This window comes from Drosophila ficusphila, unplaced genomic scaffold (assembly GCF_018152265.1).
Source record: "Drosophila ficusphila isolate 14025-0441.05 unplaced genomic scaffold, ASM1815226v1 contig_636, whole genome shotgun sequence".
Taxonomy (NCBI): domain Eukaryota; kingdom Metazoa; phylum Arthropoda; class Insecta; order Diptera; family Drosophilidae; genus Drosophila; species Drosophila ficusphila.
Genome location: NW_025064569.1, coordinates 1,408,837 through 1,531,563, shown reverse-complemented (window position 1 = coordinate 1,531,563; position 122,727 = coordinate 1,408,837). Strand labels below are relative to the sequence as shown.

General features: G+C 41.0%; 21 protein-coding genes and 1 long non-coding RNA gene across 36 annotated transcripts; 7 read left to right on the top strand and 15 right to left on the bottom strand.

Annotated features, from left to right (window-relative positions):
• The first annotated feature begins 2,176 nt into the window (after nt 1-2,176).
• LOC108093439 (prolactin regulatory element-binding protein) lies at nt 2,177-4,400 on the top strand. The gene is given in 5 exon segments (XM_017193503.2): nt 2,177-2,566; nt 2,632-3,040; nt 3,043-3,578; nt 3,650-3,812; nt 3,870-4,400. Coding segments are annotated over 5 exon segments (1,338 nt in total). The 5' UTR covers nt 2,177-2,422; the 3' UTR covers nt 3,956-4,400.
• A 2,945-nt stretch (nt 4,401-7,345) lies between these two features.
• LOC108093417 (Krueppel homolog 1-like) lies at nt 7,346-24,316 on the bottom strand. 3 transcript variants are annotated; one of them, XM_017193461.2, is made up of 4 exons: nt 23,142-24,316; nt 10,907-11,634; nt 9,084-10,519; nt 7,346-8,608 (listed from the first exon to the last, which is right to left on the bottom strand). In XM_017193461.2, exons 2-4 carry the CDS (start codon nt 11,615-11,617, stop codon nt 8,281-8,283), a joined length of 2,475 nt encoding a protein of 824 aa, XP_017048950.1. In that variant the 5' UTR covers nt 11,618-11,634; nt 23,142-24,316; the 3' UTR covers nt 7,346-8,280. The 3 variants fall into 3 exon arrangements, with proteins under 3 accessions (XP_017048950.1, XP_017048952.1, XP_017048949.1); XM_017193463.2 differs by lacking the exon at nt 23,142-24,316 and adding an exon at nt 12,918-13,315; XM_017193460.2 differs by lacking the exon at nt 23,142-24,316 and adding an exon at nt 12,450-12,879.
• LOC108093418 lies at nt 17,046-18,327 on the top strand. The gene is made up of 2 exons (XR_001771492.2): nt 17,046-17,711; nt 17,777-18,327. It is a non-coding gene; the product is annotated as an uncharacterized LOC108093418 (long non-coding RNA).
• Nucleotides 24,317-34,482: 10,166 nt separating the features above from the next.
• LOC108093429 (Krueppel homolog 2) lies at nt 34,483-37,389 on the bottom strand. Its single transcript, XM_017193487.2, has 5 exons — nt 37,257-37,389; nt 35,663-35,928; nt 35,359-35,608; nt 35,171-35,304; nt 34,483-35,112 (listed from the first exon to the last, which is right to left on the bottom strand). Exons 2-5 carry the CDS (start codon nt 35,887-35,889, stop codon nt 34,887-34,889), a joined length of 837 nt encoding a protein of 278 aa, XP_017048976.1. The 5' UTR covers nt 35,890-35,928; nt 37,257-37,389; the 3' UTR covers nt 34,483-34,886.
• A 527-nt stretch (nt 37,390-37,916) lies between these two features.
• LOC108093430 (protein-lysine N-methyltransferase CG9154) lies at nt 37,917-38,824 on the top strand. Its single transcript, XM_017193490.2, has 3 exons — nt 37,917-38,170; nt 38,225-38,387; nt 38,441-38,824. The coding sequence occupies exons 1-3, from the start codon at nt 38,030-38,032 to the stop codon at nt 38,809-38,811; spliced, it is 675 nt and encodes a 224-aa protein (XP_017048979.1). The 5' UTR covers nt 37,917-38,029; the 3' UTR covers nt 38,812-38,824.
• LOC108093431 (prefoldin subunit 1) lies at nt 38,779-39,496 on the bottom strand. The gene is made up of 3 exons (XM_017193491.2): nt 39,338-39,496; nt 39,104-39,246; nt 38,779-39,046 (listed from the first exon to the last, which is right to left on the bottom strand). Exons 1-3 carry the CDS (start codon nt 39,365-39,367, stop codon nt 38,839-38,841), a joined length of 381 nt encoding a protein of 126 aa, XP_017048980.1. The 5' UTR covers nt 39,368-39,496; the 3' UTR covers nt 38,779-38,838.
• Nucleotides 39,497-40,223: 727 nt separating this feature from the next.
• On the top strand, nt 40,224-41,989 carry LOC108093407 (farnesol dehydrogenase). Of its 2 annotated transcripts, none has more exons than XM_017193442.2 (2): nt 40,224-40,348; nt 40,448-41,716. In XM_017193442.2, the coding sequence occupies exon 2, from the start codon at nt 40,636-40,638 to the stop codon at nt 41,392-41,394; it is 759 nt and encodes a 252-aa protein (XP_017048931.1). In that variant the 5' UTR covers nt 40,224-40,348; nt 40,448-40,635; the 3' UTR covers nt 41,395-41,716. The 2 variants fall into 2 exon arrangements, with proteins under 2 accessions (XP_017048931.1, XP_017048932.1); XM_017193443.2 differs by having other exon boundaries at nt 40,262-41,349; nt 41,589-41,989.
• LOC108093406 lies at nt 41,940-44,255 on the bottom strand. Of its 5 annotated transcripts, none has more exons than XM_017193439.1 (4): nt 44,159-44,255; nt 43,275-43,536; nt 42,358-43,221; nt 41,940-42,304 (listed from the first exon to the last, which is right to left on the bottom strand). In XM_017193439.1, the coding sequence occupies exons 2-4, from the start codon at nt 43,301-43,303 to the stop codon at nt 42,022-42,024; spliced, it is 1,176 nt and encodes a 391-aa protein (XP_017048928.1). In that variant the 5' UTR covers nt 43,304-43,536; nt 44,159-44,255; the 3' UTR covers nt 41,940-42,021. The 5 variants fall into 5 exon arrangements, with proteins under 5 accessions (XP_017048928.1, XP_017048926.1, XP_017048927.1 ...); XM_017193437.2 differs by lacking the exon at nt 44,159-44,255 and adding an exon at nt 43,835-44,145 and having other exon boundaries at nt 43,275-43,765; XM_017193438.2 differs by lacking the exon at nt 44,159-44,255 and adding an exon at nt 44,013-44,145.
• LOC108093404 (F-box/WD repeat-containing protein 5) lies at nt 44,194-46,848 on the top strand. Of its 2 annotated transcripts, none has more exons than XM_043208726.1 (4): nt 44,194-44,284; nt 44,581-45,081; nt 45,137-46,561; nt 46,617-46,848. In XM_043208726.1, the coding sequence occupies exons 2-4, from the start codon at nt 44,620-44,622 to the stop codon at nt 46,698-46,700; spliced, it is 1,971 nt and encodes a 656-aa protein (XP_043064661.1). In that variant the 5' UTR covers nt 44,194-44,284; nt 44,581-44,619; the 3' UTR covers nt 46,701-46,848. The 2 variants fall into 2 exon arrangements, with proteins under 2 accessions (XP_043064661.1, XP_017048923.2); XM_017193434.2 differs by having other exon boundaries at nt 44,202-44,316.
• On the bottom strand, nt 46,778-47,409 carry LOC108093408 (E3 ubiquitin-protein ligase PPP1R11). The gene is made up of 2 exons (XM_017193445.2): nt 47,127-47,409; nt 46,778-47,071 (listed from the first exon to the last, which is right to left on the bottom strand). The coding sequence occupies exons 1-2, from the start codon at nt 47,326-47,328 to the stop codon at nt 46,815-46,817; spliced, it is 459 nt and encodes a 152-aa protein (XP_017048934.1). The 5' UTR covers nt 47,329-47,409; the 3' UTR covers nt 46,778-46,814.
• A 470-nt stretch (nt 47,410-47,879) lies between these two features.
• Nucleotides 47,880-49,786, top strand: LOC108093405 (NADH dehydrogenase [ubiquinone] flavoprotein 1, mitochondrial). The gene is made up of 4 exons (XM_017193436.2): nt 47,880-47,986; nt 48,204-48,560; nt 48,615-49,449; nt 49,512-49,786. Exons 1-4 carry the CDS (start codon nt 47,941-47,943, stop codon nt 49,696-49,698), a joined length of 1,425 nt encoding a protein of 474 aa, XP_017048925.1. The 5' UTR covers nt 47,880-47,940; the 3' UTR covers nt 49,699-49,786.
• On the bottom strand, nt 49,695-50,541 carry LOC108093409. Its single transcript, XM_017193446.2, has 2 exons — nt 50,027-50,541; nt 49,695-49,966 (listed from the first exon to the last, which is right to left on the bottom strand). The coding sequence occupies exons 1-2, from the start codon at nt 50,095-50,097 to the stop codon at nt 49,807-49,809; spliced, it is 231 nt and encodes a 76-aa protein (XP_017048935.1). The 5' UTR covers nt 50,098-50,541; the 3' UTR covers nt 49,695-49,806.
• A 1,460-nt stretch (nt 50,542-52,001) lies between these two features.
• On the bottom strand, nt 52,002-60,119 carry LOC108093436 (5-hydroxytryptamine receptor). The gene is given in 6 exon segments (XM_017193499.2): nt 52,002-53,395; nt 53,460-53,703; nt 53,705-53,714; nt 54,550-55,226; nt 55,440-56,031; nt 58,903-60,119. Coding segments are annotated over 5 exon segments (1,644 nt in total). The 5' UTR covers nt 55,899-56,031; nt 58,903-60,119; the 3' UTR covers nt 52,002-53,141.
• Nucleotides 60,120-60,924: 805 nt separating this feature from the next.
• On the bottom strand, nt 60,925-63,985 carry LOC108093434 (protein RCC2 homolog). The gene is given in 6 exon segments (XM_017193494.2): nt 60,925-61,699; nt 61,701-62,066; nt 62,129-62,710; nt 62,766-63,049; nt 63,052-63,164; nt 63,874-63,985. Coding segments are annotated over 5 exon segments (1,461 nt in total). The 5' UTR covers nt 63,110-63,164; nt 63,874-63,985; the 3' UTR covers nt 60,925-61,528.
• Nucleotides 63,986-68,395: 4,410 nt separating this feature from the next.
• On the bottom strand, nt 68,396-81,733 carry LOC108093428 (sodium/potassium-transporting ATPase subunit beta-2). 4 transcript variants are annotated; one of them, XM_017193483.2, is made up of 8 exons: nt 81,553-81,733; nt 79,043-79,492; nt 75,126-75,266; nt 74,251-74,370; nt 73,284-73,450; nt 73,108-73,218; nt 72,887-73,052; nt 68,396-71,730 (listed from the first exon to the last, which is right to left on the bottom strand). In XM_017193483.2, exons 2-8 carry the CDS (start codon nt 79,167-79,169, stop codon nt 71,627-71,629), a joined length of 936 nt encoding a protein of 311 aa, XP_017048972.1. In that variant the 5' UTR covers nt 79,170-79,492; nt 81,553-81,733; the 3' UTR covers nt 68,396-71,626. The 4 variants fall into 4 exon arrangements, with proteins under 4 accessions (XP_017048972.1, XP_017048974.1, XP_017048975.1 ...); XM_017193485.2 differs by having other exon boundaries at nt 81,645-81,664; XM_017193486.2 differs by lacking the exon at nt 81,553-81,733 and adding an exon at nt 81,280-81,298.
• Nucleotides 81,734-84,344: 2,611 nt separating this feature from the next.
• Nucleotides 84,345-85,681, bottom strand: LOC108093393 (spaetzle-processing enzyme-like). Its single transcript, XM_017193413.1, has 3 exons — nt 85,605-85,681; nt 84,947-85,463; nt 84,345-84,810 (listed from the first exon to the last, which is right to left on the bottom strand). Exons 1-3 carry the CDS (start codon nt 85,666-85,668, stop codon nt 84,387-84,389), a joined length of 1,005 nt encoding a protein of 334 aa, XP_017048902.1. The 5' UTR covers nt 85,669-85,681; the 3' UTR covers nt 84,345-84,386.
• Nucleotides 85,682-85,797: 116 nt separating this feature from the next.
• Nucleotides 85,798-88,411, bottom strand: LOC108093381 (eukaryotic translation initiation factor 3 subunit D-1-like). Of its 2 annotated transcripts, none has more exons than XM_043208745.1 (2): nt 88,318-88,411; nt 85,798-86,500 (listed from the first exon to the last, which is right to left on the bottom strand). In XM_043208745.1, exon 2 carries the CDS (start codon nt 86,178-86,180, stop codon nt 85,899-85,901), a length of 282 nt encoding a protein of 93 aa, XP_043064680.1. In that variant the 5' UTR covers nt 86,181-86,500; nt 88,318-88,411; the 3' UTR covers nt 85,798-85,898. The 2 variants fall into 2 exon arrangements, with proteins under 2 accessions (XP_043064680.1, XP_043064681.1); XM_043208746.1 differs by lacking the exon at nt 88,318-88,411 and adding an exon at nt 88,045-88,115.
• Nucleotides 88,412-91,374: 2,963 nt separating this feature from the next.
• LOC108093433 (cytosolic 10-formyltetrahydrofolate dehydrogenase) lies at nt 91,375-95,639 on the bottom strand. Its single transcript, XM_017193493.2, is given in 4 exon segments — nt 91,375-92,136; nt 92,481-92,701; nt 92,704-94,582; nt 95,552-95,639. Coding segments are annotated over 4 exon segments (2,736 nt in total). The 5' UTR covers nt 95,558-95,639; the 3' UTR covers nt 91,375-91,506.
• A 527-nt stretch (nt 95,640-96,166) lies between these two features.
• On the top strand, nt 96,167-97,515 carry LOC108093395 (putative gustatory receptor 39b). The gene is made up of 3 exons (XM_017193414.1): nt 96,167-97,051; nt 97,205-97,372; nt 97,434-97,515. The coding sequence occupies exons 1-3, from the start codon at nt 96,167-96,169 to the stop codon at nt 97,488-97,490; spliced, it is 1,110 nt and encodes a 369-aa protein (XP_017048903.1). The 3' UTR covers nt 97,491-97,515.
• Nucleotides 97,516-98,598: 1,083 nt separating this feature from the next.
• Nucleotides 98,599-103,726, bottom strand: LOC108093380 (dynein axonemal assembly factor 1 homolog). The gene is made up of 5 exons (XM_017193399.2): nt 103,579-103,726; nt 103,051-103,520; nt 102,931-102,995; nt 102,701-102,786; nt 98,599-102,646 (listed from the first exon to the last, which is right to left on the bottom strand). The coding sequence occupies exons 1-5, from the start codon at nt 103,724-103,726 to the stop codon at nt 98,682-98,684; spliced, it is 4,734 nt and encodes a 1,577-aa protein (XP_017048888.2). The 3' UTR covers nt 98,599-98,681.
• Nucleotides 103,727-105,172: 1,446 nt separating this feature from the next.
• LOC108093435 (CD63 antigen) lies at nt 105,173-110,141 on the bottom strand. 3 transcript variants are annotated; one of them, XM_017193496.1, is made up of 4 exons: nt 110,038-110,141; nt 107,519-107,630; nt 105,892-106,470; nt 105,173-105,833 (listed from the first exon to the last, which is right to left on the bottom strand). In XM_017193496.1, exons 2-4 carry the CDS (start codon nt 107,579-107,581, stop codon nt 105,768-105,770), a joined length of 708 nt encoding a protein of 235 aa, XP_017048985.1. In that variant the 5' UTR covers nt 107,582-107,630; nt 110,038-110,141; the 3' UTR covers nt 105,173-105,767. The 3 variants fall into 3 exon arrangements, with proteins under 3 accessions (XP_017048985.1, XP_017048984.1, XP_017048987.1); XM_017193495.1 differs by having other exon boundaries at nt 110,003-110,139; XM_017193498.1 differs by having other exon boundaries at nt 110,042-110,129.
• A 2,282-nt stretch (nt 110,142-112,423) lies between these two features.
• LOC108093391 (protein dimmed) lies at nt 112,424-120,755 on the bottom strand. Its single transcript, XM_017193411.2, has 3 exons — nt 120,596-120,755; nt 116,716-116,930; nt 112,424-116,631 (listed from the first exon to the last, which is right to left on the bottom strand). The coding sequence occupies exons 2-3, from the start codon at nt 116,887-116,889 to the stop codon at nt 115,579-115,581; spliced, it is 1,227 nt and encodes a 408-aa protein (XP_017048900.1). The 5' UTR covers nt 116,890-116,930; nt 120,596-120,755; the 3' UTR covers nt 112,424-115,578.
• Between the last annotated feature and the right edge of the window lie 1,972 nt (nt 120,756-122,727).

Below are 122,727 nucleotides of genomic sequence, written 5' to 3'. Positions count from 1 at the left end.
AATCTAACGGAAATAAAATTATAACATCGCTGTTTTTCATCAGACAAGCATGATGTTTTAAATATAGAGTTTTCTAACGACTCTTGAACTACGAATTACATTTTATCAAAATAGGACAACTATATAATATAGCTGACATATGAACAATAGTCGAAAATATGGAAAATTAATAGAAAAATCGTCAAAGCTTCGATGTTGTTTAGCCTTTATGCATTTTGATCGACACATTTGATGACTGCAAGGCTATATAAACTTCGGCTTGCCATCTATACTTGGTAGAGTCAGCTTAAAAGTTTTGAAAATGCGGTGCGGGCAAACCCCAATATCGGCAAAATTTTGTGTCCTATTATTTACCTTCAAATTAATTTAAAATTTTTCCAAGTTGATGGCGAGACATTTTGAACCTAACTTACAGCTTCTGCATCTGAACTTTTCAAACAATGATTTTTTCAAAAGCTTATGTCAACGCCTAGCAAAACAAATGATAACCCACCTCTCAGCCGAAAACCCAAGAAAGGTTAAAATCAGAGTTAAAATCGTTGTTCGCATAGCTTAGACGCAGAGGATGATAGTTAAATGTACATAATTTGAATTTTTAGTAAAGAAAACGACAGCAGCGACGCAGCGTCTCAGTCGGTAAACACCGACTGTGCTTTGTTGTTGGTCGAGAAGCTGGGCGAGTGGGAGAGAGACGGCATGTGTGAAGAGTCGTGGCGCTTTTGTTTATTTATTTAACATTTAACTGGAATTTGTTTTTAATTGTACATATGTATGTACTTTTAAATTTTAATTTCATTGTCAAGCAAGGGACAGTTGCTCCACGTGCATTTTTAAACTTAAAGCTTTAAATATCAGCTATTAAGATGAAAAGAGCTGACCGAACTTTTGTTATATCAAAAAACTAAGCCTTTTAGATAATTTGAAAATTACATTATTGTGTATTTGTAAAAAAGTGAGATAATAATTTATATAACCCTTTTCATTTTTACTGTTTCGAGAATTGAGTATCCTAGAATTAATTAAAATGTAGGGTTTTGGGATAGGTCATATACTTTTCCTCAACGATGCTTTCTGGACTTAAAATATTGTTGATACTTAAGCCGCCAAAGCATAGTAAAAAGTGAAATTTGTCGGAAAAACTTGTTCACGCACTAGAGATATAAATGTAACGAAACTAGTTCAGATGCGTAGATAGTCCATTGACTGTTTTTACTCCATCAGCTCCAACAGGCTTTTGATTTACTTAAAACAAAGAAAAAGTAATACAAAATGTTCACATATCTCAAGAAGACCAAAGAAAGGGAAAAATGGAATACTAAACAAAATGCTCAGAAAATAACATTTAAAAAAAACGCAAAATTATTACAAAAATCCAGCATAATCTACAGTAAAGTTATAAAAGCGGAAAGCTTTGGCAGGCCGAAGTTTATATACCCTTGAACTTAAAACTAACATCTATATTTACTGCTAAACTTTTCTAATTAGATTTAAGTTAAAATAATATTTTCGAGTATAATAGGAAACAATCGCCTTCCCATAAGGAATGTACCCCGAAAGTTTCTGCAACAGGTAATAAGCATAAATAGGTGGTCAAAAGTATTTACACAACGTGCACTTCATCATTGCTTATTACTGCAGCTTTTGTAACTTGATAACTGAATAAAATGTGTTGTTATGTTTTTATATCTATGCAAATATTACATCTATGTATGCAAATGAAAAAAAAAATTAAAAACTAAAAAATAGAAGCATTAATCTGAAACAAAAGACTCATTGAAGAAAGTCGTAAATTAGGAAAATGCATATTAAGGCGAGTTAGAAATTGTGTTCTGCTTATTTGGTTTTAATTTCAATTGCTTACCGAAGTTCGTTACTCATTTCGATAAGTTTTCTAAAGTACTCATCTGGTATCGATGACCATCAGATGGTATTTAATTCAACGATCTGGCAGCCCCAGCCCGGTACTTACAAGACCTGACTGTTATGTTACTGATGTAACCAATTTAATTATCACTGATATCTTTTTTTAAACCCAATTGCAAAATTATAAATAATAAAAATTTAACAACACGTACCATATATTTAGTACCAGAATGTGTCTAAGGAAAACTAGTTGGCTTATGTCCGCTACTGAGCATTTTGCAATTGTGTATCGATATATCGATAGCTCTCCATGTCATCGCTTTTCAGTGTACGTGGATTTTAAGGCAGCTTTCTTAGATCCAAAACACAATATAAACTAGGTTCCGATGAAAAGCGGCCACTGAATCGAACCAGAAATCCCCAGCCAGATAACAGCCGGAAAGCGTCGGCGGTCGACCCAAGTAAATGTGCCTGCCCACAGCCAGCGCTGATCAGCTCGAGTCCACCACAACCACAACCCCAGCCCCCGTTTCCTCTGGTCGATAGCCATTCATTATTGATGATGGCCCCCACCCGCCGTCCCAGCGACGGCCTGCTGGCCCGTGTGAACTTCCCGCTGTACGCCGTGGACATGTTGACCAGCCGCCACATCCTTGTGGCCGGTGGCGGTGGCTCTAGCAAGACTGGAGTGGCGAACGGCTTTGTAAGCGCTGCCCGCAGGCTTTGCGTCCTTCGCTCTGGTCTGACGGCACTCTGTTTTTTTTCCAGGAGATCTACGAGCTGTACCACAACGGGAGCCACTTCTGCGCAGAGGAGGTGCTGCGCCACGAGACGGGCGCCAACGTGGTGATGAACTTCGCCGTGCGCAACGGCGGCAGGAGGGCCTACCTCTGCGCCGGCCAGGAGGCGCACTGCCAGATGTACTACGTCCAGCCGCGCGTTCAGTCCGAGGAGGATGGCAACGGGAACGGAGTCGCGAGCGGAGAAGGAAAGCCTGCGCCGACAGAACGGCCGCACGAGAACGGCAATTTGCGACAGCGCAACGCGCACTCTGGCGTGGAGCCGGTGGCCAACGGGCATAAGCCGCCCCTCTCCACAGCCGACATACTGCGCCAGTTCCAGCGACTGCACTTCGACATTCAGGCAGCGGACGTGGTGCAGACGGACTTCCTCAAGGGGGCGAGCCCTTGCAGCGCGTAGTACGCATTAGCGGCAACGGTCGACTGATGGCCACCGGCGGCACGGACGGAAAGTTGCGCGTCTGGACCTTTCCCCAGATGACTCTGGCCGCAGAGCTGGCCGCGCACAGCAAGGAGATCGACGACCTGGACTTCAGTCCCAACAGCAAGCTCATTGCCAGCATATCGAAGGATGCCCAGGGATTGGTGTGGGACCTGCAGAGCGGCCAGCTGCAGCACAAGCTCCAATGGAAAACGCCCGAGGGGGCCAAGTACCTGTTCAAGCGATGCCGGTACGGGACTGTGGAGGCGCAGAAGGACCACTTCCGCCTCTTCACCATCGCGAATCCGCTGGGCAAGGTGGGCCGGCAGCGGGGCTTCCTGCAGCACTGGGACTGTGCCAGCGGACAACTGCGCCAGTCGGTCGCCATCGACGAGAGCCTCTCATCCCTCGCGGTGCGGGACGACGGGCGGTTCGTAGCCGTTGGAACCATGTTCTCGGGCAGCGTCTCCATGTACATAGCGTTCAGCCTGCAGGTGAGCACTGACCACTGACCACTAGTCATGAGTTGTCGGCGACTAAATTTCACCACCTCCGTACGTTGCAGCGCGTGCTCCACATTCCCCATGCACACTCCATGTTCGTCACGGGACTTCAGTTCCTGCCCATCACCAACGAGGAGGGACCGCCCATCTCCAGCGATACTGAAGCAGCCGTGCTGTCCATTTCCGTGGACAACAAAGTCTGCATCCACAGTCTACCGCAAAGGCGTAAGCAGGAAAGCAAACATACTGAAAATGATCTCACGTTGCTTCGCATTCTTTTAGGTACAATCCCCGCCTGGGTTGGCATTGCCTTTCTGATCGTCATGATCTTCGCCGTGTTCGTGCTTTGCTCCTACATTGGGATCTGATATTCAATGGAAAGAAGAGAGTTAAATTAATTTGCATCGTTAGTTTGTAAACAGGGTTTAGTTCTTCAATAAGCCACAAGTCTCTTTAGCACTCCGCCTTGTCCCACCCTCCATCTGGTTAATTAATTTAAGTGTATAGTTTGTGCCGGCTGCCTTATCTCCTATACTAATTGCAATGTTCGCTTAGTTGTACCATAATTTGCTTATCTCTCTAGCCCCCGTAGACGAAGAGTTGCTCGTTTGGCAGCTCCGCCAGTTGTACATTTTTGTTTAATTAAATGGTATTTAATTATAAAACAAACAGGTGACTGCCGCACTAGCAGGTTAATGAAATGTACATTTATTTTTATAATCATAATGTTAGATAATCGAACTGTGGTGGGTGTAGCACACCAACCTTATAGTCACAATTGAATGATATAAACAATATTGTTCCGATGTTCCATTTCTTTAGTCAATTTTTTAGGTAAATCTTTCAGCTATGGAAAAGACAATATATACATTTATACTACAGAACGAGGAAGAAGACGCATAATACCTTCCCGGCCTTAAGATACCACAATCAATCAGCCTGCCATGCGCAAAAAGTGTTGTATATACGTAGGCAAAAACGTAGTTTCATAAAGCTGTCTTTGGGGTATCAATTTATTTATAAAAAATCTTGCGACCCGATTTTTTAAAGGTTACCTTTTAACTTCTGCTCAAATTCAATTATAGCTCTGTTTAAAATTTATAATTGGAAACCCAAAATAACTTAAGGGGGGCTTCTCATGTAAAATTTAAAAAAAAATCGATTTTTTTTATTTTCATAAATCGATAGAATAACGTCTGGAGAGTATATTCCCGAAGTTTTATGATTCAACTCTCAATATTATGGAAAATATGAGTGATTGAACGAGCGCGCTCGGGCGCGCTTTGTGTGCTAACTCAAAATTTTAAATCGTTTTTTCTCAAAACTATGATTTTAAAAACGCGGTACACGATTACGAAAAAACTACAGAACCGATTTTTGATTTCTAAAAAGTGTTTTGCAGATTATACATTGAACGAGTGCATGAATATCTGAAATTGTGAAAAAAAATTTATTTTATACGCTTTTCAGCCCAATTCAGCAAAAAAAAAGACAAAAAATGGCATTTTTTTTCAAGACGTGATTTCAATATTTTAAAATCGAATTTTTTGAAGTTGCAGACATTCATGCACTCGGGGGAACCTTGCTGAATAATAAAAAAAATTTTTATATGTTAAAGATGAAAACTTTGGGCTCCACACTGTACCGCAATAAGTCCCTCAGCCGCGTCGAGCCACACGCGACCTTGAATAAGTCCGCCATTTTGTTTTTTAGAATTTTCAAAAAATGTTTTTCTCATACTTTAAACATGTCTTCAAATATATGCAAAAATTATTTGTGTAAGTTTTCATTTTCCAAGTGAAAAAAATTCCCAAAAAAACAACTACTTTTTCACATGTTACATGAGAAGCCCCCCTTAAATAAGAAAGGTCCTTGCACACCTGTGGCTTCGTTCTCGATGTTCATTGCAGACACAAACAAATGTCTTTGCCTGGGTTGCAATCAGTGGCGTAACTATAGGGTGGCAGAGGTGGCCAAATGCCACGGGCCCCCGACCCAAGAGGGCCCCGGCTCAAGAGGCTGCTAGCTCAGTTTTTTTTGTTCTATGTGTTGTAAGAACCTGTGTATTTTATTTGAATTGATAATATAAATATCAATATTTTAAGTTCTGTATCTATATAAATGTATACAGTGTCCAATAACTACTTAAAGGGTTTATTAAAATGACAGGGCCCCATCAAAAAAATTTGCCACGGGCCCCAGAGGGTATAGTTACGCCACTGGTTGCAATAGTTTTTTTCTGAAAATTTTTATTTAAATTAACAGACGATTCCGCTTGCGTCCACTATTTAGGAAAAATTTTTTGTTCAAAATAAATCTATAATCTCAGCTGGAAAAATATTTATTTAAATGATCGATATTTTGCAAATTTGAGAGCACAGATCCATGGTTCATATCCCTTCTTAAAATGCATTACCGAAAGCCTCACTCTACCCAAAGCTAACACATTTCGACGCGGTAGTCTTGAATGCTATGGCAGATTGATGTCTATATAAGTATTTCCTTGTCACAGGACCGTTTAGCTTCAGGGCCCCCATTCCGCGCTGCCAAATCCGTCGCATCAAAGTGTCCCTCTCCAGAAAACGTCCGCAGTCGGACCAAAATCTCTCGCTTGAGCTTCTGGAGATCATTGAGAGGAGAGCAGCCTCTTGGACGCGGCCTCTTGGACCCACTTCCGTGGTCGGCAATAGTGTAGAGATATCACTGCACTTCGACATTCCTTGCGATCTGAACCGGAAACAAATGATCCCACGGTTGTTCTCAATATTTTCACGTTGAAAAGCCCCACTCTGAAATCCGTGATTGGACAAGAGCAAAGTAAACGTGTGGTTCATAATAATTTACTTGTTTTCCAATATCCTTAAATAATTCTCTGCTGGCAATCTGGATTAATTAAAGTCATCGTGGAGCTCAGAGTGTGTCAAGGGAACGAGAATAAGGAACTTTGCCTCAAGTGTGCCATTATCTTATATATAATATAAAGTCATAATGATCACACTAGTAAAGTTGGTACCCTAATTATCCGAGATACTCGTGAAAAAAGTCGTAAATAATCGATCTGCATCGTCAATGGGCGCAAGTAGAAGTCGGTGGGCTTTGCGAAGTCCTCGTGCTTTAAAGTCGTAGTCAAGAAAGCGACATCGATCAAAGTTTTGTTCTCCGTGGTAGCAAAAAGGTTAGAGTTCGGAGAAGTATCGACTGCTAAACAGAGGACCCTGATTGGTAGATTGGAAGACTAAAAGTGGCGACCAAGACGGCTGAAGCTCCAAAACTCCGTGTGGGACTAGTACTCCATAAGGATGCCCATTTTGGGGAAGTAACTCTGATAGTGCATGTGGGTTTTCCCCAACGCCATTGCAGGCGGAGCAGGAAAAAGAAGATGTTGAACTCTTATAAACTCACGAGACGCACAAGAAACACATCTCCACTTAATTGGTCTCAACGGGCTCGAAAGTATATACATAGTAAGACATCTTGTCTCGTGATCAGATAATCCATATTCGCTTGATATTTATCCCGGTCGCGATACAGGAATGCATTACTATATGCATACTATATGCAGACAATAGTTTCTATTTATTTGAGCAACAGGTGAGACACATTTTGCCACACCTGAAATATATAGACTTCAGCCTCACGCGATAAATGCATTAAAACTTTTGAGACTGATTATAAAGGCTACTTCCTTAACTCTTTTTTCGTGATAGGCAGGTCTTCGATTAGCCCGAAATAAGGTGGAAAGTGAATCGATTCGTACGTTTTTTATTTATTAATCCATGCTTGTTTATTGACTTTCTGATTTCATTTGCGTTTTGCAATATTTGATTTTACAATTCAGACCTAAATATTAACTCTGCGTTTACAAAAATTATGTACTGGCGCACTAAATTTAAATTTGATGTTTGAAAATGTATAAACCTAATTATGCTTGCTTTCTTTTTATTTATCAGTTCAATATTCTCCGTTGTAAAATTAAAATTACCAATCCGTTTCATTACGCTCTTAGTTAGTGTCTATGTGCCATTACATATCAGATATAAAATGCATATAAAATTATGGATACTTGATGTCGACGATGGTGCTGACTCAAATTTTGGAGGGGAAGGTCAAAGTTTGGCGAGCAGAGTTCATCTCGACAATAAATAGGTGTTAATCGTATTTATAAATATTCTGTGCCAATATGGCCGCCTTTGCATACCTTTTTATTATTAGTTGTATAATTAGGGATTGGGTCTGGTTAAGTGATCTTATGTATATATAATATATTTAACTTAGTTACATATGCTAATGCTTAATACGCATAATGCCAATTGCTGCAATTTGACTAAGTGACAACACAGGAAAACAAACTATACTTGCCAAATTGAAATGAAAATTTTACAGTGGTGGGAGGAGAATTGTTCAAAGCAAACATTCAACAAAAATCGGAACAAGCCGCCTTAAGTTCCAGTAAAACGTAATAGGAAGTAATAGTAATTTAAAAACAAATTTCTCTTTTTATAATACTTTTGGCATTTTCTTTTCATTTTCATTGCTAGAAAATTATCTCCCTCTCTCCTGCTCTATCTCTCTTTCTTTCTCTTTTTCTTTTTTTCTTGGCCTAACCTTTAACCTCGGAGAAAAAACTTAAGCTAATTTCAGTTAGAATTTGTTTGGACAGTCTTAATGCTGATTGGGGAGCGGCCGCGGACCCCTAAGAGGCCTTGGCGAACTGGATGACCGAGCTCATTCGCATCACCTTCGACCCGGGTCCTTCCCCGGCGCCAACCGCAGCTGCGGCACCGGCGGAGGCGGACCCGTCTCCTCCGGAACCCAGGGCCTTCTCCGACTCCAGCTGGCAGTCGTCGCCCTTGTTCATGTAGTGTTTGCGCTTGCGCAGCGGCAGCGTCATCACGTTGCGATCGGCCATCATCAGGGAGTCACTCTCCGGCGAGGAGCTCCGCTCGGGGGACTCCGTGCTGGAGCGCAGGCCGATTGCCGCCTCCACGCGTCGCACGATGTCGGGGTTCGGGAGAGCGGACCTGCAAGGGAAAAGCAAATGGAACGCGGTTAGAAGCTGATAACTCTCAATAAATCTGCAAAAGTCTCATTCAGGACTTGCTTAATATCTCCATTAAGATTCTTATTAAAAGATATTTACGTTTTTTAGCAGATTGTTTCATAAAGCCCCTCAGTGAATTCGAAACTTATAAACCCGAAAAGCATTAGAACGTGCTTTCATTTAAAGGAGGGCTTCCTACCCCAACGAGGGACAAAGAGCTGAGATCGCCAGCGAATCCCCTAAAGGATCATTCAGGTCTTGCTTAATATCTCCAGTAAGATTCTTATTAAAAGATATTTATGTTTTTAAGCAGATTGTTTCATAAATCCCCTGAGTGAATTCGAAACCTATAAACCCAAAAAGCATTGGAACATGCTTTCATTTATATGAGGGCTTCCTACCCCAAGCTGAGACCGCCAGCGAATCCCCTAGAGAAATGCATGGGTGGTACTCACTGATATTTGGGTACGGGCGCATAGCCTTTGTGCAGTCCGTGGCGAGCGAGATCCCCCCGCTTGAAGTGCTCGATCAGCACGGTGGCTTCGTGGGTGTCGTCGTAGTTGGCGGCCAGGTCGCTGACGTGCAGAGTGGGCACCTGGGGCTGGTGGGTCTGCGCATGCGGCTCCGTCGGGGGCAGGGAGCCGTGGCCCCGGCGCAGCTGCATCATCTGCCAGGCGGCTGCGTGCACGTCCTCGTCCTGCACCTGGTCGTCGTTCTCGTGGTGGCGACGGGCCATGTTGGCCGCTTCCAGCAGGGCGGGGTTGATCGTGAGGCCAGGAGCCTGGACCTGGGCTTGAGCTTGAGCCAGAGCCTGAACCTGAGCCTGAGCCTGGGGCTGGAGCTCCAGGAGGCTCGGTGGGGCCTGGTAGTAGCCAGCCAAGGTCTGCGGGGGCGTCTGACCCTGCTGCTGCATGCTCAGGTCCGTGGGGAGCTCCTCGTCCGCGAAGCCGCCGTGGGCGGGCTGGGCGCTCGACACACCGCTGTCGCGGCTCACGGCGTCCGCCTCCAGCTGGGCGGGCAGGTAGTGGCCCGAGCTGGGCGGCGGCGAGGCGAGGCTGCTGGCCGAGGGCGAGTACGTGGAGCTCAGCGAGCTCGGCGAGAGTGGTGCGGAGGAGGCGATGGAGGGAGCTGCCGCCAGGGCCTTGGAGCCCCGCGGCTGGCGCGCCTGGCGAGGCTTCTTCGTGGCCGGCGGCGAGCTGGGCGGCGAGGGGTTGCTGCTCTCGGAATTGCTGCTGACTCCCTGCAGGGAAGGCGAGCCGGCAGAGGAGTTCGCGGATCCGGATCCAGAACCGGATGCGGACGCAGAGACCGTTGCCGCCGAAGCCTCCGCTTCTGCGTCGTCGTCGGGAATCTCGTTGGCGTGGCCCTTGATGTGCGCCTCCATCTCCTTCTTGTTCTTGAAGGTCTCGTCGCAGATGGTGCACTTGTAGCACTTGGAGCCGTAGTGCTGCACGCGGTGCAGCTTGAGCACGTGGTTGTAGCCGAAGTCGCGGAAGCAGATGTCGCAGTGGTAGGGCTTTTCGCCCGTGTGCGTCCGCGAGTGCACCTTGAGCTGCTTGGAGCAGGTGAAGCCCTTGCCGCAGCCCGGCTCCGGGCACTTGTACGGCTTCTCGCCGGTGTGCGTGCGCATGTGGATCACCAGCTGGCCGGACTGGATGAACGTCTTCTCGCAGACGGAGCACTTGTGCGGCCGCTCGCCGGTGTGGATGCGCATGTGGCGGTGCAGCTTCCCGGAGTGCTCGAAGGCCCGTCCGCAGACGTCGCACTTGTACGGCCGCTCCTTGGTGTGGATGCGCCGGTGCACCTGCAGGTTCTCCTTCACGCTGAACAGCTTGTGGCAGAACTCGCACTCGAACGGCCGCTCGCCAGTGTGGGTGCGGTAGTGGCGGATCTGAAAGGGGTTACCATCGTTGTTAGAGCACCAAGATTTGCACGATTACAAGGAGCACCCATTATGTTTGATAGAGTTCAATAACTTCGTCGGTCGTGTATTTGTAATCTTGCGTATATTTTGTAACCTGAAAGGACTTATAACGTCGGCCGTCCAAGCTAAAGCTCTTGTTCAAACACTCTTCAAAAGTTGTCAGTTCTTAAGTTTAGCATAGGCTGTTTAAACTACTGGAAGCCAAGGGGACACACTAACTGTCTTTATGGTCAACAAAGAGGATTTCAGAGTTCTGAAAAACTTAGAATTTGTCTGATCGTGTCCACGAACTTTCAAGAAAGTTGCAAAGCAGTCTTGCGTCAGTAGAGTATCTACGGTTTAGGCATTACTTACCAGCCTGGCGGGCACCGCGAAGGTCTTCTGGCACACGTTGCACTGGTAGGGATCGGCTCCGGCGGCCACGTTGGCCAGCGGCTTGATGGTCGGGCTCTTGGGAATGCCCACCGGCAGCCCCGCGTCGTTCAGCTCGATGGCCGCGGACGAGGAGGTTGCCGCTGCCCCGCCGACCACCCCGCTTCCCCCGTTCAAGGAGAGGTCCGCGTTCTTGGCGTGCGACTTCGTGTGCGAGGTGTGGGCCGACTTGCTGCCGAAGGTCATGCCGCACTGCTCGCACTTGAACTGCGGCTTGGGGGCGCTCGGCTTCCGGCCCTGCGCCGCCGCCGCCGCCGCTGTTGCGGGGAACCCGGCGCACGGCTCCGTCTTGATCCGACCCACCGTCGGGGTCGTCGACGTAATACTTTCATGTTGCTGCTGCTGCTTCTGCTGCTGGATGGCCAGCTGGTAGCTGGCGTACTGCTGCTGCTCCTGGTGGTTCTGGTGGTGCTGCTGATGCTGGTGGTGCTGGTCCTGCAGCTGAAGTTGCAGTTGCCGCTGCTGGGGCGTCTGCAACAGCTCGAACTGCTCCTGCTGCCCGCCGGTCGGAGGCGCTCCGAGGCCCACGCCCGAGGTCGTCGCCGTCAGGGGAGGCGGCACCTGGAGGCAGAGCTGCGCCTGACTGGACTGTTCCGTCTTTATGAGCAGCTGGTTGGCGGAGTAGTAGACCATGTTGGTTGTGGATGAATCTGCAACAAGGCGACGAAGGGGGTTAGACGAGATTAGGATTGGGCGCTGACAAGCTAATGGGAGTCGAATGGAGTCGTTAATCGACATTTGTGAAAGGTTTGCGGTATCAGTCATATCTTTGCTTTAATATTTTAACTAGAATAGCTAGATAAATCAACTAAGGCCCAAAAGAGTTTTCAGTCTATTGCATACATATGTAGATGAGATATTTCCTATGCATCCTTGCAATAAAAAAGCTTCAATCCAGTTAAAATCTACCTCACCGTTCTTGGTTAACCTGCGGAACAGGTTCGACCGATCCGTATTCTACGCCTCAAGAGACGAAGAAAAACACAAACCCCAAACAGATTGAACACTTCTCGAACGGGTGGTTAGGAAAAGGTGGCTACGAGCAAAGGGGAAACCCACCCCTGAACTCATTCTACGCACTTCTGTTATTGCCGGCCGGAGTTTTTCCAAAAGGAAAGCGCACAAGCTTGCGGCAGAGAGGGAAAGTGTAGGAGAGAGAAAGAGAGGGAGAGAGCGAGCGAGGGGAGTGGGTAAGATTTTCATTGAGAACCGCGTACTGTGAATTTCCTTGTTGGGATTTTTGGGAGACACTATTGTGAACCCTGCGGGTCTTCAACCGGCATTCGCACGGCCCTTCTGCTCTCTCACGCTTTCCACCTCCCACCTCCCAGTGCTGTTTGTTGTTGTGATAGTATGAACCCCAACACCCTCCCCAAATCCAAATCCAAAATTGCGTATACCAAAACAAAATGGCGTCGTGAGAAAACTTTTTGGTCTGGACTTTTCCGGAACAAAACTTGGTTACCTTTTGCCGACGATTTCTTGAGGGCAGCCTTTGCCTGAGTTCTGGGAATGTCCAGTAACTGGCTGCCCGATTTGTTGCGAACATCTTTAATCCAAATTTGCTTGGGTGCCCAGGTTTTTGTATCATTCTTGCTCTCAGTCATCTTGTTTTCGATGCACAAGCTTCCTAACTTTACTTATCGATTGTTAAAGTGCATTCGTTACATAGGAAGCTGTAAAGTCTCCCAGTTATGTTGTGAATTGGTAGAGATCGTTTCGTTTAAAAAGTATAGTATAGTATAGTATAGTGGTAAATCGATTCATTGATTTGGTTGCAAAATCAGACTTTAGCTGAACCTCTTTCAGTTGAAGGTTGTCAGTCCTTGGATTTATATATCAGCAGTCTTAGGATTATTATGCATTCAGTTTGATTGAAAGTCTAGTTTTTGGGCTTAGTCACGACATCTTCAGACCAGAATCTTCATCTGACGAGTGATCTTTTCCTTGATCAAGTTCTTCTTGATGATTTTGATGATTTTCTTCAAGTCCTTCGACTGCTGCGCAGGATTGGTGTGCTGGTAGGCCTGGATGCTTTGCGGGGGCTGCTGCTGATGGTTGCGGTATTGATGATGACCGCCTTGGCCAGAGCCCTTATTCATGCGCATTTTCCTAAACGATCTCAAGATATCGTTCATTGAAAAATCAGTCATCTTAGAGGTGTGCACCACACTCAAACGCACAACACGGCACACGCACGAACACAAACACAAGTCGAGTAGAATGGGAATCGGAAAATGTTCACATCGCCGCTCTCGAGGTTCTCGGTTCGATGGTGTAACGGGGACTGGTGGGTGAGTTGCCGGAAAATCGGCCTCAAACCAGGAAAGACCTCGACACGGAAAAACCAACCACCAAAAAGAATGTTCCCATTAGATCTGAAATTTCCCTCAATTGGAATATGTTTGAGTGCAAAGTCGGGGGGGAATTCCGAGTGGTTCTCTGTTTGAGTGTTTTACGACTTTGAGATAAGTGCATATTTATAGCACTCCGAAATTTCCCTGAGCTCCGGGAATGAGCTGCTATAAAAGGAAAAACAGATTCGTATCTACATATGCTATCAGTCACATATTAAAAGCCGTTTCCTAATGAAAATTAAAAAAGAAAATGAATCTTAAACTATTATTCTGATGCAACTAATCAACCGCCAAAGCAACAAATTGACCAAATGGACAAATTTTTTATATGATTTTCTTATTAAGCCAATAAGTGTTACAAAATTAATAATTCTAGACATTTTATAATGGCAAATTAAGGAAACCATTTCTTTTGTCAACAACAGATTCTTCCTCCAAGGGATCTCTTTCCTATAGAAAGCCAAATACCAGTTTCCACCTTCGACAACTAAACATTTATAGGAAACCCCATAAAGGCAGAATGAGCACGAGAAGCAAATGTTGAAACACAAAAAGTTTCTGTGAAGGCAAGTTCAAAAAACTTTATCAGCTTTCGTTGTTATTGTGGCTGGTGTTTATTCGGCTGTGCGTTAAACTAGCGCAAAAGTTCATTAACATTCGACACAAAAACTATTTCTGAGCGAGCGAGGTTGGAGAGACAGCATGATCGTTCCCCCCATTACCCCCTCGCGCTCATTCTTCTTCTGGCTACCCGACCAAAAAGTTTCTGAAGGTAAGAACGAACCAAATTTCGGAGGAAACAACATTTATCTATTATGAGCTTAAGTGGATGCCCGCCCGTGCACCACAAAACGCTCGGCCAGCGATCGGGAAGAAGAAGAAGGAGAAGAAGGAGAAACCGAAAGAAAGGTAACAGCTGTTCTTTGAAAGAGTTGAACTGCCGTTATTTTGTTGGGATAGTTCAGAAACAAAGCCGACTGGAAACTGGTCTCTGAGTCGACGGTGATCGTGTTTGGATAGATCAGTAAAGTTGCTTGAAAAAGGAGGGGATAACCAATTTTTATATAAAAAAATGGAGGCATAGCATTAAAAGAATAAAATTAACAAAGTAAATATGCTTCGCTTATAAAAGTTGAATCCTAGGTTTTTTGCAGCTCAAATTTTTAAAGCCACTTTAAGGTTTTGAACACTATTTGTGCACGCCATTTACAACACTGGATAGTTGTTTTCTAACTTGTTAATACTTATGTATTTGTTATTTTACAACAACCAATTAAAAATAAAAAATAAGTTGATTTTAACTTTTGTTATTAAAAATAACCAATTAAGTATAGGAGCTTCGTTTTAAATGACTACATTTTCAGATTTATTTACTAATTGACAAAACTATCTGCAGTTAAGCTTCGGATCTGCTCTTGCTTACTTCCACGTGCATACATACATACATACATACATATACAAAGATACACACAGATCTTTTGAGTTGGGGGTTTGGGTTCGGCGTTGGTTTTTGGTATCTTCTTTGTGGACTTTTGTTGAGGTCATTGAACATTTAAATATAAGCAAACTGTAAGCTTTTCTCTCTCTCTTTCTCCCTCTTTCCACGCCGATTCCCCTGTCGCCCGCCGATTTGTTTATGAACTTATTTCTGGGTAAATTCAGCTTCTGTCCAAAGTATCCATTCCACCGCGCGATACATATTTAGATACATATTTTTACCAGCTCTCAGTTTTCTAGCAAAAGTTCGATGAGCTCGCCCGATAAGATAAAGCGATATGGCCGAAAATGTCCGTAGTTTTGGTATTCAGTGAAAGGCTCCTCAATGAAATTCTATACATAAATACGTCTGTATGAAAGCAGCCTTACCAAAGAAGAACTATTCAAGCGATAAGATACCTGAACAGCTGAAATTCAAGTGACTGGGCGACATTTGGCCGGAAGAATAGACTTAGACGTGATTACCTTTATTTTTAAATCAAGTTTGCAATGTAATATGTTATCTAACACTGTTATTTTGATATAAATGTTGATTTTACAAACGGTTTTACATCCCACTAATCACTTTATTCTTATCAAAAGAAATATGACAATGAGAGAGTTTTGGGCAGAACATGCCAGGTTCAGAAATTTTAGCATTTGTCTTTGGTGTTTTATTTATATTGCGAAGGTCTAGACACGACGTCTGAGCTAAAGCTGCGCTGCCGCTGCTCTGCCTCTGCCTCTGCCTCTGCCGTGTCGCTGCCGCAGTCTGCGTCGTTGCCGACGAGCCACGCACAATTTGCGTGGGGCGCAGCGGTTGGCCTAGGTCAAAAAGCGACAGAGGCACGCGGCAGCGAGCCACCTTTCAGCGAGAACGCAACGCACACTAAGGCACTTGAGTGGGTGTTGGGGGGCGCAGGGGGTTTCATCGTCGCTAAACTATCAAATGTGGCGTAATATTTCTAGCTCGCGTTGCGCTAGTTGGCGAAATTAAATACTTGCGGTAGAACGCTAATACTGAATAGAGACGGGGACATATATACAAAATTACGTGTGCAGAATTGGCTCCCCATGACGTGTTTTCACTTTTTAGTATCTACCACGCTTGCCACACAAATGGCGCAGCCAAGTACCTTCCCTTTCGTTCAGACCTCCCACCCCCACCCACATTGGGTGTGGTTGTTGTTGCTGCTGTTGCTGCAACAGTCACCGCAAACAACATGCTTACTCATTGCAGAGAACGAATCCGAGAGAGGGCAGTTGGCAGGCTGGAGAGTGGGAGAGCGAGCCAGCACGCGCATCGATTGTGTGGCTGTCGAAAAGCCGCGCACGGCCTCCTTACGGCAGCCTGTGTTGCCTTTACCAAGCGAGCGAGTCGAAAGCCCATGCACGCCCTCCACGTGTAGTTCAAGTTCAAGATAACAGCGAGAGCGAGCGAGAGAGTGTCAGTCGCCACACAAAATGTCGCCCCATCCGGAGTGTGAGAGTGCAGCTGAGCTCTGTTGCTGGCGCTGCCTGCGTCGACGCTGCAGTTGGCGCTGCAGTCGGTCTGTGCCTTTGTATGGGTGTTCCTTTTCTAAAAATTTTTGCATTGCATACTTTTTAAAACATTGAAGGATTAAAAACTTTAGAACTCTATCGAAGAATGGAAAAATATTTTATTTTAAGTGAGTATAAACTTTTATTTAATACAAAAACATACATTTTTATGTATATTTGTATGGCCTTGTACAAAATGTCACCTTACTCATTTGTTTACAAAGCCAAGAGGCATAATTACATTTACAAAATGTTCTAAAATTGATACGCCTTAATTACAATTCTACTCGATAAAACGCTTTCATTGGAGTCAAACGACGTCGATGACGGCAGAGCGAACAACCTCAATCCAGCAAAGGGTTAACGAACTGTAAAAAAGCTCACAAAGATATTTTTTCAAAAAGTGTAGAGGAAAGAAAACCAAAAAATTGGTCGAATGTGTGTGTGCATGTAGCCCCAAAACACTGCTTTTCGGGGGTGGGGATCCAAACAAGATCGCAGCAGAGCGGCAGCAACAACCACAGTCAACACACAATATTTTGTGAAAACCTTAAAATAAATACAATAAATGATTCGAGCTCACATCCAAGAAGAAGAGACAATACGCAGCAGCAACAAAGAGGCGGCGTGCACAAGTGTTTTTTAACGTGCCGAAATTCTTTCTCTGTCCGCTGCAGCAGCGCTGCGTCGTCGCCGTCGCCGTCGACTGCGAAAGGGGGTGACCGAAGAAAGGGCAGGCCGACATTTTGAATTTACTTTGCATACTGCTGCCTTTTGTTCTTGAACCAAATTGAAATACGTTTTTACGACGCTTTAAAAATAAACAGGCACTCGGACGCGGGCGAACTTTTGGGGGAGTGCCAAAGCTGCTCGATATTTTTGGAGTTGCATCGTGGAAGCAAACGAGTTAGCTGAAAGCTTCCGGCATTACAAATAACACAGTGACTAACAACATCAAAGAACCGATCCCGGGGGCGTGTTCTCGAAACTGGTTGGGTATTATTTCTGGGGTCCTGCCCACGGATGCCCCCAGTTTCCGTTTCTCGTTTTCGTTTAGATGTCACCCAAACATCAACCATTGCCTTTCAACTAATCCGGGATCGGTACTCGCCTGAAGATTCCGAAGAGTCGATAAAAAAGGTATGTACATACATACATATGTACATATGTACACATCTTGCAGGCACCAAAACAGGAGCGAGAGTGTGTGTGTTATTTTTGGCAAAACACGTTTAACAGGTTGACTGGCAGGGACTGGAAAAGTTGGCGTTAGAAATTTAGCCAGAATCAGAAGTGACTATCGTGAGATCAGTGATTTTATCATCCCAACTCAGATCCAATCACAAAATCCTGTGAGTAATGGAGTCCGGCCGAATGATGTGTTATCTAACCTTATACTTTACCTTTTGGTTAGCAGAAGCAGAAGACAGCACTGTCGCCTTGAACTTGAATTTCGGAGCAGAGAAAACTGGCCTTCGAACGAAGCTCGGTACAGTAAACACTCGGTGCGTCCAGAGAGCAGCGATGCAGGGGAAAACGGGCGGAAACGGAGCTGCAGCCTGCAGCCCGAACAAAAGCGCTCGACTTTTCGTGTACAGCCAACGAGCAGCGTCAAAAAGTGACGCGTCGCTGCAGTCTTGTCCTTGAACTTGGCAAACGTTTTTATGGCTGTGTTTTTTGCAGGCGAACAGACACACACTCGTGCAATTCGCTTTCAAATGCACACAGCTGCAGCCGAACGCGCAGGGGCGCATTATATATATGTGTGTATGTGTGTACATCCATGTGTGCACTCATCGTTGTTATATGCAGGAACACAACTACAATCTGTCCACGAAAATGTATCATTTTTATGACGAACATTGAATCATTGAGCAATTTTAAACTCTTTTGTATTCTGGTTTCTTAAACACAAAGATACATATGTACATATGTAAACCGAGATTTATTGCGGTTTCGGCAATCCCATTTAAAGACTTTTGTCATTAAAATAAAATGTTTAGTAGGCCCGAAAACATTTATGATTTAAGAAACTCGTAAAATGCTTCAAAGATTTGCAGGCATAATTTTATCACACATGTACATATAACTAATATATATATGTAAGTTCTAAAAACTAAAATAATTCCGATAACAGCTTTTGTGGTTATTACTGAATAACGATCAACAAGCGCCTTGTTGGTATTTGCGCTACTGTTAGATAACAGCGCTGAAAATTTTCCCAGTAATGATTATTACCCTGAAGATCCTTATCAGAGATTTACTGGCACGTGTCGAATAGTTGACAGTATTTATATTATACGAACTTGGCCTTGTGATTACCATAAATCGCAAGTTACAAATGAATTAATCTTGAGGAGGATTGCTGATTCTGCCAGGCAATTAGAAACAAGAAGCAAGAATGAGAACTGCTTTAAAAATTGTTAACCAAGGTCGAAATTGTTTACTTATAAAGTATCAAAAACGCAAAAGCCTTTTCGGCGAGAGGGAGAGGGAGAGCGGGCAGATATCCTACGTATATATATACATACATATATAGCTACCATATACAGCTGTGTTCATAATAATAGCAGTGCTGATGACGTAAATGTTTAAGATCGAAAAATCATAGTATAAACACTAAATTGGGACAAATTTGGTTTACATCAACATAATATATTTAATTTTAATTATGTTAACATTTGTTTCAGTTTAATAACTCCATTTTTTTCGAAAATATTCATAATAACAAAATAATAACGACAAAATGTGCTGTTCATAATAATAGCAGTGTTACCAAAAAAATTAAAAAATTTAACAAATCTTAAGAATAACTTAATACAAATAACAATAATGATAAATATTAACTAATTTTTTGACGTAAAACCTTTATTGGCTATTACAGCTTCACACCTACGTGGCATGGAGTCCACCAAGTCCTGGCAACGCTTGGGGGGAATCTGCGCCCACGCATCCGGTACAAATTGCCAAATCTGCGACTTTGAAGTCGGGGATTTCTTTGCCACATATCGCTTGATGTCCCCCGTAAATTTTCAATCGGATTTAAATCCGGGGACTGTGCTGGACACGACATTACATCAATGTTTTCTTGAATAAACCAGCTCTTAGCCAATTTGGTGGTATGTTTTGGGTCGTTATCCTGCTGGAATGACCATTTTAAGGGCATATCCCACTGTGCATAAGGAAGCATAACATTTTTGAGTATGTCCACATAGACGTGTTGGTCCATGATCCCATAGATCATATGTATGCGACCCACGCCGCTGTACGAAAAACAAGCCCATACCAATATTTTAAGGCCACCGTGCTTAACGGTCTTAAGAGGGTGGTTTGGGTGGTACTCAGTGTTTGGGGGTCGTCGGACATACTGTCTTGAGCCTGTCCCACCAAACAAGACCAGTTTGGACTCATCTGTCCAAAGAATATTGCGCCATTTCGTCACTGGCCAGTACAAATGGCTTTTGGCAAACTCCAATCGAGCTTGGATATGCCTTTTACCAAGTAATGGCACCTTTCGGGGGCTTCGCGCATTTAAATTTCCATTTACTAATCGAAGGTGAATGGTGACGTCGCTGATCCCCAACTTCAGCTCCACTTTTACATCCCTAGAAGATGCAAGAGGATTCGCTTTGCTGAAGCACACTATTCGTCGGTCCTTAATATCGGTTGTTTTTCGTTTGGGCCCACGTGTTTTGGACTTCCAATCATATTTAAATGGCATTGGATGCCATAAATGGCATTGGATACCATTTTGGTAAAACAATTTACCATATCTTGGATTTGTTGATAGGTTTTTCCCTGCTTTCTAAGCTGAACTATCAAATTCCTCTCTTCCTCTGAACAGTGTTGTCCTCTACCCACTAAAATTAAAATTTTTGCATGGTTATTGTGTATTTTCATTTAAATTATATTAATTAACTCAAGCAAACTCACTTTTTGCAAAATTTTTAATGTTTTCGGCACTTTTTGTGGATTAAAATGAAAAACTGCTATTATTATGAACAGCCAAAAACTTGTGATTTTGCACAAGAATGTCCAAAAAACGAAAATAAAAAGCAAATCTAATGGAACTTTTTTAGTTTTCCTATCTCTATATTACATTTTACAAAAAAAATGATCAAGCGATCAACTAACGAAAAGGAATATGCTAAAATTACCGTTGTTTTACTTCGTTGCTATTGCACTGCTATTATTATGAACACAGCTGTATAACAAGCTCTCTTGATAAACAAACAGGCAATAGCAGCAAAAACCATTCCAAAAACCTTCCAGAGCGGCAGCAGAACGAAATTCACAAAATATGGCGGATTTGATTGGGGCAGGAGGTCGAGGGAGGGACGGTGGCTGTTGGGGGCCTGTAGACATACAGAAATTTCGGCACCGCACACAGATACATATACTCACGGCTCTCACATACATACACGCACACAAGCCCAGCTACGCATGTCTGCGAACCGGCTTTTTGCTTATTCCTCATTTGCGTTAGAATATTTCGATGGCTTTTTTGCCTTATGCATGTATGTATGTATGTATACATGTGGCTACATATCTTCCAAAGATACATACATACATACATATACCGAGTGGCGAATGTCTCCCTGCCGGTTTCTGTGTGTTCCAACACAAAACTCAATGGGGTAGGCAAAGGGTCGGCCGCCTAATCATCCTAAATTCGAAGGTTTACCTTCTGCGCTCACGAGCTTGTCATGTGACTGGGTCTTCCCCAATTAGAACACGAAAACATATGCCCAAAACTTTGTACTTCTGGGTGAAATAGGAGATTGCCGAGTTGGCCGATAAGCTTTCGTTTCTTATACGTATTCGCTTTCGATGAAATTCGATCGCAGTGTGCACTTTTGTCCCAAAGACACTTAACATTCTAAAAATATAAAGCCAGTACTGAAAGCAGTTGTTTGGTTTATGGAAGAGACTATGATAACACATCTTAAAATACTGCAGACGGCAATTCTGCAAATATAGAAAGGCTTCAGTAACTCCCACTTCGCCGGAAGTTATGTAATTCCTTAACGGCATTAAATCTCCCCAAGAGCCTACATCAATCAATTAATTCCAGATCGCTCTTTTCGGTTCTAATTTATCAAACAAGGAAGTTATGCATTATACATATCTATGTACAAGCCAACTGCTTTATATATTTATATATTTCTTTATCGATATCGATATTATCGATATTTCTTTATCGACCGAAAGTTACTATCACTAGTGTTTATTTCCTCCAACCACCAGCAGCGCAAGGCCAAAATATGTATAATCGGGAAGTAAGTCTCATATATATCGGTCATATATCTGGCATCGCCTCTCTCTGTTCCCCACCGCCGGTGAAAATATAATCTAAGCACGGCACCATTCATAAACTGAGGCAAGATACACCTGCTCCCACATATAGACGTACATTTGAATATCACTCGAGTGATAAGAGTTCGGTTGGGTTGGCCACTTCAGCAAGTGCCTGGTGGAACGTGAATGAACGCAGCTACGACAACGCAAGCCAGCGCGACCCGAAAAGAAAGGCCAATCAAATCAGCTTGCCAATATTAGCGATAGCGATACCAGAATTACCGTACTCAGTTCTTACTTTATAATCGGTATTTTTGTTTTTGTGCCCCGCGACAACAATTTCCTGTGAACATAAATACCTCAATATCAATTTCCAGAGATTAAAACAGAAAAGAATTTTTCGCAACTGGCTGGTGAGTGTTGTTTTTTGGCTTGTACAAATTGGCTTTAATTTTCTTTTGCCTGACGTTGGCACTGACCTTCGGACATAAAATCGGCAAATATTTCGATAAATGCGGAACCTAAGGCTGATGGCTTGGATTCGATATCTTGTGGTTGAAGTTGTTATCACATATTTGGACTTCAGACTTCTGTAATTGTAGAATAGGATCATTGTGTGCATACAAAAACTGGTTAAGCTTTACTGTAATACTCCTTTATGCTAAACAACATTACATTTCCTTGGGAATATTTGTTTCCTTTTGTTTAAATCGAAACCAAAAGATTACTAAAACAATTGATAATTTCTGTTCGAGAATCAAGTTCTGTGAAACAGATCACCTGTTGATATGTATTCTTTATCAAAGCTGTATCGCATGATCCTGTCAAGTGTTAAGGCGACGAAGCTGACTCACCTCTGGCCATGAGTCACACTTGCTTAGGAAACCCCTTTTGAACACCGATTGAGCTATTATCAAAAATTGTGAATACCTAGAACAATTAATATTAGCCTATTGTCATGATGACTCAAAAGGTCGGTTCTTAAGATTTGAGTCATCATGAATATGGTCCGAATATGCCATTCGCCCAAGGGACACTGCTTTGAGGTAATCAAAGAAGTAGTCTAGGTAATTCACTACGGGGAAAGTTATGAAATTACTGCATTATGGGGCGTATACGTGATTTTTGTTGATTACGTATTTATAGATCTGTTGTGATACTTTTCCTGAGCTTATCATTCGGTTTGACGTAAATAGCGCAACGATTTTAGGAGAAGCCATATTGCGTATACGACGTGTTGAGCAATAAAAACATTAATATCTTTAACAATATTAAATGTATTTAGCTCAAATCTTTCTTCTGGGTATTAATTGATAAATATAATGCATTAATATAACCTTTTGTTATAAGAGATAATTGTTATTTTAGTTGCTATTAAGAAAGCAAAAACATTTGAGCAATTTAAAATGAACGGAATGGAGTCATAAAATTTTGAAAAAAATTGGCGAACCCAATTCAAGTATTCCCCAAAAATTGAAGCTCACCATAAAATCCTGTAAATTGGTTAATAGAGGTCCTTGTTCACTGCGAAGGGTAATCCAAAGTGGAGCTGATGTAGTTGGCGATTTGTGAACACTTGTTGGCTGATTCGCAGATATTTTAAAGTTCTATAAGAGTTCTATAAGAGTCGCGCGTCCAAACACGCAAATCGACCAGAGGCAAGTGTTTTCCGCCGAAACTTTTTCACTGCGGCGCGTTCGACGACCAGAACCGTAATCGCAGTCGCTGCGACAGTTCTCTCTTTCTCTTTCTCTCGCTCGACGATGACCAATTACAAAATACACTGGGACTGAGACCGTTAGAAGAGGGACATTTGTGTTTTCCGTTTCGTTATTGTTAGGTTGTTATTGTTATTGTTATTGTTTTTGTTTTTGTTAGCACTGGCGCAGCTGAAAATCGCTGAGCGGGCGATCGTACGTATACTTGATGTGGAGCATTCGGGGGCGCTCGGCTCTCGTCGGCCGAGCACTCGCTGACAACCTTCGCGGCGTGATATTATAAAATTATTATTTTCAAGTTTAGAATCGTGCTGCTCTCGGCGCTCGGCGCTGAAGTTGCCCGTTGTTGTTTTCCGATTTCCGTGAATATGTTCTAGTCACGAGTGGTGGTGGTCCAATGAGCGAGTGTTATGTGATTGCTATTTATTATCTGCTGGGCAACTAGCGGCGTTGTTGTTATCTTGCGCACACACACACGCCACTATAAACGATATTGACCTAGGTTGTTGTGTATGTATGCGGATGCGGGGGTATACACATTACGTACGAACGTATTTGATTCTTTGCACTTCCTAAGTTTGCTTTTGCGGCTCGGCTCGGTTCTTTATTATTTGTTCGATGTTGGACTTCCGTTGCCAGAGCCGAGTGTATTTGATACTGGTTTTCAGTCTTTAGTTAACATGTATACACAACTTAAAAAATTGATTTAGAAATTGCACTTGCGATGGAAAAATATTGGTTAACAGATTTCAGCCGCTTCCACTGACTTTCTTATAAGGCAAACGAGATCAATTGGTATTGCGACTTGCTGAGCGTTGGATGTTCTTTGCGATTTGCAGCTACTGAGCACAGATGATGAGCTTTGGCTTCTAAAACTACTCGAGGTCCAAGTTCCCGGAGAACGTCCGTCCGCGTTGCCTGCTCGTCAAGAAATACGAGAACCGAAAAATTCGCCGAGAACAAAGCTCACAGCGGCAGCGGCATCGGCAGCGGCAGAGGCGTTGACTGCGTCTGCGACGCCACCGCCGAAAGTGACTGTGTGTGTGAGCCGGCATTTGACGCAGCTGCCCTCATATATACACACACACACACAGATGAACAAGCGCTGGCGCTCACTCAGCAAAGGTGGTCCGCCTTCGCAGTTTTTGTAGAACTCGCAGTTGTCGTCGCTGCTGCCTCTGCTGGCAGCGACGTCGACTGCGACGCTTTCAGCACCGCTCAACTTACTCAATAAAATTTTTATTATGATATCTTTCCACAAGTAAAAAATGTCGACGTTGCGCTGGCCGTTGGTTTTGAAATGTCGGTGGGTTTCGGCTTTCCGTTCTTATCGCCGTACCGCCGTTCGCAGGATGACGTATGCGTCGGAACTGGCTGAACATCAGATTTGTTAACAAAGGTACGGCTAACCGATAGCCAGGAGTTGCCAGTCACCGTGCAAGGGTCGCCTTTTTGATTAAACCAACATTGTAAATGTCCAAATCGAATAGAATCGGAGTGGTTATCATCATGATTTATCTATGAATCAATATATACATGGTGTTGCGTTACTAAGATCATAAAGTAGTGGGCATTTAAAAAGTAGTTGTAATTATTTTAACTTACTTGATTTTATTTCAGTTATGTACGCTTCCTAGACGCTATAGTGCATTCCCCCCCTAAAAATGCATCTTATTTTGCTGTACGCTTGATATTACGAAAAGTGTATTGACCTGAGATTTCTTTTGTGACGACGATAACAGAGACAAAAATAAAAATAATAATGTAACGTATGTATAAATATCCGACGAATGCCCACAGTTCGGAGAACGCAGAAATTAAGCAATTTCAATGAGCGTATGGAAAGGCCTCACCGTTTCGGCGGCGAAGAAAGCGGAGCAGAACGCATTTCCTGCGCTGCCGCTGCTCTGCCGCTGCGCTGCTACGGCGCTGCTGCTGTTAAGGGGGAGTGGATCGCGGGGTCAGACGGTGCAATAAATTCAAGCTTCATCCCTTTTCGGCAACGACCAACACCAACAGAAGCGGTCGAGAGCCGCATACAAAACCCCAGTCCCAGAAGGTCTGCCAACTTTCAAAAAGGGCAAAGCGGCGCAGCGGCAGAGTCCGACAAATTGCTCGCGTGGCGGCCGTGCAACGGTTTTCGACGCCACCGAGAGGACGTGCAACGGTGGCTCCATGCTGCACATGCAGGGGAGTTTGAATCACAAGCAGAGCCCGACTGTGAGCGCGTTTGTATGGGTGAGGCGGACGCCTGCCACTCCGCACTTCCGCCCTCTTTGGCAGCTCTGTCGCTTCGCACAGTATTTAAATTACTTATCTTCGCGTTTTTAAAACTACTACAATTGGTTATTCGAACCTGACTTGCTTTAATGCTCTTTATTTAAGAAACTGACATCTGGATTCAAATGCACCGAGCTTGATAAATCTCGAGAACTATAAGAGCTGGAGTAATGGGATTCAAAGTGAGAATTCTATCGATGAATACGCACAAAAATAATTTACAAGAGAAGTGCCACACACAATTTTAAGCATGACATTTTCTTTACATGACATTTTGTTGCTAAATCCTCTGAAAATCATTAGTTACAGGAGTTTTCGTTAATTATGGAGTCCTAAGGAGTCTCAGTTTTCAAAAGATCGGAAAGTAGAATGATAAAATAGGTTCATTATCGTTAATTATGGAGTTTTAAGGAGTCTCAGTTTTCAAAAGATCGGAAAGTAGAATGATAACATAGGTTCATTATTTTAAAACTATAGTATTCAAATAAAATATGGTAAGCCAAAGTGATTTACATTTTTCCGTACCCGCTGTTGTTTTGAAGCTATGAAAAAATAATGTTTAGCTCTAACAGATGTTATTTGCTAAACAAGTGTGATATTTAAGTATATTTTTAATAAGTTATCGGGTTTTAAGAAAACTATAGTATTATCTTATATAAGAAAACAACTGTGCTACACTATTGGATTAAAATAATAATTAAGATGTGGGCAGTTTTTACAATAACTATAATGTTATTACATATCTATAATTACTCTTATATTAGCGAGAATTGTACCACTATATAGGTACAGTTTTAAAACTCTTTTGGCGAAATAAGTCTTTAATAATCTTTAATAAATAGGAAATATATATTCCAAAATAACCAATGTAAACACAGAACAAAATAAGACAACATACATACTTTGAAATATAGAGCTTAAAAAGATAATTACATACAATGTCGGTTTCTTCTAAGAACTTAGATCTTAGATTTTATGTTTCTTCCCAAATTATTTAAAAAATGCTTCGTAGTTTTTCTTTTTTCCGTTCTGATAACAATGAAAATGCGCCGGCCAATTTGAAGTTGATATACACATAAGTTGCCGAAGACCCCTCGCTAACCCTAGCGAATCTCGAAGGGTAGAGCCACAATTCACAATCAAAGAGTAAATATTTGAGAACCCACAACGAATTGTCAACACTTGTGTGGAGCCTATTACATTTGCTGAGTGCGCAACAAGTCTGAATGTAATAGCGACCGCAACTTTGTAATTGCCCTATTATATAGGCCCTTCCGACCGAGAGAATCGCTTATCGCGGCGGACTTGCATAACCCGAAAGGCATTAAAGCAACCAATGCACTGAAAATTTATGGCATATTTCAAGCGTCCAACTAAATAATTTGCATATATGTACTCGTCTAAATACATATGTACATCTGCAAGTGTATCTAAACAAATATCTTCCACAGCTCGCGGGGAATTGTTACGACTTACCCGATCTGATGTAATTCCTATTACTGCAAGTGCAGTAAATTGTTTACTAAGATGCAAAATTATAAAGAGGTACATATAGCAAAAACCTGACAAACATGATACGGACGGAAATGATTATGTGTTTGTGTACTCGTAGGTGTGTTAGTGCTTAGGCATTTACATAAACCTTTTTAACTCCTATATTCTATTCACCTTTTAATTGTCAATGAAAAACAAATTTGGCAAAGGCTTTCAAAATCGATCTAGGCTATTGTAAGTTAATTCACATTACCATAACAAGTAGAATGTATGGTTTAACGAAGTTTTTAAACTTTGTATCTATAGAAAATGATATTTTAAAATTTTGTACAGGTTTCTGTCGTTTTAAAAGTACAGTTTTTTAATAATACTGAATTCACTAGAGCCTCAAAAAATTGAATTTTGAAAAATTGGTTGGTTTAAAATTGGTCGTCAGGTGGTGTTTATGGAAACACGTTGCTCTCCTACTCACAACATTTAAATGGCCAATAACAAAAACAAGCGGCATGCGAAAAATTAAAGATTACGAAACAGCTTTTTGCAGTTGTTTCTTTGTATGTATGTATGTTTGCATTTGTTTTTCCCACTTGTTTATGTGTGTGCATACGATCGGCTTTGAAAAACAGACGCCATTTGTTTTTTGAACTGAATTATCGTTGTGGAATTGCCGATTCAATTAGACCTGCAGTCAGTTATCCATATTCACGGCTACAATGTAGCTGGACTGCATGCCGGATCGATAACACCCCTTATCGATACCAGGCGATAGGAGGGCGAGGACAGCGGCGGCATTGACATTCTGCACGTAGACAGACTGCGTCAATAATAACTGCATTAAACACCGTCCAGCTCACTCTCTCCCACTGAGTGCAAGCTCCTCGCTCCCTGCACTTCCCATTATCGCGCTCTCTTCTGGCTCGCTCATCCGGTTCATTGACCGCCTACACGTGCATCGCAAACTGTTGCACGTCCTCTTCCACTTCGTATGGCAATCGGCTGTCGAAAACCCCGGCAACGCCTCCCCACATTACACGTTGCATTTATCGCATGCACATGTCGCTTCGCTTTCTCTCCCTCTCCCGCCGTCTCTTTCGCTCAACTATAAAATGGCTTATTATAGCTAGACAGTCTTTCCTACAGTCGTTGGGTCTTGCCTGATTTTTTGTGTTTGCTTTTCAGTTGCGCGTGGAGTGCATTTGTGTGTGTATGTGTACATCTCCCCATCTCTTTCTCCTTTGACAGAGTATTTGGACCCAAGAATGTTTCTGTTCTATAACAATTTCCGATCTGTATTACAAAAAAAAATTTTACATTTTTAAATTGTGTCAGGTCAGAATTGAGATCTACCTTCTAAAGTATGTAAACATTTATAGTGGACTGTATTTGATGTCTGCTAAGATTGCCATAATAGCTAACGAATAAATAATTTTTCTTTAGAGTTTGTTTTCTTACGAACTTCCTTATTCATACAAAGAAAACTATTGCCAGGGGACCTTGACCACCAAACAAGGCCAATTCCTGTAGGTCATTGACTTTGCTTACAAGTGGCCTCGTCCGGTGGCCACACCCACTTACATATATCAACCACTCGACGATCGTTTTCTGAACCGTTTTTACGGCCCCACGCGCGGCCTAAACAAACGTCAACAGCGCAGGTGAAATTACAGTATGGAAAACTTAATGCAAATCGACAACTGTAATATTTTCTATTATTTACGATGACAGGATCGATTAGCGCAACGGAAAAATACGAAAAATGAGAATGAAATTCGTTGTTTTTGGATGGTTTTCCTATCGGCAGCCCTAGAGTTTTTATTGTGCATATTTCTTATACATAATTTAATGTACAATATATTGAGAAACAATTTTAACGGAACACTTGGAAGTAGTGGTTAGGCTTGCATCATCACTTGACGAACTGATAAGAGTTTTGTTTTATGATATTTTGGCTAAAATTAGTAACTGATATCAGCTGTAGCTGTTTTTTGCTTATCTATAAATAACTTTGGCAATTTTCAAAAGCTATTAATTTCGCCCAACCAGAGAACAAAAAAATATGTTAAGAACTTGAATCTATTTTTAAAGCACGAGTGAACGCTATGGTCGAGTGCCGCGACTGTAAACAGTTTTAACACCCTTCACTTGCTGAGTCATCGATATTTTAAATTAACTAATTAAATATCACATTCTTTAAAATAAGTATATTACATTTAAAATTTAAATTTTGAACTTTATGTTTAGAACAACTTGGTTGATTTGTTTTTGAAAAGATGTAATAAAAATATACATTCTCCGAATTCTCCAATTCGAATATGTACATATGTACATATTTGCAATTCTAGAAAGTATACATCTTAATTTCAATTGTTGCTTTTATTAAGTGACTGCCTTCTTTATAGGTAGAGCTAGTGAAAAAGCTTGAAAAATAATTACAAACTTATTGTTAAGGATCAAAGGTTGAGTAGAGTGTCCTTACATGTTGAAGCTAATTTGAATATGAGGTGAAACTTTGATTGTAAGATCATTGTACCTAAGATACATCGTTAACTTCTGGAAAAGTCTTCTCAATTTTTATTTATTTTCCGTTACTTTTACAGCACCAGCAATGAATTAACCGCAATCTAATACTGCATATATACATAAATTCTGAGCTGCATGAATACTTTTATTGCATATTTTGCAAAAAAAATAATAGTAATAAAAACTCTGTTTGTGTGTTAATATTTTTGAGAAAATATAAATTAGGCAGGGTATGTTGAAAAACGTTTCGAGAAAAATGTAAAAAAAATAAAACATTTAAATAATTACAAATTCTTATCACTTTTGTTAATATAACCTCACGAAATTGCGCAACACACCTAAGATTGCAATCAGCTTGTAACAGGCAATGAAGTAACCCAATCAGTTAGTAGTTTATTAATATCAATTTGCTTATTATTTCACACATTTCATTTAAATCTCCGTGTTGAGTGAAAAACTCAGCGCTATATATAGATCAGCAAAACGATTCAACTGCCTTCTAAATAATCTATTAAATCTGAATTTTTCGTTAATATGTTAATCCATGTTTTGCTAAGATTGTACAAAAAATAATAAAATTAAGAAGAAACCCGACAATGAGCCTGGCAAATTTGAAACTTCGATGCGCATTCATCACGTTAACAAGCTCATTAAATAGTGATGCAATAACCATATAATCTGTGTCTGCCCTCAAATAGTAATGCCTTTTGATAAATGCACGTTGTTTTGCTTTTCCATATCCGACATACGAATATGTGTCAATTTGCCTTTCCCTGCTCCTCAAGGCGTTAACGGTGGCCCACCCCACTCACAAGTTACCAACTTCAAGAAAACTCCTTTTTATTATTTGGGGTTGGTTTCGGATCTGGAGGTTTTTCCTGTCGCTTCTGCGTCTTGAGTTTTGGTTTGCTGGCTCAGCTTTTCCTTGGGTCAACGACCCTGAACCTTGCAATTTTCCTTTCGCTTTCTCCGACCCGAAATTTCCCTTTCTGGGGTTGACTTCTGGCAAGGGTGAGGTGCGAGGGTGGTTTGTCCAATTGGCATGCGCACGATTTCACTTTCAAAGATATGTACATAATTATGAAAGGACTGGGTGCTTAAGAGCGGGTGAATTTTATTTTTAAAAGAACTCACTGTATTTAATCTAAAGTCGAGATCTTTAGGCTTCAACAACGGCATATCCGTATACGAGTTCCTACCAAGTTACGTACTGCACCCTTTCGAGACCAAAAACAAATGGTTTTTCTGGAACGCGCAGATACAAAATTCATTTTCTCTTCAAGAAGAAATTCGATTTAAATGGAAGATGCTTTTCGTCTTCATTTCCTATTGAAAGCACTGAACCAAAGATCTTTGTAATCACGCATGCGATACCTCCCCTAATTTGAAAAGAAACCAATGTGAAAACATAAAATCTTAAAAGTTCCACAAGTGATCAACATAAGTAAAATGGAAACTACATATGTACATACATACATATGTACATATGTAGTTTACATATGTAAGTATTCGACTGAGCACCCGAAAAAAAGTTTTAAAATTAAGAAGCCTGCGGGTACAATTGGAAACTCGGTAGATTGGATCGAAATGGAATATAAAAGAATAAAAGAGCGAGAACGAGAAACACCCAGAGAAACTTACATAATACTATGGATACCGTTACTCACGGGGTCACTGGCCCCAGCCATACAAAAAAACAAGCACTTGTATTCCTCCCGGAAAAACTCACTCACACAAATGTGTATGTGCTCACACACAGCCAGTTATGTCATATCCATTGACTCGAATTGGAGGGAAATTTCTGTTGAGCTCGTTTCAAGCGGTTTGAGTGAAAACCATTTGAGTGAAAACCATTTGAGTGGAAATGTTTTTGAAGTGAAATCCGTTTGAGTGGGAATGTTTTTGAAGCGGGATATTTGAGGTAACTAGACTAGTTTTGTTTTGTGAACTGGTCTGAAATTTGAGTACTTTGCATTATTAAACTTGGTGAGCCCTGTAAGTTATAATATCTTTCTTTCAGCTTTTACTATTTATTGTTATGAAAAAAATATAGTTATTAATCAAATTGAAGTGAATCAATTTTGCAACTCTTTAATCATTAATGCTGGAGCTCGGAAAACTGTTTTTGAATAATTTTAATCTTTAGGCTTTCCAAACCCCACATTTTGGCCGAGAGAACCACCCTTTGACACAAATACTAAGCTCAACATTTTCCTATGCTGCTTTTGTGGCATTCATTTACCAATCAGCTGTTTGAGCTGCGCAAACTCCAAGCGACTACGCAATAAAATTGAAATTGCTTCGGGAGGAAGCTTGCGTGGTTTTCTTAGAGGGCAGTTCCATCAGAGCCCGAGAATCAAATGGAGAATTTTCGGTTTGGAAAACGCTCACGTCATGACCCATTTTCGTAGCACATTCGGTGGGGAGTTCAAAGACCTCGAGCCGCAACTCACTCAAAGCGGTCTGGTGAGCGGGGGGGCGGGGAAGGGAGACGTGGGGGGAAGGGGAAAGGGGAAAGGGAACAAGAGGCGGACAACTCCAAAGTCTGGGGCCTTTTTTCGGCTGCGCTTTCCGCTTTCGCTTTCGGTATCTAATTTTATAATTTAGATAGCATTCACAAGTGCTTAGTGCAAATGCAACTGTTTTGGGGCTGTCATGATGTCATTTTGGAAAATTGCTTCTTTGGTGGGGGCCGACAGGGGTGGAAACGCATCGGTTCGCAGCGTTATGACTCCATTTTATGCGTGTAGCACCAGGCAGAGGATTTTCGGGCTGAGTCACTGATGAGGGTTGCTTTTCGAGCCCTCACATACGCAATTCGAAACCGGAGAGCCGACTTCGATAGCTTGACCCATTTAAGCTCATTTCGGTTGGATTCATATTTTACGAAAAAGGTAGACAGAACTTCTTACTGTGCATTGCGGATTTTATTTATGCAATGGGAACCCAAAGTATTTACAGTTACCAAACTGGAAATTACAAACTGCAATACTTACATTACATTACATTACATTACATTGAGAATGTATAATTGATCAGAATATTGGTGGGGTTGATCCACCTATTATTGCTCTGTTTCTTTTAAATTGGGCACAGTGCTGCACCTATTGAGGCTATGGGTATCTAATATTCGAAGAGTCCGGCCGCAGCGTTTGACAAATTGCTTAAAACTTAAAAAAAAAACGTTATATATAATCTTTACCACAAAACTCATCCCACGGACTTCGGAAATCGGAACAAGAAAAGAAATCTTTCGGCGAGGTAAAGTTCAAGAACCCCATGAAAACATCAACACGCATACGTTGCTATCGACACAGACACCACTTCATGCCATAAACTGGCTCAATGGCAGTGCTGTTGGTCGGAGTGCTTCCCTTGCCCCACAGGAAAAGCCCCTTTCCCAAAGTTTTTCCAGCACTGAGAACGAAAGTGAGTCTTCCACCGCCAACAAAGCTTTGGTGCCTTCACCCTCGTTCGAGCAAACAGTTTTTTTGGCGCTGTGCGAGAAGTTCATTGAACTTGAGGAAAATTCGGAAGCAGTCCAAGACCACGCACACCATCTCCACCACGAACTCCAAACGCCCTCCTCCCACACCCAGAAGCATTCCCTTTCGTTAGGTTTATGGTTCGGTGGTGAAAAATACAAAGGCGGGCAGAATATGGTTAGAATGTTGTAAACTAGCCTATTTTTATGCAGATGTCTCAGATAGAGCATTACTTACTAATAATCACTTATTCCGACATCATTTCAGTTTATGTAGATAATCTAAGTCGAAAATAGTAACCTGTTTCATAAGCTAAAACGTTCATAAGCAGCTATTTTACATTTTTATACCCTTGCTGAGGGTATTTTAATACCAGTAGAGGTCAGCGACGCACTGAAGAAGAACCCCCAGTCCCCATAAAATATATTTTTTTTTTTTATCAATATCACGATCTTGGTCGAACTAAGTCTGTACGTCTGTGCGATTGTCCATCAGTCTTTATTTTTGGCTATTGTTCATAAGATATTTGATTAGTTGCCCGATTTTTATGGAATTTAATTCGAAATTCAAGAATCCTTAGAAAACTCTATAATCCAAAAATCATGCTTGCCTGATGAAAAACCACGCTGTTACAATTTTATTTTCCTTAATTCTTATAGACTTTTCTATCTCTCCTACGGAAGCTATCCGATATATGTAGTCCACCGATCCGGTCCGTTCCGTCTTATATAGTGCGTGCAATAACTACACAACTTTTGGTAAGGTTTAAGCAATATAGCTTTAAAACTGAGAGACTAGTTTACCTGATGCTGATCAAAACTAGTCTAAAAATCATGTCAATATGATAAAAAAAAGTTATCATTTTTTTTTTTTTTTATATAAATAGATTTCGATCTTTCGTATGGTTAACCGATTTTGATGAAGTTTATAGGAGAGTGCAATAGCTACACAACTTTTGGTCAAGTTTCATCGAGATATCTTTAAAACTGAGAGACTAGTTTACCTAGTCTCTCAGAAAGTCAGACTTAGAGACGCACACCTCTATATCGATTCAGATCGTGATGCTGAACAAAAATATATATATTATACTTTGGCCTGAAGTGTCTCCTTCAATGCTTGAATAAAATTATCCTGCTCATTAAAGATTCTTAATCAAGTCCTTGCCTTTTTTTGCAGCCTTCAAAAAAATTCGAAATCTGAAATCGGACATAATTTTCCTTTTTTTACGATTTTCTTTATTACAATTTACTTTACTTTTTGTTTTTGTTCTTAGTAACTTTACACATCCATAAAAAATATATTTAAATAATTATTAACATCATCAGCTGTCCAGGTTCTCAGTTTGATCAGTTTCGTAAGCATATAATTCAATTTAAAGTAAATTAAACTTCTATGTTTAGGGTTTGATGGTAATAATACGTTTGATGGTAATAATACGTGCCTTCAATGTAAAGCACTTCGTGCGCAAAAACGTAATTAGTGATGGAAAAAAGCATAATACACTCCGAAATTACAATAGTACATATTTAAATTTAAACTTAACTACCAAAACAATCAGGTGTTAAAGAAAGAGCTCGTAACTGCCTGTTTAAAAAAGGAGCAACGAGTTTGGACTAATAAATAAAACGGATGAACCCCAATCTCCTGTTGAACGTCTATGTAAGTTGGTTGATATTTTAATAGGCGTGTTCAGATGTCTTTTGATTGTTGTTTTCCGCAAACAGTTTGCTTTCTACTGCTGCGCCGGAGCCGGTTGTGGCTGCGGGGCCAGGCGATTGATGAACCCGATGCCTCCGCGGATGATCTTACCCACTGCGGGCGGCGAGCGGGCGGCCAGCGCCTCGAAGGTGATGCGGAGCTCGGCAAATGCGGTGCGGGGATAGGGATTGCGACGGGAGCTGTAGCGCATTACCAGATAGTGGTAATAGATTATGGGGGTCATCAGTCCTGCGTGTCTCCTACAAGGCCAAGATGGCATTAAAAGGCATGTTAAACTCAGGAGAATAAAATACTCACATGAAGGTCAGCACAATGGCGTAGGGCATGATGAAAATTTCGCAGAATGCAGTCGCTTTCAGAATATTGGCCGCCTGAAACTCCACAATGGAGATGATAAACCGGGCACCCCACCACGAGTTTTGGCCAATAAGCTGCAAGATTGTTATTTTAGTTGTATGTCTTGATGTTAAGATTTGAATGCTTACATCCAGCAGCTTGAGCGAGTAGCTAGAGGCATGCAGAACCGAGTAGAGCAACACGGGGATCAGAACAAGCAGCGATGGGGCGATGTTGAAGAAGATCAGGGAGTACATCATGTAGTGACACGAGTCTTCGGCGAACAGGCGGGCCAGAAACTCCCGGCTGAAGGAGAACGCTGGCACCCTCTGGTGCAAACGCAGGGCAGAAATGGCGGCATTGGCCAGAAGGACCTTGCTGAATGCGCTCTGTTGCGATCTGTCGAAAAAAGTGTGAATTGGAAGGTCTGGAGAGCGAACCGCTTGTACTCACGTAAAGATAGGCAGCACGTAGCTGACAGTGAAGAAGATGACCAGCAGACGCAAGGCCCACAGCGCAGAATCAATGCGGTTCGTCTGGAAATGCTGTAAGAGCTTGGCCGGTACGTTCTGTGATTGGGATGGCTGCTGCTGCTCCTGCTGTTGCTGCTGGGAGGATCCTTCGGAACTGTTGGTCTCAGCGCTATCGTTGCGCGGGGGTTGGTCGGTGGGTGTGCTCATGATGGTGGCTCCTGTGATCGCTTTCCTTAAGTTTTCAGTCTGCAAGTCAATTATGAAAGGGCAAAAAAGTAGAGTAAACTGCTTCAAGGTTGCTTTGGGTCTTATCGGCGGGAATTCGGCTGCTATCTCGAGGCACAGGCAATGATAAGGAAACCCCGCCTGAAAAACCGCACTTATCTACTGTGTAAGTGCCCAAATCTAAGGAGAAACTAACGCTCAACCCCGGGCTAAAACTGCGATCGTACTGCCTTTAGGGTCTGAGTCGGCACGCACTTAACGTCTCAATTAACATTTGAAGCCAGCTGTTAAACCAGTCGAATGGAAAGTGGCAAGCGAACGCACTTAAAACGAGAACAGGCGTGCCCAAAAGGCGTTTTAATGTCTGCAAAAGCCAAGATGATTTGACCACAATTACAGACAGTGCTTTGCATAAGCCACACAAAAAGAAAACAAAAAGCGAAAAGCTAACCGATATTAAACTATCTTGTGTCTGCATCTTACAAAGTCGAGTTTAGATGTAGTAGTTATGTGGCTGCGGTTTATGATGCCTGGCACAGTAAAAGCAGGTATTTCGATTCGAAACTCCAAAGCAAAACTGCAAGAGACCATCCGAAATTACAGAAAGAAGTGTGCATGTTGTTACGAAATGCGGAATACACGTCAAAACAGTGTAGCACAAACAGGTGGCAGCAGGTGGAGGGGGATGGCCCAGCGATTAAGCAAACCCGACATGGAGGTTCATCCTACGTGTACTTTTGAATTAGTTATTGACGACTGAGACAGTAATATCGATTTGAATATGTGGATTGGGTGTCCTTTAATGGAACTAGGTCAGTCAACGGACCGCCACATTGGTCAGTCGTTTAACATTATTCATGCATGTCGAGTCCAAACATCAATCTGATGAAAATAATGTGCACGAGTGACGTCACAAGATAGCTTGATCGGACGGACGGACGGACATCCATACATAGGTACACGTCAGAGATACAGAAGGCACCGTGTAGCAAATTGGGTCGACTGACCTTACTGAACTCGACAATATTCCGAAATCGCAGCGCTCAAAGTACAGAGCCCTTTGCAGCTGCGCTGACTGTGGGAATTGGATAATCCGGGAATGGGATGCTTCCGTAAATTGAATGCTTCCCGAAGTAACGCGAAGGCAGACCTGCGTACTTTTCCATTACAGTGCCCGTTCAATTTGGCTAGCACTGTCGCACATTTTTATCTGATTTGGGACAACGTCGGGCGAAGAAAGTTGGCCCAGGCACACTTGTAGTTTCATTTATGCTTTTAATCGCCAGGCTTCATCCGTATAACAGATCCGCACTAGAGACTTCCGGCGTGCGAATTTCGGGTCAACTTACCACTCAACAGCAAGCCTGTTCTTTCCTGCGAAATGACTTCGAATTAAATACAAGTTTTCTCGTAAATTAATACGTATTGGCCGTGCGTTCTAGAGATGGCCTGTGAACCAGCTCGATAAAAATGAACTAGTAATGATCAGGGTAGCCACAAATTTTTCACTGCTTTGCTTTTCTCGATCTTTCGAAATATAAAGCCCACGTACCTAACAGATTTAGTTTCTCTCTCACTTTCTCCGTATAAAAACTTATCCTATCTAAACTTTATAAATGCAGTTAAATTGTTTAAATTGAAATGTAGAATTTTAGCAGAAAAAGCTGACGAAAGGGTAGTTCTGAAGTAAATTCTGAACAGCTTTTTGTCGTAATTGCATTACTGTAAAATTTCAAGAGTAAATGCCTTGTATTTGTTTTTAAATTACATATTTTTATTTTTAAAGTTAAATACCTTATTTTTGAACTATCAGACGATAATATAAAAAAAGTGTCGGGAAGTACATAATTTTAAATAAACCCAGGCTAACCCTTTGTTAAACTTATCCAGAACCTTTACATTTAATGCAGGGAATATTAATGTACATTATTTTCGACCTAAAAAAAATTCCCGTGGTAGAGGTTAACTATTGTTAATTTAAAAGTGCCGCCCGAATAAAGTGTCAGGAATACCCCCACTGCATTTGTTTTTATATCGAGCACAGTGCACCTCTAGTTCTTATAGTCGCACATTTTGCTTGAGGTGTTTTTAATTCTAAGGATTAACGACAAATTAATCAGGGATGGACGATGACATTTCGCTCCCCGCCGACACCTTGGCTATCCTTAACGAATTCCTGTCGGAGCGTTTCAAGCGCGAAGCCGAGGAAGAGAATCAAATTGTCAACAAGACCGGGAAAGACGCACACTTCGAGGAAGATTGGGCAAGAATATTTAAAAATTTAAAAAAGTCTTTTGCTGACTATTTATGTTTGCAGCAATTAAGTCAGTTCTGGTACAGCACGAAAACTAAACTAATTTTACGGGATGTGGTGGGTAAGCTGCTGGCGGAGCAAAAGGCGGGCTCGGCGGGTGGCTTTCAAATAGCACTCCTCTCCTGCCCCTCGCTATACAAGGACATAAGGAGTATTCATGATAAGGGTAAAAAAAGATACCACGTTTTAATTTCCCATGGTAATCACATTTTTTTCTAGTCCATATCTTCGAGTTCGATCAGCGATTTGAAGCTTACGGCGCAGACTTCGTGCACTACGACCTAAACTGCGTAGGCACCAATCCGGATTACCTCAAAGCGCACCACCAAAAGTATGACCTGGTCGTGGCCGATCCGCCCTTTCTTTCCGAGGAGTGCATCGCCAAAACTTGTGAGATAATCACCAGGCTGCAGCGCCACCCGACGGAGTGCAAGCTGATCTTCTGTTCCGGGGAGGTGGTGGAGCCTTGGTTGACTGCCCGCCTGCCCGTGCTCAAGTGCAACTTTAGGCCGGAGCACGAACGCAATCTGGGAAACGAGTTTGTTAGCTACTCTAACTTCAATTTAGACGAGTATATTGAAAATAAATAAGTTGAGGGATGAATTCTATGGTCGAGTCTATTTCGCAGTTAGGTCGGCCTCCTTGCGCTGCTGCACCAGCTCGCGCAGACCGTCCTCCTGATCCTTTAGAGACTTCTGCAGGAACTCCTTTTTCTTCTCCAGCAGTTCTATCGCCTTGTCGCACTTTTCCTGTTTGGCCTTCAGGTCTTCCCGCATATTCTGCACATCGGTCAGCAGAAACATTCGACCTACAGACTGATAAACCCTGCAGAACAATAGATGAATGAGCCATCTGGACATGATCTACCACCGTTTTACTCACCTCGAATCGTCGTCGAGTTTGCTAGTACTCTTCTCCGTCAGCTGGTACTTGTGTTTGCCAGTCTTAAGCATCTCGCACTTCATGTTAATCATGTTGATCCTCTTTGTGGTGTCCAGCTTATTAATCTGCATCTCGGTAAAGGCCTTTAAGACAGAAGAATGAATGATTAAGCTCTTCTGGAAAGCACGCGCTTTGAGACGACCGCCGCTTTACTCCGGTGTGCCCACCGCTCACCTTTTTTAACTCGATGTCCATTTGTGCCATTTCGCCTGACAAACGTTATTTTACAAGTAAACTAAGTTAAAGCTGTAGTTTTCGCGACGAATTTAATACAAATTGCAACACCTGCAGACAGCTCCTATTTTTCTTATTATTTAAGGGGTGGGAGTTTGTTTCCGCACCCGGTTGGCATAATATATCGATAGTACCGCCATCACTATCGATAACAACTTTAAATTTAAACCTTGTAACAGCTGAATGATTTTTAAAAAATAAAAAATTAATATAAATATTTTTTAGAACAAGAAAGGGATATAGCTTCGGCAAGCCGAAGATTGCAGTCATCAAATATGTCAAACAAAATACATAAAGACTAAACAACATCGAAGCTATGACGATTTTTTTTATTAATTTTCCATATTTTCGACTATTGTTTATATGACAGCTATATGACAGTCGTCCGATTTTTATGACAGGATTATTAAAAAAACTCCATATTCTGAAAATTATGCTCGTGGGATTAAAAACAACGACGTTATTATTGTTTTTCCGTTATTTATATATGTATAAATTACATACATATTTGTATACTTTTTGCATTTTTTTGGCAGTCATATTCTGCTAGGATATAAAAGGAAAAAACACAATTTCGTTCATGTATTTTTTTCTTGTTTCATGAAGCATAATTTTTGTAAGACTTCAATCAAATCTTGAATATATCGACATATCTTAACTTTGTATGCGTTATTTTAAAGAACTCCCCTGCAGAACTAGCCAACTTTAAAGCTCAATTAAGCTTTGAGCGCTAAAAAGAACATATAAATAACTGTAATGCGTATTACAGTTAATATTTCACAAGACGAAGCGTATGTACGCTTTAAGTTTAAATCAAAATATGTATGTATTTCAAATCGTTCATGACAATGTTTTTTTCGAAACCAGTTTTGTCACCTATTACCTTCACTGTTTTGCATGTTGTGTCGTGTTCTATATTATTTTTCTCATTATACAAGAAATACTGTTGTGGTGAGCTCTATGAATATGCCAGCATTCTATGAAGCTATAAGTTTCTATAATTTTTTAGTATATCTTACTGAAGTTTTTTATTCAAATATGTTATCTTAGGGAAATACACCTAGTTCAACAAATATTCACATTTAACAAGCTGAGTTTTGGCGTAGGCCAAACTCGCCGGTCAACACATTTGACCGTTAGAGATTAACCTCATTTTCGAAGCATGAAGCCCCGCAAGCGCTACGGCGATTCCCGATGCCGGACTTCGGCTTGCATCAGCTTTTCATTCACTCGGCGACATGGAGCGCTGGCAGAACAAACTAGCTGTGGTCACGGGCGCCAGCGGTGGCATAGGAGCTGCTTGTGCACGGGCGATGGTCGTGGCTGGACTACGGGTGGTGGGACTGGCGCGCCGAGAGGCCAAGCTAAAGGAGCTCAGGGAGAGTCTGCCACCGCGTCTGCAGGCCAACTTCATTCCGCGGCGGTGCGATGTATCCAAGGAGGAGCAGGTGATCAGCTCCTTTGAGTGGATCGAGAGGGAGCTCGAGGGCGCCGACGTGCTGCTGAACAATGCTGGCATAACTCGCGAGACGGAACTGGTCACGCCGGGCAACACCAGGAAGCTGAGGGAGGTCATCGACACCAACGTGATGGGAGTGATCTGGTGCACCCGCGAGGCTTTTAACAACATGAAGCGTCGGGGCGGCGAGGGCCACGTGCTCATAATAAACAGCATCGCCGGCCACCAGGTGCTCAACTTCATCGACGTGCTGCCCTCGTTCAACATCTATCCGGCGACGAAGTTCGCCATCACGGCTATCACGGAGACCTACCGCCAGGAGTTCCAGCTGCACTCAAACAAAATCAGGGTGACCGGCATATGTCCTGGCGCGGTGAACACGAACATCTTTCCAGAGGAGATCCACTTCTACGTGAAGGACATGGCCAGGCTGGATCCCGCGAACATTGCGGACGCTGTGATGTACGCCCTGCGAACTCCTCCTCACGTACAGGTACATAGATACGAGTATTCCCTTGAAAAGCGTACTAAAATTTAAGTCATATATTCAACTTAACAGCAAGTTGATAATGTCATGTTAGTTTTTCCGATTCTCGTTGTTATTTTGTGCGTAGAAAAGTCGTTAGATAGCTTTTAACCCGCAGGATAGTAATAAAACTTCGGGTTGCCGACGATAGCTTCCCTCCGTAATCAAATGCAAATTTGCTAATAAATTCGGTTCTCTTTCTACAGGTTCACGAAATAACTATCAAGCCAATGGGTGAAATCTTTTGAACGTTGTGCAGTTAATGCCGGATGTAGGTATATACCTTTTTTCTTTCACCTGATAAACACAATTAAAACGGAATCCATATAATTCAGAAGTTTGGTTGTAGACTATATGTTATCCTTTGTCCCACACCTGTACTGCTTTTAATTATGTATAGTACTATGCATGCTGGTAAAGTTATTCAAAATGTGAAAAGAGCCCTATTCGAAATTTCTTTCTAAAATTCTAGAAATTCTATCGACTTTCAAGGTCAAATTTGAATTTAAAACGATATGAGGAAATTTAAATAAGGCAAGTGAAATAAAACAGTTCCATTCAATGGGCTGACTGAAATTTCTCTGTGCGACAGCTATGTATGTACAAATGCACGTGTTATTTTTATCTGTTCAGCGATTTTCAACATGATCGTGTTAATGCATCAAGTCGCTCTACAAGCGCTTCTTCGTTCAACCGGTGCATGCAAAGGAACTGGCCGTTGAAGAACAGAACAGGAATGTCGTGCCTGAAGAGGCGCAGGAACCGAACGTTCTCCTTGCGGTCGATGTAAACCTTCTCCAGACGGTAGCGGCCTGCATAGCCCTCCTCCAGGCGGTGCACTATCTCGTCGCACAGGGGACACGGTTCCCTGGTGTACAGAGTAAGCAACGGGAGTCCCTCCGCCAGATCGACGCTGGGCACCCTGAAAGACGAGAGCTGGTCAAACAGAGCACAACAAGCCACGTCAAGACGCACAGCTTTTCGAGAACCATCACCATGGAGCGACCATCCTGCATGCCCATAAAGGCGCAGCCCAGTCCGCCAGTGGGAAGAGAATGAACCAGGTGCGTGAGCAGGTGGCTGGCTGTGACCTGCTTGAAGTCGTGCCTGCACAGGCGGTTGGCGTATAGCTCCGCAAGAATGCTCTCCGGGATGGCCTGCTGCGTACCCGATACCATGACCCAGGTGTGGATATCGCTGGGTGCGATCGGCTGCCTCCCCTCGAGGCGATTCATTGTTTGTTCGTGGTCCTGTTCAATAGCGAACTCTCGCAGAAGTGCGAGCGGTTGTAGGTGGAGGCGTTGGGCGGTCTCCAGGGTGGTCCAGGCGAGTGCGGCAGCTCCCAGGGTAGGAGCCGGCTCAGGCGCTGCAGTACGTTCACGCGTCCTGGGCTGCAGCACGGGCATGAGTTCATTGGCCAGCAGGCCGTGCTCCGGTTGGACGACCTGGGCGCGAATATCGCCCGTAATGATGCACTGGTCTGCCCCGCGCTGCAAACAGTCCAGCGTCATCTGCAGGCCGCTGATGGAACAGACGTCATCCTGCAAGGCCAGCGTTTCGCATCGAAGACCCAGCTCCGTGGCCACGCTAGAGAGCTGCTCCCTGCACTCTGCAGCCGGAGTCTTGAGGGAGGAGCAGAGGATCAACTTTTTATACTCCTCGCGTGGCGCGCTGGTTCGCTTGACCAGTTCGTCCACAACCAAGCCCGCGAGCCTCAGCTCCTCTGCCCGGAAGGGACCACTCGGTGTCCTTACGGCAGCCGCAATCACCACTGGATTGGTGTAAGACCCTGATCCGCCAAGTAGTGGCGTCCTGTAGTGGCGAAGTATCTGCCAAATGCTGTGAAGACAGGAGGTCGGTTTGCGACTGGATTTCTATTTGGGAAAACTCACTTCCTGGAACTGCGCAGACAACCTGGCATTTTTAAATCTTTGGGCTGACCGATTTCGATAGCTGATACACTAGTTTAATTGTTTCCGTTGTTACCTGAATTGTTTACATTGCTTTACACTGAGGTGGTGAATTGCTCAACAGCATTATGTATATCTTTGCTTCTCATTCATTGACGGCTCTACTGGCGCTATGGCTTCTTTTCGGGATGTTCGTAGTTTATTAATCGCAGTAAAAGTATATTGAGTCATTATGCGGACGTCCCTGCCGAAGAGACCCCGTGGGGGGATTGGAAGGAAACTATTTTTATATCGCCACAAAAATGAACATTTGCTATTAAGATCCGATCAGAACGGAGTTTTCTGTCGTCGAATGCCATAGTAATTTATGCATATGCAAAGATTATCAATCGGTTCAGGGTAATCCAATTAATTTGTAAAACTTTCGACAAATTGTACTATAGAGGCCGGTGAGCAACAATTTGTTGAATAGCCTTAAAAAGTAATTCAGAATATTAGATTTGTAGTTTTTTTAATTAAATTTTTTTTACTTTGCATCTGACCTTTGTTTAAGGGACCGAGAATCTTTTTTTGTTAGTCAGCTATACACGTAAATTGTTTGCTAAAGCAATTTTAAAAAACCGAAAAAAATGTACAAACGTGATATTCTGAGAAAATATCTGTGACGAACAATTTTTGTACATGAGTTTGAATGTTAGCTTTATTAACTAGACTCAGTACTTTGGCAAGATACATTTACCGTACGGAATTGACCCGAGTCGTTAAAAAAAGTGTATATGCATCAGTTAATTAAAGTATTTGTGGCCATAACAATGCATTTGCTTATGTAAACATTAAGTGTGTTTTGTTTCGATATCGATAGCTACCAGGCGCTAGTCTGTTTTGGCTTTGCCTGGTGGGGGTCGACTGCTTTTGTAAAGCATTTTTAATAAAAGAGAAAATTCTCAAAACTACATGGATACAAATATATAAAAATCCCAGTCAGTTATTAGGTGATTGTTATTTGAAAAAAACCAAACAAAAGGTATCTTTATGTTGATGCCCTTTCTTTCGTTTCTTGCGCGACCACTTGTTTTTCGATAACCATCAGCTGACTAAATGTCGATACCAAATGTCAAAAAGTGGACGAATTTTTTCAACAGCTGTTCTGTGTTGGCCGTTGCAAAGCTAAACGATAACAATAACAATAAGAGAGAAAGTTATATTCATGTTAGAGTCCGCAGAAACAAAGTGGGCCGAATCTGGTGTAACCCCAAGGTACATTAGCTATTTAACACTAATTTTCCAGCGCCGAAGTGAGCGGAAGAAGCTCTAACTTAAAATTCCGATGGAAGTGACCTTCAAAAAGGCCCGACTTATAGGGGATGGCAATGCATCGCCAGCACAGGACGAGGAGAGCGACGAGGGCTCTTCCGGCACAGATCCGTTCGGCTGGTGGGCCCTGCCAGAGCCGGCTCTTCTTATGATCTTCGAGCGGCTAAGCGTAGTCGATCTGCTCAGTGCAAGCCGCTGCTGTCGCAGGTGGCACTGTGTTGCCAAGGACGACCTGCTGTGGCGCCACAAGTTCCAGGAGCACTTCAGGGCATCCCCGAGCATTCCGCTGAAGCCGGGAGCCGAGAGCTGGAGGTCAGAGTACCAGCGCCTGTCCATGCACATACCCTTCGTCCAGGCGCAGCGCCTGGAGCCTACTGCGGAAAACAACCACGGTCACACGCACCAAGTGCTGCATGTAAGCTTCGCTCACAACGGCGAAATGTTTGCCACATGCTCGAAGGACGGCTATGTCATAGTGAGTCCACATCGCTAACCTCATAGCGAAATTCCTTATCCACAATATCTTGCAGATCTGGAACTCACAGCATCCATGTACGGAGAAGTATGCGCACAACATGAAGCAGTTTAGCTGGAAATACTCCCAATACTCGCAGTTCAATCAGAGCGATACCTTGCTACTGGTCTCCGGTGTCCACTTTGGCTCGCCGCAGTCCACTTCCGGGGAGATTGCGGTATTCTATCTCGGCGCAAATGAGTCTCACCTACGCTGCCGGGTGGTCAACCGTCCGTATGACATTTTTGGCACCTGGTTTAGCGATCAATATTTGATCTCGGGCGACCTGCACTGGCTGGCGCACCTAGTGAGCACATCGGTTCTGTGGCTTAACAAGGCCAATCAGGAGATCGACTCCGAGCATGTGCCAATTATGAGCCAGCTCTATAAGTTCTACAATCGTAATGCCAGTTCGGTACGAGCCATTATGGTAGCCAGATGTCCTTGGCTGGACGAGAGTAACGATCCACTAGGAGGGTTTGATGAGGGAGAGGGCCTCAGTGCGCCTCTCTTCCCACAGGATAGCGATCAGGGATCTAGCTCCCAGGCTAGCGGGAATCCCGTATCTCATGCGGCAAGTCTTCGACGCACAAGGAGTGCCACCCCCGAGGAGAACTACTTGCCGGACATCAGCGAGCGCCGTTCCAGGACGCGGCCTGGGGACGCCACTATTCACTACTTGGAGGAATACAGAAAAGCAGTGGCCTCCGCTAACGAGCCTAACGAAGACGAAGAAGACGAGTACGAATCAATGGACATACATGAGGAACTCGACGAAATGGAGAACAGCATGCCGAAATATCTCATTTTTTCCACGGGCTCCAAAACATTTACGCCCCACCAAATCGGATTTAAGCGCATACGTAACGTATTCTTTCCCAAGAAGCTGGACCCAGGCCCGTCCTTGAAGGAAAGAATTGCTGCAAAGCGCGCCGCAGAGCAGAAACAGCAGCAGACGCCGCGCACCGATCCGGATTGGTGGGACTATGAGTCAGTAAAAGACAGATTCGATAAGGTGGACAAGGTGATAGATCTGCATGGACACATCATCGGCATGGCTCTAAGCCCGGATCACCGATACTTGTACGTCAATACGCGTCCATGGCCTAAGAACTACGTGATCACTAACCCTCTAGAGCCGCCACCGATCGCTCAAGAGATCGACATACATGTGATTGACCTGATGACCCTGAAGCGGGTGGGCAATATGCTGCGCGCCCACAAGGCCTATACGCCCAGCACCGAATGTTTTTTTATTTTCCTGGACGTTTGCGAAGAGTATGTGGCTAGTGGTGCGGAAGACCAACACGCTTACCTCTGGGACCGATACTATGGCATAAGCCTGGCCAAATTTCGGCATTCGGACGTGGTTAACAGTGTGGCCTTTAATCCGCGCGACTCGGAAATGCTGGTAACCACTAGTGATGATTACACGATCAAGGTAAGCAGCGAAACACTTCATTGTTTTAGCCCTAAATGTAAGTAATTCTGCACAGGTCTGGCGCTCCAGGGCAAAGGCAAAGGAATTCAACATACCCAACAACGTGAGCGAATCATTTGAGCTCAAGCCTAAGGTCTAAGTATCCAACGCTTTCGAGTCCCTTAGATGTTCTTACTGCCCGAATTGTCATTGTGCGTAAATTTAAGTGCTGTCTAGTTGGTTCCGTATTGTTAACGTTTATAATTATGCGTATTTAAATTGGAGTGCGCGTTATGTCCACATCTTGAGTAGGTGGTTTTTGATCGGAAGGCGATTCAACAGGCTCCGCTGGAGGGGGAGTGGGGTCGCCAGCCTGCGCGGATGTCGATGGTCCTTCCGGTTGCCCCTCTGCGTGGCTGTGCTTTGCGTTCCTCTTTCGCTTCTCAGGGTGCCCAAAACAGTGTTCGCAATCCTCATCGTCTTCCGAGGAACTCTCGTCGAATGCCAGTGGTTTTTTGTATATGCAGCAACCTAGCAAAAGTAAGTCAAGTCAACGAATGTCTATTGGAGTGTAAAAATGGCTTACACTTGGACTTCTTGCGGTTCAAATGCTCGTTGTCTATGACCCCATCATGAAAAACCACCCGGCGTTCTTCGCGCGGATGCTCCAAGCGCAGTTGCAGTGTGGGAGTGGTCCGAGCAGTCTCCGATGGAGTACCGGCGTCTAGCTCGTCAACCAATTGAGTAGTTGTCCCATTGGTTGCCTCATTATTCTGCTTTTGGGCCATTTTTTACCAAAACAAATAACAGATAAATTAGTGTGAACGTATAGGCTAAACTAAATATTAGTACCGGTTACACTAGGCCTGCTTATTCGGGGCAAAATAGACTGTATTCACCATACGGTAAGACGATTATGATAATACACTGACTGCTAAGTAGGAGATTAAAAAGGCTGTTTATTTCACACTTGTTCACATTAATTAAAAACTAAAAAAAACGGGCAAGACGATATTTTTTAAACATTATTTGGCAGTACTTTATTTTAAATATATAAAAAAAAAAGATATCTTATATTAGATAAATTCAGTATTTAAGCATAGATTACAAGAGCTTTAATAAAATAATGGATTGTTATTTTTACATTTTGTTTGGAATAACACCATTAGTATTTTGCTTTACGGGTCGGTCAATTTTTTTTAATAAATTTAAAAATAAATTAGATTCATGAAAACGTTTTTAAGAAGCAAATATCTGAAAGTCACTGTTAGCCGATTGAGCAACCACTGCTGATTGCTTGCACGAATACCCCTGGTAAATGTAGTCCACAGATTATGTTGCTGGTCTGGTAACGCCGCTAACAAAAGTCACTCTTCAGCTGTCATTTAGTCGTTCCGAAAATGGCTGCGATTGTGCGATTTAATTTGTTAACAAAGCCGCATATAGGTAAATAAACGCTGAAAATTCACTAGTGACCTTCAGTTAGTTGCTTAATAGTAACTCAAGCTTGTTATCAATGAATCTGTCAACTGCCTTAGTGGCTTCGAGCCCTCAAAACAATCGATTTCCTTGCCATCAAATTATGTAATTTTTGCGTAAAGCAAAACAAATGCTGCCCAGTGCTCTGCGCAATTTATTGATTTGCCTTGCTGGTTTGTTGCAGGGGCGGCACTCCCGGCTAGCCTGCAGCTGCAGAGGTTCCAGAGCAACCAGGCGCCACCCCCAGGCACTCCACCTCCACAAACTAAGACCAAGTTCGGTCCTCTGGCGGACGAGGATCGCATCTTTACCAATCTATATGGACGACACGACTGGAGGCTGAAGGGAGCCCTGAAGCGGGGCGACTGGTACAAGACTAAAGAGATTGTGCTAAAGGGTCCGGACTGGATTGTCAACGAGATCAAGACGTCGGGTCTGCGAGGCCGTGGAGGTGCTGGCTTCCCCAGCGGCATGAAGTGGTCCTTTATGAACAAGCCCGGCGATGGACGCCCCAAGTACTTGGTGGTGAATGCCGATGAAGGTAAGCAATGGAAAAGGTGTTTTGGGCCACTGAATTAATATGCTTTACCCGTAGGAGAGCCTGGCACCTGCAAGGATCGCGAGATCATGCGCCACGATCCACACAAGCTGGTGGAGGGCTGTCTAATTGCTGGCCGGGCAATGGGCGCCCAGGCCGCCTACATCTACATTCGGGGCGAGTTCTACAACGAGGCATCCAACATGCAATTGGCCATTGCCGAAGCCTACCAGGCCGGTCTTATTGGCAAGAACGCCTGTGGAACTGGATACGATTTCGATGTCTTCATGCATAGAGGCGCTGGGGCTTACATTTGCGGCGAGGAGACGGCTTTGATCGAATCGCTGGAAGGAAAACAAGGAAAGCCACGTTTGAAGCCGCCATTCCCCGCCGACGTCGGCGTTTTCGGCTGCCCGACCACAGTCACCAATGTGGAGACTGTAGCCGTAGCTCCGAGCATTTGTCGTCGTGGTGGCACATGGTTTGCCAGCTTTGGTCGCACCCGTAACTCGGGCACAAAGCTTTTCAACATTTCGGGCCATGTGAACAGGCCGTGCACAGTGGAGGAAGAAATGTCAATCCCGCTTAAGGAGCTCATCGAGCGCCACTGCGGAGGCGTTACTGGCGGATGGGACAATCTGCTGGGCGTGATTCCTGGCGGCTCATCCACCCCCATCATACCTAAAAACGTGTGTGACGACGTCATCATGGATTTCGACGGCCTAATTGCAGCGCAGACATCGTTGGGCACTGCGGCTATCATCGTCATGGACAAGTCGACGGATGTGATTAAAGCCATTGCTAGGCTTATATCCTTTTATAAGCATGAGAGCTGTGGACAGTGCACCCCCTGCCGAGAGGGAATCGGCTGGATGAACAAGATCATGACTCGGTAAGTCCTCTATGCATATTGTGTAACCAACTTTAACTATCTACTTCTTATTGGCGCTATAGATTTGTCAAAGGTGACGCGCAACCCTCTGAGATTGACATGCTGTGGGAGATTTCCAAACAAATTGAGGGACACACTATTTGCGCGCTTGGAGACGGTGCTGCCTGGCCAGTCCAGGGCCTTATCCGTCACTTCCGGCCCGAGATCGAGAAACGTATGCAACTGCATGCACAGCGTGCCAGCAATTAAGATACAAAGTTATAGCTAATTTTATTAATTTCATTAACCCGAGCGCGACTTGATGCATATAAAATGTATAGTTCTCTAAACGTTGTAACTATTCGTGTTCTGAGTGTTTCAATTCAATTTCAAACTTTGAATGTGTTTGATCACCGCCTGAATGTCTTCTGAATTTGGCGCTTGGTGTTTCGGTGGAAACGTGCATATGCTTAACGAACCACCGATTTTATGCTCGACGCTTACCTGTTCGTCACATCGAGCGGGTATAAACTGATATCTGGAAATAATCACACATTAAAGTGAAAAATCTAGGTTTGATGGGTTGGATTTTTCCTACTCCCTGGCAAATCCATTTTCCGGGATGAGAACAAGAAAAGCCAAACAAAGCACCAGCGTTTTGTAAAACATTTCAAATTTCTAAAGATTTTATTCTGAGAGCTAAAATGAGCAACGACCAACGTCCGACTAGTCAGAAGCTGTAATGTTATATGAGCAGAACACTTCTAAAGCCGGCTTATTCGTCGTGCGAGCATTATGCAACCATGGGTTTTTAGTCATTTAAATTCCCACTTATGAATAATTAATGCAAAATCGGCTGGCAATCAAGCCAGAATGCCGTTTCATAAAGCAATTATAATTTAAATATCATTAAGCTTAAAAGAACACACGATTTCATAGCGCATCTTTGTCTGATGTTTAAACGAGAAAAGAAGCTAGCTTCGGCTTGCCGTAGCTTTTATACCCTTGCAGTCATCACAAATGTCGAGTAAAATTCATTAAGGCTTTATTAAGGTAATTTTATAATAAAACAAGAAAACAAGCCAAAGCTTATATACCCTTGCAGTCATTAAATATGTCATACAAAATACTCAAAGGCTAAACAACATCGAAGCTATGACGATTCTTCTATTCATTTTCCATATTGTTTATACGACAGCTATATAATATAGTCGTCCGATTTTGATGAAATTTAATTTGAAACTCAAGACTCATTAGAAAACTCTATATTCCAAAAATCATGATTGTCTGATGAAAAACAACGAGGTAATCATTTTATTTCCGTTATTTCTATATAGATTTTTCGATCTGGCAGCTATATGATATAGTTCTCTGATTTTTATGAAATTTTTTTTCTCGATTTAAGAGTATTTAAAAAACTTGATGTTCCAAAAATCATGCTCGTGGGATTAAAAACAACGACGTTATAATTTTTTTTCCATTATTTATATATATGTATATATTTTGATCTCTTTTATGGGAGCTATGATATATAATAGAGTTATCTGATTTTGATAAAATTTAATCCGAAATTCAATAGCAGTTAGAAAATGCCATCTGGAAGAAATCATGTCGATCCGATCAAAAACAGCTGCCTGAGAATTTTTTATTTCGTTCTCTCGTATTGGAGCTATCCGATATAGTCGGCCGATCCGGCTCGTTCCGACTTTTGGTAAAGTTTCAGCAAGATAGCTTTAAAACTGAGAGACTAGTTTGAAGAGAAACGGACAGACGGACAGACAGACAGACGTACATACATATTTGGATTCTGATCGTGATGCTGATCAAGAATATATATACTTTATGGGGTCTGAGGTGTCTCCTTCACTGCGTTGCAAACTTTTGACTGAAATTATAATACCCTTTGCTCTGCAAGGGTATAAAAACGATTGAATAATTTTGTCCCATACCTTTTTATGGTTTTTTCAATCTTCATGATTCCAGGCAAGTTAAAAAACTTGATACTGAAAAAATCATGGTCAAAAGTTCCCATGATTCCCATATATGAATAAGTTATCCGATTTTAGTAAAATTAAATTCAAAATTAAAAAAAAAACTCAATATCGAAAAAGTAAAGAGGTTCAATATGTGTAATCCCTTTTTTGAGAGCTATCCATTATAGTTGCCCGATCCGGTCCATTTAGACTTATATACTGCGTGCAATAACTACACAACTTTTGGTAAAGTTTCATAGAAGCAAAACAGACGGACAGATGTACACGTCTAGTTCGATTTAGATGGAAAATATATATACTTTATGGGGTCAGAGCTGTCTCTTTCACTGGGTTGCAAACTTCTGACTGTAATTATAATACCCTTTGCAAGGGTATACAAATATTAAAGCAGCTAAAAACTGTCATAATTAATTTGAGAAGTTTATGATCTCCGAATCTACTAGTTGTTTATATTGTTTACACACTCACAAAATATGTAATTATGTTGAAAATTTTCGACTATACAGTCCCTACTTGTTTATAACCCTGAAGGGAGTTTCTGAGCAACCCGAGCATCGATACATAAAATAAAACAATGACTTACTATTTAGCATATTTGTATAGTTTTTATAGTTTCTCTTTTCGATGACGATTCTGTAAAGTACAAAACAATGATTATTTAAAGATAGCTTAAAGTATATAGCCACTAAATCTAAGGCGATAACAACTGCTGCTGCTTTAGATGGCTTTGAGAAAGATTTATAGTTTTCGAAACAAAAAAAAAAGATAGTCGCTTGCAGGAGAGCATGTATAAAGTTAGTAAAAAAGAAAATGGTGGCCACCGAAATGAGTAAAATGAAACCCGATCCTGAGTCTGATCATTTAGGTGGTTCTTATTTCTGAACTGGAAAAGGTCCGCGGGATCTCTGCTTCTGGAGCTGGAATTGCGTTACACACCGTGTTCAGTTTACTGAACGATTTTAAAAATTGTTAGAAAAAGTGTATAAAGAATTAAGTCGAAGAATATGTATACAATACTAATTTGTATCATTTTGTTTTTGCTCACATTTACATTCATTTTTACTTTTGCACATGTTATATGTATATACTGGTATATATAATTATGTATGTTTTGTTAGGTATGTATTCGAGTTTAGGTTTAAATCGTTAAAAGTTTTAGATCGTTTTTTAGTTTGATTCGTTTTTGTTTGTTTAACTTGGCTTAAAGCGTTCTCTTATTGCTTATCTATGAGAAGGAACATAGTACAATATTTCAGCTTAAAAGACTAAACAACAATTCGAACAAGTCACTAAAAGGGTTTTCTTTTTACGTTTTTTTTTTTTCGTTTTTCGTTACCAGTTTTTCTCGTTACAGGCAAGAGTAGCGACAGGACTCAGTTGTCCCTATTGCGTTGCTTCAGGTGCACAACATTGTGTAAATAAGCGTTAGCCAACACTGCAATGTACTCTAATCATGTAGCATATAGGTATATTCCGAGTTTCGCCACAGGTAACGCCAACTAGTTGCGCAGAGCTTTTGGAAAACATCTAGATAGTTCCGTTTGGTTGGGCTCGAGTTCGGGGTCGGAGTTCGGTTCTGGTTTTGGGGTTCCGAAACGTCGATGCTTCGGAGATTTGAGGGCTTGGGGAGAAGGGATTGGGAGGGCGTAGGTAAAAAATATATTATATATGCGTGTATAAATGTGTATATATGTATATCAAGTTTAGTTTAGTATCACACTAGTAGAGATAATGCGAAGAGGCCTGAGCTCTATACTGTTTCGGTGTCAGCTTGATCAGCTTGGGATTGAAGGCCCCCAGGGCCGCCTCGTTGGTGGACGAGGGAGGCGGCGGGGCGGTGTGCGTCCGGAAGCGCGACCTCAGGAAGTTCTGCATGGAGCGCAGGCGGATGATGGGCGCGCAGGGAGATTGTCGAAGCGAGTTGTGGTTGAGCGCCCAGTAGATCACCGGGCTAATAGCCGAGTAGAAGTAGCCTGCAAGGGAGCGGTTCGGAGTGGTCAGTGGTGATTGGACAGTGGTCGCGCCAAGTGGACTCACCCAGCAGGAGGCTGAAGTAGACGGAGGTCTGGCTGCAGTGCTGCTTGCTGCCGAGGCTCTTGTAGAGGACGCAGAAGACGTGCGGCGCCCAGCAGGCAATGAAGATCAGCGCGGAGGCGATGAGCATGTTGGCCAGGTGCCTGCGCGACCGAAGGGTGGAGGTCTGCGGCAACGGAATTCCGGGAGTGGCCGGCCCCCTTCCCGCCCGGTTGATGCGCTGGCGCTGCGAGTGGGCGCGAATCTCCCCTCATGGCCCTGAATCGATTCGAAAATTCCAATTTTATTTATTAGTAATTATTAGTATTTGAAATGGGAAATGCCTCTTGGAGATGAGCCAGTAACTAACGGATTTAATCCATCTACAACCTTTACATAAAGTGTTTTGGAGATAACAGTCATCGAATGATGATGAATAATCAAATCAAATCTCGACGATTAAATTAAGAAAAAATTTTTTATAAAAATCGGACTACTTTATTAATAGTTGCCATAATAAAAATCTGAAAACCTGTACAAAACTAATGGGCCAAAATTATAACATCGTTGTTTTGCGTTATACAAGCATGATTTTGTATAATATAGAGTTTTCCAACTAATCCCGAATTTCAAATTGAAGTTCACGAAACAATCGGAGAAATCAAAGAAAATTAATTTGCTCGACATTTTTTACGATTATACTAGATACATATTCCAAGGTTATTTTTATAAAATTCGAGTCGTAAAAAAATTAGAAAATCAGGGCAGAAATCGCAAAACTAGAAATTAACTGATCGCTGACTTTCTAAGGATCAAACTTAAGATAGGAAAACATATTTTCTACGTTTAAGGTCTTACTGCAAGTGCATACTCTTATAAGCTTCGGATCTCCGAAGCATTATTTTACTATGGATTTTTTTGAGTACACTCGTAATGTACGTTTAGGGCTTCTTTCCTCTTGTTTAGCTTGACTTATTAAATTAAACTGCTTCGAAGGGATCATAAAAATCTTGTTTCCTTGCTTATTTCAATGCACAAAACTTAAGTTAAGTTTCAATAGGTTCTCAGGTACATTTTGGGGCACTAAAGGGGATGCACCTTGCACGTCACTCACCTGGGCGATATGGGATTGCTGGAACGGTAGGAGCCAGGCTCGAGGGCTGAGCCGACGGATCCCGGCTGCCGCGGCTGCAGGGTGTGCAGCTGGATGTCCCCCGGACTGACGGCCATAGGACCACCGCCAGCGGCAGTGCCGTTTCCGTTGGAGGTGTCGTCGGCGGTGGTGGCGCCCCCGCAGGCTGCCTGCTGGGCGTTGGGGCAGCCCGTCACGATTACCATGTGAGTCTGCCGCCGCAGGATGGGGATGGGCAGGGGCAGCTCCCCGTGGGCGGCGCGGGCGGTCAGCGAGAGGGCGCAGAGCTTGCGGCGCACGCCGTAGTGGTTGAGCAGCACTCCCAGGCCGGGCAGCACGAACACGGCGACCGTGTGGAAGAGGATGAAGGACATGAACATGGCGCTGGCGCCCAGGTCGGAGGTGCAGCTGATGCGGACCGGGCTCGGCGTGGTGCCCGTCGGCACGCCGCCCTTGACCACCATCGACTTGGCGATGATCTTGTAGGCAAACAGGAACGGGGTGCTGATGGCCGCCGAGGCCAGCCAGGAGAGCAGGGCCAGCGAGACGTGCAGGTAGCGGCGCTGGCGCAGCTGGGCCAGTCGCGGATGCTTCACGGTGGCGTAGCGGTCGAGGGAGAGCATGAAAAACGATATGGTGCTGGCTGCCACGGGCATGACCTGGCGGAGATGGATGGAGATGGGTTAGTGCAGCTTCCTTGTCTACTGTATGGAAGAGAAAGTCAGCTTGTTCGCTTCTTTAACTCAATTCCAAGTCTCTAAATTATTGTTATTGTACTCGTAGAACGCTTTTACTCTAGTTGCGCCAGATCGACTGGACCTGGGTGAGCGTATCTAGCTGGGTTGGAACATCCTTGTCGAGAACGCACTCACCTGGATGTAGTGGATGACCTTGCACAACACCAGCGGCAGCGAGCGCGTCCGGCGGTTCATCGCGAGGTTGAGGAGCGTGACCGGGGCGGAGATGCCGGTGACCAGCAGGTCGGCGATGCAGACGGCCAGGAGCAGAGGGTTGCGCAGGCGCACCGAGGAGGCCGAGCAGAGGGTCAGCACCAGGGTGGAGTTGCCCACAACGCCGCCGAAGACCACCAAGCCGTAGCTGACCGCCAGGAGCAGCAGCGTCAGCGGGGAGATGGAGTGCTCCGCGTCCAGGTCGTACGGGTTGCCCAGGCTGAAGTTGCCGTAGTCGAAGTCCTGCTCCGAGGGCAGCTGGTCGGGATCGGGCTCCTGGAGCGGGTGGAGCGGCGCCGCGGGGTCCAGGTCGAGGCCAGGCTCCTGGTGGTGCCGCCGGTACGAGTTCTCCCACCACTGCTGCAGGCTGTCCCGGTTCATGCTTCCGACTCCGCGCCAAAACCCGTCCCCGACTCCGATGCTTCTGGATGTAGCCGTGCCCTGGTCCGAACTCGATTTGGGCGATCTTCGATGGCGACGCGTTTGTCTGGTCGCCTCATTTCATACTAAAGAACTGCCAAGCGGCGTGCGACAAAAAGGTAGCAGAGCAACAAAAGCCATCATCATCAGTCTTTTTGTCTGCCAACAAGGACACCCGCCCACACAAGCACGCACACACGAGTCGCCGTCCCACTTCCCTGCTCCCGCTGACCCTGACTCTTATGCAACCAGATACAAGCTCGGATGCGAACAGGGCGCACTTAGAGATTACTGATGCGCTTCCTTCCGCCCGCCATCCACTGCCACCCACTGCCACCCACTGCCACCAAATGCGGAATGAATGGCTACGCAACCTTGCACTTTGTGCACTCGACAAACAACCCAAGGCTCGTCTCTCCTTCCAGTTTCCTTCTCTGATTCTCTGAGTCATGGGTGAAAGCTTCGAATATTTTTGGGGAGGTCCCCAGCCAAAACTGAATTGAGTTTACCGTTTTGCGGTCACCTTTTTTTTACTTGCAGAACCAAAGTGCATAATGTGTTCGACAAAAATCGTGACTTCAAAATAAACCTCAACACAATAAAATTCCCATATAGTTAAAGTTTCTGTTTTAAAAAAAGATAATTTTTCCTGTTTCTTTTGTCTTTTCCAGTAGCAAGTACTAATTATTATCCTTCGATTATGTTATATAAAACTTAAAAAACTTGTAGATAAAAACAACTATGATTCAAATAGCATATTAAATTAACTAATTTATGGTGACCAGTTTAGCAAAAATCGGACTAGTCTGATAAACCAATGAACTTACAGTCTAAGCTAGATTCTACAAAAAACAGAAAACTACCCAATTATATATGCGAAGTGACAATTGTTTTTAAAAGTGCCCTTTATAAAGATATCTAAATTATTTTTAGCTAAGGTTTAATAATAACTTAGTTTGTTTTTAAGTGGGTATTTACATTGAATCTTCATGGGTAAAACAGAAAATGTGACAATGAAAGACTTTCTTTGCTATACGTTTTTTTATATGCTTACTTTTAATTTAATTTTTAGTAAACCTGCATTTATACAACAAAGCCTGCAAGGCTTAATAATATTGTTTTTTGTCCGAATCCCCTTAGCGCACTCCACTGGTACTCGGCTGCTACTGACGTTAAGTCCCATCAAAAGTGCTTCCGCAAAACTGCTTGATTGCGCGGAAAACCCCAACAAGAAGGCCTTGTCCGGACAGTACTAATTGTACGGCTGTACACTATCAAGCTTAAAAATTGTCCTTTCAAAGGAGCTTGATAAACAGTCAATTGTTTCACTCGAATCAAAAAGAATGGAATCAAGCCAAAGCTTTACACTTCTGGACTTAGAACCAAAGCCAGTAAAATGGCTTTATTAGTCCCAGTAGACTATAGATGTATCGGGTAAAAAAGCAATCTTAGATTGCAGCGTAGTAAAGGAGCTGGCCTATATCATAGAGCACCCATAGGAAAGATAGAATAAAATAAAAAAAAATTATATCGCAGTTATCCAGTCATCCAGCCAGGAATTTCGAAATAAATGTTATGAAAATTGGACTATATCGTATATGAGAATTTAAAAAAACTAAATAAAACTTATGTAACAAAAACTAAAACAAGCCTGTTTTTTGGAATATAGAGTTTTTTGAAGAATTTAGAATATATAATAAAATCAAATTTAACATACAATCAAAATCAACTTTATTCGAATGACTTATTCCTTTTTTTGCTACAACTTGTAACAAAAATATTAAGGACGGACCATTATTATTAAAAAAAAACGAAAAGCTATTTTTGTAAGGTGGTAAAACGATTTTTTTTTAATATTTGGAAAACTTTTGCTTTATACACGCTTAAGTCTTTATTTTTTCGTAAGCCAGCTCTCTCAAAAAATGAAATCGTTTAGAAGCATGATTCATACATTTTTTACTCAATGAATTTTTTGATGAAAGATGCCAATGGCATCCTACTTTTTGTGTTAGCTAGCTAAAAGTTTTCGTCGATCCGGACTGGCCTTATTGGCAGTAAAATGTGTATGTATTAATTTACGTCACTCAAGCGTCAGCAACAAGCGCAAAAGGTGACAAAAGCCTGGCTAAAAGGCGAAAGGGGGTGGCAGAAGGAGGAGAAAGGCCGCCAGAGCAGCCAACGAGGTGAGCGAAAGGAAGAGATGATGACGAGATTTGCCATTGTGTTGCTGCCGATATGAAAAGTGTCCTCCACAGGTGACTTAATGTGGCACATGCAGATACACAGACTCACGCAGCCGGGAGTCCTGTCTTGGCCGAAGCACTGGATACACATCCCTCCGCCTTCCTTTCTTTTGGCTTCAACGTCAGCCGCCCGTAGCTTTTTGTCTGTCTTTATTGATTTCAGCAGCTTTTGTATTCGTATTAGGAGGCGGATGGTCAGGGGCCTCGGGGTCGGGGGTCCTTGTCCGGGCTTCTTGTTCGCTGGCTCATTCGTGACCACCACAATGGCAAACAAACAAGTCTTTGTATCTGCGCGGAGGAGAAAAATTGTACATGGAATTTATAGCCCCTCTATGAAATTCCCGACTCATTTGTGGCTCGTTTTGAGGAATGGATTTTAGGCGGGGCGCTTTCTAATTAGTTTCTTGGCCTGCGTCTATCAGCTTCAGCCACGCACGGCGGGGAACTGGTAAACGTAGCAGTGGGCGGGAGCTCACCCAGGCACACGCACACACCCACACCCACATCCAAAAGCCACAAAAGTGACCGTTACAGAGGCTCCGTAGAAGAGGACACCGTCATAATTACCGTTCAAAGAAGCGCGTTGCATGACAAAGTCAAAAGTGATGGTGCAGACACTTGTACACTCAAACGAATTCTAAAACAGGCATCCACGTACATACACACACATACATACGTATAAACAATGATTCGCCCACCACCGCGTATACGTAATAACATACCGAGTATTGCTTAACGAAATATAGTGTTGCTTTTGGGGCTGATCCTGCTTCTCCCTGGGACTGCGGATGCGGTGTTGTTGCTGCTTTGTTTTATCGAAGGCACTGTAATTTACAGTTAGGGCTGTTTTGTTTATTCGGTTGCTGCGCCGTCGTCTCAGTGCATCAAGTATGGCAAATGTGTATCTCGGATGTTGGGTGGAATGGTTCAAACACTTGTAAAAACTCTTAAAAAACGCTGGCCGACGACATCTTCAAAATGTGTTGTTGATATTGTCAAATGTGTGTGTGTAAGTGTGTGTTGGTGCGGCTGATGTTTGTTTGTATAGGTGTTGGGAGGGGGGCCAAAAAAAGGTAAAACAAAATCAAGGCGCGACGTGCAGGGACTGTTCCTCGGCGGAGCACATTACTCGACAGGACCACGCGGAAGACTGCCAGGAAAAAGTCCGCGGGAGCTCCGGCCCCAGAGTCGCACTCTGAAGTTAAGAGACCTCGAGTGCGAGCGAGCTGAGAGAGCTTTGCACCGGAGCTTTCAGCACACTGACTTTCGCTTTCAATCGGCAGGACATCAGGAAGCAAGGCTGGACTGGCGGCATAGGTCAGAAATCGAGGGATACCGTCAAAACAACCCTTCGCCTCACAGAACACCCACTCCGGCTAATTCCTTAGTCGCAATTCGATTTGAGATACCCCGTACAAGCTCCAAGCTACAGTCAAACGTCCTTTTAGCCCACATACCTTCAAAAGGCATTTGTAACCATAAGCTGCAGAATCGGAAACTGTTTCATCATGACATCTCCTGCCAGCCGAAGGTTTTCGCTCTTATTAGATAAGATAGTGTACGTCCTTTTAAGAATCATTATGTCTTTAGTTTTAGACTGATTCAAAGTTTAAATACTGTAAAAATAAACAGCTGTATGACTTACATAAGCTGTCATCAAATAACAAGCAGATGATTATTTCAATGAGTGGCTTGTTTAGCAACCAATTCACACACCGAAATGTAAAACTTAATTTTAATTTTAATGTTGTCTGTCTCACCAATTTTCACTTTTGAAAAAGCAAAAAAACAGATCTTTAACAAAAAAAAATTAAAACAAGAACGGAAGCTAGCTTTGGCGAACCGAAGCTTATATAAAAACCCTTGCATATATGTATCACAGATATTGAGCAAAATGCAAAAAGGCTTTCCATATTTTCACTAATTGTTCAGTGAAATAGTCGTCGGATGTTCACGAAATTAAATTCCAAATTCAAGAGTTTTTAGAAAACTCTATATTTAAAAATTGTATAAGTTTGTTCTATAAATTTTATATGAATTTTTTTGGTTTTATATTCTTTTCGCAACGACCGCCCACTCCTGCCCAATTGAGGGTTGTCGACCAATTAAAAACATGATATAGCAAATAAATAATAATGAATAATATAAAATAATAATATATAGTATAGGTTAAGATTTTAATTCTTATTGTAAGTCTCTTCAAGAGAAGATTCATTAAATAAAGATAAAGCTCAAAAAAAAAAAAAATATTTTCTTTTCTTGTGTCTGATCCGGCACGTTTCGACTTAACATAACTATACAATTTTTGGTAAAGTTTCATCGAGAGAGCTTTAAAACTGATAGATTCGTTTACATAGAAACAGACAAATGGACAAACGGACACGTCTAGATCGAGTCAAATGGTGGTGTTGATCAAGGTCGAGGAGGCTCAGACACTGCGTTGCAAACTTCTGACTAAAGTTATAATACCCTCTGCAAAGGTATAGAAATGTCCCCCACAGTTATAATTTGTAGCGCAATTAACGACGCCTCAGTTATCAACAGCTTGCTTTCAAAACTGCAAAGTGAATCAAGGGCTCTCATCAAAACAATACTCGTAGGCATAACGATTATTTTATGATAAACACGGCCAACTTCATGTGTTGTAAGTATCAAGCTTGATAAATTCGTAAATTTCAGCGAAGTTCCCATTTCCCGCTAGGTACTAAGTAAGCCACGAAATGTATAGATAAATTATAGACTTCTTTTATCTAAGTACTAACATTCTTTTTATTTAAATATTCATTTGTATATGATTAAAATGCATGATGTACTAGTTAATAGTTGCAACTGGTATTGGATTTGTTCCATGGTATACTTTTTATATGTAACCTATGCGCTTAGTTCGTTAATTTACGTGTTTTGTAGTTTGTGGTTTGCTTTTGTTCACTCTGTTCGAAATGAATCCAGAATACTGTGTACATTTTAAAATAAAACTGGTTAATCATACGTTTTGTAAAATCTGGAGTAAGCCTAAAGGTGGGCGACAATAAATTATAAAAACAAGGGAATAGGTTGAGGAGGGAATCGGATCTGTTACAAAAATAAATAAGTGTTTGGAAACAAAATATTTTTTTTTCCTTATTTTGAGATTATCGTATAGTATGTAGATAGCGAGTTTAGCGTATAAATGAACTTTTAACTTATAGCTTACAATTTGCTGATTTTTTTTAGTTTCACTTTCAATAAGTAGCAGCAGAGTTTCGATGATCAGTTCTCAGGGTTTCCTATGTGGAGCAGTATTGTTGTTGGCAGCGGTATACTTGTTTGTAGCAGCACTTGATTGCTTGCGGAAAAGTTGTTCGCAACCTAATCATCGATTGTGTACTCGGGCATTTTCTCGTATTTCTGCTTAGTGGCCTCGTGGCTAGTGTCCACAAGCAGCGCCGTGTGCGAGTAGCCCATAGTCACCTGAGGTATTTTAATGTTGTCCAATTTTGGCACCTCCTTAGGCACCGTCGAAGACTTCTGGAACTCCCCCGATGCCCAGTTCTCCGAACGTGGGCGATGCGCCCCAGGCGATCAGTGTGTCGTCTGCCGAAATCATAATTGATGTGTTGGCACAGCCAATATCGGTAATGTTCCAGCCGGAAAGATCCTGAACAGGCTTCGGGTACATATTTGCCTCGCCTGTTTTCTTATTCTGACCAAACAGGAAGAGCAGGCCCAGCTCGTTTACGATCAGACTGAAAGTTGAGCCGCAGTACACACTGCGCCCACCCCGACCCTGGGTATCGAAAAATTTCATGAGTCGCGGTACCATCTCGTCTTTGGGTTCGGCGTGGCCGAGGCGCCCAAAACCTCCAAATCCCCAGCTGTAGACGCGCTTCTTTGAGTCGATGGCAACCTTTAACAAAAAAAATGGTGTCCGTGTTATACCGCACAACTAAATATCAAAGGCCATCTTACCGTGTGATTGTTGCCACATGCAAAGTCAACGATCTGCACACCATCGACTGGTGTCACATGACCCTCCTTGCTCTTCTCTATGTACAGCACCACCTTTTTGGGCGAAGTCTCAAAGTGGAATGATAGCTTGTTGGCGTTCACAAAGTACTTGGCGTCCGTGTTGTGGCCCAGCTGGCCGTACTCCGGCAGCCCAAACGTGTGTAGGCTGCCCTTGATGTCCAGTATGACTGAAAACTCAGCCCCACACCCAATTCGGATAATGGGCGGCCCTCGGTAGTTAATCGGCGTAGGCGAGTAGATGTTGGCGTGTGTATTGCCCACACCGCACTGGCCGGACTTGTTCTCACCGCAGGCGTACACTGTGCCCGTGTCGGTGAGAAAAAGAGTGTGGTGCCGGCCGACAGCAGCCTGCACCACGTTCAAGTGCTCTAGGGCTGGAATGAGCGTGGGCTTCTCCGCCAACTTGATATCCTGGCTGAGACCAAGCTGTCCGCTGGGATTGCGTCCGAAGCCGAGAGCCTTGCGATCCATGTTGATGACAATGGTGTGAGCGGCACTAGGACCGCTAGCCACATACCGATACTGCGAGGAAGAAGTACTTAGAACAGTGTTTATACGGGGAAAAGGGATATCTTACCTTCTCGTCCGTGAACCGGTGAAAACTGTATAAGTTCGGGCGCACCTTCGCGACGTTCTTGCGGTCCCGCTTTCCGGTCAGGTCCCAGGTCACCATGCCCGCGAGCAGCATTTGGCCCGGGGTCTTCTCCAGCGTGGCCAACAAGTCTTCAGGCAGCTTGCTTGGCGGGTCGTGGTCATCGTGTGGGATGAGTACCTCCATTTGGTTGGCGACCGCCGCCTGCTGGTGCACACCTTCATCGTCGGACTCATCGCTGAACTCGTCCTCGTAGTCAGACTCTTTTTCTTCGGGCGCCGCTTGTTGGGTCCGGCTCCGTTGCCACCTGCCTTGCGTTTGGCCGACATTTTCTCGCTACTCGGGTTGCTTCTGGACTGGACTGGGTGGAATCTCTCTACACGGCTGGAAGGAAACAGGGTAGAAGATGAGTTGGGCCCTAAAAACCAGAACCAGAAATCGCAAGCAGCAGAGCGTAACAGATACTGTGTTTATGCTGTGAATTTCATGAATTGTCGAATACGCAAAATCAAAACACCGGCAACACGCTTAAATTAAAAAAAAAAAACTTAACGCAACATACCGAGGGATAGCTATCTTTGGAACTGATATTAAATTATATTTAGTTTAAAAAATACATGGAACGAATTTCGAGTTTTCATTAAATCAGCTTCCCATAAACGTAACAATGGCCAGAAAGCCGCTCTCTCTCGTTTGGTAGAGTATGTGTGGCGTGCCCGCGTCTGTGTGACCCTGTGCTTGTGTGGTGGTTCTTTTTTGCAAAGAAACAAAATGAATGCCGCAGCAAGCGACGCCATCAGGTAAAGCGGATATTTTTTGCCTGTGATGAATGATCTTTGAAAAGATATTAATACTGCAATGCAAAAATACTTTAACTGATTAACTGTTTTCACAGTTGGAAAATAGCAAGCCGCAGTTATAAGAAAGGCTAAATGTCCGGCGAAAAATCAGCTTTAAAATGATAGCGTCACTTTACAAACACAAAGACACGACAAGGCTTCAATGAAACAAAGAGTTTAATGCTATTTTGTCACATTCAACAATTAACAGGGAAGAAGTGACGACGACTCTATTATAAAGCGGCAGAACTTACAGTTCTTGGTGAGGTTTTTTTTCCTTTCGCAGCCGAATTACAAACAACAAACAACGTTAGGTTACAGTGAATTAGAGCTGGAACCAAATCGATTTTTGTTGGTTTATATCGATGTTTCCAGAAATTTAGAAAGGCGATATTTTTCCCTAAAACCTCGAAAACTCTTCAACACTAACTTCTGACGATAGATGCCAAGATCGTTTTCTGATCGAGATACATACAACAAATTCTTATGTACTTTAATCGATATGTGCATAAAATTAGCAACAGCCTTCAACAATAAGTTTCAAAAGTAAAATAGATTTAAAAAAGCAATGAATTATTTTTGGAACATAAATTTTTATAGAATTTGTTCTTGCAATGTTGAGAAATTAAAAAAAAAATTATTTTTGTATAAAATTATATGTTGGTTGTTGATACAATTCCTTAAAGCACTAACACCTTTAAAGGATTTGACTTAAACATTTTATAACATTTTGAATATGCATTGCAAGTTTATGCTAGTTAGTTATATAAAATTATTTTTGAATTAACCTTGCTGTTGGGTATTAATTCCAAGGGCGTCGCCAGCCGATGGCGTAGGGGGGGGGGCAAGTTGACTTTACCTACTACAATTCATACATTTCTCGTTCGATAGAAAAGAATGGTTATATTGTTTAAATTTTACCAAGGATACCTAATTTTTTCAAAATGAAATGTAGCCTAAAAAACTTGTAAATGGGTTATAACATTTATTAGAAAAATAAAATAAAAAGGAGTTTGAAATCTCTAGGGGGGGCAGCAGCTGCCCCCTCGCCCCCTGGCGACGCCCTTGCTTAAAACATTACATAGAAATTTGAAAACACGTATTCATGTAAAAGTTAAAGACCCTCTTTAAAAGATGTTGATACGAGATTTGAGCAGATTGCGGGATGCCAAAACTTTTTATTAGGAAAATTTAAGATATTTTACGTTGCCTAAATTTGTTGGGCTAGTCTGTCTATAAAAAGGCTAAAAATTTGTAGCACAATTACAAATTATCCAGGACCTCTTATGTTAAACGGTTGAACCAAAGTACCCAACATCGTCGGCATTACCGACTTTTATGATAACAACCAGCAAATCTTCTAAAACTTGCAGAAAATCAATAAGTTTGACAAACTTAAACTTTGTATGATAAACGCTTTATTTGTATGATAAACGCTGACTAGGTTCCATCTTACAAATTTCACATATCTTATGGGAGATCAAGAAGCTATACTCGTTACGAATGAGTAAATACTAAATTCCAATTTTTGAGAGATAGAATGTTGAAATTGTAGTATTTAGTAATTCGTATGCTTACCAAAAACATCGAAATAACCTTAACCAAAGACTATAGAATATCAAGATGTTGCATCCCATACAAAACATTTTTCGTTTCTGTTTCTAGCTTTATGATGCGGTCGGTCGGGGTAAATAGGGAAAATCTAAAAATAGAAACACGACGAACTGCTGCTTTCGGCTTTCGTCTTCGTTTTTAATATTCGTCGTGTTCCCAAATTGGGAATTTTTTCACAGCTGGCAATTTTCAGTTTATCGGGCTTTATACACTTTACAATAGTAGAAGGGTATATCAGACTTGTAAAGCATAATTTTTTTATTTTCTTTAATTTTCATTTAAATCATAATTTTTCGTTTATAATAATTAAATTAAAGAATTCATAGGTGCAATATTAATAATGTTCCTTATTCAGATAATTGTGTCGTTAAATTTTCACACATGCGCGTATACATATGTACGCGTGTTAGGGTATTTTGCTGCTCACCATGATACAATTATACAACGTAGTCCACTCGGCTTGCCGAAGTCGTTCGGTTTTGGTCCCTTATTTTCAGTGCGTGCCTGCTTGTCAAACTGAAGCACAGTGTAGCCGTTTCACTCACACTTACTTGACAAAGTTAAATTAGGGGACTATGGATTTTGCCGAGTGGACTACCTTGTATAATTGTATCAGGCTGTTCACCATTTGCATGAACGCAAAAAAAATTATAAAAACAAAAAATTGAAAAAAAAAATTTAAAAATAAAATAATTAATTAATTTACACAAAAAAGAAAAAAAAAAACAATTTATGATATGGCTGGGCTCGGCGAGGATACGAACCCGGGCCTTCATGTACACGAGGCATAGCATCTACCACAACAACACCGGGCTTCATGAAGCGCGGCGAACTAATTGAGTATATGGTCTTGGCTGCCTTTAAAAGTGCAAAGTCATGTGGGTCTCCATATCAAGACCCACCATAGAACGATTTTTTTGAGGTCATGCAACATCTTGATATTCTATAGTCTTTGCCTTAACCCTCGTTTTATTAGTCTTGATCCTAAATAAGTGGCGGAAATATATTCAGATTCAAGTGTTGTTCTATTCTCAAATAATTAGCTTTCATAATAAAAACAACGAATTGAAAATTTTGTTTGAAATAATCTTTTATATGTTTTTTAGATTAATGTTTCTGTAATAAATTCAATATTTTTCGATCGAGCTATATGATGGAGTCCGGTTATATTATACAGTTTTCTGATTTTTATGAAATTTTATTAATATTTCAATAGTTGTTAGAAAATAGTTATTTAAAAAATTATACTTCTGTGATAAAAAACAATGACGTAATAATTTTTTTCCAATAACTTTATGTCCCTAAGCCTGGAAAACCGCCGATCTGTCTACTTTCATCTCTGGGAAAAATTAAGGAGAGGCTGACTCCCAACCGGTCTGGCAAACCGATCTCCCGTACAAAACCAAGTGACTTTGCACGCCTCAGCTGTTCCAAGTTGTGAAAAGTTTCCTAGGGGTTGCACATTCCATGTCTCTGCTGATGGGTACAAATCGTCGGTCAAAACAATTCCTGGTATAGTCCCACAAAGTAGCGTCCTTGGCCCTACCCTGTATTTCACCTTCGTCTTAGATATCCCTTCACACACTTCAATTTCTGCGGTTGAAGAACAATATGTGCTGATCGCTACCTAAGCTGACGACACGTCGGTCCTTGGCAGCCACTTTTGCTTTGCAAGAGTATCTCGATGCATTCTGGAGTATCTCTCCTGGCGTGAGCCCTAAGGAAAGCACAACCAGCTTTCTTCAGGCGTATGGTATGATGGTGTCACATTAGACAGAATGCTTACCTTTGGGGAGCACATCACATGCTAACAGCATTCCTTCAGGAACGAGGTCGCTCGAATGGCATGGATTTTTCCACCACGTTCAAGATTTATAAGTCTATTTTATCGTCTACTCCTTTCTAAGCCCTTCAAGCTTATGGCATTTCTTCAAATAGCAGCCTTAACAAAAATCCGAGTTCTGCGGGCCAAAACTCTATGATTGATTTATAAAGCCCCCTGGTACGTACATATATACGTATATACCAGGGAGATCAAACGGGATCTCAACGTGCCCAAGCTCGGGTCAAGCTACAAGAAATCTCTAGGAGGTACATGGAGAGGCTTAATGCGCATCCTAAATGCCTAGCAAGGAAGCTAGGCACTGTTAACAATGCCAAGAATTAAAAAAACTGGAGCGACACTACCCTTAAGACCTACCACACCTGGTTTTGACGTCATAAACTGTTTTTCCTATTATCTTAGTGTCAAGTAACATTAATTGTAAAAACTCTAAAAAAAACTCTGTACAACAGATTATGCTACCATTTCAAAAGCTACTAATAAAAAATAATATTATAAAATTTTAACTTTAAAATCTGTGGAGTCGGTGGTGTCTCCTTCACTGCGTAACACCCTTTATTGACAATGACACCATTTATTGACAAGAAACAAAAGTTTTTAAGTAAAAATTTTCTATTTCTTAGAGTGTAGAAAATAAAAACTAGTTGTTTTTTGTTTATTTGGAATTACTTAATTCCATATCAACATAATATTTTTATTGAATTCAGTAAAATTTTTCAAACATTTCATTTATCGTTACTCGTACATGACTTCATTTTTAGGGGTTTTCTTCAAAATTTATGTAGCTTCTTGTTGTTGTTTATTTTCCTTTTTGAATGATGTTCCTTTTTTTCTTGACGTAAGTTTCATTTAATATTACAGCTTATATTTTTTTTGTTATCTTTTTAATATTTAAAGTTAAACTTAAATAATATAAAAAGCAGTGTTTGTTTTTCATTATGTTATCCATATTTTAGTTTTTCTGTGATTTTATGAAGGATTTTTTAAACGTTAATTAAAGCAATCTTGTTAGACTTTTTTGAAATTCTAAAATAGGTAACAAAATCATTTTTTTGTTTATTTTCTTTTCAGATTCGATCTTTTTCAAACTGAAATCTGTTGTTTAAGTAGTTATAATTAATTTACTACAATGAATTTTAATTCGCATTTTTCACTATATTTGTCAAAAACTAAATGTATTAAGCATTGCTAATTTCCGTGTTTTGTGGGTTCTCGTGTCGGTTAATTTTTTTAATCTATTGTGTTTTCTGGAAAATCAAAAAACATAAATGTTTGCGTACCTAAATGTAATTTTACATTTTTTTATGTTGTTACCATTTATATATATAACATTTGCATATATTTATAAGTATATATACGTTTTTATGTTATACTGGCTTAGATCTAAGTAGCTTATTTTAAATACAGTTTTTTTTTTTTATTTTTCTAGTTCACTTTATTTGTTTGCTAATTTGCCATCATGTTTCGTTTTTTGCAACTATTTATGCCAATTGCAAATAAATTTAAAGTCAACAAATTTTCTTTAAATAATTTTTATATTTGTCCTTTCTCGCATTGCATTTTTGTTTGGTACATATGCCGCAGTGTGACACACTTTTCTGTGGGAGACCTTGAAAATCTGTATAGTAAGGAATTTTTGTTAAAAGGCTTGCGGCCTAATTTGCTATTTATGTACCGAAAGTTGAACAAGATTATTACACATATAGGTGACTATGCAAACTCCTTGAAACAATCATGTGAAAATCCTTTTGAATTCGTTTGAACATTTATTGTTGTAGCCTTGAATTTGTATCAAGGTTTGGTTGTCAGTTTACATGCAAAAATGTCAATTTTAATGGTTTTTGTCTTTCATTACGTTTTATTTTACATACATAAAAAATGGCAGTTTATATATATGCTTGTTAAATTTAATTTGTTTAAATTGTGTGCTAGTTGTTGCCGCCTACTGAAGAATATGAAGTCTTTTAAGGAATAACATTTTGCATCCGAGTCATATGGCGAGTAACTAGCAACCGCTGACAGGAGAAAGCAGTGTGAGTCTGAATTAAATAAACTTTTTCAAATAAGTTTTTGTAAGCTATAGGGTCAAACATTTACTTGGCAGTTTTTTTCATTTCTTCTTTATGTGTTTATTATATACCTTGTTATGGGAAATATTTATTCATTATGTTTTGTTTACAAGTTCTTTTTTACCCTAGATAACCTATTAATATTTATCGGCGGATTTTGGGGAACACACTTTGCCGGGTCAAAACCAAATAAAATATCGTCTTCAAGTCTAATTTTGTGCGCGAAAATCTTGAGATGAAAAATAAACCTATAAGTATATATGGTAGCTCAATTTGTTTTAAACCCTGCCCGCGGTTACCTGGACACTAGCGGAATCATATTTCAATAGATCTCCCAACAGGAATTTTGGTGCTCAGTAATGACAATTTTGCTGCCATTTCATTATACTACTTAACTAACTGTTTTCATATCATAATTTTTTTAGCTTAGTCTTAGGAGAACATGCACTAGCAAAGATATTAGAAAACAAATGTTCTATTATATTTCCACAAAAGCTTGCTTTAAAGAGTATGTTTCGAAATGGTTTATTAAACAAAATAAACTACTTAAAAACGGAATGTACTTTATGCTGTGGGCCAGTTATAATTGTATGAAACAAAAAAAGTTTAAGTTCTGAATTTAAATCTAACCCAAATATTATTTACCTTTTTTTGCAGTTGAAGGAAATATTATGAAAGTAAGCATTTTATTTAAAATAAATGTTTATATTTATCTGTAATATTTCCCGCTCAACTTTTATTTATTGATTTATTTACTGCATTTCGTTTTTTTTTTTGGCAAAATTTAATACCAAGTTATCTGGCTCATCACCTTACTTTACTCTTAGAAATTACACTAGTTAAAGTGGATGGAAAAGGGGGTAATTATTAAGCTTTTGGTATGCCGCTTGCTATCCTTTACCATTTCAAGTATTTCGTATTGGAAAATAGACAGCTTTTTTAAAGTTAGTTGGGGCTCAAATATTTATTTTTCATATCATATTAGAGACGGGTTAACTGCTTGTGTATATGTAAAAACAATATAATTTGGAAAGCAATATTCATGTTTGGTTCTAAAAAACGAATAACAATAAAAAGCTGAAAAGGCGAACTTTTCTTTTCCTCTTAAGTGGGTTTGCTGTAAATTATATGAGATGGAAACGGTTTCTTTTTTAGTTAAAACAACTTGGATTTATTTATAGAATTTGTTTGTGTTTTGTGGTGGTGTATACATAATATATATTAATTTTATATGCTCTTCTTTTTTATTGTAACCAGTAACCTGTTTACTCTTATTCCAGCTATTTAATTTGTTGCTTTATTTATCTTTTTGAAATTAGATATTTCATGCGATTTACCCATCAATGATCTTGGATTTGGGATTTCAATAAGTGAAGAGTATTCATTTTAAATATGTCTTGGTTTTGCTTTCAAGTTTTTCGTCAGTTATACCCTTTTATATACTTGTAGTTTATTAATTATTCAGCGCCACATCTTGCTCATTTTCTATTTAAGAATCTACAATTTATGTTGTTTTTGCCTTGTGAATGTATTCAAATAATTAAATGTTATGCGTTTTTAATGCCATTTTTTTTGTTTGGTAAAGTGGTAAGTTTGTATAACAAATTTAACTAAATTATATTTTAGGATCCTAAATACTGTTTCTGCCTCTTAGGATATAATGGGTGCTGACGGGGAAAGGGCTAGAGAAGAATGGGTAAAAATGTATACACATACATATATAAACATACATATACGTGTTATGTGACATCCGATCTACCAAGTTATATATGCATATAAATATATATTTATATATACATTTATATATATGCATATGTTAAGACATACATATACTGTTTTTTATAACTAAATAATTGTTTTATGATAAATATTTTTTTAACTTTCAAGTACATTTGCTGTGTTTTTTTTAAGTTTTTTTTTTCGCTGCGCTGTTCGTCGTTTATATGTTTCTTGTTGTTAAGGTTCGGATAATGGCGATAAATAAAAAAAAAAATGATCAGCTAATTTTTTGTTCTTGCTTTTAAAGTTTATTAGTAACAATTTAATATTTTGCAATGTTATGAGGCATGTCAATTTAGTTTTTTTGCAGCTGAACAGGTAACTTAGTCAAATGCTTTAAAACAAAACTCTGATTCTGATTCTGATTCTGTGAGGGTGTTTTGTTAGATAGCGTTGGGTAGGTTTTTATTTTGTTTTACTTTGCTTTATAGCGCTAGTTGTTGTAATTTAAGTTTTCCATTTTGTTTTTGTAGCTTCATTTCGTTTAGTTTTGTCTTTGGTTGTTGCTGTATCTTGCAGGTTTTCTTTGCATTACACAAATCGTCTACTCATTGCTACACTTTTCTTGTTTCTGTTTTGTGTGTGGATTTTGTTGATGTTTTTTACTTCTTTCTTTTCTTTTATTTAAATCTTTCGTAGATTTTTCGATGGCCGCTCCTGTGATACTGCCAATCCACTATCGTCATGTTCTTAGCGCTTCTCTTAATCAACCATCAATTCAAAATGAACGGATCCTCTTCTATCTGAACGGTCGTGGTTTATGTTGCGTGCCCAGGCTTTGCATTCAATGTTAATCAAAACGCCGGCTGGAAGAAATTAGAAAATTAATACAAATCATACTATGGTGAGAATACCGAACATATTTATACACATAGAAATAATAATTTAAAATCGAAAAAGAACTTCAAAGACAATTCTGGTTTATTGTCCTACTGCAAATCAACCTTCAAAAATATTCACAAAAAATCGTTTGTCTATTTCGCAAATTGCTTAGAAACAACTACCAATTCTGAAATTAAGTAGACACTAAGAATAAATTTTTTTATAAAAAGTATAATCTTAGTTTGACTTTCATATTACCAATTAAAGCTGTAGCATTAAAAAAAACCAAATAAAAATTATAAGAAACTTTATATTATTTTACGAATTGTATTGTACACTTAAATCAATTTTTGCTTCCATTTCATTCTCATTATAACCTAAGTCTTCTACATCTATTGCACACATGCTGATGAGGCTTCTTTAAGCCAACTTCGCCAAAATAATATAAACATTATATCTGGCCCGTACGAACTTATAAAACACGTGCAACAGTAAGCTGGCTTTTGTTAAAATTTCAGTCAAGAAAATATTATCGGCACGGAGATGCCTTCTAAACTGAATTGCAAACTTCTAGCTTAAGGTAGTATTAGTGATTACTATTCAGATATATACTCGTTCTTAGTAGTATGTAACCCATTTATCAAAACAATGCTGGATAAAGCACCTATAAATTGTTTCAATAAAAAACAAGGGAAAAAAGGAGAACGCACTTCCTCATTCTTTCCAAAGACTTTTTTGTTCGTTTCTCTGAACAGGGCCTACATTATAATTATTTATTAGACCGCGAAAATAGGTTTTTGTATGTTAACTTTATTGCAGACATCTTTTTTGCGAGCTGTTCCGCTTACAACGTAAATGTATGTCACAAACACACGTTTGGCAACATCTGAGTTGTTTGATATTATTTAACAAAATACAGCTTTTAACCATATGTACGTATGTATGTCTTTTACATATTTTGTTCCTCAGTACTCACCTAAATTAAAATACCTATGAAAAACGTTAATTTAATTAATTAATTTAATTAATTAATTTTGACATAGCCAAAATAATAGCCCTTTCTTAACTCCTAACCACAATTGAAAAACATAAAATATGACGGAACACAGAGATAGGCTTAGGTAAATAAATGGTACTTACTTTCAACCGTAAATTGAACAGCAACAATGGGCGGTATGTACCCCTGAATATTTTTGAAGGGGAAATAGTATCGAGGGAAACCCATTCGTGGATAGTAATCACGGGACTTGATGTTCTCAACATCAGCGGGATTTTCGCCCTCGCACGAGACCCAAACTACGTTTGTCTGAAAGTAGAGGTAGTAACAACAATCTGCAACGAAATAGTGTTTGCCAGCTTACTTCGAGGGGTCGCAGGCTTTGCTTTTCCTTGATGTGTTGTTTCAGATCCTCGGGCATGTGATCTGGCAAGGTTTTTGAATCGTTGTAAATCTCTGGAACCCAGTTGTATATCTAAGGAGATTTCATTTACATGTTATGTTAATGTTGTGATCAATGTGCTGGACTGGAAACTCTACCTTGTTCAACTTCAAGAATATACAGGGTCTGGCCCCGTGGTAGCCAAAGTTATTCTCAGCTGTACACGGTGCGAAGGTCGAGAGGTCAATGCCGCACACCTTGTTATCTTGTGGTGGATTTTCAAAGCTGCAGTTAACATGATTTTGCTTGTCAAGGTCATCGTAAGCTAGGAAGGAAATAAAATACTATTAGGAGCTTTCTCGGGGTTACTTTTGGCGAGAGCAGTAGCCTACATTTTTTTTTTTTACATATGTTAAGTACGGTGAAGCGATAGTTTTTTTTTTTTACTGTTAAAAACAAAAATAACTTACTGTGATCTTTATATTATCGGTTTTCAAAAATCAAAACATTTGAAAAAACATTATTTTTAAAAATCAGGTAGAAAATCTCAATGTACTCATTTAATATTGCTTATTATCATAAAATATTCATAAAAAAAAATCAAAGAGTAAGTTAATACTCTTTTCTTATTTGTTCTAAAATTGTTTAAAAAAGGCCATATTTATTAAATACGATTGTTTTTCGCAATCTAAAACCGAACATCTTTTGTCATTGTATGATAGATATCCCAATCCCGGCTTTGTTGACTATTGGTTGGTGGATATTGACTATTTGTTTAAGCGTATTGAGCACAAGCACCCCTCTATATATATAAAAATGTATTATTTTTTCCGTTAGTTGAATTTAAGATTGAATATTTACGTTTGAATTAATTTTGTACTTAACTTTTTTTGCCAATTAAAAAAATCATTTTAACTTAGAAATGAAGCTAACGGACTAAAAAAATTAAACTCGAAAGCTTAGGATACTAAATTTCACCAACTGGTCAGAGGATTTGGGTTGGAAAAATATTTTTTAATTCCATTTAATATGGTTCATAAGAAAAATTTTTCGGTTATAAATTTCAAAAATTAAAAAACCGGAAAAAATCAGAACTTCTTGGTTTATAATTTTGTTCTTACTTACATTTCAAGAAACGAGAAGTCTCATCGACCCAGTATTTATAATTATCGTCTTTGGCTGCTGCATACCAAACTAATGTGCTCTCCACATTCGCTTCTGGGGGCATTGGTCGAAAGCCAAGACCTAATGAAAGAGAGAAAAGAGTTTTCACAATGAGCTCAATCCAATTAGTTAATTAAATTACTTTTTTTTCTATCTGTTTATATGAATTGAGATTAAAAATCGACAAGGGAAAGGTATACATTTAGGTAGTAATGTAAATATGTAAACACAACTTAAAAAAAAAACACATTTTTTTAGTAACAACAATAGATTTTTAGGTTTTTGTTTTTCAAGTTTTTAAAATATTAAAAAAAAAAAAAGTAAGCTAGAATGATACAACATGTTAAGCACGAAAATATCTCGTACGATTTTTGTTTATAAAAAAAACAAACAAAAAAGTATCAATCTTGCCGTAATTTAATATTTATGTGTAGGCTTACATAAAAAAACGTTTACTAGAAAAAGAAAAAAAAATGATCGAAGAGATTTTATCGAAAAGATTTATTTATACATAAAGTTTAATTTTTAAAATTTCAAAACGTATCATTAACCGCTTTAAAAGCATATTTTTAAGAAAGATGGTTTGACGTTCTTTTTATACTTTGCAGAGCAAAGGGTATTTTGTATGAATGATCTCATCGATCCTCATTTCATTATAAAGTTTGAATAATTTTTTAGTTTAACTGGAGCCGCAAAAAAGAACATAGAGATGTCTTTACAGAGATGCTTTTTTGATAACCGTATTTGTGTGTATTATAGTTCATATTAATAATAAGGGCTTTGTGCTCAATATTATGTATAATTAAACTTAGAGAGGGCTTTGTTTTGTGACTAACCTGGGTTGGATCCAATCAGGCCATTATCAAGCATCCATTTTGGTTTCTCGTTGTCCAACGTTGTATAGAATACAGTAAATATTGCGGCAAAGAATCCAGTTAACGCCGCATAAAATATTATGTAGAATAGAAGAATTTTCGCTGAAAGGTTTTAGAACGAAATTAATAAATGTCAACTTCTTATCACCATAAAAAATATTGTTTGACTTTAATTCTTTAAAAATCAACTGTACTGAAATACGAAAATTAAAATGAAAAACCATTGCAATATTTAAGCAAATTTAGAAAGCCCCTACAGCTGCATAAGTACATATAGGAAATCTTAAAAAAAAAAAAAAAAATTTGTTGATATTTCTTATTTTTTTTCTTTTTTATGCTTACGACCAAATGTGAATACCACTAATGAACAAAGACTTAAAAGCTAATCTCGGGAAAAATCAGGATAATTTTTAAGGAACCAAAAGTCGGGCTAAGAAGGGTGTTATTATTGGATATGAAAATAGGAGATGGGTGAGTCAGGATTGCAGATCATCATCTTGTTAAGTCGTTGCAATTTGTTTCTTACATGGTTTTTTTTATTAGGTCGTGAGAAATATTCGAGATCGTTTGATTGCGAGTACGTCCTATGTCGTGGGAAAGTAATCGTGAGCGTGCTTCGACAAATCTAATTGGCAATCGTAGGAAATAATCTTGTATAATTGTAACTGTAATGGTATACACATTGCAAGGCGGTGAAGGAGACTTTTCCGACCCCATAAACTTTATAATTTTAATGCTTGATATCTCGCTTAAAAATATTGCAGATAGTATATACTTATATCATTAAAAAAATCAAATAATCTTCATAAAATGAATGACCACGAATCTTTGCACCGTTGTTTTCGGTCAAAGAAGCATGTTTATGACCACTACACTACAGTGCAGCAATCGGAGAAACTTAAGAAAATTTTTATAAAAAAAATAATCTGAACGGCATACAGCAATTTGATTTTTATTAAAATCGGACTCTTATACCACAAAAAAGAGAAAATATGGCGTAACTAAACAGTATCCATAATTGCTGTTTCTGAAAGTGTCGAAATAAAAACTGGAAACAATCTTGTGACTATAAATTTATGTCGCGTTTAGTTACTTTAAGAACTAACTGCAAGGGTGTATAGACTTCGCTGGGCGAAACTAGCTTTTTGATCCAGTGTAAGAATAATATGATATAAATCTGCCATAAGCCTGTTGTTCGGTAAGTATAAGTGTTTTTTTCATTTGGATGTTTAAACCATGTGCTCGTTTTAATATATAGAAACAACTCTTGCTCTAATCGAAAATTCTTTACGTTGACGTTGCAAATTATCTGGTAGGTGCCGTAGCTGTGTGTGTAAGGACCTGACCAGGACAAGCCAGAGTAAAGTGGGACTGTTACGTATACGCTGCGCTCTCTTGCGCTCTTGCGCTCTCATTTGGGCTCTGGCTCCAGCTTTTATCCCCTCATACCTCCCTCCCCACTCCCCACTCCTCCCCTTCCCTATGCTGTTCTCTACACTTTCAACTTTGACATTTTCACTTCAGTCACACAATTGTCACTGCCTGCAGAGAACGGGCTCTCTTTGCTTTCTGTATGCTCTGCTTTTTCGTTGTATCTCAATTATATTTTTAATTTACAGTTAAGGTTGGAGCAAGGGTGGAGAGTCAGCAGGCCTCCATGAAAAATTTACGGTTTTAAGATAAAACAATAGAAGACGTATTTCATGTTTTTGCTCCTAGGCTTTCCACTGCCCGAAACTTAAATATATTGCATGTCATTTATTTGCATTGAGATACTTTTAACTGGTATGTGTAATTTTATGTGTAATTGATACTTGCATGACAAATAGCTAGTGCGGTTAAACTTTACTTTACACTTTTACATAATAAACAGAGACATAAAATGTCGACCACCTAACTATACTACATTTTTTTAAATAACTGCTCTATCAGGTGATACTTGACAACATGAATATTTTCGAAATGCTTTCAGAATAGGCACTAAATAAAATAACACGATTTTGATGATTGCATTTTTTCCTGTGCTTTTGAAGAGAGGTTCCCCTATGAATTTACGCCAAGCCGTCTTTATTGCCATTTATTTTGTTCTATTTTCTTTACTCTGCTTAATTGCCCTTCAATTAATTGCATCGGAAGTTCTTTAAAAAACCCTCTTAAAACCGAGAGTTTCAAACTGCTGCATCTCTGAATAAGAGCAGAGATTATTTATCTGCTTATCAACACTTTTTATAACTTTACGAAAATATCAGAATTTCCAAGTTTGAAAAGTATGTCGACAAACATTTATCTTTACTTTGAATTGAAGTTAACAAATGCTCTTAACGAAAAAGCAAAAGCTTAGATTTCGAAGAAAATATTTTAGGTCTCTATTGCTAATTGTGGTGTTAGTCAGCTGAAGGTTTATGTTTTTAGCGAAAAGTAAAAAGTTTTTAGTGTATTATTTAGCGAATGGGTGGCTAACTTTCGAGTGTCAGTGTAAATTGATTCGTCGTCCATTTAATTGTTTTACTGGCAGCCTTGTTTGCTGCGCCGCAAGTTGATTTTAATAATTGAGTGGCAGATATATATGTTTTTGAATAGCTTGTATGTTAATTGTAGCAATTGATAAATTAACTGAGATTTTTTAAAAAATTAAGAAATTTTTATTAATGTAGGAAGATTGAGAACAAAGCTGAGTATTGAACATGCACACTTGTTAGGCTAACTTATCTAGGAAGCCCTTAATTCGATTGGCCGCTCAGGTTAACACATACAAAATGTTGCCAATTGCCAGTTACGTGCAGAAGCAATAACAGTGAGCAATAGCAGTGAAAACAACTTCTTGCAACACCCAGTTTTACGCCTTATTGTACTGAGCTGTTGCCTGTACAGAAATTTATGCAACTAGGTTGGAATTGATTTTTGTCAAGTATTTAAGCCATGTCCGCCAGCATCTGTGTTGTGTAGTAACAACATAGCTGGGTTATAGGAAGCTTAGTCTTGACTCACACTATTAAATTAATACTAAACCAGAACAAATTTGTAATTAAAAAATAGAAATATTGATTTGTTTTAATTTGTTGTATGTTCTAGCAGGTTGTGTTTTTTGGGAAAGTCACAACCCGAAATTCCATAAAAAAAGTGTCTTATTAGGTGCTGGTGGTAAACCGTGAGCTAATTTTTGTTGTTTATTTAATGTTCCCTCCAAGGCTTACATAATATTTTAAGCAAGCCTTCAAGGATTCGTTAAAGATTCTGTAGTGGTGGTTAAAGGTCAACTAAGAAAGTTGGTAACTCCATCCATAAATTAATGTAACCATATATTTGGAAACTTTGTGTAATTAAATTTTCAACATATGGTTAGAATTAACACAAAGGATTGTAATTAAAGACAAATTTAATAGCTGGCAAAAAATTAATTATGCTATAAGACCAATAAACGATATTTCATGATTAATAAAATTTTCTCAATCCAATTCGTGCTCTCTGCTGTCACAAAACGTTTCCATTATGCAATCAATAAAGAACTGGCAATAGAATAAGGAACTTCGTGTTCGTTGGCATCAAGAAAAGTGTACACGCATTAATGTATTTAGTCATGTGCACTTTATTGATTTCCATATTTGGACTAAATTCATGACCGCTAAACATTGGGGCCACTTAGTGAAATAGATCTAAGCTAGATAGAAATCCCAAATTTAATCATGATTTTAACAAAAACAATAATGGCTAGCCAAACGAAAATGTCTATTTTTGGGTAGTTTTACAATTAAGCTTAAAAACTAAAACATTTTTAAATATTATATAACTAAAATAAAGATGCACTAAAAAAAAACTTAAAATTTCTCTACAATTTCAATTTAGAATTTGAAGTAATTAATTAATTTGAAGTAACTTACCCCAACTGGAACCTGTACGACCAAGACATTGGCTAGTTTCACTATTCCATAGGAATTTTTTGAAACCCTCCCACTTGCCCATTTTAGGCGGCGGTGCATAGTATTCGCCAATTTTCTTATCGGCCATTTTAATGGTTTTGGTTTTCTTGCTGTTGCTGGGTTTTCGTGAATTATTTATTCGTCTTGTCACTCGAGTTGTATAGGGGCGTCTTGGTTTGCAGCTAGTTCTTGGTAAACTATTTGTGACTTACGTTTACGTTAAGGTTTTGAACGCTTATCGAATATTAATGTATTATTTATATTTTGTATTATATTGGTTTTTGGTGTTAATTTTGGTTTTATTTTTGGTGAGTTTTTCTTAATCAACTGCTTTGGTACATCATTTTTGTTTTTGTTGTGGAATGTTTGTAACAATATCTTGTTAAGACTTGCGATAAGTTTGTATCGTTACTGAAAATAGGAACAAAAATTTGTATATATTTTCATAAGTAATTGATCAGGTGGGACACCTGTTAGGTAATTTGTGGAAGTTAAGGTTTTTTCCCCGGAGCCAGCATTTTTAGGGAAAGCTAGTATTTTTCCTTTTTATTGATTTTTGTTTATGTAAGACAGGCGCCGTTTCTACGCTGAAGTATTTTTCGTCTTTCGGCTGTTGTAAGCTACTCAATTACTTTTCTCATGATTATGTAAACTTTGCTTTCACAAATTTGGCATTTGTCTTTCTTGGATTTTTTTCTTTTACGAAATTGATTTTTTCCAAGTCCGCGCCTCGGCGCAATCGAAAAGTAACTTATAGAAACCGTTGTTTTTAAACAACCTGGGTTTCAGCCTATTGTGGAACGTGTTAACTGTTTATCTAGATATTTGTCTAATTTGTTAAATATTTCACCCTATTTGTCGGAACAATATGAACTCACTGGCTTAAAACAAATTGAAGTCACCTCTGCCGATTTCAGCCACACACTCTGCCAACTGTTATGTAATCTTAAGTGCGGAAAAAAGCATCGGCGAGCCAGGCAGGCAGCCACGAGCATGCGCAGGAAGTCGAAGGGAGCGAAAGAGAGCCGAAGAGAGCGCGGCTGGAATCTTTTCTTGGAAGGTAGTTTTTTCGCTTTCGGGGCTTGGAGCTGCGCTGTGGATGGAATGGGGTGGGCTGGGGGTTGGGGGCTGGGCGTCCGTGCCATGAAAGTTGACAGCTGGGCGCCAGCTTAATGACAGTTTCGAGAAGGGGCCGTGGAGGGATGGTAGGGGGCGGTGGGCGGATGAGGTGGGTGCCCGTTGGGCTCAGTGCAAATCCGATCCAAAGACCGCCGGGAATTGGATTGCAGTTTTGCAACCCTGCTCGGCTGACGCCCAAAGGCAGCCGCACACTTTTCGCAATCAACTGCGGACAATGGGTTGCGGCAAGGACGGCGGGCGAAGCCGCCAGGTCGGATATCTAGCTCCGGGCCACGCACACAGAAGAAGTTGATTATGCCAGAGCGCCTATCACGGCATTTTCCCCACTTCTTCACTTCTCCACCACCCACCACCCACTCCCCACTCGTTCCTTCTTCACCGACATTCCCGACACAGAAATTCGCATGGCTTGACTTACATTTTGTTCTGTAGCTGGCGACGCCGCCACCGACGTCGCTGCCTTTTCGCGGCGCTCATTGCGCAACGCGCCCGACTCGACTCGACTCGATTCGATTCGGCCCTGCTTCAGCTTCAGCTTCAGCTTCTATTTCTGTTTCTGTTTCCACGGCTGAGCTGAGCTGCTTTGGCCCGTTGAAGGCCTGCCTGCCTAGTAAAGGGCAAAGCGCACAAAAGTAGGCAACGCCACGAACACCCCCACCCACCCGCACACTAAGGCAGAGGGAAACTAACTGTGGTTGGGGCACGCAAATAGGCACTTCATTCCCTCCGTGACGCTCAGTGCAGTTTTCCCAGTTATCTGGATCATGGTTTTAATTCTAGAAAATCGATAAGAGCTCCGATTCTAATTTGAGCAAAGGCTATCTTAAAACCACATTCCCCTTCCCCTTTCACTTCCACTACGAATTACTCTAGGGTTTAGTTTGAAGTACTTTCTTCACTCCCACACACACACACACACACACACTAAAATATACACACACACACGTAAGCACTTAGTTTCACTCGCTTTTTCGTTTTTTCGTGTCCTTCGTTATAGATCCATTTTCGTCGTTGCAGGCTAGGAAAAAATCGAATTTCAGTATGTATATAAGATTTACAAGGATATCTCTGCTGCTGTGGCAGTGCCCTCCTTGCCGACGTCGACGTAATCAATGAAAAATGTGTTCCTCAGCACAACGAGTTCTCCTTTAATTAGCCACTATCAACGATTACTGGGCACTTGACTCGATTCACATACGGTACTTTGCTTAATTCAATCACTGCCTGCCGAACACTTCGATCGCTTTATTTGTTTAATTTTATGTTTGTGATTTTATGTAACCAGCGGTTTGGGGGAATATGTAAGACTGATTTTGCAATGACACACATACAGAATGGCCTTCCTTCTGCCTCCGAACACTCCCCTCTACGCAGACTTGTACATAATGACTCCAGATACAAAGATATATATGTAAATGCATACACATATATGTATGTATATATTATGTGCCGTTAATCCGCCAGCGAGTGCGAGTAGCAACCGTCCACAGTTAAAACGCCAATGATAGTGCCATCGTTGCCGCAGTTTGCAACTGGGCTATCGGCGGTGGTTCGTTTCGCCCTCGGCTTCTTCGGGCCACTTCGTCGCTCTCGAAAGGTTTGTGCCGCTGATTGCTGTGGCGCTGATTGCGGTGGGGGCGGCGGGGAGTGGGCGTTGGGCGCCAGCTTCACAAAAACGCCAGCTCTCCTAAGCTTTCCTCGCGCGCGCGAGCTTTCTGCTCAGCTGAGTGCTTTGCGAGCGGTCGCTGGAATATGTGCCTTTGGTAGCTGGGGGTGGACCGAGGTGTGGAACAGGGGGCGGGGTGGCTGGGCGTCCGAGCTTTCAGCTACTTATGTCGTTACGATTGCATTTGATTCCATCCAGTGCCTGCAAAACCGTGCCGCTTTGACAAGCCGCGCAGGATATCTGCTCAATTCTGCTCAATTTGGTTCTACCAAAATTCATTAGTTCGTCAAGAAACAAAAAACAAGGCGTATAAAATCTTTGTCGTAGTTGTAGTTTTTTTTAATTTCTCTGGTGAACAATTTCTAGGATCAGTATGTAACACTGCCCAACACTTCCCATCAAAGCCATGGGTGCCACAGAACTTAGCGGCTTGTGAGCGTAAAAGTATTTTTAAACTGACCTACTGTGATACCAGGCTGCGGTATCGCTGCTAAGCCTATAGGCCAGCAATAGGAACATTCGAACATCACCAACTAAAATAATATGTCAAATGAAGCGGTTGAAATGAGTGTTTGGTAATACAAGAGTGATGTTGTTTCCTCTGTTCTCAGCAGGAACAGTTTTATTTGCCAAAAAACCCAAGTACCTACTTATAATGCCTGTATTCGTTACTCTCTTTTTGAGGTCTCTGTTTATTTGAAGGTCGATGCATCAGCGATGAAAAGTATTTCTTTATCATCCGATGAGCTTTCAGTAGAATAAATTTACAATCTAAAAATGCATATTTTTTTAGATTAAAAAGGTCACTTTTTTAAAAGTAAAATGTGAACTTGAGCACAGGTTTCGTACAATTGCGGTTAGCTCCTTATCTAAAGCCAGGGAGCAATCTTAAGCTTTTACGGCTTGAGCTTATTTGTGCCGATTCTATTCTTGGGCACTGCCCGTCCGTATTCGTATGGTGTCTATATTCTTTATTTTCAATGGAAAACAAAACGTAAATTAAAAAATGGAGAAGCTTTCAAGGAACGTCACCGATTGAAGAATATAAGGTAAATATGTTGTTCTGACGGAATTACAGACAAACTCGTAAATGAGTTGGTTTTATAATCTGTAGAAGATCTATAGGAAGAAGACAGAAATCTTTTTATAATCCGATAAAAATCCGTGTAAACTGGACATTGGGAAAGACGGCCAGTGGAAAATTTATTAAATTTTAATTATTGTTTACAAGTCAATGTATTTTCCCTTAATACAAAACAACACAAAAACACAAAATATATGAGTATTGGCTTAGGTGGGTTAGTTGAACTAGGTTGGTGTATTGGTTTGGTGGATGTCCTAACTTGGCTAAGGTGTCTGCATTTTTTTGCATATTTTTCCTTCGTCATTATTGCTGTCCTCATAAGTAGCCATGGAGCCAATTAATTTAATCATATTTTATGGCGACGCAATCCGAATGTGGTATGTGGTAAATTTTTGAAAATATAGATAATTTACCTGATTGCCAAAATGGCATTTAACGTATCTACCCCTAAACGGTTCGTAATTTTGGTTTTCACAAAGTTTAATTGGCTAAAAACTCTCTCAACCTCAGCATTTGACCATGGCAATGAAAGCAGGCTGAAAGCAAAATTGTTGCCTGCAGAGTCCCGATACCTCTTTACTTCTAACCAAAATTTTGAAGTATTTTCAATATTTTCCCAATTTATTAGGTGAATGTTGAAATATTGTGAAATTATTTTGCTTTTAATCTCAGAATGTATTGAAAATATATTTAAAATAGGCAGAATTGAGTCCTTTTTGGAGCTGCCAGAGCTGCTGGGCCTTCTCCTCCTCGGGATGCTTGGAGACGCATCTGGCGGTGAGGAACTCCATGCGGTGGGCTTCGGAACAGATCCCATCCCGAGTGAATACCGGCTCATCAAGAACTCTTTTGGAACCGCGTAAGGGTGAAAACGGCTACATAAGACTGACCCGAAACGCTAACAACATGTGTGGAATCGCCTCATATCTCCAGTACCCAGAACTTCCGTCCGAAAAAGAATCAATAAACTATTGACAGTGATTTAATTTTTATTTTTAGAGATCAATACTGGAAAAGAACGCCATATGTCAACATTTAAGACTAATATATTAGGCCTTACAAAATGAAATATTATATGAAGCGTAAACAATTTAACGAATTATTTTATAGAATTTATAAATAAATGATTTTAAATAAATATTATACTCTCTTGCAGATGAAATTCTTTATATATTAAATTCGTTTTATTACTACTATCGAATTCCGAATTAAATTTTTAATTATTTTTTTAAGGTTCTATAAGCTTCGGCTTGCCGAGCCACATGACCGTTGTGCACACAATAGGAAAGCTTCCTTTCTTGTTAAATAGTGGTTGTTTTAGTTCCCAACATTTACATTTTAAGTGAAAGACTTCGTAGTATTTTTGGAAGTGATATTTTATAATAATATATTGTTTTAAATTGATTTTGGGGTTATTAAAACTCATCTTGCGACGAAGGTATTAACTTCTCCTTTATCCAATTGATGAAGTATTCAGTTCTTGTGTACGCAGAACCGATTATACCGTAAGACCCAGAATGGTAATTCCCACCACCAAGTAAGGTAATTCCGGCTAAATACACAGATTCATTAACTGGATTTCCCATTCTAGCCATTAGAGGACCGCCGGAGTCGCTGCGTGTGGAATCTGTTCCATCCATTGAAAGTGCACAAAGAGTGGAGTTTCTGAATGGCTGTTTGCATTTTCTTCCTTTAACGATAGTCCACCTCAACACGTCTCTACTAGTTTTCGTCGGCGTAACCCCCCAGCCGGCCACAATCATCGTCTCGTTGATGAAAAAATGGTTTCTGATGTCGGAGCTGGGTAAAATGCAAATGGGTTTGATGGCATTCGAATAGCTGTAGGAATATAAAAAAGAGCATGCCTAAATGATTAACTGATACAAATAAATTTCATAAATAAAAATTCTTATAATTTTGTAATGGCAAATCCGAAAAAAGAGAAAAAGAACCAAGTCAAAAGGTCAATACTCACTCCACATGATTAACGAGTCGCAGCAAGGCGATGTCGTTGTGGGGGCTGTTGCTGTCATAGTCCTCATGGATGATTTTCTCTTCGATGTGGACATCCAGATATGGTGGGGCACATAAGTTGTTTACACAGTCTTTATCAGTCGAAATTTTATGCTCGCCCAGGCGCACCATCTTTAAAATAAATCTCCCAAGATTTATGCAGTGGGCTGCGGTCACCACATACCGCTTATTAATCAGGGACCCTGTACACCTTTGGGTATAGGGTTTGACCTGGTCCCAGAGATCTTGGTATAGAAGCTTGACCGTCCAGGGAAAAGCGTTAGTTCTGGAAGTGGGTGGAAGTTCCCCGCAGGACTTCGGCAGCACCTGGCAGCAAACAAAATGAGCTTCACGATAGCCGCAGGGCTTGATCCTCAATAAATAACCCAGGTGACTTGAAGTTCCATACGTTTTCCTCAACAGAAATCGGCAAGAGGTTATATGAACGCACTTCTCCTCCGGTTGGCAAGCCGAAAACGCTGGTGAAGATTTGCATTGAGAAAAACATTTTAAATGTGCCGTTTAACACTCCTGCAGCTAATAATAATAATTATTATACAACTAATTATGTAATAACGTATGTTTGTATAAACATTGCCGATTGTTATAACCCGATTTACCGCAAAGTGGTAGAAGTAAAAATTGAAGCACAAGTAATATAAACACCGTTTGTCCGAAAAACATGTTGACCTTCCAAGACTCGAAATCATACTATATTATATTTTAACAAAATTCAGCTGAGCTTAGGTTTGTTATCAGTCTTCGTGATGAACCACATTTTTTAATTATTTAATTTTATGAAAGCCTTATCACTTGTGTTATCATAAACCACAAAAAATAAAAAAGCATACATTTTTTGCCCTCTGGACTTTACACGGAAATAGCTGGATTTATCTCGAACACAAATGTTCAAGCTAGGGCCCAGAACCGGGCGATTTCCTCCAGAAGCCATCAGATGTGGGATTATGTTTAGCGGGTTGTGGCTCAAGTCCAAAACTGGAAGGGTGCTGCAGTAGGGGCGTCGCAGTAGGGGCGCCCTCGCCATCGTCTGAGTCATCGGAGTCGAATGTGTTGTCTGAGATGTCGTACAGACGGATGATCGGCTTGTTGGGGTCCTTCATGATCAAATATTTGCCGTCCTTCTGCTTCATCACCAGATCGATTATGCAACGCAGTATTCCCCAGGCGTTGTCCATGCTCAGTTTGATCTGGGTGGCGAGCTCATGCGGCTTGAACTGCTGCGTGCCCAGGATGACGTGGCGAGAGTGATCCCTAGGATTGATGCGCGACACGTAGCCGAGCTTCCGCTGATCGGACCCGGCCAGCACGGCCTGCACGGTCCACTTGGTCAGCTTGCAGGCGTTGTTCCTCAGCTCGTTGGCCAGCACGGCTCCGCGCTACGTGTCTAGCTTCTGAGCGCCTGATGGTGAGCGATGAGCGCCTTGATGGACATGAACGGCGGCTCACCGCTGGGCGTCTGGAGGACACCATCATGTTCGCAACGTGCTACCAGAACCTTAAAGAAATAAACCATACAGTTACTAGATTGTTAAAATTATATAAGTTCGAGCTTTAGCTTAAGTATCAAATACAAACAAGATCAGCTTCATACTTGAACTTTAAGTAATAATTTTTTATCAAACTGTCGATATACACTGGTCGGCATAATTATATATATTTTGACAAAATAAAAGTGAAACATACTCGAAACTTGAACTTGCTTCTTTTAGCTTTTGGTGTCAATGGAAAGGTAATTTAAATGCCGTTTAAATGATACCATACTTTTCTTAACTCATTCGATATTTATTGAAAAGGGCAATTTTTGTCAAAATCTACTTTTTAAACGTTTTCCCTCGTCTTGAAAACTTAAATTTTTGGATTCAAAAAGTTTCATAAAACAAAAATAATAGTAACTGCAAAAAGAATTTTTCAAAAATAATTTTTCTTTTATTTTTTTATAATTTGTATACCCTTGCAGAGCAAAAGGGTATTATAATTTCAGTCAGAAGTTTGCAACGCAGTGAAGGAGACACCTCAGACCCAATAAAGTATATATATTCTTGATCAGCTTCACAATCTGAATCGAAATATGTATGTACGTCTGTCCGTCTGTCTGTCTGTCCTCCTGTCGGTTTCTATGTAAACTAGTCTCTCAGTTTTAAAGCTATCTTGCTCAAACTTTCCCAAAAGGTGTGTAGTTATTGCACGCAGTATATAAGTCGGAACGGGCCGGATCGGCCGACTATATCGGATAGCTCATTCCCGAGGGAATGAAATAAAAAATTCTAAAGCCGTTGTTTTTGATCAGATCGACTTGAATTCTTCAAGATGGCGGTTTCTAACTGTTATTGAATTTCGGATTAAATTTGATCAAAATCGGATAACTCTATCATATAGCTGCCATAGGACAGATCGAAAAATATATATAGAATTAATGGAAATAAATTGATAACATCGTTGTTTTTTATCCCACGAGCATGATTTTTTGAATATTAAGTTTTTTAACAACTCTTATATTGAGAAAATAGTTTCATAAAAATCGGAGAACTATATCTTATAGCTGCCATAGGAAAGATCGAAAAATCTATATAGAAATAACGGAAATAAAATTATAACATCGTTGTTTTTCATCATACAAGTATGATTTTTGGAATATAGAGTTTTCTTACAACTCTTGAATTACGAATTAAATTTGATCAAAATCGGACAACTATATCGTATAGCTCCCATATGATCTATAGTCAAAAATATGGAAAATGAATAGAAAAATCGTTTTAACTTCGATGTTGTTTAGCCTTTATGCATTTTGTTCGACATAATTGATGACTGCAAGGGTATATAAGCTTCGGCTTGCCGAAGCTAGCTTCCTTTCTTGTTTTTTTTAAATTCTAGCTCTTTAAGTTCCTGAGATTTAGACTTTCTTACGGAGGGATAGACATAAATTGACGCATCCGATGACTGATCAAAAAGGTATATACCTACTTTTTGAGAAATATGTACTAGGAAAGTACTACAGATTAAAACAGATTAGTTGAACTTTGAAAATTAAGTTAAGCTTACAAAATTATACGTCCTGTATGGAAAACTAAGCTTGCGCAAATATTATGATGTATGAAACTTCCTGGCAAATATCCACAATTACCGATCGTTTTAAATTGACGATTTAATCGATCAGCAATTTCTCAGGTTGATTTATCTATAATTTTCACGTATTAGAGTTGCTTTTTTGATCTAACTTCCAACTGTTAAACGTAAAGACCTGGCTGTACGGACTCTTAGTTGACCGATTGACATGACTGGATTTTTGCCTGCCAACAATGGCATTTGTATTACCAGGACACAAAACAGCTCATGCGGTGGCTGCATAGAGTATTCGTGCTGGTCCAACGACAACCAACGAACAACTTTGAATCAGCGCAAAGGCTAATATCGTCCCAGAGGCGTCCGACGAAGACGAAGGCGGCAAGCCAGTTATTCCATCGGCCAATTTTCAAACGCGGCGAATCCATTTTGGTCCTGCGCAATGGCGCAAAGAGTTAGCAATTGGGAGAGTGCCTCTCGACTGGTTCTTGTATTATGGTATTTATTGATTTTTTCTCTTTGTCGTGGAGGTTAGGCAGCAATTCATTTCCAACCCGATACCGGTTGCTTTCTCAAATCACATAAAAATTAAACGAAGCAAACAAAAATATATTTCACACGTAACTAGCTTTGGCTTAAGCAGTGTTGCCGAAAAAATGACAATAATCAGTTTAGTTAAATTGAGGATCCATTTCTTAACCTTCTCGCTATCAACAACCAATCGTTTCTTTCCACCGCTCAGAATTGATTTGACTAACCAATTTCAACTATGATTGATTGGGTAAATCATAATTATGTTTCCATGTAATATGTGCGCTTTTAGCAACGGCCTTAAAAATAAAAACAAACAAAATAAAATCACTCGAAAAATTAGTTTCATCAGTAACAAAATAATCTTGTAATTTAGTTTTAAGGTACAAGGTTTTTTAATTTAACAATTTTTGTTTTAATAAATTTAATTTTCAGAATATCTTTGACGAGTCTAGAAAAGAACTACATGTTCTACAACTGGCGTTGTATTTATTATTGCAACGATGTAATGATCGGCGTATATAGTAGACTTGTCGTTATATAAACACAAGTTAGAATTAAAATGGTTTACCAGCTTCGGCTTGGCAAAGCTATCTTTCCTAATTGTTTTATGTTAATTTCAGTTATCAACATTCCTTTTGCAGCTAAAGGTAAAGTGCTTTGAATTATTGGGGTTTCTGATATGATCCTTTTAAATCAATAGCTTTCAAATTTTCAAACTGCAAACGGTTGAAACAAAAAAACTTGGCTTAATTGAATCGCCTCGGTATGATCAAGGCTATATAAAAGTAATGGAAGCAGAAAAGAGTTTATGTACACTTTCAACTGATCTTACTAGGTTGTGATATTCGCACCTTATAGTCAAAAACCAAGTACTTGTTAAACAAGAAAGGAAGCTATTTTTTTTTATACTTGCAGTTATAAATTTGTAGTAACAAAATGTTTATTATTATTAATTTGTTTCTTACAACCTCAGTTAAATAGATTACTTTATTCAAACTCTCCAGTTTAGCGATTTTACCATTAGTTTTCTCATTTGCTACAATTTCATGTCAAGAATCGTAAGAAAAAACCATCTTCCAAAATTATCCGTATAAGATAAGTGACAACGGCGTTATAATTTGATCTCGTTATATTTTTGATCTCTCTTTTGGAAGCTACAAGATGTAGTCGTTATAACAGGATTCTACTGTATATATAAATCATTTTATTTGTTCGTTGTTGCTAAGATTGCTTTCTTTTCTTTGTATTTAATAAATCCAGAAATAATCAAAATCAGTTCTGTGACCAAGCAGACCGTTTATTTTAACCACTCCATTCGGCAGAATGTGAGTGTACAAATCTGCTTCAATAATGAGATCAATAGGGTCAGCTAAATTGCAGATCTTTAAATTTTTCTTTATCCCCATTAATTGTGTTGCTTTAACTGCTTTATCATTATTTTTTGGGTAATTTTGCTCATATTAAATGATTTATTTTGTACTTTTAGATGGACTTTCGAATTGAAGATACTCTGATACACTGATCTCTATGCGAGATCAAATTTTGGGTAATTTAAGAATTTGTACAGATTCTTCTGATATGATAGAACTTTGTGAAACAATTAAAGCTCTAAGACTTTTAAATTCTTTGATATGATTTTATTATTTGTAGGATAAGGCTAGATCAGACGCCTTGATTGTATTTATTATCTTTTCAAATTTTTGGTAATTAAAATGAAGCCTGCTATGATGATTTCTCCTACAAAGAGAGCACGAGATATCGCTAAGAAACTTTTTGGTATTCAGTGTCTTAAACATTTTAAACACAATATTGCCAAATTAACTTATTACATTTCTTCTGATGGGTTTAAGGCTTTAAGCTCATGGCATTGAACTATAGTGTGTTCCCACCCTTTGCATATTGGATAACAGCTTATCAAAATTAGAGGCTCTATAAATTCGAACAAAGGAAGGCCAGTTTTAAAGAATCATGAGCAGTATGAACTATAACTGTCTGAGTCCTTGTTGTTGTTGCTTCTGAGCAGTTAAACTTTCAAACAAATGCCAAGCCAAAGTGTGTGTACAAGCTTTTGTGACAAGAGAAGTTCATCTTCGGTCTGCAAATGTTTGACAAATGCTTATGCATTACAAATAATCGATTCTTTCTTCTTATTTGTTTTTTTTTTATTGAAAGCGACAAAATTTTCCTAATAAATAAATTTACGAATTTGTTTCTACTTTAATAAGTTGAAGAAAACATACTGTCAGAAAGGCGTTTCTTTGATAAACAATTTAAATTAGCTTGTCCACACTCAAATCTCGGCGTTTAACACAGATCCGGCTAGAAACACCCAAGAATCTGATGGTCGTAGAGGTAAGCGTGCAAACTTTGAAATTCGTATTTGTATTTTGCTACCAGAGTCTAAATCATTAAACCAAATTGATGTGCCAACATAACTGAGAGCGCAACGGAATTGTGCGGCTTGTGGGCTGAAAGTAGGGGTGGCACTTTTCTTAACTTCTTTTACTGAATATTTATCCCTTGAGCCTTCATGTTCAATCAAAATATTCTAGAAAGACCGACATAGATCGACTCGTCTGATGGTTCCGATCAAGAATAATTATATTCTTTATGCCTTGGACTCCATGAGTAATGGGTTTTTTAAAAACCCATTTTATTGGCTAGTCTACATACATACTTTCTGATTCCAACCAAAAGGTCATGTAAAAGCTTCATAGCTTCCTTTTTGATTCTATTTAAATGGAGTTCCCATCCTAAGTTTTAATTTCAAATTACTTTCTTTCGGTATTTCTGTTTTTATTAGATAGAGAGGGGTTCTGTATAGGTACATAACTATGAGCTAGGCAAATACAAAGTCTTTTCACTCTTGGGCTTGGCCCACCACCGCCTGAGTTGGTTCCCGAGAGATCAGTACTCAACGGTCACACACTTGGTCTTGAGGTACTCGTTGAGCGCCTCCTGGCCCAGGTCCTTTCCGTAGCCACTCTGCTTGAAGCCCCCGAAGGGAGCGGCCACGTCCGTCTTGTTGTATACATTGATGAACACGGTGCCGGCCTCGACGCGGTCAGCGAAGCTGAGCGCCTTGGCGATGTCCTTGGTGAAGACCCCGCTGGCCAGGCCGTACTCCGTCCGGTTGGCCCGCAGCATCAGAGAGTCGACGTCGCTGCCGCTGAACTTGGAGATGACCATGATGGGTCCGAAGGACTCCTCCTGGGCAATGAACATATCGTCCGTGACGTCGGTGAACACCGTGGGCGTGAAGAAGTAGCCCTTGAGATTCGGGACGCGACAGCCTCCGTAGACCAGCTTGGCGCCCTCGTCCACCCCCTTTTGGCAGAACTCGAGTAGCTTCTCAAAGTGCGCCTTGTGGTTCTGGGGCCCGTGGGCAGTCGAGCGGTTGAGCGGGTCCCCAATGGTCATGGTGCGCAGATCCTTGAGGACGCGTCGCACGAAGTCGTCGTGGATGCGGTCTTCCACGAAAAGTCGGCCGGCTGCGATGCAGTTTTCGCCCTTGTTGAAGAACACCGAGGACATGCCCTGGACGATAAAATGAAGATATTATGTTAGATATTCGACTTTTACCCTTTGATGTATGTCAAACATTAAACACAATAATATTTCCTTACAGCAACATAAACATCTTATGAAACGGTATCATTTACAATACATAAAGTTTCTAGTTTCTCATATTTACCAATTGAATTAGGTGTTTAACGAGATTTCAGGGTATCTAAATATCTTTGAAAAGGTTTTGTATTTTCCTTTTCTCCTTCTCAAATATCGAAATAAGACTTTGGAGATTATCAAGCAAACTACGTTTTAGCCATTGTCCATATACGTATAAATAACCCCTAACCTCTGGAGCTCAGGGAAACACTCACGTGCTTGACAGCCTTGTCGATGTCGCAGTCCGCGAAGATGACCAGCGGACTCTTGCCGCCCAGCTCGAGGGAGCACTTCTTGAGGTTGGAGTCGGCGCAGGACTTCATTATGTGCTTGCCCACGGGGGTGGAGCCGGTGAAGCCGAGCTTGCGCACCAGGTGGTGGTCCGCCACCGCCTGGCCAGCCTCGGATCCCTTGCCGGGCAGGACGTTGATCACGCCGGGGGAAACCCGGCCCGGACGGCCAGCTCGGCGAACTTCAGTGCGGTCAGGGGGCAGGTCTGGGCGGGCTTGATTAGGCAGGTGTTGCCGGCGGCAATGCAGGCGGCCATCTTCCAGGAGAGCATCATGAGGGGGTAGTTCCAGGGCGTGATCAGCCCGCAGACGCCGATGGGCTCCTTGCGGGTGAAGGTCAGCACGTTGTTGGGCCGCGCCGGGTTGACGGGGATCGTGCTGCCCTGGATCTTGTCGCACCAGCCGGCGAAGTAGCGCCACGCGTCGATGGACATGCCCACGTGGGTCTTGAGGGCCAGCGTGTAGACCGCGCCCGAGTCCACGGACTCGATGGTGGCCAGCTCCTCCTTGTGCCGCTCCAGCAGATCCGCCAGGGCGAGCATCAGCTGGCCGCGCTGCCTGGCGGAGACCTGCTTCCAGGGTCCGTGGAAGGCGGCGTGGGCCGCCCGCACCGCCTTGTCCACGTCGCCGGCCGAGGCGCAGGCCACCCGGCAGAGCACCTCCTCGTCGGTGGGGTTGACGATGTCCAGGGTGCGCCTTCCCTCGGCGTCCACGAACGCGCCGTCGATGAAGAGCTGCGTGGGCACCCGGATCTCCCGCTTGTTGGCCCGCAGCGTGAACCCCTCGAAGTCCAGCTGCTGGCCAGCCGACCCGCCGCCCTGGCGGAGGCTCCTGACCAGCTGGTCGAAGAACTCCTCGAACACGGGCGCCATGAACACCTGCTCGTTCTCCAGGGGCACGTCGAAGGCCTCCTTGACCTCCTCCACCAGGCGCACGACGTCCATGGAGCCGGCGCCCGCGGCGAAGAAGTCGGTCGAGGGCTCGACCGGCTCCTTGAGGATCGCCTGCCAGATCCCGGCCAGCAGGGCCCGCTTGGCCAGCTCGTCCTCGCTGAAGTCGGTGATCGGCTGGTGCTCCGCCTGCTTGAACCACTCGCCCGCGCTGATCACCTTGGGGCCGCGCTTGACGCGCCGGATGTTGACGAAGGCCCCGTCGGTGCCCTCGATGAGGAGCCCGCCGCCGTGGACCCAGGCCGGCTTGTCCAGGCCCTTCAGCCGCAGGGGCCGACCGTCCGCGACGGGGCCGGCGGCGTAGAGGTGGGCGCCGAACAGACGCACCTGCTCCTCGGACCCGTCCTCGTGGAGCACGGTGGCCAGGGCCCCGGGGACGGAGTCCAGGCCCCGCACAAAGTTCCAGATGCGCTCCGCGGAGCTGCGCAGGTCCACCGCCTGGTTCTCCGCCTTGAACATGGCCGGGTCGTAGGTGGCGCCCACCTCCGTCTGGGCGATTTTGGGCGCCGTGCCGCGGGCCACCATGTCGACGGCCACGCCCATGGCCTTCACGCCCTCGGGGTAGAGGAAGCGCTTGTATATGGAGTCCAGGGTGTCCGTCGGCTCCACGTTTGTCTGCCGCGTCAGCAGCAGGGGGCCCGTGTCCAGGCCGTCGTCCGCCCAGAAGACGCTGAAGCCGGCCACCTCGTCGCCCTCGATCAGGGTCCACGAGATGGCGCTGGCCCCGCGGTGGCGTGGCAGGATGGACGGGTGGTAGCAAATGCTGCCCAGCGGCGCCCCGTCGATCACCTCCATGGGGATGAACTGCGAGCAGAAGGGCAGCACGTTCAGGGTGGCGCCCACCGACTTGTACTGCTCCAGGACCTCGGGCAGAGCCACGCCCTTCCGCCGCCAGCTGGCAAACTTGAACACGGGTATCTTGTGGGCGGCGGCGGTGGTGGCCAGGATGTCCTCGCGACTGCCCTTGTCCGGAATTGTGAAGACGCCCACGACCTGCAGGTCCGAGCGCTCCAGCAGGAGCTCCAAAACATCTGCGGCGAAATTGCTCTGGCCAATAATTGCAATCTTAAGTTTAACCTGCAAGTACAGTGAAGTGGAGAGGTTGTCAGAGGACCTCAGGTACAGTCTTCCCTCGTTCACAGAACTGCATATTATAATCCACTGAATCTAGCTCGAAAACTGCACTGGCGGGGGTTTTAGTTCGATCTTCACAGATTAAAACTAGCTACTGATAGCTATATAAAGTTTCAATAATTTCCGTCTAGTGCTAATCGGGATCTTTTAAAAACATTTTACTTGTTGAATTTATTGAATCAAAGAAAATAGAATATTTTAAATCTTTCTTCTGGAAGCTCCAGTTTTATAAGAGATCTATAGTCCATAACCAGCCATCTGAATGTAAAGCTTACAAACATAGCCTACAAGGTGTTTCTCAAAAGATTCCAAGTATTTAGTTTTGTAAAACAATGATAGAACAAGTTTTTTGAACCCGTTTCAGGAATGTTCATATCTTTCTTTTCAACGTTGTAAATTCCGAAACAAAAGGTTATGTTTATTGATATCACTGTTTAATATAATAGCATGTTTCACCAAACCATTGTTATGGTGTTATTTGGTGTTTGTTGCACGATAATACGCCACCTCATCGACCCTATCTTGTGATAGAGTAATTTCCGCCAATCAAGTTTTATGTGAAATTAGATTGGGTTAAGCTAAGAGGTGTATTTAGCAGGAGGGAGATTACTTTTACTAAGTCAAGTCATAGAATTAAAGAAAGTCAACGTAGAAGTATATCACTTTTTCTATACCCTTTCCGTGAAACGTTTGAAAAGCTTGCAATTATTTTTAAGTTTGTTTAACGACTTTGAAAAACAGTAAGATCAGACGACAATGTTCGATAAAATTTAATTATCATTTTGGTTGAACAAATACTCAAAGTACTGTTTTTGTTCTTGTTTTATGTATTACAAATCACTTTTTCACTCAATTTTGAACATTGTTTTGTATTTTTTTGCACTTTACACTTTTATATGGATTCTCACTAACCGACATAGTTGGAGAGGGTATTTAGAAATTCATTCAGCAGAGATATTTTGTTTTCACAGTTTTCTTCTGGCACTTTTTGCCGGGCCAGCAAACTATCAACTGAAATCGTGTGAACAATCCGGGCCGTATTTATACCTTGGCGCGCCACAGCAGTTCATTATCGTTATCAACTGATTAAAAATGAAAACAAAAATAGAAAAATCTGTATGCAGCTTAGGCGCGCTTTGTTAGTGCTTCAGTTGTTGCTTTCATTTACGTATACATAATAATTAAGTTATAGAAACAGCAGATTTCTTATCAACACGGTGTGCATTCCGTTTCTTATAAGCAGAGTTGAATTTCGTCAGGTGTAGGAACCATTGAATCGAAATTTAATCCGTCTTCTTTCCCTGAAATGATTTATTTTCTAGTTACGTAGTGCGGCTAATTCCAAAGCCAGTCACTAGGATGACTTACACACTTAACAACACGAATGTTTCAGAAGCCAATGCGGGAAGCTATTGATTGTTGAGCCATGTAATCTGATCAATTAGCTAATTACTGTACTGCCAGCTGGTGTCGGAAGGCGGTTTCTAAGCCACTGCAGTGCAACCAGTTTGCATTTGACCCCGCGGCATGCTGTACTCCCTGCAGTCGTTCCTCAAGTACTTCGCTCTTCTGGGCCTTGTGCCTTTTTCTGAGAGCTGTGCCAGTCGTCAGCACATACAGAAGGTGTACTCGGGCTTATTAGTTGCTTTAAATGTTGCCATTTTTGGCATCTCCATAATCTTTTTTGAAAACGAAGAGCTGTTCCTCTCAATCTTGATCAACATGATTGGGTTCGCATCCAAAATCATGTGCGCCACAGTCATCGTGCTGCAAATTATGCTGCAGTACGATGAGTACTTCGTGTTCTGCAGGGATATAAAAAGCCTGGGGATCAGACTTCAATGCGAGCTACAAATTCGTATTGGCAGCTTGAGCCAGAGGTCGTGCGTCAAAATTATAGGGCTTGCAGTCGGCTTTCTGGTGCCCCTTTTGGCTGTCGTCTACGTGTCTCTGAGCTTGTCACTCGTCTACTTCTGGTCCTCGCTCCTGTCGATCCTCGTCACAAGGGTGCAGTGCTTGCTGGTGCTGCTCTACGTGGAGCTGCTGGGGCACCACGTAGGTCTTCTGGGCGAGAGAGTCCAAAACGTGCTCGCCTGCCATCTGATGGGCGCCAACTGCATTCTGGATGGCAACTGCAACCAACTCTGCTCGCTGGAGTTCCTCCTGGCACTCAAGCAGAGCCACATGGAGCTCTACTACCTCTTTACCCACTTCAACGCCCTCTTCGGCTGGACCATGCTCAGCATCTACGTGGTGCTCTTCTTGGACAGTACGCTCAACATCTACTGGACCCAGCAGGTGCTGGCCGATGAATATGAATACACGTACCTGTACGCCACCTTCGCAGTTTTCGTACCCTCATTGGTCATGATCATCGCCCTTTGCCGTGGTGGCGAGTTTTGCCGAAGGCAGGTCAGTATCAACAAATCGATTGTAATTCCTTCTTAAAGCTATATCTGCCTTTTAACGATTCGAATCAAGCCTGTTTGAAGTTAAGAAAGATGTTTTGCGCAGCACTTTCTCCTCCCCTTCTCTCTCTCTAAGTGGTTTTCCGTTTCTTACCAGAATGCGCTAATTGGCAGCTACCTCAGAAGCCTGGCCTGCAGTCCCTCGCCTCTGCAGGAACCAGCATACATCGAGCTTCTCTATGAGTTCATCACGCAAGTGGGTGAAAACTCGCTGGCCATCAATGCAGAGGGCTTTATGGACATCGACAACTCGCTGCTAATGTCGGTCGGTAACGCTATATATACATACTTGGCTTGAGAACTCTTATTGATGCTTGCATTTCCAGATATTGGCTGCTAAAGTTACCTATCTGATCGTGCTAATACAGTTTAGTTCACTGTAGTTGCTAAATCCCCTGACCCACGTTATTAAAATTAGTCCAACGAGGTTAATCATAAATATTAAATATAAACTGGCAAATTTTTTTACGTGGATACCCCATAATTCGACGGTTCATCGGAGCAGTGGAAACTTTTTGGTTGAACTGAAATGATAACAAGAAAGGAAGCTAGTTTCGGCAAGCTGTAAATTAAATACTCTTGCAGTCGTCTATTATGTCTAACGAAATACTTAGAGGCTAAACAACATCGAATCTATGACGATTTTTCTATTTTCTACATATTCGACGATTGTTGAAATGACAGCTATTTGATATAGTCGTCCGGTTTTGGTAAAATTAAATTCGTAATACGAGAGTCGTTAGAAAACTCTATAATGCAAAAATTATGCTTATCAGATAAAAAAGGTTTAATAATTTTATTTTCGTTAATTCTAGGAATATATATACCTTACGGGTGGCTCCTTCAGTGCGTTGCAAACATCTGTCTAAATTATAATACCCTCTGCAAGGGTATAAAGAAGGCAGTGCTTTACTCTAAATAACACCTGACCAACGAAAGCACACCAAGCTAAAATTGTTATCTGTTCGATGCAGGAGGTCCCAAAAAATTCAGCTGATAAGAGTCAATTTCAAAACCTCATTATGCAATCGAGGTTAAGCTTGTTTTGAACATAAAAATAAAGTAAATCACGTCGATCACGCATTTCAAAGCTGCCTGGTCCATATAATTTGGGGCCTGCCAAAGTAAAATACAGTTCGCTTGGCAATACTGATAACTGATAGCCCCTAAAAGCCAGTCGTGCCCAGCGTTATCAGTGGTAGCCAAGTGATAACCCGGCTGATTGCCCTCCCTTAAGAACGAGCTAACAGCCAGCAAACCGGTTTGCGCGATGCCCCATTAGTCCGCGATCCGGTTTCGGGTGGTTAGAGATGTGCCAATTTTGATAGGCAGTCGGGGCAAACCTTATAGCCGAAGTCCGTCTAATCGCTCTGAAAGTGTTTTCTACATTTTATTAATTTCCTCAGATTAACGCCCCTTAAGCGGTTCGAACTGGATTTCAAGTTGAACTTTTCGCGCCTTATCATTGTGGGGCACTTAAAATGCTTGTGCTTTTGGAATGCTCATAAATTTACTCAAATGAAGTATGGTACAACTGGTATACATAAACATTAACCAATAATCTGGAGCGATTTCTACTTATAGGTGACCTGAGCACTGACACTGACTTCCTTCACCACAACGTCTCCATCTTCGCTCAGAATCTCAAGGTTGCACTCAATTTGCTCCGTTTTAAATATTTTTGTGTCCGCCAAACCATCGGCTTCGGATGGTTCCTGGGCCTCGAAATAGTCCATTGTAATGCGGTTATTGGTATCCGCTTCGTTGTTAGTAATAATCGGGGAATTCGTACTGATTGGGGTTTTTTCGTTATCGTCAAGCGATGCTTCATCAGTCTCCTTATTAGTTGATCTGTCTTTGATTTCAGTCGGGTTTTCCCCAACTAAGTCTTGAGTAGGAGATGCCTTGTTCTCTTCCCCGCTGAACATTAGAGTTGTTCCAGTTTCCTCAATATGAGAGTGCGACTTAGCCAGCCATGATAGTCCATCGCTAATGCTTTCATCTGTGATGTGTTCCTCTGAAGTGACTTGTTTTTTTGGGTTTTCTGCTTGTATTTTTTCAGTATCTTCTGTGATTTCCAAATCATAGCCTGAGGTTCCCTCCTCACTCTCTTCATCTTCATCGCTCTCTGCAAACTCTTGTTTATCTAACATTGCGATCGTCTCTGGATCAAGGAACTCGTGTAATCTTTGAGCTATTTTGGCCCATTTGGCTTTAGCACTCACAGATGGTCCAGAACTTGCTGATTCAGGCGGCGATTTCTTTTCTTTTTCGGTTTCTTGTAATTGGATATCTGGCGATGGATTGTCAATTTGGCATAAGTTCTCATCGGACTTGGGCGAAATTTTTGAAAGAGGGCAGTAGAGGTTTCGACGAGTTGCTTCTTCAAGATCGTGCACCAATTTCCTGTCTGTCTCCAAACCGTCAGAGAAAAACGTCTTCAGCACTGCCTCGGGTAGTTTTGGCGGCTCTATTACCATTATTTCCTCGCCAGATTCGTAGTCGGTTGATACGTCAGACTGATTATCGTCGTCAATATTTTTTCTTGGACTTGACCGAGTGGACTTGACAAATGGATCGATGCTTTCCTTGTCCTGAGAACTGACCTCTTTTTCCGCTTTGGTTTCATCCTCATTTTCCCCCTTACCTTCCAATTTCAAGTTTTCGGTTTCCATTTCTGAGTTTTCGATCTCCGCCTCTGAAATTTGGCTTTTGTACTCGAAAAGCTTGGTTCCACCAAGGGAAAGCTTTATAGAATCCATCTCTTTGGGATCCACTTGGGGCTCTTCCCGGAGCTGACGCTCCCGTTCCTCGACCTCTTTCATACGTTCAACCATTTTCTTTAGTAGATCGTCCTCCTCCTCTAACTTGGGGCTGTTTGACTGGGACTGTGAGAGCATCTCCTGCAACATCTCCTTTTCCTCAGTGGTTAGCTGGTGCTCGCTTGAACCAGCTCTCATGCATGATTTCAGTTCGTTATAGCTTCGCATGCACTGAATGGCCGACTCCGCTTCTTCGGAATTAGTTACTTTTTGGAGATCTAGTTTCTGAAAGAATTCCGAGTCCAGGCTACTGAAAGTCGTCATAGCTTCTAGTGAGTAGAACTCGTCCTCAACGGCATCGTTCTCGACATCGTCCTCTTTACTCTCATCTGGGGAATCTTGAAGGACGGACTCCATTTGACATCGCTGCATGGCCTCAGTCACCAGATATTCCTCCGACTTTCGTGGTTTTGGCTTATAGGGGGTGGTCCATGGACGACGCATTTCCTGTCCATTCCCTTGTCTTCCAGATGAGTAATCCTCTTCGGCTGTATCGTATTCGTCGGACTCCGTGTCACTAATCAAGGCTGGTGGAGGTGGCAACTCCTCCAGTTCCCCTGTGTCCTTTTTCACAACCATCAACCGGTTGTCCACCACCTCCAAGGTGTCGTCATACTTCTCCCGTTGACCAAAACATCGAGCAGCTGATGCGGCCACGCGCCTCTTGCGCTTTTCGTTTTCCTTCGCTATTTGGGCGTCCAAGCTTTCAGCGGTTTCGTTGTTAAACTCAGCCAGATGCTTCGACTTAAGCAACTCTTGAGCAGCGCGAATTTTATCGACAGCTGAGCTAGAATTACGACCAAGCATCAACGGCAGCTTGGGATCCGCCATGGAAGTGACAAAGTCCGAAAATGTGTCTAGGCACTCGCGGAGGCTTTTACCTCGGCCCGGGTCTTCTAACTCGGGCGGCACCAACTTTGACAGTTGCGGCTCCACGGAGTAACTGAACTCCTCGTCGGATTCGATGGGCCCAAACTCAAAGCTCTTCGGCTTTTGAGCCAACAATATCTCATTGAACGTTAGCTCATCAATAATATCGCCAAGCAAGGAGGTGCAGATACTGGCAACATCGGTTGCCCCTATGGTGATGTCTTCCTCGAATTCCACCTGTGTCTCAATATCAAACTTTTCATCAGCCTCGTCCTCCAGTTCCTGAAGCAGCTTTCGCAGATTCTCCTCGTCTGCAGCCAACTTTTTCTCCATCCTGGAGCAAATTTCCTCAGCTTCTTGGGCACTTGTACTTTCTGTTATGGGTTGGCTGAAAATATCGTCTTGGATTAGAATTTCATTTTTCCCAGAGAGCGGCAACTGACGCAGGCACTCTTCGTGTGTCCAAGTTTGACTTGTCGCGTCACTCCCAGATCCAAAAACGCGCTTGGGTACATTATCCGTGGAGTCGTCTAATATCTTAGCGAACAAGTGATCTTGCTCGTCATTTTCATCATTGTCTTTTGAGGCCTTCATGTTCGAATCTTTCAGCGCCTTTTCCTCTTCTCTTAACTTCATTTGCCTACGCCGTTCAGCGAATTGCTGAGCAAGAAGCGGAGACCCTGTATTCTGGTGGGCAGTCAATTCCTCCTCGTCGGTTTCAGTGTCCGTTTGATCCGTTTCGTCCTTTACACTTTCGACCAAATGCTTTGTGCACTGCTTGAGCTCTTCCAGATCCTCTTCCATTTGGCTGCCCATTTCTTCCAAGTCGTGGGCACACTTTTCATTGGCCATGGCCCTTTCCTGCTCGAATTCTTCTTGCTCTTTGGTTTTAGGTGTAAAACAGGGCTCCTCGAAATCCTGATACAAATCCCGAGGCGTTTTTTTTTCTTCGCAAAACAGTCTGTCTTCTGGATATACATTTTGTGTATCTTCATCAAGGAGCAGTTCGAGAGGTTCGTCGAGTTCGTCATAGCTATCAGCTCCAAAGCTCTCGTACATGTCAGCGACCAGTTTGCTTTTTATCTCTTTTATATTGGGATCCTCGCCCAGTTCATCATTTTGAGCTACAATGTTCAGGGCTTGGCAAGTGCTCTCAAGATCTTCAGTACTATCCAGATCCGAGCAACTGTCTGAGGGGCGACTTGAAAGCTTCTTTTGGGATTCCATGTTATCGACTTCAACGTCAACAACTTGTTCAAATGTATTTACTGTCAGCTCTGCCTCTTCTCGTTGCTCATCACTTTCTGAGGGACTTGTGACATTTGAGTCCTTTCCTGAAACACTTGCATCATCATTGTCACCCTTTTCGCTTCTAATATTTATTACTTCTAGCTTTGCCACTGTTATGGGAACACGAACTTCCTTGTCCTCTTCTCTGCCAGATTCATTCTGATTAATGGCTTCACCCCCAATGGCTTCTATGGTTTCCGAAGATATCTTAGGCGGCTCTTTCTCGACTGACTCCTCATTTCCCAAGTCAGATTCGTACAGGACTTTTGGACGGCCCTCGAGGTACCTTCCGTTGCGGTTACTCAATTTTTCAGCGATGTGATCGTGCTGAGATCCTACACTCTCGTTGCCCTCAGCAGAGCTAGAACTGCTAGAACCGTGATCCGAGCTGGGCTGTTCACCCGACACCTCGTCCCACAAATCGTCGACTCCGCCGTTCTCGAGCTCGGCCCTTTTGCGACTCCTTTCAGCACAAGCATCGTCCTCCGAATCGCTCGACCTCAGCAGGGGGTATTGTTCGTCGGGTGGGTGGTGGCGGTTGCGCATGCGTATGGTACCTGTAAATAATGACGGCTTGCACCACGACTTTTGAATTCTTGGCTTCCACTTACAGTTAACACTCTCGCGCGTTTTCCTGCGCTCAGCCCGGTTCCAGCGGTTGTTTTCCTTGCGCTCCCCTTCGTAACCCTCTCGCTTCCTGAAAGAGGAATGGACTTATTATTAGTACAATGCAAGACTACGTCTTCAATATAAATGGTATACCATAAGTATACCTCGATTATAAGGTACCAGTCTATGAGTGGACGGTCTTCAGTTAAGAAATAATAGATTAAAACCTTACCAGGCTTCGGCACATGCTCGATCTCGGGGGAAGACGGGTCGACTATCCAAATAAGTAAGCTCTTTCTAATAAAAAATCTATAAATTACACCTACAAAATTTGGCGGGCTTGAAAACTTACACAGGCAAGTATCAATGTCTTACGATACTGGGGAAGTCTAGACACTACTGGGTTTCCTTGCAACACCAAGACCCTCAAACTGGGCATCTGCTCGAACACTTTCACAACCAAAATATCGTCTATTCGATTGTTCGCCAAGTCCAGGACTGACAGTGTCTTGCAATGAACCAGGTCGGATAGGCTCTCGCTGTCCTTCAGATAGTTCGAAGATATGTTTAGTGTGTTCAAAACCGGCAATATATCGGATCCGATGTTCTGTATTTTGCGAATGTGATTAGAGCTGAGATTCAAAGTATCTAGTTCGCGACATGGTTCCAAGTTCTCGATCTTCGTAACCAGATTGTTCTGAAGAAAGAGACATTTCAGCTTTGTCAGTTGCTCCAAGCCCTGGATTTCAGAAATGGCATTGCATTCCAGCCACAGGCACTTGAGCTCTGTGTACTCCTCCAAGCACTCGATGCATTGGTAGCCTGAAAGAACACCTAACATTTCAAGCTCTCTGCTTTCTAGGGCCACTGGAACACTCACCCTGATAATGCAAGTAGAGCACATCGTTTAAACGCGGAGTCTGGTACAGCTTATTCTTTTTACACAGCTCCTTTAAGCCCTTAGGAGTCATGCGGTTGAGGCCGGTTATCTCTTTTCGTGGGGCCACTGTTGCGGTTCCCTGTGACATTTTATTTAAATTAGGATATTTTAAATTTGAGCTACTGAAAAAATATATTGAATCTTTTTTGATTGGAGCAAAGATTTCTTGACACAGCTGCGGAATAGCACACTTAAACTTTTTTTTAGTTTTTTTTATTGAACAAACAAAGAAAGTTTGCCACGTTGTTAATGGCAACCAACATGGTAACTATATAATTATCAGATTGCACACACACAACAACAAAATTCAACTTATGGTTTTGTAAATAACCAATAGTACTGAACCAAGAAACTATAGATTATCTTGTTTAAAGATTTGAAGGCATAGCTCTCTTCCTTTTATACCCTTGGAGAGCAAAGGGTATTATAATTTCAGTCAGAAGTTTGCAACGAAGTGAAGGAGAGTCCTATATTCCTGATCAGCAGAATCGAAATAAGTCCGATCAGAATCGAAATATGTATGTAAACAAGTCTCTCAGTTTTGAAGCTATCTTTCTGAAACTTTCTTTAAAGTTGTGTAGTTATTGAACGCAGTATATAAGTCGGAACGTGCCGGATCGGCTGACTATATAAGATAGCTCCGATACGAGAGAATGAAATAACATTTGATGACTGCAAGGGCTTCATTTCTTGTTTTGTTATACATTATCTAATTGTTATTTTGAGTTAAAATTGTTTATTTATTGATTGATTTTCCAGTGCTGCACATTTATTGAAACATAGTATTAAATACGAATACAAATATTTATTAAAAATGGTATATAAGTCGTAATATTAAGCTTGTAGACTTGTAGACAATTATATAGTATGTTTTGCAAATATGCCGCAGTATAATACGTTTTGCATTGATATAATCATTTTTAATGTGATCGTCTATTTTAAAGCCTCCAGATTAAAGTGCAGATTCGCTTTAGAATTTTACGATATATATTGTAGTTCAATATCAAAATTTTAAATTCGATTTTTATCATTTTCCAGTCTGGGATAAAATGTTTAAATTTTTTTAAAGGTATGTAAAGGAATATACCATTGGTAAACAAGAAATTAAAATAAAAATATAGTAAAAAAAGATATTCTAAAACGAAGATCAATATGAAAATCAGTTTCAAGTCGTTTCCGACCTTGCGCATATATAAATCCTGTTAGGGTTGATTCGATACAATTATGTTTATTTGAATGACGCCGAGAACTACAAATCGTTTCCTAATGCCTGTTAAAGACTGTGTAATTAATACAGTATGCTTTTTTACTCAACGAGCAATTGGTCTTCAAATTTTCACTCATGTTCCAGTTTCACATTTGCAATCGATCTTTATATATTCCACAATGTAATCATGCATAGACTTATTTGTGAAAGATTAAAAAATTGGTTTTTGTGACACTGTTAATCTTTAAAGCCGCTTATTGTAAACCATTTTCATTGTAATACAAATGTTGTTAAAAAAGGACTCATTGGTTATATAAAACTTCAAAATTGGTGGTTTCTTAACATTCAAGATAAATGCCTAACGTGTCCTAAATACAACACATACAAATCTTGAAAAAGGGCACGTTCATTATTTAATGAATGACAATTTTATTTTTGTTCAACAAAGATGAATTTAAATGTACACGTGATTGAGTGGTAGCTAAAAATGCTCACATTCCAGTAATAAATATATATAATATATATCTTAAACGAAATTTAAATTTCCATGCAAGAGTGCAAGGTTTTATAATTTTGTTTTCCCACAGGATCTGCGTTAAAGTGAGTGGTAAACATAAAAAGAAAATATAAAAGTACTGGAAGGAAATATTGTTTGTCTGCTCATGTCGAGTACCACTTGTTGTCAGATGAATACGGATAACTAACGTAAAACAAAATAAGTTCAATAGTAATGAATATACTAATTAGCGTTCGACGGCCAGTGATTAATGTGAGTTTTTCTATGAAAGTGAGTGTTTCTAGGTAGCTTTTGTTATTGCATTCAATCAAAACACGCCAACGTTAAACTTTTCCTGTGTATGACAACTACAAAGTAAGAAAATTCCCAATTTAGAGACGACACACGGGATCCTCGCTACGCAATTTAAACGTGGTCGTAGCTCCTGCGAAACGAACGATACAGACAGCAAGCAAACAATATGGTGAGCATCTGTGGAAACATTTATTTGTAAGTACAAAAACAGCATCTAGATATTTTATCGACTTACCTGAATACCGGCTACTGCCAAAACCACGGATGCCAAGATCAGTGTCTTCGAATCCAAGATATGTAGAAGTTTCTGCAAACATCCTTGCTGAGTTGCGTGGACGGATGTGCATTCTTTGGCCTCGCTCAAATTAATAACCGAGCAGCACGCCGGAGGCAAAGTTTTGTTTGGGAATATGCCTTCCCAATCGCTTGGTCCATAGGTGCCGCAGCAGTCTAGCTCGGTCTGAAGAAGAGTCCAGGCATCGCTGTAGTCGTCCCGTTCCTTGTAGTGCTTCATGGTCGAGTTGAACTGACCCTCCATAAGCTGCTGCAGACCGGTGTGCTTCACATAACCAGCGAAGCCCAGCCCGATCTCGAACAGAAAGATCACCACAGCAAGTATGGCGAAGCTAAGAATCATGCAGCTGCTCTCCTTCAGGGCACCGCAGCATCCCAGGAAGCAGATGACTGCTACGGCGGCGCCCACAATCATCAGTATAATAGGAGCGGTCCAGATGTGATCGCTGACAAAGTTCGAGTAGTGAGCATAGTTCAGTTGAACCATGCCTCCCACCAGGAAAATGAGAAGTCCAGTGAGCTGGATTAGATAAGACATGACCAAGGTTATAATTATATTTCTAATGATACGCATCGATGATTAAAAATGGATTTGGCTACTTTATAAAATAATAATATCCAAATTAAAATATTCTAGTGGTGCAAAATAAATCGAATCGTTTTGGGATCGCTCAACACATAAGAAAGAACTTTTCTGAAGATATTTAAAAAAAAATCGTCTTCCAGTAAAACACCATATGTACATATCTACGCAATTTTATGATCGAACAGATAAAACAAAATTAAAAGCGTAGACAGTCAAATATTACTACAGATGTATCAGTTAGTAGTTATTCAGATAACAATGTCAATAAGCGTGACACCTTTTAAGCTTCGGCATCAGTTTAGACAGCAGGGCTGAAACGCCGCATGGACAGTGATTTTATAAATTTACCTATTAATTTAATTTATATTTTTCCATCTTTCTAGGGCGGCAATATGATAAAGTTGTCATATTTTTATGAAATTTGTTTTCTTAATTTAATCGTTAAAAAAACTTTATATTCCAAAAAATCATACTTGCATAATATAAAAACAATAAAGGAAGCTAGCTTCGGCTTGCCGATTTATATACCCTTGCAGTCATCAAATATGTCGAACAAAAAACCTGGTAGCATTGACGATTTTTCTATTAATTTTCCATATTTTCGACTATTGTTCATATGGCAGCTATATGATTTAGTCATCCGATTTTAATTAAATTTAATTCGTAATTTAAGAGTCGTTAAAAAACTTTATATTCCTAAAATGGTGCTTGTCTGATGAAGAACAACGATGTTATACTTTTATTTCCGTTATTTCTGTATAGATTTTTCGATATTTCCTATGATAACGTTGTCGGATTTCAATGAAATTTTTTCTCGATTTAAGGGTTAAAAAAACACTCCACATTTTGAAAATAATGCTGAAAATAAATAATGGACGTTATAATTTTTTTCCATTATTTATATACATATATTAAGAGCTTAAATAGCTTAAAGGTGACGCATTGATAAATTGAGACGTCATTTAATATGTCAACAACTTACCGCAAAAAGAAGGTTGCAGAAGAATGTCAAGTATTTGACACATGCTAAGCCGCCGGATGCCATCGTACTCCGAAAATTGTTACTTCGTTTCTAGCTGCCTGGCTTATTCGGACTGTAAGATAAAAGAGGTTAAAGCGAAATAATAATCGATTGGACAGGAACACGGCTACCATAAATCAATAAAGTGGTTAGCGACGACGCCGACTCTGACCAAGCCAACAACCAAATCAGAGCACCCTGAACCACCGCAATCTGTCTCTCTACGGATTAACTATGCATTTACCTGACCCAACCCTTTCCCACATATCTCCCCGCCCAAGCGAAATGTGTACAAGGCTCTGAAGCAAGGCCCATTTTCATTTGCTGAGGGAATTTTGCCATTTTCATTTCGTTTGGGTGCATTGTGTTCGTGTGGCCTAGTTTTCGGCGCATTATTATTTGTTATTACATTTCAACTAATGGGGCGTCGGCAAAGGGACCACAGGGCACTAAGTACTAAGTACAAGGGCGGACCTCAATTAAGAACGAGCATGCTTTAAAATCAATGCTATGCACCTTGTGTTGTAAATATTAAATATAACTGAGAACCTAAAGAAAACATTTTACATTTTGATGATGTTGAACAAATGTTCTTGAAATCGAACTTTTAAAAACATTAAACAAATTATACAATATAATATGCCAGAAAAATGTATGAAGTGTTTTGGTGATCCACTGAATGTAACTACATGATAAACTTAATATAGGCTGCTAAGAAAATGTTGTGCCTAACTGATCTCTAGTTCATAGTAAAACCAATCCTTTTTCTGCTGAAATCATAATATTTACCCGAAGCCAAGTATTTGGAGTCGAGTGGCACGAAAAAATCGATCGTCTTGAAATTGTGTCAATGGTGGAATGGTGGTCGCTTATAGCTACCATCTAGTGTGACGGTTTGATTAATCAAAAGTCAATAAATAAATGTCCAGGGAAAAATTTCACATGTGCACCTGTCGCACAACGAGAATATGGAGTAACCCACTCGTATACAGGACAATGAAAAGGCCCTTCATTAAACATTTAGTCGACGCTGTTAGACACCTTGGTTTAAAATCGTCAATTAACTTTCTATTTAAAAATCACTTACAACAAAAAAGAATGCTATCTTTGGCAACCAAAGCCCTTGCAGATAAAAATTAAGTCTTAATAAGCCTTTACCATTAATTTATCTTTTGTTTTGAATGTAAACAAATACAGTAGAATCCTGTTGTAACGACTCCGCTTATAGTGTCCGTCCGGGTATTGCGACGAAAACTCGATGGCTTGATTGGTCCCCAGACTGACTTATACACTTAAATCCTTCTGCTTAGTGCGTCTTCCGGGTATAACGACGAAAAATCGTCGGTCCCTTGAAAGTCGCTATAAGCGGATTCTACTGTAGTTTGTATAACTCGCATTAAAAATTTTAAAGGAATATAAGTCAAGCTTGTTTGATCCGATTTTAACCTTGCAAGTAAAACTTAGTTCTTTAATGTATTGCTTTAATGTATTTATGTTGCTCACAATGTCAGCTACCACGTGTAAAAAATAAACTATAATTTCGCATATTTTATATCTAATTTCGTATATTTTGTATATCTGTATTTATTTGAAAGCTGTCGTATCCAAATAAATTTAATGTTGTATAACAAGGGATATATTACGATGCCTCATATGATTTTTAATTACCACTGTATTTCCTAAGGAATCAGTCTTTTCGCTTAAGCCAATTATTCGCAATTAAGACCAATAAAAGTATCTATCCCAAAAGGCAGTTAAAGACAAAAGCAAAGGGAATTCAAACGATTTACAAGCACGATTTAAGGTTTTCTCATCAATGCACGTTAGAATCAAACTCCGCAATTTGCCCCACTGTGCCATGCCCGTTTGTTCGCGCTCCCACCTTTGGGAGTATTAAGGGGACTTTCCCACCAAGCGAAAGAGGTATGGGGTTACTGGGGCTGGACGTCTAGTGTTCGGGTGCCTGTGTGCATAATGATACCGGAATCCCGAAAGTAGGCATGACCATCGGACATAAGCAGGGAATACCCATACGCCCCTTACAGCCTTTTCCTGACCGCTTTCGCATTTTCCAAACCCTAAATGACGGAAATTTAAATGCGGGGTCCAAGGGGTTAATAAACTGCATCTAATTGGAGCGCCAAACACAGTTACAAACACAACAAACGCGTCGGGCACAATGAAGGTTTGTCTTAAAACTTAAGCTACCTGGCACACACACACATTACTGATTTCACGCTCCGCAATTTAGATAGGTCTCAGAAGAAGACAGCACAAATAAAACCAAAACAAAAACCAGCAAAGTGGAGCGGAAGCCCTGAACCTGAATAGAAGAAATAACTGCACACTCGGCCACCCTCCCCCGCTTTAGGTTTCTTGAACCACAACCTGGCATACACAATTGCTTCGGTTGCACTTTTTTTACAAATTGGTGTCCTCACTTACGTTTTTATTTTATATCCACCCCGTTGTGTATATACCTGCCTATAATCAAGACACTGATGTTTCGTTTAATTTATCCGCCGCGTTCTATCGGAACAACAACACTTTTGATGGATGTTTTTAAAGTGGCTCTTGTCTCTTTTTGCCCCGATAGCTCTATCGATAGGTTAGTGGGAGTTCACATAATCGATATTTTCACAGCCATCGGCACACTCAAGGCTTAAATCGACTGTTACCACTAACGGACTGTTGGTTTTCGTTTTACGATTTTACAAACCATTTTTGTGTTATTACTAGATTAAAGAAATCTTTCCACAAAATCGATAATTTATTGGTTATATACATCGACATCCTTTTGTTTATAACTACATAAAACGCATATTTTTATTTCGGAAGGTAATAGTACCAAAATAAACAAGAAAGCAAATAACTTCGACAAGCTAGCGAACTTCCAAATCTTAAACGCTGTACGAAAAAAAAAAATAATTTGAGCGTTTGAGCGAAATATTAAAGATTTTATGATTTCCAAGATCCTAACGTTGATCCGGACGGATGGGGAGGAAGACAAGACTAGTTCAAGTCGTATTATGATCCTAATTATAACTTTATAATTACCTTCCAACAAGTATAAAAAACTTTTTACTTCCTGACTAGTGAAAGGAAATATATGTAAGTGTAGATTACCGAACCAGTCCCCGCGATATCTTATACCGATCAAAAGAAACAAAATAAAGACAAAGTTTAACTTTTGCAAAAAAAAAACTTAAATAGTCAAGCCAACATTTTGGAAAATCGGGAGCTGAAATTTTAGGTGGATTTTTGGAAAATTTTGACTTGGCTGGTAGAAAACCTTAATAGAAGCTCAAGAACTTTAAATAAAGCTAAGCAACTGTACCCAGTACATCTAATGGACAGAGTAATCGAATTCGAAACTTAAAGACTATAAAATGGACTCAAGCTCGTTAACCACTATTGAAATAGGTCAAAATGATCATGACCTTAAATTTAATTGGTTCCGGGGCATACATTTTAAGAAATGCTTGGAGTTAATTTGGCTTGTTAAGATCTATTAAATAGAGAATTTGTATAATTTACACATTTCGACAACAGACGTTCCCCACAGGCCATAACATAGAAAACTGCAAATATACGAAACAGACACACGGGTAAAAGTGTATTGTGGAGCTAACGCAGCTTTTACAGATAAACCGACAAACACGATTATATTTTAAAACCCTGGTTCGAACCTGAACCTTGTTCCACCACTTGGAAGTAGTCGGTGCGCAAACCGGAAGTACATGTTGTGGGTAGATTCAAACTCCGAAACGAACCACAACCGAAATTGCATGGGCTCGCAGCCCTGCTTTGAATCAGAACCCACCGCGCTACTGGCTGAGGGCAATATCAGCTATTATCCTAATCCAGGCACCAGGCTTTTGGACATTGTCACTGTTCTGGGCATTGGGCGTTATTCTGCTCCGGTGCTAACACCGCGGCGTGTCTGAAGCTACAGTCATTTTCAATTCTTCACCCATGCCAAACTGTCCAAACAGACGGCAAACATCGCCTACGGTCTATGGAATAACAGTCTGGTATACTGCAGAATAATTGTATGTGCCTTAACAGGCTACTGAATCATCGGTACCTACGCAAACAGAATGGCTACTACGACTTGCTTACAGTACATTAAGATAACCTAACTTTCATGTACGTATGTATCGACTAATTTAACGGCTACTACTACCTGAAGCACATTAACAAATGGTCGATCGCCACAGAGCGTAACAGTTTTTCTTTATTAAGGTTTTGCAGTACGGAAATATTACAGTTTATTCCAACATTAATAAATTACCTTTGCCCACAGCTTGTTTATATGCGAAAATTACTGAATAATGTGATAAAAAGGTTAGGATTTTTGACTCTATTATCCAAGACTTAACGCTTTCAATACCTTTTACGCAAGCCACTGTAGCTTTGTCTGATTATAGTCAGTCAGGCGATTCGCTTAGCAGACTCGATTTATTGCTCAAAGGTTCGACGAACGTCACCATTTTCGCTAAAAACATATTCGAGTTTTAGTGTTGAAACTCTTCCTTGCACCATCATTCAACTTTTTTACATAGCCCGCGATGATCTCGTTACTTTTCATTTCGCCGCGTTCACGTCCAGTGTTCATCAACGCTTTTAAGCTCTCACCTTTTACGCGGCTCAAAAGATGTTCCATACGACCTTGTGCCCTCGCCCTGCAAGGTTCTAAGGCTTAGCGCAATCAGGTGTTTAAGCCATCTGACAAAATTAAGAAAGAATCTTACTAACAGTTTGCTGGAATTATGCGACTGCCGACAAAGCACGCAATGAAAATACATAATGATTTTATACTTTAACTTTTTGCTTTATTTAATAATCTTTGCTTTGCACCTTAGATATACAGCTAGTCAATAGATAGCATATTTTTACATGGATTTAATAAACATGTATGTATATAATTTTTTACTTGTACCCAACAAATGCTCATTAAATTTGTCCCTTAATAATGTACAGTTCGGGATATATATTTTAATTATTACGTTCTTGCATTTGGGTTTTTTATAATAGACTGACTTTGTTGGAAAACTTATACATTACACAACTAAGGGGTTGCTAGACGTCTATATTGCAGTTTCCATTAGTAACGAATATTTGTTGTTATAATTTGCGCAACAGAATTTGACTAGAGTAACTCGTGACTCTTCCGACACCGAAAATACTTTTCGATTATGAATATTGCTCTGTGGACCTTAGTCAGTACTTTCGGTGCCTAAGCCTACATACCACCTTTCCTCTTCTATTTACCTAGAGTTACATGTATGAGTTTAATTCTTCAAAGTGGCCCTTAACTTTTAAAAGATTTAATCTATCCATTGATGTACAGCTGGGAGCAAATGATGATGTACATTAGGTATTAACAAAATATAAATAATAAGTATGTTTTATAAAAATGTAGGGTAATAATTTTTTTTTTTTTTTTTTTTTTTGACATATACACCTAGGGGTAGTTAGCTTAACACTGTTTTTACCAAATTATTAATAATATCTTTTGCAGGCGCGTAAGCAGAAATAAATTTTCGGGTTTTTTTTTTATCATTTTCAGGTGGTGCACGTTAACTTATTTGCCACTATTTCGGAGGGTATTCAATTTTATTTTTATTGTTTTTATTCTGGCTGATATCTGTCGGGAAATTAAAAAAAATGGATTTTTGAACTTCGAAAGAGTCTTTTAAAGCCTAGTAAAGTACTGCAAACGCAAGAACTCACCTGTTTTTAATAATAAGAACCGAATTTTTAAAACGGATAAAGTGAATTACCCATAATCATTTTATCAGATTTTTAGACACTATTGGCTACCACATGGCGTTTGCAGCCAACACTTTGGTCCAAATAAAAAAAATTACATTTTAGAATATTGATTATATATTATATCAAGAAATATGTTTTCAACAGAATTGTGTAGGTTTTTTTCTCACGAACTAACCCGAAATTCGAAATCCTGACTAATCAGACATAATCAACTAGCTTTACTCGACACCCGAGAGGGGATACCCACCCCCAAATACTATATCTTACTTAATTATTGCTAAGACCCCAGCCTCCCTTACTCAGGCACACAACCACCCACTCTCACTCTAGCCCGACACTGCCACCCATTGAGCACCGTTATTTTATTACTGTTTACCGTCCGAGCATCACTATCGGTGTCCCTTTCCCGCCCACCGCGAGTTTAGTACGGTCACCCATAACGGAAGTGTGCCAATTTCAACGTTTCGGTGTGTTAATTGTTTTGCTGCCCGCTCTTTCTCCCCGCCGATCCCCTTATCCCACTCATACGCCCATGGTAAGTTTCAAGTGCATTAAAAAGATCATGGGTGGTAAATTAACTTATCGGGGCGTCACTTTCTAGACCGTCGTTCCTCAGACGCCAGCACTGCTAGTTAACGGTAATTGATTCCTTGTTTTTGTTGCTTTTGCTGACAATTATATGTACATATTTATAGAAATGAATGGATCCAATGTATGCGTGTTGGAGACGCCACAGAACAGCTTAGAGCTGTACTTAGTTCAGATCTGACAATGAGGTTGCAATTTTTTTCTTAGATCAAACAACTTTATCTCTAAATCTACAAAATGTTTTCCTTTTGCAAAAAATATTATTTAATATTTGTATAAAGAAATGTAATTTTCTGGAACAAAAAAAATGTTTTTTATGGGTTGTGAAAAAGAAGAAATGTCATATTTGAGTGCCTCGACTATAATCGTTTTTTTGATGAACAGTTTTAATGGGCGATGCAATTTTTGTGAAGCCATTCAAATGTGCCATTATTTCCAATAAGAAAGCATTTTCTTAAAACTCACAACTTTCCATTTGCAAAAAACTTTCAAAGACCAAATATAATATAGAATATCAAAATTTTTGAAAATTAATATGTTTTATGATGTGAATTTATAGAAACTTCTGTGGAAGAAAATTTAACTTGAAAATCATTATAATGGTATCATGCAGTTTAAAAAGCTAAATAAAAAATGTAGAGACAGTGAAAAATATGAAAACAATCGAGCTACGTATAGTCCCCTAAAAATATTTTAATAACTTTAAATAACGCTTTTATGTTTTTTGTAATTTCCTTCCTTTGAATAAATGTATTTTAAAGTAGGTACATATATACATTCTGAAATGTTACAACATATTCGTTATAATTAATCAATCTTAAAAATATTTGGAGAGCATACATTTTCATATTAGCTTCTTTAAATGGTTTTTGATTTCTTACTTACAGTATACGTATATTTTTTGATATTTCAAGTTAGTAATTTAAACGTTTTACCTAAAAAGGTATTTCTGATATTGACCCCACCAACTTAGTCAATCCGCCAATTTAAAATCAAAAAGTTAAAGTTATTTTATTTAATTCAAAAATGTGTTCCTTGGGCAAATAGAAAATTCCTAAAGACCCAGCATAACTAGTTTTAGATGTAATAAAATTATAGTTATAAACAAACTTTGACCAAACTTTGATAAATAGCGATTAGATTAGAATTGGGTGATAAAACATAAATAAAACATATCATACAGAATATAAATTAAAAACAAGAATATGAAAATGAAGATAAAAGAACAAATGTTGGGCGCAAACGTCAAAATAAATACGTGATAAGAAACATTATTAATTAACCGTTACTTTTCAGGATTAACGAATCATAGACGTTGCCCCAACGTGATAATCTTATAAGCCACACACCTTAAATAATTGCAAGCATTTCCTTTCGACCTATATTATTTCATAAAAATTGCAACTGGAAGTAGTAGTTGAGCGAATTCTATTGCGATTCCGCGTATAATAAATTATTTACAGAGAAAGTTGATTGCAAAAATGTTTATTAAGTAATTCAACTTTTCTGAAATTTAAATAACTCAATGGATCCATAAATATCGTTTTTTCGTATATCCCCTAAAAGGATATAATTGTTGGTTTTGGATTGCACGTGTGTGCTCCCTTCTCTGGAATAACTTCTCTGCGATCCCACAACCCCGCCCGAAAGCTGGCTTACAGAAACTCCCGGTAAGGTTCGTCGAAGTTATCGTTGATATCGGTGAAACTGGAGGCGTTGCTGTTCACGCCCACGCCCACTCCCACCCCGATTCCCACGCCTACTCCCACTCCCACGCCCACGCCCACTGACGCACTGCCATTCAGGAGGAGCGTGGGCTGCTGCTGCGCAGCCTGCATCATGGAGTGCCCCAAGTGGCCGTGGTTGTGGCTCTGGTTGTGGCTGTGGCTCTGGCCGTGGCCGTGCATCGCCTGCTGGTGGTGGGGGTGGTGGCTGCTCTGCTGCGGCTGCTGCTCCAGCGGCGCCTGTATGTGCATCGCCTGCGGCTGGAGGCTCTGCATGGTGGGGCTGGCGTTCACGGCGGCGTTCAGGAGGCTGCCGTCGGTGGTCGCCAGGAGGGCGCAGTCGAAGGCGCCTCCGCCGGCGAGGGCGTCCTCGAAGCAGAGGGGAGCGGCACTGGCGCTGGCGGAGATGCCATTCGCTCCCGATGCGCCCCCTCCCTCAGCGGCGAGGTTGGAGAGCAGCACGCCCCCCACGGCCCCCGAGTTGAGCTCCAGGGCCGCCGCCTCTTCGTTGCGTTTGGAGAGTATTATGTGCGTCAGGTTGATGATGTAGTTCTTGGCCAGCGTAAGCGTCTCGATCTTGGACAGCCGCCGCTCCATCTCGACGTGCGGGATGACCTCTCGCAGCGACTGGAACGCGTCGTTCAGGCTGTGCATCCGCATCCGCTCGCGTTCGTTGGACTCGAGGCGTCGCATGTTCCGCTCCTTCGCGTTCAGCGTTCCCTTGCGCCGTCGGTTGGCGTTGGAGTTCGCGTTCGAGGAGCTGGAGTTGGCGCTGTTGGGGGTGAGCGCCGACGCACAGCCCCCGGAGCCGGCCTGCTGACCCCGCCCTCGTCCCGCGGCCCCCTGACCGCCCAAGGAGCCGCCCGCCGGAAGGCCAGTGTTGGTGGTGCTGCCTCCGCCGTTGCTGCTGCCACCCCCACCGCTCGTGTCGTCGCTCTGCGAACTGGAGTCCGTCATCTCCAGGTCGTAGGTGTTATTGCTTAGCTGGAAGCAGAGAACAGAGGAGGCGGGCTTGAGGTGTCTCCGCATCGCTCGGCCTTGCCCTTCAACTTTTGACCTTAGACCTACCTGTGAGGTGCGTCTGGTGGCACGTCGCACGGGTCGCGAACTCCCCTCCGCTGATTCTGAGGACAGCCCGTTGTGGCCGTCTGTGTTGTAGTTGTTGTTGTTGTGGTGCAGCTGGTGTTGCAGTTGCATGAAGTCGTGGCTGCTCATCAGCTCCGTAAGCTGCGCGGCGTCCATGATGAGACTCTTCAAAGCTATCAGCACGCAGGAGGCTTCCACTGCAATCGAAGTAAGAAAAGTCAGTGTCAATGTTAGCCACATTGCAGCCAATATGCATCCAGGGCCTGGATTCCAGGCTGTTCAGAAAAGCCCCGCTTTGTTTACTCATAATGTCACAAAATGGGGTTTGGAGTAAACCGATCAAACACAACATTGCAAAACCCAACGTTAAAAAAATGCCACTTGTACAAACCTAACAGTTTAGTAAGCCCCGTTTATAAAAAAGATCTTTTTTTCGAACAAGGAAAGGAATTAAAACTCATAAGCTTCAGGTTCTAAAATAAATTGACGGAGCGGCCTTTTGTAGTTTTCTATTCTAAATTTAAACAATGAAAATCGCTCATAGAAAAAAAGAGGATACCCACAAGGGTTAAAATTTAGTAAATGGAATATTGGCTTATTTGCTGATTTTGGATGTTTACGGTATTTACGACAAAATTGTAAACCTATTAAGATTTTTTAAAATTTAGTTTAGTAGTGATGTGTAAGGTTCACAACATTGCTAATATTTGTTATATTTATAACAAGAAAGGAAGTTATATACCCTTGCAGTTATCAAATAGGTCGAACAAAATATATAAAGGCTAAACAACATCGAAGAAATGACAATTTTTCTATGAATTTTTCATGTGTTGGACTATTGTTCATATGGCAGCTATAAGATATAGTAGCCTGATTTTTATGAAATTTAATTCGTAATTTAAGAGTCGTTAGAAAACTCTATATTCTAAAAATCATGCTTGTCTGATGAAAAACATGGCATGAAAATATGGCAACCAACTTTTCTATGGCAGCTACAAATAACGTGGTCGGATTTTAATGAAATTTTTTTTCTCGATCTAAGGGTTATTTAAAAACTACATAGTATGTAGTACATACATATTTTGAAAACCATGCTCGTGGGATTAAAACGACGTTATAATTTTTTTTCCATTATTTATATACAGTAGAATCCGCTTATAGCGACTTTCAAGGGACCGACGATTTTTCGTCGTTATACCCGGAAGACGCACTAAGCAGAAGGATTTAAGTGTATAAGTCTGTCTGGGGACCAATCAAGCCATCGAGTTTTCGTCGCAATACCCGGACGGACACTATAAGCGGAGTCGTTATAACAGGATTCTACTGTACATATACATTTTTCAATCTTTCCTTTGGCAGCTATATGATAGAGGTATCCGATTTTGATAAAATTTAATCTGAAATTCAATAGTAGTTAGAAAACGCCATCTGGAAGAAATCAAGTCGATCTGATCAAAAACAACGGCGGAAGAATTTTTTATTTCATTCTCTCGTATGGGAGCTATCCCGTTTGGACTTATATACTGCGTGAAATGAATACACAACTTTTGGGAAAGTTTCAGCAAGATAGCTTTACAACTGAGAGACTAGTTTGAAGAGAAACAGTAATAAATATAATTAAATAATAAATAAATTTTGCGAATGACTTTGTTAAAATATCTGAAAATTTACGAGTAGGTTTAAACTCAGAACCGAACCGCATCCGAAATTATTTGGGTTTGCAGCCCTGCTTTTTTATCGCAAAAGAAACAAAGCTGTGTTGATAATTATTCCGCTGTGTATGACAGTTATGTGACGTACAGATCACAGATAATATAGTTATTTAACTTTGGTCAAACTGAAAAGGTTAACCCACAATTAACCAGGGCTTAGTTGGACCGAAATTTTTTGCTCAATGAGCCCCAACGTTAATGGTACCTTTTCGAAAACAACTAAAAACAAAGACGATACATTTTTGAAAACATTGGTGTATGTGCTACAACCAATAAATCAAACTTGTCTACAAAATACTCCATTCCTAAGCATGTGTTATTATCAGAAGGCTAGATAATTTCTGAAAGAATAATATTTGATATGTGTCATCAGACCCAATTAATGTGTTAATGGACACGTGCATTATTAAACGTAGTTAGCTTGTTTTAATTAAGAATTGTACTAGTAAATTAAATATATAAAACAGATACCAAAAAATTTGGGCTGCCAATTGGCCTAAAATATTTTATTTATATTATAGTTAATTACTGTATTTTGTTTTTCTTAAGAAACGGCCTTAATTTCAGTCATTTGCCAATGCTTGAAAATGTAGGTAAATTTAAAAAAGGCTGATAGTTGAAATATCAAAACCAATAGCGAATATTGTAAGTATTTAAGAAAATTGTAGTGGGTAAAAAAATTTAAGTTTGGCAAAGCCATCATGAGAATTAAATTATGCTTGTAGAATGAAAATTTGTTGTTGTGATTTATCGCGGACAGACGTAAATGTGGGAATCGACTCAGATGGTAATCCTGATTTAGAAAATGAAATTCTAATACCCTCCGCAAAGGAAACAAAATGGTTGAGAAGTCTTTCCAATCGTGTTTCCTAACTGATATATAATGTGGGTTAGCTTGCAGCCTAAAAACGAACTCGGCTGATAATAGATACGTTAGTACATCCATCGCTATCACTGCACTGCACTGCGAATTCAATATACCCTTTCGTTCCACGGGCGGGGGTGTAAAAACAAAGAGCAAAACATTTACCGATGAATCGCTTTCGCGGCGCTGTCGTTGTTATGGTTATGCCCCTTGGCTTACCAGCATTTGACCCGGAACCGAGCTGCAGCATTTAAAGCGTGGGGCAGCCGAGAAAAGCTCGGAATGGGAAATGTACATCGACTTTGTTGTAATAGAAAACGCGCACTTTGCAGTGCATTTCTTTCGCGGTCGGCGATGAGTGAAACAAAAGTGTCGCTATTATTTAACGACAACGCTTTCTCGGACGCTACACTCTGTGGCGCCTTTAAAGGAAATGTTGAAAGGAATTAAAACGCAAAATAAAGGCAGAGTCTAAGATTCCGTTGAATAGAAGTTAAATATTTTCTATAAGCAAAAAATCGCCAGTACTCAGAATAGAAAAAATGCATTATTGTGGGATTGAAAATAAATAATCCAGACCATAAAAACAAAAAATCTATTTTTTGATCTATTTTTATTTAGATAAAATTTGTTCCATTTTATTCGATTTAATTCCGCAACTGCGGAACTCAGCTCATCTTAATTAAACTTGAAAAATGTGTTATGTTTTGACAAAATGACCTATATCGATGTTTTATTTATTTTAATGTAGAAAAAACAAAGATGGATTTCAGATTTGACCGCCGATGGCTTTCAATGCCGATCCCAGCAACTTGTTGGACATTCTCGCACTCTTTGTTGGCGGTTTCACTGCTTACAGTTTCTTTGTCTGGCGGTGGACAACGGTTTGGGAATCTTGGCAATGTACCCGCCACGCCAGTCAGCACCTGGTCTTGTATAATATTTATTACGCTTTCAACTAAATACAGCATACTTTTGTGGGTCTTTGTTTGCCCTTTCTGAGTGGTTGCTGCAAGGTTGCGCTGCATTTGACAAGTGTATTGGGGATTCGGTTGAGCTATTGCATGAATTAAAGTTATCTGACCGACTTGAAGATTGATATTATCCGTTTAACCTGCATTTGCGGATTTTAGTAAGGTTTAAAGCCTGTAAAACAGTTGCCAATGTTATATATTTTTAGGTAGAATAATATTACTTATATTGTTAGTCCTTTACTATGTTTTTTAGATTTTACAACAAATTCACATCTTCATTATAAGTTAAGTTAATGAATTTAGGAACTTACATATATCTATATTATTTGTAGGCAAAGTCTGGATATTGATAAAACACGAAAAAACGCTTTTTCCAAACACTCTCACTTGAATCGTTGGCTTATGACTAATTTTTATAGTCTCAGGATATTTAAAGATCCCGTGAAAGCACTTTTCTACGACTTTCTCATTTTTTGCGACACATTATTATCAACATGTATTTCACTTCAGTTTGGTTTGATAACTTTTATTCTCGTCAAAATGAACACAACATTTTCGCTGCTTTCGGAATATTTCCCAATTCAAATGATTTTTCACATTTCCGCACCAGTAGAATTTTTCTAGAATCTGAAGTGCCAAAGTATTGAAACTGAGCGCTCGTCGAACACCGGAAACGCGGAAGCGCTGAGGATGACGGCCACTTGTGGAATGGCTCCAGAACGAAGCGCCGCCATCGGGCGACCCGAGTCCGGGCCAAAGACGAATCAAAAGCCTGGCCGATGGGCGACGAGTCGAGCAACAAGTCCATTTGGCGGAGGGGGGCTGGAGCTTCCACCCGCACGAACGCCTGAGTCGAACCAGGCTGGCGAATGGAGGGCAACTGAAAAGGCTCAAATGCGGAGTCGAGTTCTGAGTGAGTTGGCCTGGGTTTGAGTGTGTCTCTTCTAGGCGATTCAGCGTGGGCGCGTTGATGTGGCACCCCCAAATTGAGAGGCTGGAAAGGGCTAGATCGATCCAATATTACTTAATAACTAACATAGTATACCTAAACGATACATTATAAATTTATGTATATGGGATTTACTTTTAAGTTTTAGTAGGTGAATTAAGTTAGGTAGTAAGGTTAATAAGTCATTGTTTTTTTTTTTCATTCAATTTATACTATATGTATCAGGATCTTCTTTATTGTGTTCTCTTATAATTCTCAATACGAACTGGACTCGCTGCTCGCAGGCAGCTAACTTTCAACCCCCGTTTATGCTTAACTTCTTACTCTCTCGAGAGAGCACATCCTCTCTCGAGAGATCAGAAGTGTGACCAACGCTTACAATATAATCTAATAATAAAAAATAATGATATCAATAATATAAGTTAGTATACATAATTAATACCCAGCCTGTTACATATATGTGTATGATCAGCTTAAAATGTTTCATGCAGTAAGGGTATAAACCGATACACCCCACAAGAGCTCCAAATCGCAGTCCTTATCACATTACACGTTATCCCAGTCGAGCTCGCACACACTCGCAGATGCAGTCCAACCCCCCACACGCACTCGCCCGTCGCGACGGGGTGGAATGTGCCGGAGTTCCTAGACGTGCACACCACGTGCTCGGGTCCAACTCCGGACGGGGGGTATTGAGCCAGGGGAGTCGGAATGGGAGTGGGATGTGGGAAGTGGGAGAGTGCGGTGGGGTGGAATGGGGTGGGTGCCTGATTAGTCCCTGTGACGCATGCTGCTCTCGACGGCCTGCATTCGACTGCGGCCGAGTTTCCTCGTGACCGCCGCCAGCTCCTTTGTCGCCAACTCCGATTGACTGAGTGAGTGAGTTGTATACTGTTATTATTATTATCGTCTGTTTGTCCACGCTCTTGTTGCTGTTGGTTATCACAGTGCTTATGCCCTTATCGGGGGGCTTTATCTCATGATAAACTATTGTCGACAGATAATAAAATGTTGCTAGAAAGGCTGTTTTGCATATTCGAATGTTGCCAGTGCGGTTCACCCCCCTCCAAATGTGAGTATGTGGTTTTTATATGACTACTAGTCCTTTTGTTTGATTTCGATCAAAGGGTTTTTAATAATTGCTAAAGTATTGAAGGGAAGTCAAGCTCAAAAGTAAAGAGCACACACAGACTAACAAGAGCAGGCAGTGCATGCATACTCACAGAAATAAATTGAAATTTGTCAATGACGTGTCATGTACTATAGGTATGTAAATCCAAACTAGACCAATTGACACCTGTTGTCAATCCGGGAATGATACTGGTTTTGCAAAAAGGTGGCAATATACAAGTATAGTTAGTTAGTTAGTTAGAAGTTAAAATTCTATCTGGCTTACCAAGGTATTATATTTTTGTGAAGCATTTAAAGTAGACAGATAGTGTACTTTTATATATTTAGCTGTAGAAGTAATACAAGTTTAAGAGAAATATTGTA

Coding starts and splice junctions, on each gene's coding strand:
- LOC108093417 (XM_017193463.2), bottom strand. CDS start 13,137: ATGACTGATTTTTCAATGAACGATATCTTGAGATCGTTTAGGAAAATG. Junction 10,520..10,906: donor TCGCGGTGCCCGCCAGGCTG/GTAAGTAATGCC, acceptor AACCCCTTTCAG/ATCCGCCACTACCGCACCCA. Junction 8,609..9,083: donor GCGCCCGTACCCAAATATCA/GTGAGTACCACC, acceptor TTTCCCTTGCAG/GTCCGCTCTCCCGAACCCCG.
- LOC108093429 (XM_017193487.2), bottom strand. CDS start 35,889: ATGAGCACACCCACCGACCAACCCCCGCGCAACGATAGCGCTGAGACC. Junction 35,609..35,662: donor TACGTGCTGCCTATCTTTAC/GTGAGTACAAGC, acceptor TTTTTTCGACAG/ATCGCAACAGAGCGCATTCA. Junction 35,305..35,358: donor ACTCGCTCAAGCTGCTGGAT/GTAAGCATTCAA, acceptor ACAATCTTGCAG/CTTATTGGCCAAAACTCGTG.
- LOC108093430 (XM_017193490.2), top strand. CDS start 38,030: ATGGACGATGACATTTCGCTCCCCGCCGACACCTTGGCTATCCTTAAC. Junction 38,171..38,224: donor CACACTTCGAGGAAGATTGG/GCAAGAATATTT, acceptor TTATGTTTGCAG/CAATTAAGTCAGTTCTGGTA. Junction 38,388..38,440: donor AAGGAGTATTCATGATAAGG/GTAAAAAAAGAT, acceptor ATTTTTTTCTAG/TCCATATCTTCGAGTTCGAT.
- LOC108093431 (XM_017193491.2), bottom strand. CDS start 39,367: ATGGCACAAATGGACATCGAGTTAAAAAAG. Junction 39,247..39,337: donor TGGACATCGAGTTAAAAAAG/GTGAGCGGTGGG, acceptor TCTGTCTTAAAG/GCCTTTACCGAGATGCAGAT. Junction 39,047..39,103: donor AAACTCGACGACGATTCGAG/GTGAGTAAAACG, acceptor ATTGTTCTGCAG/GGTTTATCAGTCTGTAGGTC.
- LOC108093407 (XM_017193442.2), top strand. CDS start 40,636: ATGGAGCGCTGGCAGAACAAACTAGCTGTGGTCACGGGCGCCAGCGGT.
- LOC108093406 (XM_017193439.1), bottom strand. CDS start 43,303: ATGCCAGGTTGTCTGCGCAGTTCCAGGAA. Junction 43,222..43,274: donor TGTCTGCGCAGTTCCAGGAA/GTGAGTTTTCCC, acceptor CTGTCTTCACAG/CATTTGGCAGATACTTCGCC. Junction 42,305..42,357: donor GTGATGGTTCTCGAAAAGCT/GTGCGTCTTGAC, acceptor CTCGTCTTTCAG/GGTGCCCAGCGTCGATCTGG.
- LOC108093404 (XM_043208726.1), top strand. CDS start 44,620: ATGGAAGTGACCTTCAAAAAGGCCCGACTTATAGGGGATGGCAATGCA. Junction 45,082..45,136: donor CGAAGGACGGCTATGTCATA/GTGAGTCCACAT, acceptor AATATCTTGCAG/ATCTGGAACTCACAGCATCC. Junction 46,562..46,616: donor GTGATGATTACACGATCAAG/GTAAGCAGCGAA, acceptor AATTCTGCACAG/GTCTGGCGCTCCAGGGCAAA.
- LOC108093408 (XM_017193445.2), bottom strand. CDS start 47,328: ATGGCCCAAAAGCAGAATAATGAGGCAACCAATGGGACAACTACTCAA. Junction 47,072..47,126: donor GAACCGCAAGAAGTCCAAGT/GTAAGCCATTTT, acceptor TACTTTTGCTAG/GTTGCTGCATATACAAAAAA.
- LOC108093405 (XM_017193436.2), top strand. CDS start 47,941: ATGGCTGCGATTGTGCGATTTAATTTGTTAACAAAGCCGCATATAG. Junction 47,987..48,203: donor GTTAACAAAGCCGCATATAG/GTAAATAAACGC, acceptor GGTTTGTTGCAG/GGGCGGCACTCCCGGCTAGC. Junction 49,450..49,511: donor ATGAACAAGATCATGACTCG/GTAAGTCCTCTA, acceptor TTGGCGCTATAG/ATTTGTCAAAGGTGACGCGC.
- LOC108093409 (XM_017193446.2), bottom strand. CDS start 50,097: ATGTTTTACAAAACGCTGGTGCTTTGTTTGGCTTTTCTTGTTCTCATC. Junction 49,967..50,026: donor GAAAATGGATTTGCCAGGGA/GTAGGAAAAATC, acceptor GATTATTTCCAG/ATATCAGTTTATACCCGCTC.
- LOC108093428 (XM_017193483.2), bottom strand. CDS start 79,169: ATGGCCGATAAGAAAATTGGCGAATACTATGCACCGCCGCCTAAAATG. Junction 75,267..79,042: donor TCGTACAGGTTCCAGTTGGG/GTAAGTTACTTC, acceptor AAAACCTTTCAG/CGAAAATTCTTCTATTCTAC. Junction 71,731..72,886: donor TGTTCAATTTACGGTTGAAA/GTAAGTACCATT, acceptor AATTTCTTCCAG/CCGGCGTTTTGATTAACATT.
- LOC108093393 (XM_017193413.1), bottom strand. CDS start 85,668: ATGTTTTTCGGACAAACGGTGTTTATATTACTTGTGCTTCAATTTTTA. Junction 85,464..85,604: donor TTTACTTCTACCACTTTGCG/GTAAATCGGGTT, acceptor AATCTTCACCAG/CGTTTTCGGCTTGCCAACCG. Junction 84,811..84,946: donor CGACTCGTTAATCATGTGGA/GTGAGTATTGAC, acceptor ATATTCCTACAG/CTATTCGAATGCCATCAAAC.
- LOC108093381 (XM_043208745.1), bottom strand. CDS start 86,180: ATGGACAACGCCTGGGGAATACTGCGTTGCATAATCGATCTGGTGATG.
- LOC108093395 (XM_017193414.1), top strand. CDS start 96,167: ATGCTGTACTCCCTGCAGTCGTTCCTCAAGTACTTCGCTCTTCTGGGC. Junction 97,052..97,204: donor GCGAGTTTTGCCGAAGGCAG/GTCAGTATCAAC, acceptor GTTTCTTACCAG/AATGCGCTAATTGGCAGCTA. Junction 97,373..97,433: donor ACAACTCGCTGCTAATGTCG/GTCGGTAACGCT, acceptor TTGCATTTCCAG/ATATTGGCTGCTAAAGTTAC.
- LOC108093380 (XM_017193399.2), bottom strand. CDS start 103,726: ATGTCACAGGGAACCGCAACAGTGGCCCCACGAAAAGAGATAACCGGC. Junction 102,996..103,050: donor AGACATTGATACTTGCCTGT/GTAAGTTTTCAA, acceptor ATTTTTTATTAG/AAAGAGCTTACTTATTTGGA. Junction 102,647..102,700: donor AACGCGCGAGAGTGTTAACT/GTAAGTGGAAGC, acceptor CATTATTTACAG/GTACCATACGCATGCGCAAC.
- LOC108093435 (XM_017193496.1), bottom strand. CDS start 107,581: ATGGCATCCGGCGGCTTAGCATGTGTCAAATACTTGACATTCTTCTGC. Junction 106,471..107,518: donor TCTGCAACCTTCTTTTTGCG/GTAAGTTGTTGA, acceptor TATCTAATCCAG/CTCACTGGACTTCTCATTTT. Junction 105,834..105,891: donor TGGCAGTAGCCGGTATTCAG/GTAAGTCGATAA, acceptor ATGTTTCCACAG/ATGCTCACCATATTGTTTGC.
- LOC108093391 (XM_017193411.2), bottom strand. CDS start 116,889: ATGGACGCCGCGCAGCTTACGGAGCTGATGAGCAGCCACGACTTCATG. Junction 116,632..116,715: donor CCACCAGACGCACCTCACAG/GTAGGTCTAAGG, acceptor CTCTGCTTCCAG/CTAAGCAATAACACCTACGA.